General features: G+C 42.7%; 5 protein-coding genes across 11 annotated transcripts in view; 3 read left to right on the top strand and 2 right to left on the bottom strand.

The window, feature by feature from the left end:
• Positions 1-5060: 5060 nt before the first annotated feature.
• On the bottom strand, positions 5061-26110 carry CARD6 (caspase recruitment domain family member 6). 3 transcript variants are annotated; one of them, XM_084783542.1, is made up of 4 exons: positions 25976-26110; positions 16308-16596; positions 13852-14394; positions 5061-9801 (listed from the first exon to the last, which is right to left on the bottom strand). In XM_084783542.1, the coding sequence occupies exons 2-4, from the start codon at positions 16588-16590 to the stop codon at positions 7454-7456; spliced, it is 3174 nt and encodes a 1057-aa protein (XP_084639668.1). In that variant the 5' UTR covers positions 16591-16596; positions 25976-26110; the 3' UTR covers positions 5061-7453. The 3 variants fall into 3 exon arrangements, with proteins under 3 accessions (XP_084639668.1, XP_084639667.1, XP_084639666.1); XM_084783541.1 differs by lacking the exon at positions 25976-26110 and adding an exon at positions 25781-25958; XM_084783540.1 differs by lacking the exon at positions 25976-26110 and adding an exon at positions 16707-17873.
• RPL37 (ribosomal protein L37) lies at positions 26095-28673 on the top strand. The gene is made up of 4 exons (XM_084783543.1): positions 26095-26198; positions 26793-26928; positions 27102-27186; positions 28557-28673. The coding sequence occupies exons 1-4, from the start codon at positions 26196-26198 to the stop codon at positions 28624-28626; spliced, it is 294 nt and encodes a 97-aa protein (XP_084639669.1). The 5' UTR covers positions 26095-26195; the 3' UTR covers positions 28627-28673.
• A 21926-nt stretch (positions 28674-50599) lies between these two features.
• Positions 50600-87669, top strand: PRKAA1 (protein kinase AMP-activated catalytic subunit alpha 1). Of its 2 annotated transcripts, XM_084782196.1 has the most exons (9): positions 50600-50759; positions 69463-69604; positions 71535-71628; positions 75122-75266; positions 76346-76433; positions 79628-79852; positions 80527-81013; positions 81122-81248; positions 84442-87669. In XM_084782196.1, exons 1-9 carry the CDS (start codon positions 50633-50635, stop codon positions 84684-84686), a joined length of 1680 nt encoding a protein of 559 aa, XP_084638322.1. In that variant the 5' UTR covers positions 50600-50632; the 3' UTR covers positions 84687-87669. The 2 variants fall into 2 exon arrangements, with proteins under 2 accessions (XP_084638322.1, XP_084638323.1); XM_084782197.1 differs by lacking the exons at positions 50600-50759; positions 71535-71628 and having other exon boundaries at positions 69465-69604.
• Positions 87670-91220: 3551 nt separating this feature from the next.
• On the top strand, positions 91221-120532 carry TTC33 (tetratricopeptide repeat domain 33). Of its 4 annotated transcripts, none has more exons than XM_084782199.1 (5): positions 91221-91414; positions 96223-96444; positions 112037-112118; positions 114406-114537; positions 119392-120532. In XM_084782199.1, exons 2-5 carry the CDS (start codon positions 96224-96226, stop codon positions 119743-119745), a joined length of 789 nt encoding a protein of 262 aa, XP_084638325.1. In that variant the 5' UTR covers positions 91221-91414; position 96223; the 3' UTR covers positions 119746-120532. The 4 variants fall into 4 exon arrangements, with proteins under 4 accessions (XP_084638325.1, XP_084638327.1, XP_084638326.1 ...); XM_084782201.1 differs by lacking the exon at positions 91221-91414 and adding an exon at positions 91468-91489; XM_084782200.1 differs by lacking the exon at positions 91221-91414 and adding an exon at positions 91529-91662.
• Positions 120533-133331: 12799 nt separating this feature from the next.
• Positions 133332-142630, bottom strand: part of PTGER4 (prostaglandin E receptor 4) — a 12817-nt gene continuing 3518 nt past the window's right edge. The window contains exon 3 of the mRNA XM_084782198.1: positions 133332-135156. Within this exon, the coding sequence (XP_084638324.1) occupies positions 134566-135156 (591 nt within the window). The 3' untranslated portion in view covers positions 133332-134565. The remainder of the gene's footprint in view (positions 135157-142630) is intronic.

Here is a 142630-nt window from a genome sequence, read left to right as displayed (position 1 = left end):
AGGGTAATCATCTTTGTCATCCCGTCTTGGGTGGAGCAGCTAGCTGCGATAACTTCTCTTTTCTTCATCTCCCTCCCCAGCAGTTTCCCCAGAACAAACTAGGCAGCTGATGCCAAGATGGAAACTTGTGGACTAAACAAAACAGAACGTAAAAGCCTGAAAGACTTGTACATTTTGGAGATAAATTTCTGAAGCAAAGGAAAAATGGTGCAGGCTTTACTTTCAGCTGTCATGGAAGAGAGACAGACGGTAAAGTTAGTTAGCTTTGGATGTCAGCCTAACACAAACCTAGACCCAGATGGGGAAAGGAAACTTCTACTGAGGACTTGCCTACATCATGTTGGCCTGTGGGCGTGCCTTTGGGGCATTTTATTGATTGCTTGGTGACTGTACTCGTGAACTCCCCGAGGCTGCAGTTTCCTGAACAAGGTCAAGCCAGGCAACATTCCAGCATGGGTGGGGGAGGGGCACAAGAGCCCACCCCTGCCTAGACAGTAGGGCGGCTCTGGGAGGGACAACCAGTTTCCTGTAGGAGCGTGGTCTCGGCAGGTTGCTCATTCTCTGTAGATGGCCCCACACCTGTGCAGGCAGCACTAACTGGACTCAGTAAGTTACAAAAAATTAAAACAAATTTAACGGATATGAAGGTGAGAGGAACAAGCACTGGGAGATATCCAGGAGGAGTTGGAGGGGAAGGTGGTGAGCAGTATCCGGAAGGAGTTGCAAGGGGTATATTTCAGCCAAAGTGGTCTTCATGAAACCTCCCAGAACCAATCCCACCCAAGTCAGGCCTTCAAAGCACAAGCTAGCCCCTTTTCTGCTCTCTCGAGCCATTGCTGTGCCCGCTGGCCAGTTCTGTAGGGTGTATTCCATTCTACAGGGCTTCACTGTGTATTTTCATAAATGTGATATGTGTGCAGCCTTATCGATCATGACTAAACCAAATTGCAGATGACAGTCCATACAAGGAAATATAAGAATAGATGCTAAAGCTTCTCAGCCTTCAGCTTTCTGCTATCTACACACCTGAACAGCTGTTTAGTGGTGTCGAAACACTACAACTAGGGAAGCAAGAACTTTAAATGCAACCATCATACATGATAGCAAACAAATTTCAGAAGACAATGACTTAGTCAAAAAAGGAGAGAAAAGAAGGAAGATCTATTCCTTGGCAAGGGCTGTACTGGGCACATGCCTGAGGCAACCAAGGCTCTCATCCAGTGGTGAAGGGAAACAATTCCTGCCCTTGTAGAGCGTGGGCTGACTTTAATTAACATGGGAAAAACAAACATGCAGTTTAACTTTCAACAGAAAGCTTGATTGTCTCTCAGGAAAGGAGCAAAACCAAGCTGTAGTCTCATTCTACTACAGCAAGCCCTCTAGTCAGGTCTCACTGATCCTTCCCTTCATGCCAGTGTGATGGACACTTCCATGCACTGCCAGGTGTCCCAGCAACACTTTCTTGTGAATCAAGGTGTATGTTCTAGTTAAACTTTCTTTTGCTGTAGCAAATCACTCCAACCATAAGCAAGTTGAGGAGAAAAATGTCTAGTTCATCTTACTGTTCCAAGGTCACAGCCCATCAATACGGGAAGCCAAAGAAGGGCTGAAGCAGATACCACAGAGCAATGCAACTTCCTGGCTTGTCTCCATGGCTTACTCAGCCTGCTTCCTCACATAAACCCAGGACCATCTGCCAAAGGCTGGTGCCTCCCACAATGAGCTGAGCTCTCCCAGCTCAATAACTAAGAAAATGTCCCAGGCCTATCTGATGAAGGCAACTCCCATCTGAGGTCCCTCATCCTAAGTGGTTGTCCTCTGTGTCAAGTTGACAAAACATCACCAACACAGGGTATCACTCTGCTAGTAGCAAAAACTCAAATGTAGCTTTTGTGCCATAAATATCAGCCAGTGCGTGAGCTAGAGGACGCTACAAGCTTGAGGTCAGCCTAGTCTACATAAGGGGTTCCAGGCCAGCCAGAACCACATAGAAAGACCATCAGAAAACAGCAACAACAAAAAATAATAAAGAAGTGTCTGCCCATAAAAATAAAGAGGGGACATGTAATTCAACGAGGGCACCTGCTTAGCTTGTGGGAGGTTTGATCCCAAACATGGCACATGTACCGATGCATACATAAGCGCGCGCGCGCACACACACACACACACACACACACACATACACACACACACACACACACACACACGTGAGCAATACTTATTCCTAAGATTGTCTTCCAATCCAAGCTTAAAATATTTAAAATATACCACAGAACCCTTAACAATTACTACTTACATATTGATACCATCTTTAACAGTTGTACAGAATTAAACTGCATAAGCATGCTTTATTTTTCTCAAATTAAAACGTGTATATATACATATACATACACATATATAACTGTATACATTAGCAAGAAATATGTAGAATGGATTCACAAATGTCCTAGGCTAACCATCATATACATTTTACTTCTTACATATGTAGCCAATTTTCTTATCAAAGGGCAATCCCAATTTATATTCTCAGCAACACTAAGTGGATTTTACCCAGCATGTGTGGGCCTATTTATCTTAGCATAATCTGAAAAGGCTGAAATCAACGGCCAAAAGATGGCAGCTGGTGAGATGTAATATGAATAAATTAATAAAATATATTTTTAAAAAAGATGGCAGCTGGATTACTTGTGAAGGACAACTACCTGCTCTTCTCCTTCCTCTGTGAATTAATACGTGTCTATGAATGAACTTATTTTTAACCTGTGTATTTGGATGTTTAAAAAGAACAGCATTGATAAACTGAAGAAATGTTGTATTTCCTCCTTTAAAATGTCATGAATCAGCCCATAGAAGAGTTAAATTTGGCAAACTGAGGTGGATTTTTATGTGCAAGCATTGAAAGTGTCCAGAAGATGGCACTATAATGACGATTTTCAAAATTTTAGCTCCAGGGAGAGAAAAAGCCTCAGGAAAATCCAATCTATAAGCCGTGTCCCCACCCCCACCCCACCCGGACCCCCCCACCCCGCTGTCTCCCTTCCTCCGTCCCTCCCTATCTCATCTCTATTTATATCTGTCTGTCTGTCTGTGTCTGTGGTGTGTGTATGTGTGTCTGTGGTGTGTGTCTCTGTGTCTGTGGGGTGTGTGTGTGTGTGTGCGCGTCTGTCTGCACATCTGTCTGTGTGTGTGTCTGTCTGTCTGTCTGGTCTGTCTGCACATCTGTCTGTGTGTGTGTCTGTCTGTCTGTTTGTGGTGTGTCTGTGGTGTATGTGTGTGTGTGTGTCTGTCTGTCTGTGGTATATGTGTGTATGTGTGGTATGTGTGTCTCTGTGTATGTGTGTGTGTGTGTCTGTGGTGTGTGTGTGTGTGTGTGTGTGTGTGTGTGTGTGTGTGTCTGTGTCTGTGGTTTGGTTTGCTTTGCTTTGCTTGCTTCTTTATTTGAAGTATAGTCTCTCACTGTGTAGCTCAAGTGAGCTTCAAGCCCACTCTGTGCAGATTTCAAACTCTAGATCTTCCTGCCTCTGCCTCTCATTTTCTCAGATTTCAGTATCGTATCCTTCTGTGTCTGGTAAGACTTAAACTGCCTTGAGCCTGTATTCAAACCTCAGATGCCATTAGAGGAAATAAGAGCTAGAACTGAAGTTGGGAGTGGGAGGCATGCCAGTCTACAACCTGGTTGACTTAAGTAGGACTTCTGTGATTGTGTGTAGAGGGTGAAGATGTTAAGGTCAAGCTGGGTGCAGGGGTGCACACCTGTAGTCCCCACACTCACAGAGGCAGAGGCAAGTGGATCTCTGTGAGTTTGAGGCCAGCCTCACAACAGCCAAGGCTACACAGAGAAACCCTACATTGAAAAACAAAACAAAATTAATGTTAAAGTCTGAGCCCAAGTTATTTGGGGTGGCCTTTATTCCCTTTATGTTCTTTACTGCCTCCCTCTCTCTATCTCTTCCCTTTCCCAATTGCCCATCTCTGTGTTCCACCTAACATCCATCTTTGGGACTATTATTTTGAAATGTTCAAACAAGACACCGAATAACTGCCAATCCAAAAGCTAATAATGTTATTAGATGTGTCTGCAGCCTCTAACAGCAATTTCCCTACATTACACTAACCTACATACCTGATGTTCCAGATAACATACTTTTTAAAGATTTATTTGTATACATGAGTATTCATTTGCCTGTATTCCTGCACAACAGAAGAGGTCACCAGATCTCATTATAGGTGGTTATAAGCCACCATGTGGTTTCTGGGAATTGAACTCAGGACCTTTGGAAGAGCAGACCGTCACTCAACCGTCTTCTAGAAACTCAGGGTGGAAATGCCCCAGCTGACTGCGTGTTCTCGGCTCCTGTTTCACTGCTTGCTTGCTTCACCCTGCAGCTGTCAGTCAGGACATAGTTGTTCTGTGTTCTGTGTCTTTAAATACTTCCTATCATATGCACTTGGGGCTGTTCTGTGAGAGTGTTTTTTCTCCAGGCAGGCACCAGCAGGCTCAATACAGACTTTCAACTTGAACTCTGTATGCGCTGAGTGTTCTTTCGGTCTTTACCCCTTAACAAGAGGGAATTTCTATTGAGAAAGGCCTTCACCACCCTGCTCTGTAGGCAGCCTGCAGTGCATCTTCTTGACTGATGGTGGATGCCGGAGGGTGCAGTTCACTGTGTGCAGTGCTAGCCTGGGGCTTGTGGTCCAGGGGCTACAGAAAGCAGGCTGGGCAAGCCATGAGGAGCAAGCCAATCAGCAGTGTCCCTCTGTGGCCTCTGCATCAGTTCCTGCCCTGAATTCCTTCTATGATAAACTGTGATGTGGACGTGAAATAAACCCTTTCCTCCCCAAGTTCCCTGCGGTCTTGGTGTTTTATCTCAGCGATATAAACCCTGACTAAGATATAGCTCAAACTAGCCTAGAACTCCAATTTTCCTACTTTTGCTTCCCTGATGCTGAGATCATATGTGTATACCAATATGTTTGCTCAGCAGGCAATTTTCATGTTGTTTTTTTGTTTTGTTTTGTTTTTTGTTTATTGTGAGAAATGAGGATCCTGGAGACTCAGAGAAGTAAAAGTGACGCAATTTATTTCACAGTCTCGCATGATCTGGTACCAACCCAGACAAAAGGGGGACAGACAATGTGAGCACAAGGAACAGCTGTTATAGCCCTGGATGGGGGGGGGGGGTCCCTTCTTCCTTTCCCACTCTGGCTGATTGATTACTCAGAGGGTATAATCTCTCAGGTCACCTGCTCCTGACACTTGTCTGTCTCTCAACTCACATGATGTGGGGGTTAATTTACATGTTTTATACCCTGCTTACTTTAAGGCTTTTCAGGAGCATAAACTTTATGTGTGAAAGGCATGAGGCAAGCTTGACTCTTAATCATCTTCTTCTAAACGTTTGAGTTTGCATGGGGGTAGCTAGACTGTCATGTGGCAGCAGGGCCCAGACTTCATGCTTCATCTGTAGGTCGGTCTGAACTGGTTTAAGGCATTTTTGTTTTGAGAATTGACTGTTCTTTTTACTTCTAACATTTATCATTCTAAAAGACAGAATTCACAAGTAAAATTAAATATTCACATATATTGTCCTATTATTTTTATATCTTTACAGTAATGAGATTAAATACTCTGAAAAGAATATTATTTGACACATGTACAAACAAGCATGCTTTTGTGATTTTAGACTATTCTTAGACAGTAACAATTCCTTTTAAAAGTTGAGTTGCCATCCCATGGCCCCAATATATGTTGATTTCTTTCTTTGAGGCCTTGAAAGCAAGAACAATTTTTTTAACCTAGCTGACGCCTTGGAACTATTTTACTGTTTAAAATTGTGTTTATAGGGATGGGTGAGATAGTTCAGCAGGTAAAACTCACTACACCTAAAGATGAAAAGAGAGAAAAGACTTCAGAAAGTTGTCTGCTGGCCTCCGCATACATGTTGTGGCACGCATGTGGGTGCACACACACACACACACACACATACTTACACACACTATAAACATACAATAATAAATAAAATTTTAAAAAGTTAAGTCATAAATTCAAAACCTGGGACATTTAGTCCAACTTATAAAACTTTATTTCTAAATGAGGCAAATTGTAACATTTACCTTAAAGTGGCTTGTCTTGCTTTTTGAGACTATGTGCTGCTGGCCTGAACCCTGATCCCCCTTCCTCAGTCTCTTAAGGGTAAGGTCACAGGTGTGTACCAGTATGCTCAGCCAGCGTAGCCTTTTGTTGTCACTTAAAAACTTAGAGAAGCTCCAGTTAAATGTGTGAATTGGACAGATTCTTTCTACTTAACACTGCTGTCTATCAGAAGCTATCCAGATGGTCAGAACAATCTGAATTTACAAAAATTATAATCCCTTCTGAACCGTAAGCCCTCTCAAACATTACTTATACTCATCGTAAATTCATCCTGATCTTTACAATTAATTCTAAATTTAAAACCCTCTAGCACATACCTGATTTCAAACCACTAAACGAATAATATCAGAACCTCTAATGAGCTAAATTTCCTTAACTTTTATACCTAAAGTATGAAATATACTCAAATACATCCCGAAGTTAATGTGAAATTATGATTTGCTGAGCATTCATTATTTCTATGTGTAAGGGCCAAATGAGAAAGTTTCATCAGGCATGAAAATTGGGGCCGTGGGCAGAAGAGAGTTGACTTAACTGCTCCAGTGGCACAGGGTATCTGTTCAGTGGCTGACGATAAACCCCAAACCAAGGTGCTTCTAAAGCAGTGTAAAGCAGTGTTTCTTCAGCATTGAAATTATTGAGCTCTGTAGTTCCATCACTTTGCAATTACGCGCTGACTCCACTCTTCACACCTACGGCTACCTCACAGACTCCATGACCCAGGCGATGGCGTCAATGATTCATGTATCCTTAGAGCCTGTTCTTTTCCCGTCTGGCCCTTATTATTTGACGGCTTCATGCATGGATGCAGTGATCACATCCACCCTCAGCTCTTCCTGCCACCCCCTCCCTGCTGGTTTGGGGGGGCGGTTACTTTTTGTTTGGTTTTGGTAACCTACTGAGTCTAATGGGTGGTGCCTTCTGGAATACTGGCTGATCCTGTTAGCTTGATGTTAGATTTCTTTTTTCTTAAACAGGGTCTCATTGTGTGCTCTGCTGATCTAGAACTTGCTATGTTGCTGTTATGCAGACCAGGCAGGCCTCAGATGCAGAGCCCTGCCTGCTTCTGACTCCTGAGCGCTGGGATTACAGGAGTGTGCCACCTTATGCAGGCAGATCCTACTCTTAACTGCCTTTGTATTTTCCACATTTAGATGCTTAACTATACACTTAGACATTGCATAATTTTTGTGTTTTGCTAATTTTATCAGTCTTTCATTGAAAATTTTCTTCAGACTGTTATATGAGAGGAATAATCCCAGCAAAGAACAGACTGCATAGGTCTTTGGAGTGTGTTCGCTAACATTTCCCTGCTCTTGCATGGTAGGCCTTGGCCTGCGAAGGCCTGCTCTGGGATGATCTGAGTTGAGTAGATCTAGGTTGAGAAGGCTTAGATTGGGACTGCTGGGGCCTATGTGGGTTGAACTGAGTAGATTTAGATGGAGAGGGTTTAGCTTGGGGTGACTGGGGGTGACTGGGTCTAGCCTGGGAAGGTTGCGAATGAGCGGGTTTAGCTTGGGAGGCTTGGGGGTGAGTGGGTTTAGCTTGGGCCGGCTTTGGATGAGAAGGTTTAGCTTGAGAGGCCTGGGGGTGAGATGTTTTTTTCTGAGAAGGTACAGGTTGAGAGGGCTTAGGCTGGACGTGTTTGCTCTGGAATTTAGGTTGATGGGAGTTGAACTGGGAGGGAGATGGATGTTTACTCCCAGACGTGGCCTGAGACCCTGGTTGGAAAGCTGGATCCGAAGGCCTTCCCTGTGTTACTCGCTGGGATCCTTGATGAGAACCAGACATTATTCGTTCTTGAATGGCTCCTGCTGGCTGACAAGTCTGAGGGTGAGGATATTTAATATGAAATGGTGTCCTCATAGGTTTTCCAGTTGCTTCAGTCAGCTGCATCCCCTGGGCACAGGCTTTCCCAGGCTGTGACTTCCCTGCTGCTTTTGTTCCTGGTGAGTGACCTACATGAGAGACTACTGTCCCAGACCTTTGCAGAGTTCTCGCTGTCTGTGTGCTCTCAGGATGGCTCCGTACATGAAAAGTCTGTCTTTCTGATCTCCCAGATGCTCCACTCAGGTGATACCCCCAAGAAGTTCCTGGAAATTTCATGAATCCTTCCCCAGAATAAAACCTCAAGGGTTGGAAGTTCTGAATACCGAAGTACTTACCTCTGCTGTGTTCCATTGTATTTTGATGGAATAAAGGAAAGAACCACTTAGCCCTTTGCTGTGGTCCAAAGTGGGAGCTCATAACCCAGGGGACTTTCAAGGAAACATGGTAGAAGTTACTTCCAGCTTTGATAGGCAAGGGCCATGGGTGGACTGGATGAGGCATGAGTGCTGTAGTCTGGTGAAAATTCTGAGCACTCTGGCTAGCCACCCGTTGAGCCCCAGGCTCCCCGGTAGGCTTCTGAGACTGGCTTTCCGATGGGCTTTTTGTCTGCCTGTATGGTTGTTGGTTCTCACCTTCAACGGTGCTGGGAGAAACTTGGACGTCTTGAGTGATTTCAAAGTCTTGGTCTACCTGAATCCCCAACTCCCTGGCCAGAGAGGCCATATCCTCTAGGGACAGACATCTGAGCGAGGAGGACATTACTTCCTGGAGGGCAGCTTGCAGGTCCTCCATGGTCTTCCTTGTATCCCCAGCCTCCTCTGATGCCCAAAACAGTAGCTGTGATGGCTTCAGCTTCAGGACCCTTTGGAAAACCTGAGCCTCTTCACTCTCCTTGGCCTGGGGACTGAGGATGAAATAGCACCTTCCAATGGCATCTTCTCCTAAAAACATTAGCAAGTTCCACTCCTTCTCACTAAGGTAGTCGGTAAAGAAGAAAACAGCCGAGGAGACTTCCACCAGAAAGCCAAACTGTGTCCAAAAGCTTTCTAGATCTCCACGAAGGTTGGCCACAGCAACAGGCTTTTGGAAAACTGGAGGGCTTTCTTTGGCCTCCGTGCTGTCAGGAAAATACCATGTTACCTCCACCAGGCCATCAGAAATTTGCCGAGGAAGCACGGGGGCAGACAGATCCCGGTGGAGAAAAATTCTGCATGGTTTCTGTCGGGAGGAGTTGAGCAGGGTGTTAAGGATTCTGGACTTGGAGAAGCTACAGTGTCCTAGCCGCACAAAAGAGATGACAGGCATCTTCCTGAGGCTCAGGCTCATCTCTGCCTCCCTGGGGGGTCCTTCTGAGGCCTGCTTTGGGTGCTGCTGTAAGTCCTTCATGGCCCCCATCATTAGGATGCTTTTGTTGTTTTCTGCATCTGGCAGTAGCAGGGGAAGAGCAAACTGGCATCGCGCCATGTTTGACATGACTTCACGTTGCAAAGAGCTGTCCGAGCAAAGCATGCAGGCACAAAGGACGTCAAGGGGGTTGATGGTTTGTATGTCTCCCGTGGCTAAATTTTCCATTCCATCCAGCAATTCCTCCTTGCTCTCTTTGCCCGCCATCTTGCAGGGCCTAAGGATGAAATCTCTGGCTGTCAAGTCTAACGCCTGAACTTTCACCAGGAAATTCCAAGCTAAGTCTCCTGGAGTCTCAGGTGTCCACTCACATCTTTGATCTATGGAAAACTGCCTCACAAAGTCTGGAAGAAGCTTTCTGCTTCTGTCCATGTTCAGAGAGGACAGGACACGTTGAAACACTCTTTTTCTTTCTGTAAAGCAAAAGTACTCATTATTGCCTTGCTCAGAATCAGTTTCCCTCCTTTAAAATTATGTAACTGATCTGGGCGTGATGGCCCATGCCTCTAATCCCACCACTCAGAAGGCATATTGCTGTGGGTTCAAAGCCAGACTGGTCTACAGAGCGAGTCTAGGACAGCCAAAGCTACACAGAGAAATCCTGTCTCAAAAATTGACAATTTCACTGCCAAACAATTCAAGATAAAAGTCTCATCTCGCCACCCTTCATGCCCTGTTTTCCTTCTCAGAGACTTATTAATCTCGCATAGTATATGTCCTAGTTTGTTTTCCACTGCTGTGATAAAGAAAACAAGCAAAAGCACCTTGAAGAGGTAAGAGGTTATTTCAGCTTACATTTTCCAATCACGGTCTGTCATAAAAAGAAATTCAAGGGGCTGGAGAGATAGCTTAGAGGTTAAGCACACTGACTGCTCTTCTAAAGGTCCTGAGTTCAATTCCCAGCAACCACATGGTGGCTCCCAGCCATCTATAATGTGATCTGATGCCCTCTTCTGGCCTGCAGGTGTATATGAGACAGAGCACTGTATATAAGTAAGTAAATCTTTTTTTTTTAAATAAGTAAATCTTTAAAAAAAAGAAAGAAAAGAAAGAAATTCAAGACATAAACTCATGGAACCTGGAAGCAAAAGCCACAGAGGAATACTCCTTACACACTTACTCAGCCTGCTTTCTAATACAACTCAAGACCACCTTCCTAAGGGTGGTACCACCACCCACAGTAGGCTGGGCCCTCCCACATCAGTCATCAATCAGGCACATGAGCCATGTTTGGTAGAGCCCACTCTTGCTCCACAGTGTGTATTCTATGGTTTTACTCTCACATTAAAAAAAAAAAACTTTTTATATTTACTTAGTGTGTGGTGTGTGTGTGTGTGTGAATGCACATGCCATGTCATGCATGCGACAGTCAAAGGACAACATTCAAGAGTTGGTTCACTCCAAGTCATCTTGCCTACTCTACCCTCATTTTTAACAAATCTATATTTTAGGTACAAAAAAAAATGTTTGCACACATGGGTGTCAGATGGTGATCTGCAGACCAGACCAGACATCCTGAGACCTTAACTACATAGCATAAGCTGTTCCACTGACGATCTCCACTTCAGTGGTTAAAACTAAAAACTGCAAAACACAGTTTCTTTCTGGCTATGAAGCTGCTAAAATTACCAAGATGCTTTAAGCTGAAGACAGAAAGTAAAGTCTAAAATCACTGACTAGTGACTGCGGATGTAGATCAGGTGGCAGAATGCTTGTCCACACGATTTCCATCTCTAGCACCAAAAAACCATGTGTGGTGGATCATGCCTATAATCCTAGAACTTCAGAAGTAGAGGCAGGAGGATCAGAAGCTCCAAGTAACCCTAGGGTTCACTGTGACTTCCGTGCTATCCTGGAGGTCACAGGACCCTGGCTCATTGATCTGAAGCCTACTGCATAGGAAGGTGTTTATGCCTAGTACAGTGGACCTGGTCAAAGGCTCACAGCTGGGCCCTATAGAGAAGATGCTACCACATGCTAAATGGAAATGCTGTCAAACTGCCTCCTGGTGGATGTTTATACCCATGCACTAGTTTTGTCGTCAGCCTTGGTCAGAAAAGCCTCCTTTTGCAGCTAGTTAATACAATCTCACAGCTGGCCAGAGTGTTGAGAAAAAGTGACTTGTAAGTGCTTAGCACTTAAAAGAACAGACGTAAGATCCCTTCCAACTACAGGGAACATCATCAAAGAAGGGACAGATGGGGACACGGGACTTAAAAACACTGTCTTCTAAATGTGACACATCCACTGCATCATGAGCACACAGCTGCCTACTCAGGGCCTGCACAAATGTGCCTGTTCACACGGCCCTGAGGGGCTGAGGGGAGCTATTGGTAGTTGATGGCTGTTAAGAGAAGGTGAGCCTTCGGTATGACACCAGTGAGCCACCCATGTTCCACACTGGTGGCATGCTGGTGACACACTGGTGCCCTCAAGGGAGGCCTGGACAACTTCATGGGTCACAAAACAAGAGGCCCTGATATGGGCGGGAGACTTGCTGGGTACAGGAGAGACTGGGAGTATGGCCAAAATATATAATCTGTGGTAAACATAAATGAAATTGTCAATGAACAAATTAATTAAAAGCACATAAAAATAAATAAGATATCCCTTACTGTATGGTTAAAAGTGATCATAGAACTCTATGGGCTGATAATCAGTACTTACTTCTGCTCATATGAACAGCCCTCCATATTCAAGGTTCTGAACCTGCAACTCAATAAACTGCAGGTCAAAAATATTTGGGGAAATATTATGCTTATTCTCAACATGATGACTAACTTTTCTTCTTATCATTCCTCCCTGAAAAACAACTATTTACATAGAGTTTATCTTTTGTTAGTATGAGTTCTCTGGGAGCTCAGAAAGTCTAGGGCCAGGGAGACAGACAGCCCTGTAAATAAAGGCCCTTCTGCTTAGCTTGATGACCTGGGCTGCACCCCTGAGACTCACGTGGGAGAAGGAGAAAAACAACTCCTGAAAGCTGTGCTCTGACCTCCGTACCCTTCCAGCACACACACACACACACACACACACACACACACACACACACACACACACACCACAAATGTAGCTTAAAAACTTGGTATGCATATATAAGGAAAGCGTAACTTCTGATATTTTGTATCACAGTAAGACATCTTTGGTTGAGAACTATGAATAAATTTTTCTAGATCAGCTAGTATCCAGAGCTACTTCGTTTTGTGTTTGCTTTAAGATGGGACTTCATGAGGCCAGACTTACATGCAACTCTCAGCCTTCCTTTCCCAGTGTCTGGAGTGCTGGCATTACCTGCACGGACCCCGACAGGCAGTGGGAGGATTCTGAACGGTTCCCCCAAAAGTCATACATGTCTGGGCAACAGATGCGCCAATTACCCTCAACTGATTATTACACATTGTTCATATTATTGAATTGAACTTCATAAATATGTGTGATTATTATGCATCGGTTAAACTAAAATGTAATTTTAAAACTAATAAAAGCATAAGAGAATGTATAGAAGTTATATACAGGTATCAAGTCACTTTGTTTCTTTCTCTCTTTTTCTTATTTGCTTTTGCTTTTTTGAGACAGGGTTTCTCTTGTAGCCCTGGCTGTCCTGGACTCACTCTGTAGACCAGGCTGGCCTTGAACTCATAGAGATCCACATGCCTCTGCCTCCCGAGTGCAGGGATTAAAGGCGTGCGCCACCCTGCCCCTCTTGCTTGCTCACTCATTCCTTCTTCTCTCAAAATTTTTGATACAGATTTCAGTCCGTAGCCCTAGCTAGACTAGAACTCACTAAGTACATCTGGCTGAGCTCACATTTCCAGCGCTCCTCATGCTCCTTCCCCCTGAGGCACCAGGCCTGGTTCAGTGGACCATTTTAAATAAGGAGTTGGGAGTATCCACAGATTTTTGTAGCCAAAGGAGGTCCTGAAATCTATTTCCCAGCAGGGCATGGTGGCTCACTGTGATCTCTGTGAGTTCAAGGCCAGGGTGGTCTACAAAATGAGTTCAGAACAGCCAAGGTTATACAGAGAAACCCTGTCTCAAAAAAACAAAAATTAAAAACTAAAAAAATCTTAGCTGGGCGTGGTAGCCCACGCCTTTAATCCCAGCACTAGGCAGGCAGAGGCAGACGGATCTCTGTAAGTTCATGACCACCTTGGTCTACAAAGGGAGTCCAGGACACCCAGGGTTACATAGAGAAACTCTGTCTTGAAAAAGAAAAAACCAAACAAAACAAACAAAAAAGCCATTTCCCTTGGACACTGAGTCTTTCTACTGCCCTGTCTCCCACCTCCCCAGATCTGAGAAGTCCTCTGTTCAATATACTCTCCTGAAGCAACTCCATGACAGAGAAACACCAGATTTCTGATTAGTTGATTTGCCCTGTCATGCCCGCTCTGCAGTGTGTCATGGCCCTTTTTTAATCTATTGGTAAATTGCCTAACTAATTACACGCGCTGTCTCTGTACCTTCAGTGCTCCCCTCCTCCTCTTCCAATGAAATGGGGGTTTCTGAAGCCTCGCAACTACTTTCCTCGTTAGAGAACCCCATGGTTTCTTCATACTTGGAATCCTCTTCACCATCATATACAAAGCACTGCAGGTCATCACAAGCCCTTTCCTCCACAGCGGTCTCGGCGTCCTCAGGGTACCCAACAGACTCCTGATAGTCCCCTTCTTCTAAATACAGAGAATCGTCTGGCTCCTCGTATCTCTGTCCATCGATTAAGTACGTGATACTTGCTGGAACTTCATACTCAACAGAATGTGGGACGGTGACTTGTGGAGTACCGCGCCCCTCCTCTTTGTCCCTGGAGGAAACCGCGGTTTCCCTAGAGTTACTTTCCTCATAGGTGAAAAACTCAGGCTTTTCCCGACCAACACGCTCTTCCTCTTCGGAGTCTGGGGCTATCTCAGCGTCCTCAGGGGTTTTCTTCGCAAGAGAAATGGTATCTTCTGAATCCCTGCTTACCTCCGCGGACTGGGCTGCTTCCGCTCCCTGCTGTGCAGCTCCTGAAGAGAAAACATTTCATTATTGCCTTTTTTCCAAAGTAAGAATTTTAAGTTGACTGGAGTCTTATGTCCTCAAGGCATCACCCTTTCATTTTATATCTTTTTTTTTTTTTTTGAGACAGGGTCCCTGGCTGTCCTGGACTCGCTCTATACACCTGGCTAGCCTAGAACTCACAGAGATCCTCCTGCTTCTGCCTCCCGAGTTCTAGGAGTAAAGGCTTGTGCCACCACACCCAGCTTTTCTTCCTTTCTTTCAGACGAAAAGCCGTTGTCTGTGTTGCCTAGGCTGGCCCAAACTCCTGAGCTCAAATAAATTCATGCCTTGGCGTAGCCCACTAGCTGGGGCTACAGGAATGCAATCACTCTTCTTTATTTCACTATAAGATCAAATGCCTGTTGTATTTAATCTAATGTGCACTGTAGCAAATCCATTATCAGAACTTCCTTTCTCCCATGGTGGGGGGGGGGGGGAGGAATCAAAACAAGCTCTCCTAGCAGCTTCACGTGGTAAATAAATGGAAAGAAATGTACTTGTTATGAAGAGTGTTTAATTGTACACTTAATGTGACCCACACTCAGATTTCTTTCGGCCACTGCTAAGGAAATCTGATTCCCAAAATTCCTAATGGATGGGCCAATTACTGTTTGGAATAGTGTATTCTAGAAATAGTAAAAGCTATTTTTCTAGGCAGATGAGGCTAGCGAAGGTTAATTTTAATTGTCAACACAATTTAGAATCACCAGAGAAGAGAATCTCAAGTGAGGAGTTTCCTGCACTGAGTTGGCCTTTAGGCATGGCTACGAAGGATTGCTTCAAATTAACTATGTGGGAAGAGCCACCCTACCACCGTGGATGGTAGCAATCTCTAGGCAGAGTAGACAAATCAAGGTGAGCACAAGCAAGCACTATATGTGCATACTTTTGTCTCTGCTGGTGACTGCAGAAATGGTGTGACTGGCTGTCCTCCGGCCTCTACCTCTTTGACTTCTCCCACAGTGATGAGCTGAACCTGTAATGATAAACTGAAATAACCCCACAGGCATTGCTTGTTGCCCGAGTACAGTGACTGAGGAGGAAGTTAGAGCAAGACCTGCCCTACATTAAGGATCATGAGTCTGTCCCTTAAAATCATCTTGGGCCATCTTTTAGATTACTTTTAAAAGGAAGCTACACCTCCCTCTAGTGGTCATTTCCAAGGCAAGCTGACAGCTTTTTTGTTTGTTTTGCTTTGGTTTTTGGTTTTTCGAGACAGGGTTTCTCTGTGTAGCCTTAGCTGTCCTGGATTCGCTTTGTAGACCAGGCTGGCCAAGAACTCACAGCTATCTGCCTGCCTCTGCCTCGAGAGTGCTGGGATTAAAGGGATGCACCACTACGCCCAGCTAATAACCATATTTTATAAGTAGCAATTTCCAAGACCTTGAAAACTTTATTGCTCACCCACTGGAGAAACTACACTTAAGAAACTGTCCTGGGACATTCTAATCACAGGGGGCAGGAAGCTGCTGGCCATCCGGGTGGTTTAAAAGGGTGTCCCCTGGACTTTCAAAGTAGCTGTCAAAAGGCACTGTGAGAGGCCTTGGGGGGGGGGGGGTGTAAACATCTCCGAATTTAAACGGTGCCATTACTAACTGTGTGCTCTTTCCAAATCCCTGCCAGAACAAGAAGCTCCTGATGGTGCCTCAGAGGCAGCTGGAACAGCCCGGTCAGCAATTACCTGGCTCCTAAACCAATGAGAGCCATTGTTCCTGCTTTAAAAAAAAAAAAACAAGACATACTTTCTGTTTCACATTGCAGTGAAACTCACCTTAGGATGTCAATCCAGATACCAGACAACCTTCTTTTCCTTTTCTAGAAAATCTGCTTCCTCCCCTTCCCTCCCCCCCCCCCCCCCCAATTTAAAAAGTCAGCTTACCGAGCTTTAAGCCCAAGGAGGCAGCTGACTCTGGAAACGCTGTAGCCAAACACCTGAGGAAACAGCCGCAGCTGCCCTCTCCTTTCTTCTGCACCAGAATCAGTAGCTTCCGACTTTTCTTCAGGGGATCGCTTATTTCCTCCAGGGTCTCATACTCCTCCTCCGAAATCAGTCTCCGAGAGGTTAGCGTGTCCAAGATAGAATCGGGGTCTTGTTGGAGGAAATTAAGTAACTTTGCTCGTTGTCTTTCTATGATTTCTGAGGAAGCACCCTCTGTCGCCATTGCTTCCTAAAGCACAGAAAATAGATTAAGTTATTCTGGCATGTAAAGACATCTAAGTTAAAAAAGAAAGAAAGATAGGAATTCTACTTAGCAAAGATAAAACATGTCAAGATTACCTTTTGTTGGAGAGGGCAGAGAAGAAGGAACACGGGAAGGGAAGGCAGCCCGGAGCGCTCTGTGCTCGTTTCCTGTTGCTGGTCTTTTATCTGCTCTGTGCGTGTGTGTGTGTGTGTGTGTGTGTGTGTGTGTGTGTGTGTGTGTGTGTGTGTGTGTGTGTGTGTGTGTGTGTGTGTGTGTGTGTGTGTGTGTGTGTGTGTGTGTGTGTGTGTGTGTGTGTGTGTGTGTGTGTGTGTGTGTGTGTGTGTGTGTGTGTGTGTGTGTGTGTGTGTGTAAAAGCGCTTGCTCAGAAAAGAACCCAGGATCTCATGCTGTTCTCTTCTACTATTGATCTGTATTCCTAACCCTCTGCTCTTTTGATCAGCAGACTGTTTCACTAATTCTGGGCAGGAGGGAATGTGCCGCAAATGGAGGCGTGCTCCTAGGATCCCAGCATCGGAAGGCAGAGGCAGGAAGATCAGGATTTTTGCCATTTCAAGGTTAGTCAAGATGCACAGTGTGTTCTAGGCATCCAGGACCACATAGTAAGACCCTCTCTCAATAAAATAAAACAAGAGATGAAGTCAGGCTGGCGACTTCCTCCAGGAACTTTCTTTCCCTTGAACTTGGAATAGGGCTAGGTGCTCTGGGGTCTATACTGTGATGCTATAAATGTAAATTAACTTATTCATGGAGAGTAATCTCCAATGTGCAGGTAAATAACAGAGTTAGGTACAAATTTTAAATGTATGCCCTTCACTCCAGCGATCCCACCTTTGGAAATTTAGGGCTTGACACTAAGAACACTTGTTGGTCTGACAGGAGACCTGGTTCAGTTCACATCATTCACAAGGTGGTCACTCATAGTCATCCAACTCCCCTTCTGATCTCCAAGGGGACCAGGCATACACATGGTACCCATATAGATAGATAGATAGATACACATACACACACATATGTATATATTAAAATAAATCTAAAATATTTTAAAGGAAATACTAAATACATGCCAAAAATATACATATAAAAATATGTATTCCAAGGCTGGGCATGGTGGCGCATGCTTTTAATCCCAGCACATGGGAGACAGAGGCAGGCAGATCACTGTGAGTTTGAGGCCAGCCTGGTCTACAAAGTGAGTCTAGGGCAGCCAAGGCTACACAGAGAAACCCTGTCTTGGAAAACCAAAAAAATAAAATAAAATATTATTTTATTTTTACATAAAAAATTATATGTAAATATTATATACATACATACATATATACATACATACATATTTTCCAAAAGTATAATAGGAGAAAATAAAAAATAATTTAAATTTCCATAAATCAGGGAACTATTAAGTAAATGATAACAATAAAATACCGAAGAATTATTAAGCTGTTAAAAGATTTTATTTGTTTGGAGAATGTCATGTAGGTGCTGGGAATTGAACCCTGGATCCCTAAGGAGAGTAGCCAGGGTTCTAACTGCTGAGTCATGTCTCCAGCTTCCTGCTAGACTGTTTAAAAGTATAAAGTAGAACTTGATAAGTGATGATACACACCTTATATTATTTTGGAAAATAGCAAGTTACAGATGCTATTTTTAAAAAATAAAAGCTGGGCATGGTGGGGCAGCGGTTAAGAGCACTGTCTGCTCATGCAAAGGTCCTGAGTTCAATTCCCAGCAACCACATGGTAGCTCACAACCATCTTTATAAGATTTAGTGCCCTCTTCTAGTGTGCAGGTGTTCATGCAGGCAGTACACTGTATACATTATATATATATATATATAATTTTTTAAGATTTATTTTTTTATTATTGTGCATACAGTGCTCTGCTTGCATGTATACCTGCACAGCATTAGAGGGTATCAGATCATATTATAGATGGTTGTGAGCACTATGTGGTTGCTGGGAATTGAACTCAGGAACAGCAGTCAGTGCTATTAACCTCTGAGCCACCTTTCCAGCCACTTTAAACACTAATACATTTTAGGGCTGAAGAGATGGCTCACTTTCTGATCCTGCAGAAGATCTGGCTTTGATTCCCAGCATCCTTGTACCAGCCATAACTCCAGTCCCAGGAAATCCAGAGCCTTCTTCTGTACCCTTCCAGCACCAGGCATGCATGTGGTAGACATACATACATGAAGGCAAAACACTCATGTACACAAAATAACTTTTTATTTAAATTAATTTTTTGAGATAAGATCTCTCTAATGTAGGCCTGCTGTCCATTAATTCATTATGTAACCAGGCTGGCCTCAAACTCACAAAGATGAACCTTCCTCTGCCTCCCAAGTTTCTGAAATTAAAGGCATGTGCCACCACACACAAAAAAAATTTTAATTATTTGTATGAACAGACATTGTCTCATTTTTATTAAAACTATATAGTTATATAGATATATAGATATATATATCTTTATTAAAACTATGGTCTTTAATTATAAATACATAGTTCACAAGAACCTAAAAACCTAAATATCAACATGAAAATAAACTGTGGCATTTCATTAATATAATATTTCTTAAGATTTACTTTTATAGCCAGGCAGTGGTGGTGCACACCTTTAATCTCAGCACTTGGGAGGCAGAGGCAGGTGGATCTCTGTGAGTTTGAGGACAGCCTGATCTACAGAGCGAGTTACAGGACAGCTAGAGCTGTTACACAGAGAAACCCTGTCTCAAGAAAAAAACCCAAGATTTATTTCTATTAGGCCAGGCAGTGGTCATGTATGCCTTTAATGCCAGCACTTGGGAAGCAGAGGCAGACAGATCTCTGAGTTTGAGGCCAGCTTGGCCTATGAAGTGAGTTCCAGGACAGCTAAAGCCACCCTGTCTCGAAAAACAAAAACAAACAAAAATTAAGATCTATTTTTATTTGTGTGTGTGTGTATGTGTGTGCGTGATATGTGTGTGTGATATGTGTGTGTGATATGTGTGTGTGATGTGTGTGTGTGATATGTGTGTGTGATGTGTGTGTGATATGTGTGTATGATGTGTGTGGGTGATATGTGTGTGTGATGTGTGTGTGTGTGTGTGTGTGTGTGTGTGTGTGTGTGTACAGGTACACCTGAGGCCAGAAGGCACCAGATCCTTGAGTTGCAGATTGTTGTAAGTTGCCTAAAGTGAGTGTTGGGACTCAAACTTGGGTCCTCTGGAAGAGCAGCAAGTGCACTCAACTGCTGAGCTATCTCTTCAGCCCATTTATTTAAAATATTATATAGCATTCAATAGGAATGAAGTTCACTAGCCTACAATATAGAACAATCATTAAAGAATATCAAGGAAAAACTGAAAGTCCCCAAAGGATCACATTCAGGATGACATCCTTTAAAAAATTAAAATTGAATACACGCACACAACACACACACTTATGAATATTGATGAATCCATTAAAATACTATTAGATGGGCAATGTAGGCAAGGTACAGAGGACTATAAGATAGGAGGATTGATTCCTTGAGTCCAACAATTGTAGGTCAGGCTGGCCCACCTCAGAAAACCCACCACTAGCCAGGCACAGTGACCCATGCCTTTAGTCCAAGCACTAGGGAGGCAAAGGCAGCCAGATTGCTATCCATTGAAGGCCAGCCTAGTCAACATAGCAAATTCCTAGCCAATGAAGGCTACAAACATATGGAAAGAAACAATGATTATGAAATTCGGAATTGTATTTGTTCAAGTGGAGGGAAGATGGAAAAGGTACAAAATGAGAAAGTAGTGGAAGCTACGTAGTTTGCTGCAAGGTCTTCTTGGATAGGTTACTATTATATTACTAGAAACAAATACTATGTAAATAAAGGCAAACCACGCATGGAGCAATGCTAAGTATGCATTAGTAATTAAGGATATTTTTTATGTGGTTCTGGTACCTGAAGTTGAAGAGAAATTTGAAAATTCTTAAAATTTATTTTTGGGGACTGGAAAGGTGGCTCAGCAGTTACAAGCACTGACTGCTCTTCCAGAGATCCTGAGCGCAATTCCTGGCAACCACGTGGTGGCTCATGACCATCTATAAAGATATCTGATGCCCTCTTCTGGCCTGCAAGGTATACATACAGGCAGAGCACTCCTCCATTTAAAAAATAAATGAATTTTTTAAAGATTTATTTTTAGGGGTTAACTTTTTTCTCAAAGATCTTTTTTATTTTTTAAGTTTCATTTAGTTGGCAAATTTATAATTGCATGTTATATTTAATTATGGACTCATGGTGATGTTATGATATATACACAGTATAGACAGACTGAATCATTAACATACCCAACACCTTGCTTGTTTACTTATTCTTGTCTGGCTGAAAGGTTCTGTCCTCTAAGTGCTCCCTAGTTTCTCATGCTCATGAGCTTAGTAAAGAGGTTTTGTTGGGTTATGTCTTAATCAGTGGGGTTTTGTTTTGTTTTGTTTTTTGTTTTCTATGTAGAGACACTCCAACTCTTATAAAAGAAAGCATTTAATTAGGATTTGCTTACAGTTTCAGAGTTTTAGTCCATTGTTATCATAAAAGGAAGCAAGGTGGCACGCAGGCAGACATGGTGCAAAAGAGGTAGCAGAGAGGTCTACATCCAGGCTTGCAATTAGCAGGGAGGCAGGGGAGAGACAGGGAGAGGGGGGGAGGGGAGAGAGAGGGAGAGAGAGAGACAGAGACAGAGAAAGAGACAGAGACAGAGACAGAGGTGGGGAGAGAGAGAGGGAGAGAGGGGAGAGAGACAGAGACAGAGACAGAGAGGGGGGAGAGAGAGAGGGAGAGAGGGGGAGAGAGAGAGAGAGACAGAGAGAGAGACAGACAGAGAGAGAGAGAGAGAGAGAGAGAGAGAGAGAGAGAGAGAGAAAGAGAGAGACACACGAGGCCTGTCTTGGGCTTTTGAAACCCCAAAGCCTAGCCCAGTGATACACTTCCTCCAACAAGGCTACACCTCCCAATCCCTCTCAAGTAGCGTTACTCCCAGATGACCAAGCCTTCAAATATGAAGGTACGGTCCTATGGATGAAGGCAACACTAACTTACGTTATCATGCAGATGCTCAACCAGAAGCTTCACCTCTACTGAGAGGTATTCGTGGTGCCGGACGTACTCTGCACACACGTGAGGTGAAAAGTAATCATCAATATCACCCAGATACACAGCCTGTGACCTACAGGAACTTTCCAGAAAGATACTGGCGCAATAGTGGCACAAATGGTATGGGCATAACCAACTTTCTGATTGGATTTAAGAACCACCCCAGGAGATGCTACCAATATCTGACACTGCATGGGTGACCAAGAACCTGAAACTAGATGGGGGGAAATGCACTATTTGTATTCTGCTAAAGGAGCACAGCAATATAGTGAGTCCTATACGCATAGAGCAGAACCTGGCTCAACTCATATCAGAGGAACTTCCTCTTGCTGTAGCTGGGAGCTAACAGAGACCCACAGCTGGACAATGAATGTCCAGAGAATGAGGGACTTTGGAATACACCATCCTAAGTGAGGCATCTTTATCATACCCATCCTTTCAGGGCTCAGGGAACTATCTGGAAGAGGAGTTGGGGAGATTGCAAGTACTACAAGGGATGGATGATTCCGGATACAATAGGATCGATCCATGTATGAATTCACAGAGGCTGTGGTAGCACACACAAGGTTCAAGCCAGACAGGGGCCCTACCACTGAGAGAGGGAATTGGACATTTCTGGAAAAGGGAAAAATCAGTTTTCTCCAATGAAGTCTCACTGGGTGTATCAACCGTACTTGGGGCAGGCCCCACACCCAAGAGGTGATTTCTTTTTTAACTTACTGCTCTTTTGTTTGATTTGATTTTCATTTTTGTGTTTTTGGTGCAGGAACAGAAGATGGTGGTTTTGTTTCTGGTTTGTCTGTTTGCTTTTTTAAATAAAGAGAGAACAATAACAAAGCTGGCTGGGGATGGACTTGGGGAAGATATGGGAGAAACTGTGGTAGGGGAGAGGTAGGTGAACTCTGAGTTCGAGGCCAGCCTGGTCTACAGAGTGAGTTCTAGGACAGCCAGAGCTACACAAAAAAGAAAAAGAAAAAACTTGACTCTTATCAGTATCAGGACTATAATGCAGGATACAGGATTAACATGGTCTCTATAGGTGTCAAAAATGCAAAGTGGTAGAGGGTGAGTCCCTAAGCTAAAAGTCTTAGTCTGAAGGTAGGCATGGTGGCACACTCCTTTAGTCCCATGGCTCCAGAAGCAGAGATAGACAGATCTCTGTGAGCTCTCTGCCAGCCCACGCCAGCCAATGTTAGAAACACTGTCTCAAAAAAAAAAAAAATGGCTGTTTCAGAACCTGGCCTAACTGGACTGGTGGCATGTGTCTGCACTATCTGCCAGTACATGGAAGGTTGAGGCAGGAAGATCCCTTCACCTCAGGCATTAGAGAACAGCCTGGGCAACATAAGCCCCATCTTAAAAATGAAAAGGTGAACAAGAAAGAAAAAAATAATGTCCAGCTGCTGCTGACCTACCAAAACCTAGCAGTTGGATAGAAACCTGGATAAACTCTAAGGAACTTCCTACGCCTCTAGAGCATGGATCTCAGGACCCCAAAAAGAACTACCTCACATTAGGGAGAAGAAAAACCTAATTCATGTAGGCTTTGATCTTTTAAAACCTACTTTATTTGAGGCTCTTCAATGCCTCTATTTCCCTTCCAACCCACCGACCCTAGATAGGAGAGAAAACCAGTTAATAAGGACAGGAGAAGTAGACACTTTTAGACTTAGTTCTTTGGGCAGATTCCACTCTTCTTTGTTGTCAGGATTCTAGAAATTAAACAGCAAACTAGAAATCTAGCAAAAGTGAGCACAGCTGCAGCAGCTGGGGAGCCTTGAAGCGTTCTCTGGAGCATCGCAAAGCAGAGTGATGAACAGCTAAATGATACAAAGTGATGCCAAAGCCAAGCCTCTGTTTTTCCAGCCCTATTTATCTCCTTTCAGAGTCATTACCAGGATGTTTATTAACTAGCAAAGACCATGTCCCAGTATGAGGCAGTTCCCTTTCTAACAAACATCATTCACCCTCTCACAAGTCTGTTTCACACCCCACACTTGGGATCAAAACAAAAACATGTTTACATCCACTACAATTTCACTGCCTTATGTCTGTCTCTAGGTATGTCTTTGGGTAAAGACACTGACATAGTGCCTCTCGCAGGAGTAGGTTCACTGGTGGTTAATGCCCATCCTACCCTCTTCACTAATCTCATTTTCACAGTCCACGATGCAGACACAGTAACTCTGTGACCCCATCCCAAAATAGCTGTTTTAGAACTCATAACATGTGAATATGTTAGGTAACATGACAAATGATGAGGTTGAAGAAAGCATTAAGGTTTCAGATTAACTAACCTTGAGATGAAGAAATTACCTAGGTGGGGTAGGTGTAATAACAAGGGGTCGTAAAGGTAGAAGGAAGAAGAAACAGTTATACAATGTGAGGTTGGTTATTATTGGCCTGCAAGACGGAAGACAGCAATTAGAGAGGGACTGAGGTAGCCTCCAGGGCAGTGATTCCCCCAACCCTTCTACAGGAGTCACCTAAGACTATGGGAAAACAAATATTTACACTACAGCTCATAACAGCAGTAAAACTACAGCTATGAAGTAACAATAAAAATAGTTTTATGGTCGTGGGTCACCACAACATGAGGAACTGTATTAATGGGTTGCAGCACTAGGAAAGTTGAGAACCACTGCTCTAGAATACAGAAAAGATGAGTTTTCTGTTGAAAGGGTGGAAGGCAGTCTTGCCAATATTTACTTTTCTTTGTGTCCTACTGGAGACGGAGTGCAGAGTGCCCTGCATTTCTGTGATACTCAAATACTACTTGCTGTAGAGCTACACCTCAGCATCTCAATTTTAGTCAAATTAAGCAGTTCTTGTGTTTTTCACCAACAGAAGTGTTCATGGTTTAAAACTTTTGTTAAAAACGCTTATGGAAGCTGTGCGGTGGTGGTGCCTTTAATCCCAGCACTCAGGAGGCAGAGGCAAGGGGATCTTTGCGAGTTCGAGGCTAGCCTGATCTACAAATCAAGTCCAGGAGAGTCAAGGCTACACAGAGAAACTCTGTCTCGGGAAGGGGGAAAAAAAAAAAAGAACGCTTATGAAGCTGGGTGTGGTGGTGTATGCCTTTAATCCCAGCCAAGGCTACACAGAAAAACCATGTTTTGAAAAACCAAAGCAAACCAAACAAACAAAAAACCCAAAACCAAATAAGAATAAGAATAATTTATGAGATTCACCCTCTTAAAAGTTTTTTTTTTCCAAGACAGGGTCTATGTAGCCCTGGTTGTCCTGGACTCGCTTTGTAGACCAGGCTGGCCTTGAACTCACTGAAATCCTCCTGCCTCTGCCTCCGGAGTGCTGGGATTAAAGGCATCCGCAACCACGCCTGGCTCCCTAAAAGGATTTTTAAACGTGCAATACAATGTTGTTGTCTGAGTACAATACTTCAAGTGGACCTCGAGAATGTATTTTCCATAACTGAAACTTTGCACCCATTGACTAAATCTGTGTTACTTCATGCAACTAAATTTATAGAACTTGTCATTCAGTCTCCTGAGACTTACAGTTCAGCTCAATCTCGGGTTCGCCTCTAGCCACCCTCCTCCACTTACACTACTTCGGGGTGGAAAGGATTATGCATTTTCATGTCTACCCCCTGTCTCTAGAAGAAACTAGCACTATTTGCTAACATGAAGGGGGGAGGAGCTTCCGACTCCGATGTGCATGTGATAGCCTAGCAATTCTCACATTCGCTTTAGAAAGTAGGTAGATCAGATTCCTGTTTTGTACTGGAAGAGGTTGCAGACCACAAATGAACTGCCGTTTACCAAGGAGGTCTGGGGTCACTATCAAAACGATCTAGAAAACAGAATTACAGCACAGACATCCAAGCTGTACTCAAGCGTGAAGGATCAGATTTCCTGACGGCAGTGCGCTGGAAACCAGTTATTTAAGAAGCTCTGCGTGCGACTCCATGTATGGGATTAAACAATGTGCCTCTGAATTACTACAGCATGAAGACGAATCCGCCAGAGTCCGCACTCTGAAAGACTCTCGGTAAGGGCGAGCAAGCGTCCAAAGGAAGCCGAACCTGGGAAACGGGCTTTTCCCGGATCGGGATCCCAGTCCCAGCCGCTCAATGACACACCGCCAGGGGCACCGCCACGCAGTGTCCGCCTCCCCTCGAGCCCCACGACGGGAATCCTCACAGCGGCCCCACAGGCGACAGCAAACACCACAGCGACGGAGAAGGGCTGCGAGAAAACAAGAGAGGCCTCTGGCGCACCTGAGGGTGGGGCGGGAGGAGGCGCCATCCACGCCTCCTTACAAATCATGGAGCCTAATTGGCTCCCTGGCTCTCCCGCCCGACCCACACCGGGACTCCGGCGGCTTGATAGTGCTGCACCGCGCCCGCCGGAAGTAGTTCCCCGGGCGGAAGTTTACCCACGGGAAGTCACTGAAGTGCTTCCTCTTCCGGTCTCTTTGGCCTCGGCGGCAGAAGCAAGATGGTGAGTGTTGTACCCGAGCTCTGTAAATCTCCCTCCATCCCTCTTCCCGGGGCTGCCTTGCCGGCTGCCGGCGCGTGGGTGGTCAGGTTGCGTGTAAGGGAAGCGGATGGGCGAGGAGGAGGCGGCACGCGGGTGACCCCAGGAGCCAGAGGAATGGCTGCTCTGTGGCTGGCCGAGCGCACGGTCCCAGCGCCGCGCGGGGTCTCCCTGGGAAGGCATTGGTGTCCCCCGCATAGGGGCTGACGACAGCCGAGGGGACGTTTGGCTCCTACTGCCCAGACACTGCGAGTGTGGGTTGTTGTAGCGGGGACTGTGATACTGGCGCATAATTTGTCGCCCTTAACTCTTAAAAGATAAAGGCGGCCTCAGAGCGCGGGCGTCCGTGTTAGGGTAAGACGACATTAGATCGTGTGGGTCGCCGGCGGCGAGATTTTTCTTTTTCTTTAAATGTTCTCTTGTAGGTGCGAACTTAAACCCCGTTTTGTCCCTTACAGTTAAGTCGCAGCAGCAGTCATTGTTTTCCGTGAGAATGCCACAGTACATTGAGAAGATTTTTTTTATTATTAATTGCGCCTTTATTCCTTTAATGTGCAGACGAAAGGGACGTCATCCTTTGGGAAGCGTCGCAACAAGACGCACACGTTGTGCCGCCGCTGTGGCTCCAAGGCCTACCACCTTCAGAAGTCGACCTGTGGCAAATGTGGCTACCCTGCCAAGCGCAAGAGAAAGTGTAAGTAGTGTGCTGCATTGGCCGGGAGTTGGGGGGAGGGATGGAGCAGAACCCTTAATCTGGTACGGAACAGGACTTCCTGTGGTTGGGATGTTGGTTGAATGGTTAAAACACCAGGTCAAAGGAACCTGGCTGGATGCTTGGGAAAACCGTTGGGCTTCCTGTTTTATCAGATAACTGGAGTGCCAAGGCTAAGAGGCGGAACACAACCGGGACCGGGCGGATGAGACACCTAAAAATTGTCTACCGGAGATTCAGGTACTGTTATGTTTCGGTATCATTGGTCCTTTGGGGTGGGATAAAAAAGTTCTCCCGTTTACTTGTGACTTTCCATATCCACTCATAGTAGGGATGATACTGTGGATTTTCCCCCTTTTTTCTTGTCAAGACTTTTATGGATGGGATATGGAAGGCAGCTTGCTTGGTTCAGCTTATACTTTGTTGGATTTTGCTCATCAGCCATCTAAGCTGTTTGAGGTGCTAGCCAATCATAGCAACAAAGACAGCACACCTTTAATCCCAACAGAGGCCAGTGGATTTCTATGAGTTTAAGGCCAGGCTGGTCTACAAAGTAAGTCCAGGACAGCAAAGGCTACACAGAGAAGCCCTATCTCAAAAAGAAAAAAAGCTACAGATAAGGGAGTCTTTTAATGGAGGCTGGGCCTTGATGTTTTTTAAAAATACCTAATCCTCGCCGGCGTGGTGGCGCACGCCTTTAATCCCAGTACTTGGGAGGCAGAGGCAGGCGGATCGCTGTGAGTTCGAGGCCAGCCTAGTCTACAAAGTGAATCCAGGACAGCCAAGGCTACACAGAGAAACCCTGTCTTCAAAAAAAAAAAAAAATACCTAATTCTCAGCCCCAACTTAAGGCTTCGCTGTGGAATCCTGTTTGGGCAGTTATTTCTAGCGCATGCCCTATCAGGTTTCCACCAAGATTGAAAATGATGCAGACATGAACCTCTGCTGCTTCCAGTCTGTTGTGGGAAGCTTCTACCCGTAGTCTACAGTAGAGCCTAACTTAGGAGGTCACAGGCGGTTAGAGACTACTAACATTAAATTTTGATGCTTTGTGTTTTACGCTTAATGGAATTGCAGTTTTGTGGGCTTGCTGTGTAGTGATTTGCTAGGGTTTCATAAGCTAAGACTGTGGTCTTGGGATATGCCACTAACTTTATGCCTAAATTTTCTGTGCTTCCTATTCGCTTAACTTTATTTTTTTGAAAAAACTAGTTCTAAAGTAGAAATGAGAGTTATTTAGAATTTAGGCTTTTGTGCAGCTTCAAGGGTTCTGTTAAACACTTGGCCATTGTTTTCTGTTACTAAAGAAAAGATACTAGGACCTATCTATAGCATAATGATTAGCTTTCATGGTGCCTCAGTTCTTGTGAATATTGGTAGGAAAACAAGCCTAAAATTATTGCAGCTTTATATATTAGAATTATGGGTGTCTTAATTGGGATAAAACACTAGCTTATCAGTGATGTTCTAAAAATAAATGTCTGAACATATGAATACTATATTGATTTCAGCATTTAACTGAGATAAGCTCACTAATGTCAGCTTGATGAGATTGGAAGTAATGTTTTGATGTTGCTACATTAACTTTTCTTGTCTTTAACATGGAACAGACATGGATTCCGTGAAGGAACAACACCTAAACCCAAGAGGGCAGCTGTTGCAGCATCCAGTTCATCTTGAAGATTTCAAGCAGTCATAAAATAAATGCTCTGGTTTCAAAAACTGTAGTGTGCTGAGGTATTTTAATATGTCAGCTCAGTATTCAGTTAGTGACATACTGAAAACTGAGCCTTTATATATAATAAGGTCAGTTCCTATGTGCCTGAAGTGGGGGTGGGGGTGGACGAATTCTCTCTTCTGAGTCTAGGTTCCATTGTTGGCTTGGCCCTTAACATGAGGAGGCAAGTGAGGTTTGAACAGGAAGAGCACAGTTACTAGAATGGTGGTAAAATAGCTAAGCTGTGCTGCCTGAATGATTAGTTCCTACCATGCTTGAGGTGTCTAAAGGTGGCTGCAATCTGTAAGGGACTTGAAAAATCAAGACAATTGAGGTTCCGGAGCCAAACCTTTATGCATGGAGGACCACACATCGCCTGTACTTAGCCTACTGGTTTTGGTTTTGTTTTTTAGAGGTTTATTTAATGTTTATGGGTGCTCTATCTGCATATGTGCCTGCATGCCAAAGAGGGATCAGATTCCAGTGTAGTTGTAAGCCACCATTTGGTTGCTGGAAATTGAACTCAGGACCTCTCTGCTCTGTAAGAGCAGACAGTGTTGTGGCTCTTGTGTGTAGAAGGCTTGGGGGAAATAAAACAGACAGTGATGCAATGATGAGACTACTGAGTTTCACTTGAGGTGTTGTTTTGTTGTTGGTGATGTTTTGAGGTTTTTTGTTTGTTTGTTTTGTTTTTTCAATCACATCTTCAGCCTGTCTGGTTGACTTAGAAGTCTGGAATTGTGACACAAACCCCGGGTACTGTTAATAGCTTATGCAGTACATGCAGCCTGAGCCCTAAATTGGACGCATCTGGCACTAAACAGTTTTGAGCCGAGATCAATAGCTAGAGAAATGGCATTGAATACAGACTTCACTGGCTACCTAACTTGGAATTCAGATTTGTAGACTGGATTGGTGTTGAGCTTGTGTGGCCCTGCTATCTGTGTCAAGCACTGAGGTTGTAGGTGTGTGCTAACAAGCCAGGCTGGTTTTTGTTTTTTCTGGGATAGTCTCACTGTAGACAGTGCTGGCTTCAAACTCAACAGAAATTGGCCAACCTCTCTAGGCCTGGGATTATAGGCATGAACACATGGTCATGCTTAGCAATTAGAAACTTGAGCAGAGGGACTGGAGACATGGCTCAGGTTAAGGGCACTGTTGCAGAGTACCCGGTTTCAATTCCTAGTACCCACATAAGTGTTCTCTCTGTAGGGGATCCAATACCCTCTTCTGACCTTCCTGGGTAAGGCACATGAAATAAGCTTTAGCAGAAAACATACTTGGGGGGAGGGTCCCAAGATGGTTTCTCTGTAACAGACTCCATCGGTAGACCAGACTGGCCTCGAACTTGCAGAGATTGCCTACCTCTGCCTCCTGAGTGCTGGGGTTTGAACCCTGGGCTTTCAGACTTAAGGCGTGAAGCCTTACCAATTGAGGAATCCAGGCTTTTTCAATATTTTGCAAAAAACGTTAAGTTTTTTATTTTGTAAGTGAAGGCTGTGAGCTAGGCATTTGGGGTGATAGAGGCAGGAGGAATAGGGAGTGAGGCCATCCTGGATTACATGAAATATATCCCAAACAGCTATTCTAAGTCAGTGGGAGAACAAGTTCCTAGTGCATGCAGTGTGACCAAGACAGATGTTCCAGCTGTGCTGAAGTGGCGTCTCTAAAATGTCTCCCTACCCCAGGTGTCACCCACCCATTACCCATTATGTATGTGTGGGCATGTGAAGGTCAAGACAAATTGTAAGAATTAGTTCTAAGCCTGGTGGCACATGCCTTTAATCCCAGCAGGATCTCTTAGTTCAAGGCCAGCCTGGTATGCCAAGTGGGTCTAGGACAGCCAGGGCTATACAGAGAAGCCCTGTCTTGGGGATTGTGGTGGGGGGTGGGGGTTGGTTCTGTCTATCAGCTTGCCTCTAAATCTCCCTGTCTCTTGAAAAGTTGATCTGGGCCAGCTGTTGTGAGGAGAAAGCCCACTGAGTGCCAGCACTCACCAATTTAGTCTAGGAGAAAGGTCTATTTTTCTCAATCACAGCAATTAGCAGAGGAGGTTGAGAAACTGGTCAGGTAGCTAATGGTATTTTAGACACAGAATAGTTAAGAGTTGGAAGCAGTTTATAATCAGCCTTCTGGGAGTGGAGAAGGCACAATGAGAGCAGCAGCCCTCTGAGGAGAAGCAGATCCCCAAAGGAGGAAACAGAAAGCCTTCAGAGTACTGTCCTATAGAGATGCTGCCTGAGAGAGAGAGAGAACTCTGGCATAGTGGTTTAGAATCACTGGCTGCACTTCCAGAGGTCCAGAGTTCAATTCTCCGCAACCACAGGATGGCTCACAACCACCTACAATCTGATGACCTCTCTGTCATGCAGGTGTACATGCAGAGCACTTCTACGTTTAAAAAACAAAAGATTCATTTTTAGGTGTTAACTTTTTTTTCTCAAGGACCTTTTTCATACAAAACGAATGTTTTTTAAAAACCAAAATGTCAAGCTACAGTATGAATAGTATTTGCTTACAGTATTTTAACTATTTGAAATACTTTTGTACATGAAGTATTACTTTGGTACCAAATTTGCCTTTGATGAACTCCATATTCATCTAGGCAGTATGTAGAACCAAAGTGCTAACCACAAAACAGAAGACAGACACCATCCACATATATAAGATTGGGCTAACACTTGCAAACAACAGCAAAGCTGGCCATGGTGGTGCATGCTTAATTCTAGTATTTGTGAGTTGCAAGCAGGAGATTATGAGTTCAAAGCCAGTCTGGGCTACTCTGTCTCAAAAAAAGTATGTTGAGGGATGGTCTAATGTATTTTGATGTTAATTACTGTTTGCTGTCTCTGTGATCTTTTGATTAATAAAAAGCTATCCCAGCTGGGCAGGGCAGAGGAAATAGAGGTGTGGCTAAGGTTCCAGGGAGAGAGAAATCCTGGGAAGAAAGGGGGGAGGGGGGCGAAGGCTGCCATGGGTTAGGTGGAGAAGAAGCACATGGCTGGCATGGATGGAGAATCCGGCCTAGATGAAGAACATTAGCAAGTATTTGGGATTATGGATGGGAGGTAACTTGATGAAGGTTATTAGAAACAGATGACATGGGATTGAGGCAGGTATCCCATACCTGCCCCAGGTTAACTAAGGCTATTTTAAAATATAACAAGTGTCAGTGTCATAGTTGATTGCTAGCCAGACATACTGATAATACTGCTAATACAGTTGATTTAAAAACAATAAGTCTACAAGCCATTCCAAAATTATGGTCACAGCAAACCTGCTCTTTCTTGATCACCTCCTTAGGCAAAAGAAAACCACTTAAATTTATGAATACAATATTCATGAAGATGCAATACCAAGATATGGTTCCTTGGAAAAAGGCACTGGGCCCTCACTAGTATGGCCTATCAGGACTTTGATCTTAGACTACAACAGGGCTCTTTGTCAGATTTGGGGTTTGGAGTTTTTTGGTTTTTCTGTTGGGATTTTGTTGTTGCTTTGGTTTTTTGTTTGTTTGTTTTTGTTTTTGTTTTTGTTTTTTCAAGACAAGGTTTCTCTGTGTAGCCTTGGCTGTCCTAAAACTCACTTTATAGGCCAGGCTGTCCTCAAACTCTTAGAGATCTGCCTGCCTATGCCTCTCTGAGCACTCTAAGATGTGTGCCACTCCACCTGGCAAAAAGTGTCATTTAACTTAGTCTTGCCATCCTTGAGTGTCCAATATTTTTCTTTTTAAAAACATTTTTAAATACTTTTAATGTATATATTCACTTTACACCCCAATTGTAGCCCTTCCCTCCTCTCCTAGCCCCTCTCCCCTACCCTCTTTCCCCTATCTCCCAAGGGGAGATCCCAGCAACCAACCCTAGCACATAGTCGCATCTGGACTGAGGTCATTCTCATCCACTGAGTCCCTGCAAGGTAGCCGCATTAGGTTAGTGATCATAGAAAGCAGGCAACAGAGTCTGTATCGTAGACAGCACCTGCTCAACTTACTAGGGGACCCACATGCAAATCAAACTGCCCATTGGTTACGTATGTGTAGGGGGCCTAGGTCCAGTCCATGCATGCTCTTTGGTTGGTGCTTCTGTCTCTTTAAGCCCCATGGGTGACCCGACCTACGGGGTTCTGTGGGGTTCGACTAAAACTGGGGAGGGAGGTCACCTGTTGAGAATGCAAGACACAAGAAAGGAGAGCAAGTCTGACTGATCAAACTCTCAAACTTTATTAGTCAGGCAGCAGCTTTTATAGTTCAGAAGGCAGGGAAGCATATTGCTATTTCAACCCAACTGCAAGCTTTTCTCAAAATGGGGGATTCCAGGCAGGGTCATAATGTCCTGCCACACAGGGTATCTTGCTTTGTCTTCATCTAGCTTTAGTCTAACTGTTGACTCACAACAGGGTCGCTCCTTCCCTATCTTTAGTCCAACTGCTGACTCAAAACAGGGTCAGCTAGTTTCTGGTGAAAGACAAGCTCTGGGAAAGACAGACTTAAAGGTGCAGACTTAGACAAGATGGCGGAACATTGGCCATATGGCCTATCGTCCCCAACACATGGGTATATAGTAGTTGACTCTATCGGTCTTCTTGCACCATTCTTGTCTCCCTCCTGGTCCTTCTATCCTTTCCCCAATTCTTCCACAGGACTCCCAGAGCTCCACCTAATGCTTGACTGTGAGTCTCAGCATCTTACTCCATCAGCTGCTGAGTGGGGCCTCTCAGAAAACAGTTAAGTTAGGCTGCTGTGTATAAAAGTTGCAGAGCATCATTAATGATGTCGGGTTGGTTTCGCCCATGGGGTGGGTTTCAGGCTGGGCCAAGCACTGGTTGGACATTCCCTTGGTCTCTACTATTTTTTTCTTTTTTCCCTTCTTTTCTTTCTTTTTTCTTTTTTCTTTTTTTTTCTTTTTTTTGTTGTTGTTGTTGTTATTGTTGTTGCATTAAGACGGTTTCTCTGTGTAGCCTTGGCTGTTCTAGACTCACTTTGCAGATCAGGATGGCCTTGAACTCAGAGATCCCTGTGCCTCTGCCTCCTGAGTGCTAGGATTAAAGGCATACACCACCCAGCTCGGTCTCTTATCTTTATCTCTGCATATCTTATAGGTCAGGTAAATTTGGTTCAAAGGTTTTGTAGGTGGACTGGTGTTTCCCCTCTACCGTTACAGGTTCTGCCTGGCTAGAAGGTGGCCTCCTCAGTCTCCATGTCCCCGCAGTAGGAGGCTCAGCTGAAGACATCCCCATATCCCCCCTGCAGCCTACCTGTCTCAGGTCTCCAGCTTGTCTAGTGATACGCCTGCCTTTGGTTTCCCTTTTCTTTCCAAGCCCTCACACTTCCCAAGCCCCTGCTCCCCACATCTGCTCCCCCCACTCACACCTCATTTCCCTCCACAGACCCTCTCCTATCCGGTTCCCTCTCTACTTCCATTTCCATTGTGTATTCTATTTCCCCATGAGTGAGATTCAAGGAGCGCCTCCCTTGGGTCCTCCTTGTTACTTAGCTTCTTTAGAGTGCCCAGTCTTTTGACATTGTCACATGACATCATCAATAAATGGTTTGCACTGCTTTTGTAACTATCCTAGAACGCATGTGGCCCATGGACCAGAGGCTGAACATATCTGTACAACAGACCATAACACAAGTTTGTTTTGATCAGAACAATGAGAGTGGCTTAACTCTGCAGAGGAGTTCATGTTAACCAAGTCCCTCAAACAAATGTATATTCAATGAATCAGGTTCTGTAAGAATCAATATTGAATGGGATCTACATGCTGGACGCTGATGTGAGAATTGGGATATGTTAGTGAACCAAAGGATAAAGGAAGTGAGAGAAGTGGCTGTGGGTAAGCAAAACTATAGTCAACATAAAACTAAAAGTTATTCTTATTGGTTCTTTATGATTTTCACACCATGTACTGTTGGGTCCTCCCGCCGGCAGGAACGACGCAGACACCAGGATCCTTCTCAATCACGCTTTATTGGGAGCATCCTTTGAAGCTGAAGCGAAAGACCCCGAATGCCTGCGAGCACGCCGCTTAACTACTGTCTGGATGTGGCGTGTCAATGTCTCATTGGTTACGTTCGGATGCCTCATTAGCATGTCTCATTAGCATGTCCTATTAGCATGCCCGCATTAGCATGCCCGCAGATGAGAGGCTGTGTTGGAGTACTTCATTTGCATACCCCTGTCGGGAGGGGTGCATTGAGAGGGCTTATGTCTGCGCATGTGCGGGCACTGTAGCAACTGTAACAGTTGCCACCAAGTGGTAACGGTCGCTGCCATTATCGGGAGTGGCTGCGCCTTACAATGTACCCCAATCCCACTCATCTTCCCCTCCCTTTGTACCTGCCCTCCACCCTTATAACCTCCTGACAACAGAGGGGGAAAAAAATCTCACTGTGGAAGCTGTATACCCTTTGTTCACACTTTTTTGCTTGCAAATGTTCATTGCAATGAGTCATTGGTCTGGTACAAGTCCTATGGCTTCCACTACTACTACCAGTACTGGATCCTCCCTGGGTATTCTCACTCAGATATCCTGTTGCTGCCCTGTATCATGGAGATCCTGTAGTTTTGGGTCTGTAGGACTGGCCCCTTGATTAACTCCAGCAGTTCATTGATGGGGTAGATGTTGGGGTGAGCCAATTCAAATCCCTAGATCTGGGCCTGAGAAGTATCTAAGCTGGTCAGCCCATGGGCTCCCCAGCTCTCATGACCTCACCTGCAACCTCCACATAAAGGGTCAGCTCTACTATGCTGCCCAGGTGAGGTGAATCCTGAATGCTGCAGTAGGTGAGGGGAAGGGGGAGCTTTCCAGCTCTGATGACCTTGGGGCCAACTCTCCTGCCTGCTCTATGTGGCAAGGGGTAAGCGGCTGGGGCATCTTACCTACACCCATGTTACCACATGAGAGACAAGTGACAGGGCCAGCTCACCTCTGTCCTGACCACCAGGGTCAGCTCAGGGGCAGGTCTCCTACCTGCTGCAGGTGGTGATGAGGCAGAGGGGACAAGAGTATCTCTCCTTCCATGCCACTGTTCTGGAGCCTAGTGGCAGGGCCAGCTCTCCATAGCAGCTCACCTGCAACTCCCGAAATGTGTGGGCTGCTCACCCAAACACTGAAGCTGGCTAGGGGCAGGGCCAGCTCTCCTGCTATCTTGCCCCCAGGGCCAGCTCTCCCTCGATGCCCAGGCGAGGGGTGGGTCCAGTTCTGCACAACCCTTGGACATCACCATGTCCCTAAGCAGCAACCCAGAGAGACCAAGGATGTCTTCCTGGCTTTTGGTGGTAACAGACCCTGCTGTTGCAAGGCCATGGACACAGATGTGGCCCCCAGCAGCAACAGAGGCCAGGACCCCACCATGGTCGCAGGTGGCATCACTGGCTACTCACATCAGGCTGTTCCTCACTATGCTGAGTCTCCAGTTCTGCCTCTCTTCATTGTGCCCACATCCTTCTGTTTGTCTTTCTCTTCCATTTCTCCACCACTTACTTGCTGCTCTTTGTGGTGCCAGGGTCTCTGAGTGTCTGGGGTCATCTCAAGAATGATATGCTGGTGGGAATGCAAGAAGCTGCAGCTGCTGCTTCTTCCACAACTAATATACAGACCCCGGCAGTTCCTAACCTGTCTACTCAATATAAGCAGTACCACTAAGGTCTGTATGTGAAAGCTTATTTCAGGCTGTTTTTGCCTCTGCTCTGTTGTGTGGCAAAAACTTTTCCTGGGGAGGCATCACACACACGTCTACTCATTGCAGATGGAAACCCACAACAGACCAAAGTAGAGGTACCAGTGAAGTCCAACTTGGTGAAAACAGCAATTATTTTTATTGGGGTTACTTATAGGAGTATGTGTGATGGGTTACTCACAGGAAGAAAAAAGAGAATGACTCAAAGCCCACTCCAGAATGGGTGACAGCTAGGAATTTGGAGCATGCTACAGCCTATAGGAAGGTTAACAGGTTGGAGAGTGATCTTTCCAAGTGACTGGACTAAACCTCTTCCAGACAGCTCACTTGTCTCAGGCTGCAGTGTCACTTGGCTCTTCTAAGAGGGACTCTCATCTTTTATAGGTTACTTTGGCAGGGAGAGGGTCTAGTGACTCTTGACAGTTTTGAGGGTTTTCTGAAGCTATTTTGAGTTGTCTAACTCTGTGCTTAAAGAGCTTTCCTGCAGGATGGAATATTTCAATCTGGAAGGAAACTGTTACACCACACCCCACCCCTTCCTCTGACTCTTATATTCTTTTTGTGCACTCTTCCACAATGATCCCAGACCCTTTGAGGGGGTGACTATAGATGTCCACCTATGGCTAAGAATTAGGCCACTGTGACACAGACACAAGTTACTTGTTCTCAAGAGCACTAGTCATTTTAAGTTGAGGTTGCTAACAACAGTGATTTATGGGTGCAAGCACACATACTTCGAAGGCAGTTTGACAAACACATCTCATCCATCTAGGAAAACAAACCCAGACGTGAGCTCCCTGTTGTGGAGCAGGCCCTAAATCCAATTGGAAGGCTGTTGGTTTTACCAGTGACAGGTGAGCCACTAGTGTACAAGCAGGCACATGCTGCCCGGTGTGCCAGTATCTTAGTCCATAGAGTCTAAAGCTAACTAGGAATGGTGGTGATAATGCACCACCAGCAGCCTGCTTGGCTTCCTCTGACACTACAAAAGCCAGCCAGCCAGCAGGGTGGGAGTTTCTGCTCTACTCTCAGCTTAATATCTCCATGTTCTGCAATCACAGCATGTACGCGCAGTGTCTTCTGCAATAGATCTTACTGTCTCCGTAGTTCTGGCATACACCCAGCAGTAGCTTTTATGATTTGTGTGGGCGCAGGGGTTTCCTTGGCCAACACCTCACAGAGAGGTAGCCCATTCCTGGCACTGAAGTTTTTATTCAGTAACCTCATGGCTTCTGGGGTGTCCTTTTCATGCATGTAGGGTGCCTTTTGGAGTGCTGTCGGTTTTGTTTTTTGTTTTTTGTTTTTAACCCAGCCCCAGTACGGTTGTAAGGTAGGTGGAAGGACTATTGTGCCTGGTTGTCTCTCTGATGGCCTTCCAAATCTGCCGAGTACTCAGAATTTAGCATTTTGTTACCAATATAATAAACCTTTTCCAGAGGATGGGCACGAGAAGGCAACATCCCAAACCATTGTCCCATGACAAATAGTGGGGTCACAAAGATTACCCTGGTGAAGCTTTCTGAAAAACTGTTGTCATGTGTTGTGAGCAGGTGTCAGCTGGTCCTGGAAGTTCACAACTAAGAAGACACTACAGTTGAACATAAGCCATGTCTAATGCAGTTCAGAGAGGTTCTATCTACTCCTCTACAGATCAAGGTTTGGTACAAAGCATGATGAGGAGCTCCAACTTAACTCTCTGTCGTGCTCAGTCATTCTCTCTAAATCATATTTTCATAACCTAGAGCTTTTCTACGGAGCCTCCTTACAGGTCTCCAAACCTAATGATTGGATCTGCTCAGATAGAGTCAAGGGGAAGCATGGCCTGGCTCTCCCTCACTGTACCTGCTGGCTCCTTGGTTCTGAGTGGCCCTGGGTTGGTGTTGTAAGTGAAGCTGTAGCTGTTGCCTCTCTGTCCACCTTACCTGGCTGTTGAGGGAGTTCCTGGCTGGACGAACCATCTCTACCCCTAGCATAACTTTTGCTGGAGTGCAATGCATACTCCTTAGTCTGTGGGTATAATTACTCACCCCTGGGACAGGCTTGATCGTCTTTACTTGGTTGTTTTAACATGAATGTCTTCTTGCTGTACCCAGATTGCAAGAACCAATCCCGCCCAAAAAAAAGACCACTAGGACTTGATACTAATGCAATACACATGAGGGCTTTTAATTTTCTGACTCAAGTCAGGCTCTGATGGTCACCATCACAATGCTATCTAGAAAGAGCCCCTAACTCTGAGTTGAGGAAAAATTTATAGGTTCCTATCCCTCCAAATGCCCCAAAGCACGGGAGTTCCAGCCTGGCAAGCTCCTATTGGTTGAGTAACACACTGACGTCTAATGTCTAAAGGTGACAGACTACAGAAAAAGGTGCCAAGACCACCCATGGCTTAGCTTTCTTTGTTCTCTTTGTTCACTACCTACCTTGTCCAGGGAAGTGTTTGGTTTCACTGTCTCCAATGGACAGAAACAAATGTGGCCATAAAACTGGGTCTCTTAGCAACTCTATCTCTAGTGTGACACTTTGGGTCAGTCGCTTAGGCAACACTATCTGTGATAGAGCTCTTCTTTGCAGCTGTGTTCCTATCTTTTAAATCTGTTTCTTCAAGGGGCTTTATGACCCTGTGATAGGCGCCGAGGCCATACACGGTTCAGGCGGTCCACCCAGCTATGCGGCCTTTGGCATAGTTTCAGTGGTCATCCTGGTGGGTTGCTAGGGAAATGGTATCATGTTAGCTCTGGAGGAAATGCAGCCCCAGTTACTCCTTGCAGCTGGCCAGATTATCTCCTGTAGGCCTATTTCTTAACTTTGCCCCAGGTGACCCTGAAGTATAATTTGTTTGTTGGTTTTCCGAGACAGGGTCTCGCTGTGTAGCCTTGGCTGTCCTGGACTCACTTTGTAGACCAGGCTGGTCTCCAACTCACAGTGATCCGCCTGCCTCTGCCTCCTGAGTGCTGGGATGAATGGCATTCGCCACCACTGCCTGGCTCTGAAGTCTAATTTTGTTTCTTCTGGTATTTCATTCTGTGAACTGCTCCCTGGACTTTAAAGCCTTCTGGAAGAAACTTGGTTTTCTTTAAATTTTTTTCTTAGGAGCTCTGGCCGAATTTGTCTTCCTCTTCCAATAACCCAGACAGGCCTCTTCCTCTGCTTTGTGTTTTTTGTTGTTGTTGTTCTAGTCAGTACTGTTCAGGCTGTTGAGACAATGAGTTGAGAGGCAGTGCAGAGGAGTTGAGTTCCTGACAGTTCAGTTCATGGAATTCAGAGGCAGTTTTGCTGGGAGAGTTCTACAGGCTGAAGAGAGAGCTAGATAGACAAAGGTAAAGCCAGAAGCCAGAAGATCAGCACAGATTGCTACAGGTAGTTTGAGACCAAGCATAGCTATTCAGTCAGAAGCTGAGAGAAGCCAGTTTGAATCAGTCAGCTTGGAGAGGAGTTTGGGCTAGAACATCTGAGTTGAACCAGCCAGTGAAATCTCAGAAAGAGCTAGAAAGTGTGAGCTTATTCAGCGATGTCTCAGAGAGTGAAAACATTCTAGGCCTTGATAAGACTGTACTGAGGCTAGAAGCTTCCAGGACTAGGCCTACGTTAGCAGACAGAGGCAATAACCCTCCGAGAGACAATTAAATCAGGTGAATACAAGATTTTGTTTTTGTTCTTGTTTTTTTGAGATGGGTTTTCTTGTAGTCCTGGCTGTCCTGGACTCCCTTTGTAAACCAGGCTGGCCTTGAACTCACAGAGATCTGCCTCTGCCTCCCGAGTGCTGGGATTAAAGGTGTGCGCTACCACGCCTGGCTCAAGATATTTTTATGAGGTGGGACTTTGGGGTCATGTATGCTTAAGGTACACCAGGGTGTCACACAGTCTCTACCTGTGGATCAAGATGTAGAACTCTCAGCTCCTCCAGTACCATGTCTGCCTGCATGCTGTCATGCTTCCCACCATGATGATAATGGACTAAACCTCTGAAACTCTGAGCATGTGTGCATGTGTGCATGCTCGAAAGTTTTCTTGATCGATCTGGAGAGCACACATATTTGTATATGCGAGCTATGTATGCCGAGGTGCCCTCAGAAGGTGCCTTAGAAGAAGGCACCAGATTCTTGGAAACTGCAGTACAGATGTGCAGGTGCAGGTATAGCAATATGCTGCGGGTGCTAGGAATGGCATTCAAGTCCTCTGGAAAAGCAGTAGTGGTTTTTTTTGTTGTTGTTGTTGTTTTTTAAGATTTACTTATGTATTGTATATACAGTGCTCTGCCTGCTTGTACCTCTGCAGGCCAGAAGAGGGCGTCAGATGACATTATAGATGGTTGTGAACTACCATGTGGTTGCTGGGAATTGAACTCTGGATCTGTGGAAAAGCAGTCAGTGCTCTTAACCACTGAGCCATCTCTCCAGCACTGCAGCAAGTGCTTTTAATCACTGAGCACAGCACCCTGCTGTGGGTGTTGGGAACTGAACTTGGATCCTCTGGAAGACCAATATGTTCTCTTATGCAATTATTTATGGAACTGTTTCTCCAGCCCTAAGTTTCCAAATCTTTTTATTTTGATTTTGATATTTTTTACATAGACATTTATATTATTACACATATATACAACAGATTACCTATAATAAGAAGAACCATGACACAATCAGGAATTATATAAATGTTACACTCTTAGTGTTTTGGCTGTTTGTATTTGACAGCCTTGAAGAAAATGTCTTTCCTATCTTGCTGTGTCTAAAATTCTGAATGTAAATCAGTCTCCATCACATCTTGTCGTTATCAACTTAAAACATCTTCCTAGACCTAAAAACATCTTAACCCCTAAACAACTAAGCTTCATTGTAAAAACTAAGCTACCTGGTCTTCAACTCCGTCAGAGACTTGAGAAGGAATAAGCTTGATTACCTGAGTATGCAGGGAGTGCAGGTTAGTAGTTTTCCAAATGAGAAGATGAGAGAGACAGTTTGCTACCTGAATAGTCACCCAAAACTCTATAATTTTGGAGCATTTTCTTCAGCCTTCTGGAACAGCATATCTGACAGATATATTTGCGAGGCAGGAACGACTGAGGACTTGCTTACCCTGTCTTGACAGAATTTGGTCATTGACTCTGCCTGCATCCAAGCTTGCCCTTGTTTAGGCAGAATTCTGGCTGTGGTAGAAGAGGACATTTTGCCCAGTAGCTTGTTTGCCACATTTGAAGCCATCTCCATAAGGAGGTTCTTCGATGCTCATCATCCTCGAGTTTCCAATTCTTTTTTTTTTTTTTTCTGGTTTTTCAAGACAGGGTCTCGCTCTGTAGCCTTGACTGCCCTGGACTCACTTTGTCGACCAGGTTGTCCTCGAACTCACAGTGATCTGCTTGCCTCTGCCTGAGTTTCCAATTCTTAAGGATGGGCTTTAGTCAATGATTTCCTTCCTAACACTGGAAAGGGGAAATGGAGTTACTTTATAGGAGAAGAGTGTGATAAATCCTGGTAACCAAGGTCAAGATGTGACTTTGACACATGTGAAGAGACTATTGATCTGTTTTTTCTCCTCCGAGCCCACCAGCAGTCTAACTATGAGAAAAGCACCAGATGAATTTCAGCGGGATATTCTAAAATATACCAGTGTACCACAACACTGCTAACGAGACCCAAACTAGGATGTGTCTGAGAAAAACATCACAACTTAGAAAAGACCAAGGAGGCAGTAACCCTCTTGCTTTGGGCTGCTGTGATGATGATATCAGCACAAGTAGATATTTGATACTTGTACTTTGTTCCTGGCTCACAGCTTCTAACACCGTGGTGTGGAAAAGCACTAGGCCAATCTTTTGTCTAATATTTAGATTTTGAACCGTGTTCCTGGCAAAACTCCTGTTACCTTTGCAATCTCCCATGCGTATTATAGGAACACCTTTTGTTCTAATAGAAAGATTCTGGTATAGCCTGAAGATGGGGGATGCTTACCAAAGGAACCAACCCTGAAATTAGAAAATTGACACTGTCAGCTCTATTTTCCAGCCTCTGAGGAGTGCAAAGAAAGGAAAGTACTATTAATTTGTCTTGCCTATGTAATAAAGACTCTACAAATTTCAAAAGGTTGTGATTGGATTGGTGAACATTTATTTTTCTCCGGTATGCCATGAGTGGGCTTCCTAAATTCTTTGCCTGATCTGTCTCTTGCATCTGATGGATCTTTTGTGACATCATTCGTAATTAACTGGTAAGCACACTATTTTCTGTGGGAAGGATCATAAGCTTTGTGAAAGCTGTCTTGGCTGGATTTGCACTTGGACACACCACGGATACTCCCTGAGATTAACCTTGAGATAGACTGGGTGGAGCCATCCTGGGCCTGGAATTCAGGAAGCAGACAGGGGGACTCCACCTGGACTATTGTGTTTCTAATGGGCCCTCAATGGGAGAGAGAGACCACCCCTTGCACAGGACAGACAGGCAAGGAGAGAGAGGACAGAGGAGCAACAGGGTCAGACCGGGCTTGAGGGCACTTGGATCGGAAGAGGATCAGCGAACAGGTCAGGGACACCAAGGAACCCGTCCCATGGAACAGATACCGAAAGGTTCACTCTTTTCTCCCTTTAACCTTTTTTTCCCTTTTGTGTAAGCTAGTTGGGTTGTATAATAAAGTTTAATTGTTAAAAAAAACAGAGACAACAGTTTTCTTAGGTTCTGTAAGCTGCTGTAGAAAACTAAGAGAGCTAGAGGAAGGGCTTGTGGGCCATGGTCCTGATGTATAGCATACAAGTTATATCCTGAGGTGTATAGGGGAGGTGGTCCTACGGACTAAACTTTTTTTTTCCTGAGACAGGGTTTCTCTGTGTAGCCTTGGCTGTCCTAGACTCACTTTGTAGACCAGGCTGACCTCGAACTCACAGCGATCTACCTGCCTCTGCCTCCTACATGCTAGGATTAAAAGTGTGCACCACCACACCCGGCATCTTGGTTTTTCTTTATCCAGCTTTTATAATCAAATACCATTGGTCAGGTGGGTTATGAACAACAGAAATATATCTCCCACCATGTTTGAGGTCGGAGGTCTGAGATGGGGTACCAGCAGGTTCTGGTAAGGACCCACAGCTAGAACCCAGACTGTTAGACTTCTTGTGTGGCCACCCTCCATGGCAGAATGAGAGCCCTCTGCGGGTCTTGTGGGCACGGATCCTATTACTGTGGTCTTTACCCTCATGGCATAATTGCCCCTCAAACTATAATCATAGTAAAGGTAGAATTTCAACAGAAAAATTTTGGGGATACACACACTTAGTCATCGTGAAGTATCCTGGGTTTTATCTGACAACAACGAAAGTAAGTGGTGATAGTGACTTTTCTCATTGTTGAGGCAAAATACCTAGAAAAAGCAGGTTAAGGAATGAAGAATTTATTTTGGGTCCCAGGTTGGAGGTAACATCCATCATCCATCAAGCCTTGAGGCAGGTATCTTAGGGTGTTATTGTGGTGAAGAAACACCATGACCATGGCAACTTTTGTTGTTGTTTTTTGTCTCGTTTTGTTTTTGTTTTTAGAGACAGGGTTCCTCTATGTAATAGCCCTGGCTGTCCTAGAACTCTCTTTGTAGACCAGGCTGGCCTCAAACTCACAGAGATCTGCCAGCCTCTGCTTCCTGAGTGCTAGGATTAAAGCCGTGCACCACAATGCCTGGATATGGCAACTCTTTTAAAGGAAAACACTTCATTGGGGCTGGCTTACAGTTTCAGAGCTTTAGTCCGCTATTATCATGGTGGGAAGCATGGCAGCATGCAGGCCGACATGGTGCTGGAGGAGCCAAGGGTTCTACATCTTGATCCATAGACCAAGGGCACTGTGTCACTGGAGCATAGGAGACTCAAAGCCTGTACAATGATGCACTTCCTCCAACAAGGCCACACCTCCTAATGGTGCCATTCCCATAGCTGGTTACATTGTGTTCACAATTAGAAAGCAGAGAGGGACAGCTGACAGTGCTCTGCTTGTTTTCCACTCTGATAGACAGTAAGTGCTTTAAACAGGGTAGTACCATCTCTCCAGACATGTCCTGCTTTTTACCAAACTTGGGTTATTAGGCTCAGGTCAATAGTGGCCTTGTCCATTGAGCCATATCTGTGGTCCTTTTTTCTATGTTATTATCCTGCCTCTTAGCTATCATAATTACAGATGAACACTGAGGGAATGTAAAAAGCACCATATTGTAGAGTCTAGTACTTAGGAGAAAACAGGAAGAGACATGATTTCTTAGAGACACCAATGGGCTAGACAGTAAGAGAAGAGAGTGAGGAAGCCATCAGTCTTGGGTGCCTCCATTATGCTCCACCGGTGCTAGGTGTCCTGGTGTGCTTCCATCAGGACCCAACCCATTTAAATTAATAGTTGCATTGTACTCAGGCAGGCTTACAATTTATAGTACCTTCTAAACTAGAGCAGGGTCAAGCTACTTCTATGTAATTCTTTTCTGGGGGGGGGGTCCCAGACAGGGAGGGTCTCTCTATGTAGCTCTGGCTGTCCTGGACTCGCTCTGTAGGCCAGGCTGGCCTCAAACTCACAGAGATCTGCCTTCCTCTGCCTCCCAAGTGCTGGGATTAAAGGTGTGCACCACCACACCAAGTAATTTTTGCTTGCTTATACTTCACTATGCTTTGCTGAGATGGGTTAGGGTTAAAGCTGATAAAAGCTGGGTGTCAGCTATAGGGCATTTTATCTTTGCCTCCAAGCTGAAAGACTGGTAAGCTATGGAGCATCATGGTTGGGGGCAGGCAACTACAAATACTTCTCTTAGTAAAATGTCAAACTGTTCACTTTCTTCAATGGTAGGGACCTTGAGTTTTCTTTTTTAAGATTTATTTATTTGGTATATATACAGTATTCTGCCTGCATGTGTGCCTGCCCACCAGAAGAGGGTATCAGCTCTCATTATAGATAGTTGGGATCTGCCATGTGGGTGCTGGGAATTGAACTCAGGACCTCTTTTTTTTCTCTTAAAAGATTTTTAAAATTAATTTATTCTTGTTACATCTCAATGGTTATCCCATCCCTTGTATCCTCCCATTCCTCCCTCCCTCCCATTTTCCCCTTATTCCCCTCCCCTATGACCTCTTAAAGAGCTGCCAGTGCTCTTAACCTCTGAGCCATCTCTCCAGCTCCATGGGACCATGATTCTTTGTATCATTGAAAAATGTCAGCCAGGCGTGGTGGCGCACGCCTTTAATCCCAGCACTCGGGAGGCAGAGGCAGGCGGATCGCTGTGAGTTCGAGGCCAGCCTGGTCTACAACGTGAGTCCAGGATGGCCAAGGCTACACAGAGAAACCCTGTCTCGAAAAACCAAGAAAAAAAAAAAGAAAAATGTCAGTTTTCATAGAGGATGGAATTAAAAAGCATTTAAAGAAAGTGAAGGTTTGGAGATGGATCATTGAGAGAATGAGTGACAAGAAGGTAGAAGAAAGTGTTATTAACATTTTTTAAACCAGAAGCAAAGAGCTGTGGAAGGCATATTCTTTACAACTTCAGATACTCAATTGAATGAAAGTTTTAACTCAGAAACAAAAACAAAGGCTGGGCATGGTGGTGCATGCCTTTAATCCCAGCACTCAGGAGGCAGAGGCAGGTGAATCTTTGTGAGTTCAAGGCCAGCCTGGTCTACAAAGGGAGTCCAGAACAGCCAGGACCGTTATACAGAGAAACTATGTCTCAAAACAAAACAAGGGGCTGGAAAGATGGCTTATCAGTTAAGAGGACTGACTGCTCTTACAGAGGTCATGAGTTCAATTCCCAGCAACCACATGGTGGCTCACAACCATCTATAATGTGGTCTGATACCTTCCTCTGGCCTACAGGTGTACGTGCAGGCAGAGTACTGTATACATAATAAATAAATAAATAAATAAATAAATAAATAAATAAATAAATCTAAAACAAAACAAAACAAAACAAAACACCCCTAACAAAATCTCCACAAACAGAACCTTTAAAACGGTGAGCCAGCAAAGCAGCTTAAGCTGAGCTGTGGTCAATAGACAAGACAATCTCTAAGTTCCTGCTCAACAGGTTGACTTATTTTTTTCAGGTTTTCTATACAACTAGCAAAGGTAGGCTTTATTGAAGACATTTAAGACAAAACAAAACAAAACAAAAAAGCTTTTAGCTGGAGAGATGGCTCAGTGGTTAAGAGCACTGGCTGCTCTCTTCCGGAGGACCTGGGTTCAATTCCCAGGACCTATATGGTATCTCACAACTGTCTGTAGCTTGAGTTCCATGGGACCTGACACCCTCACACATGGACATGCAGGCAAAACACCAATGCACATAAAAGTAAATAAATCTTAAAAAAAAAAAAGCTAAAAGTGAACATAAAATTAGTCAAGGTAATAAAAGCAACAGTTCAAAAGTAAAAATAATATCAGAGTGCATTTATTCATTTTCTTTTTTAAATTATCTTTTACTTAAGCAGGATTAACAACAAAACTTTATAAATTTTAAAATGTTAGATTCTAACAAATGTTAGATTTATTTTCTAACAAATATTAGATTCATTTTCTAGTTGAAACTATGGAAAAGCAAATCAAAGTGTTAAATAGACTTAGAATATGTATCAAAGGAAATTAAAAGATGTGTGATAAACATTTGTGTTTTTTTAACATTTGCTTTTATACTTTCTCAGCATATTTTCTTTTCTTTTATTCTTTTTCTTTTTGTTGTTGTTGTTTTGTTTTGTTTTTTTCGAGACAGGGTTTCTCTGTGTAGCCTTGATTGTCCTGGACTCACTTCATGGACCAGGCTGGCCTCGAACTCACAGCGATCTGCCTGCCTCTGCCTCCTGAGTGCTGGGATTAAAGGCGTGCGCCACCACCGCCCAGCCTGCGTATTTTATTTTGATTCTAGGATTTTTGAGACTTTGAACTCTATGTACTAATTGTAATTGTTAGTTCAAAAGCTGATCTACTAGCCTACCTTTAGGTTGCTTAACACCCTCTGATGTCATTACTTGTCACATGTCACCAGATGCGTGCCAGATATGAAAGGACCAATGCCACTTCGTCTCTCTGTCTCTCTCTTGCTTTCAATTCCTTCACTTCCCTCTGTCTGTCTCCCTAAGGGGTGCCCCTTTCCCCCCTTCTTTCTCTCTTTCTCCCACTGTCTCTGTCTCTCTCTCCTCTCATGGCTCACTCAGGCCTTAACTCCTCTCCTCTTTCTTTCCCCCAAATAAAGCTCTCCATATCATATCTGTTGTGGCATCTCATTTTTTAATGATAACAATAATAATATTTTTCAAAACCAAAAAGAACATTCAAGGCCAGCCTGATCTACAGCAAGAGTTCCAGGGCAGCCAAGGCTATACAGAGAAACCTTGTTTTAAAAAGCCAAAAAACAAAACAACAAAAACAAAAGGACACTCTCCAGTTCCCTTTGTATTATCTTTAGCTTTTGAAGATTGCTTCTCATTTGAGACAGTCTCTGTCCTGCTGGCCAGGAGCTCTCTTCGTAGCCCTGGAACTCACAGAGATACATCTGCTTCTGTCAAGGAGTGCTGCAATTGAAGAAGTGTATCTCTATGCTTGATGCTGCATTAGATTTTTTTTTTTCAAGACAGGGTTTCTCTGTGTAGCTTTGGCTGTCCTGGACTCACTTTGTAGACCAGGCTGGCCTAGAACTCACAGCCTCTGCCTCCCGAGTGCTGGGATTAAAGGTGTGTGCCACCACATATGGCTTGCATTAGAATCTTCAGTCTTCACAGTTTCAGGAGAAACTGGTAAATCGTTTTACAAAACTGAGCTTCTGTTTGTTCTTTTCAACATCTCAGTGATGCAACTAGCACACTGTTAGATATTTTGTGATTCCTTTCTTTTTTTCTTTTTTCTTTTTTTGGCTTTTTGAAACAGGGTTTCTCTGTGTAGCTTTGGCTGTCCGGGACTCACTTTGTAGAGCAGGCTGGCCTCGAACTCACGGCAATCCAACTGCCTCTGCCTCCCGAGTGCTGGGATTAAAGGCATGTCTTTTTTATTTTAATAAAGCTTTATTTAAAGTGTGCATGTGTATTATAAGCGGGCACATGGAGGTCAGAGGATAACTTTGGGGAGTCCATTCTTTTCTTCAGCCATGTAGGTTCTGGGGTTCAAATTCAGGTCTTGAGGTTTGGCAGTGTGTGCCTTTAACCATTGAGAGCTATCTCTCCTGCCTTAGTTTATGGAAGTTTGAGTGTCATGTAGTTCAGGTTGGCCTCAACTTTCCCAGGTAACCGAGTAGGACCTTGAATTTCTGATCCTCGTGATGACAATCTCCAGAGTGCTGAGACTGCAGGCATGAGCTGTCATGTTCACTTTTATACGCTGCTGGGGCTCAAGCCCAGTGTCTCGCTCAGGCCAGGCAAGCACTCTACCAACTGAGCTGCAACCTTAGACCACTTAGTTCTTTTACATTAACATAAATGGCAGAAACTTCCTGGGCTAAATCTTAGTCATGATGCAAATGTGAAGTAGCTTAGCATTCTATTTCAGGGGTTGGGAGGGTTTCCCCCTCCTTAATAGAATCCAGAATCTGCCTTACAGCAATCCAAAATGCCACATAAGGCAAACAGGAAAAGTTGAAGCCAGTCTCTCAAATACACTGGTGATCAAAAATGTCTGATTTTTACCGTTCAACATAAGTGAAGCTCTTTGTAAAGTAAGAGGTTGGTTATCCACGGCTAGTCTCAGTCATTGTTCTGTTTATGAAATGATCTAAGGAAGTGGTTCTCAACCTGTGGGTTCTGACACACACACACACACAAACACACGGGGGACGGGGGATGTCAAATGACCCTTTTACAGGGTCACCTTAGACCATCAGAAAACACAGATTTACACTGCAATCCATAAAAGTAGCAACAGTACAGTTATAAAGTAGCATCAAAAATATTTTATATTTGGGAGTCAGCACAACATGAGGCGCTGTATTAAAGGTTGAGAACCACTGCTCTAAGCTCAAAGTGGATTTCTTTTCCCTGAAGCTCTTTCCTTGGAACAAAGCAGTGCTTAACGTTACGTTGCTTTTTAAGCCATTAAGCCAGAAGATGGGCAAACTAGGAGAGTTGGTAATTTTTATCCTGAAGAAAAATGACATTGCTAATCTCTTAAAATACATTCCTTAGCCAGGCATAGTGGCGCACGCCTTTAATCCCAGCACTCGAAAGGCAGAGGCAGGTAGATCTCTGTGAGTTTGAGGCCAGCCTGGTCAACAAAGCAAGTCCAAGACAGCCAAGGCTACACAGAGAAACCTTGTCTTGAAGGACACAAACAAACAAGCAAAACAAAAAAGAAAAACACTCCTTCATGAAGACTGATCTTTTTGTCCATTGACACTGACAGAATTTGAAACTGCAAAACTGAAGGAAAGCATATACTTTGTTTATGATAACGCAGTTGATTGTGCCTATTAGGGTAGTACGGAGTGGAGTAACAGGCTCACTTCAAAATCCTATTACAAATAAACATATACTTTCTTTGTGTTATGTCATGGCTCTGTTTATACAAACAATACATTTATTTCTTTTTTAGTGCAGTAAAGTGTACATTTCATTGGAAATGTAAAAATATTAATTTCTATACACCATAAATTCGGGATAACATCCCGCTTTCTGGACTACACATACACTCACACACATTCCCAGCCTGCCGTTCGTCACAGGGGAAATTTGAAGGTAGCAAATTTCGTAGGAAGGAAGACCCTCCAGGTTGCTTGAGCTGCGCGATGCCCAATAGTAATTTACTAGTTCAGAGTTTTTGGGTTTTGTTTTGTTTATTTGTTTTAAAGCAGTGGGAAGTATTTTAAGTGCCGGTGAAAACACCCCGGGCTTCCAGATGCCACTGAGATGAGATGAAAGGTTAGAAGTCAGTGGTAGGGCGGTGTCCCCTGCCATGTTTCAAAGCTCTATCCGCGGGCAACACATATGCATCGCCCTCCTGGGAATTACAGGGGGCTGTACCCTCACACGCAGACCTCGGGTGGCATCTAGGGGAGACTGCGGCCCGCTCTCCTGGAGGGGAAGCCAGGGAGCCCTCCCGCGCGCAGGTGGGCGGGCGGGCGCGCGCACAGGGATGCGGGGCACCGAGGCGAGTACCGGCGCCGCTCCCGCCGCCCCTCCGCCCAGCCCGCCAGGGGGAGCGAGTGCGCTCGGCGGCCGGCTGCGGGGACTGCGGAGCCTGCGCGGGCGGCGGCCGGCGACTGCGCCCCGCCGCGGCGCACCCGCGTCCCCACCCTCTCGGCGCCCGCCCGCCCCCGGCGCGGCCCTTCCCGCCCCCTCCGCCCCCTCCCGCGGCGCCATGCGCAGACTCAGTTCCTGGAGAAAGATGGCGACGGCCGAGAAGCAGAAGCACGACGGGCGGGTGAAGATCGGCCACTACATCCTGGGGGACACGCTGGGCGTCGGCACCTTCGGGAAAGTGAAGGGTGAGGACGCCCGAGCCAGGGCGGACCGGGCGACCGGCGGGCGACCGCGCCTTTTCGCACTCCGCATCCTCCCCCGCGCCCGCCTTCCGGGTCTCTGGGCTCCGTATCCCCGCTCCGGGCGGCGCTGGGAGCGGAGCCCGAGGCCGCCGCGGGCTGGGGAGCTGTGGGGTCCACTGCCGTGGGGTGGGGGCGGTCGCCATGGCGACGGCGCGGCGCCCGAGGGGCGGGGATGGCTCCCGGTGCAACTTTCCCAGGCGAGGAGTTGGGCACTGCACGCGTGGGGGCGCACGGCGGGGACGAGGGTCTCTTCTGGTCTTTGATCCCTTGGCGCACAGCCAGCCCATCGCGCCTTGGCGGTCCTCAGAGTTGTTGAGGGCTGCCTCGCTTTTAGGAGGTTGTCGACTGAAGTGCTTCTTCAGTTTTCCTTGAATCGAAACGTGTTCTTCCAAAACTAAGGTAGCCGTGGAGATGCCTTTCAGCAATAATGAGAATTCCCCCGGTAAGGACTGCTGATCTTCATCAGGACCTTTGATGTGAACTGGTGCCGCGTTTGCTATGCATCGTTTACCGAGTCTGCTTTTTAGTGTTTTCGTTTTCGGAAGGTTTGTGGTTTCTGATAGCCATACCCGGTAGGTATTGCATATGTTAGCTCCAGATGGTATTTATTAGCCTATTGATACAGTTTCCGCTTATTCTCACAATATATTTATATTTTAGTAATTCAGTGCCCATCTCTTGGACTTTTTGTTTGTTTTGGTAGGATATCTCCTGTTAATGTGTAAGCAAAAGCACAAGCATTTTGTCATCCACAAACTTGCTCTCTAGCCCACCAGCTCTGATAAGGAAAATTCTGATTGCAACCGTTTTGAGGTGGACTTTTTCCCATTTAAAATATTTAAACTTGCTATTAAGTATTTAGAGGAAGGAAGTTTGGAACGGATAAGAAATAATTCATGCATTGGTTTTGGAGAAATAATAGAATATGACCTGCATATAGTATATCCTCTTAGTAGGTATTTGATTGAAATAAAAAGTTTGTCAAAACTTACACAGAGAGCTAGCTGAGCTCTGTTCTCCCAGGAGGAACAGAAGAACCCTTCCTTCTCTTGCCCTTTCCCAGCCTGAGAACTGAAAGTTGCTGGGTAACCCTCAGGGGAGCAAATGCATAAACCTCCTTAGGGAAATTAGCAAGCCCAGCCAAGGGCAGGAGAGGCAAGTGAAGTCTAGGGCGGCTTCACTGATTGTGGTAGGCCAGGCTGGCTTTCACCTTGTCATCCTTCATGCCTCAGCCTCCTAAGTAGCTGGCATTAACAGCCCGCCCTTTCAGTGTTTTGTTTACCTTTAGCTAGGCATGTTCCTTGTTTGCCATTATAAAAGGCTTTTTAGTTTACAAGTATTGGTAAGAAACACTTACTAATGCTCTGATCATAGTGTTAGGGCAGGCTTGAACTCTGACCACTCCTTCTGAGGGTTCGGCTTGGAGTGTGGTGTCTGCCATTCCTCTGGCAGAGACCAGAGTGGATCAGACCGATAGGAAAGGAAGAAGAGATTGTTTTCAGTTGGGATTTGACCTGGGAAGTAACAGTGACGAATAGTGACTCTGCTTTTTCCTTAACCTTCACTTCCCCGCCCACACAGTCTTCTCATGAAATACTACACTGTCAGTCATAAGCCTCCCCAAATAGAGAGGGCTAGCGTGAGTCAGAGGATCATAGGCTTCATGGTTATAATTAAACTTGCCCTTAAATTTTTAGTTGATGTTGGTCTAAATTTTCAACCAATTCATTTTAAAACTGTTAAACACTTGGGATGCTTTTTTATTTTTTTGCGCCGATCCTCTCCATAGCAAGGAATGTCTGGACTGCTGTGTGTCTGTCATTTGGTTTATGTGTCACAAAGGGGGAATAGCATGTAGCATGACCATAGGAATGTCACCCAGGTTTGGATGTGTGTGTGTTTTGGAGGGGCATCTTTTTTCTTTTTTTGCAATACCTGGATGCAGTGTATAGTTATGCCTATGCTTGCTCTTGTTGGAGGGACACTATAAAGAATGAGTATTGTTATGTGGGAGAGAAAATGAGAGGCAGGAATGCGCAACCACTGTAGGGGTCATATTGATAATCAACCCTAGTATTAATTTGACAAGAATTCATTTTTAAAAATTATTTATTTTTATTTTATGTACACTGGTGTTTTGCCTGCATGTGTGTCTGTGTGAGGGTGTCGGAGTTACACCTGGAACTGGAGTTACAGTTGTGAACTGCCTTGTGGGTGCTGGGAATTGAACCTGGGTCCTCTGGAAGAGCAGCCGGTACTCTTCCCCACGGAGCCATCTCTTCAGATCCCATTTCTAAGAATTCTTAGAGCTAATAGCATTAGCCATAAATTTAATCAATTAATTAATTAGTTGGCTTTTTGAGACAGGGCTTTTGCCATGTAGCCCTGGCTGTTCTGGAACTTACTCTGTAGACCAGGCTGGACGTGGACTCAGAGATCCTTTCTTTGCCTCCTGAGTGCTGGGTTTAAAGGTGTATGCTACCACCCGCCCCCGCCTTGAATTTTAATTGAGACAATGTTGAGTACATTTTTCAAGTATCATATATGTTGATAAATTTAACATTAAAGATCTAACTGAAGATGTGATACAGATAGATGGATAAGTCACCAGGGTGATAGGCAGTGCTTCCAGGGAATTTCAGTGTGTTTTGCTGTTTTTTTTTCCTGTTTTCTGTTTGTTTGTTTGTTTGTTTGTTTTGAGTTAGGGTTTCATTTAGCCCAGGTTGGCCTCAAACTCACTATGTAGCTGAGGATGAAGCCCTTGGTTCTGATGCTTCTGGGCTTCCAGGCATGTGTGCTACCGTGCCTTGTTCTGTATAGTGTTAAGGACTGAACCGAAGGCTTCTTGCATGCTAGCCAAGTGCTCTACCAATCAAACCACACGCCCAGTCCTAGAATTTTAACTTTGAGGCTAAATTGATAGTGGTTATCTTGTTATGAAATAAACAGTAATGAAAATATTGGTGTTACTGAACGATAGCATTTGGAGGGGAAAGCTTCAGCAGAAAACTAGGGTTTAGGATTGTGCTTGAATTATTATTTTCAGTGTATTATTTTCTTTTCTGTGTTTGTCAAGGTATTTGTCTCTATTCCATTGCATGTCATTTCCAACCAAATGCATGGATGACCAGAGTCATGTTACTGTAATGGTACTGTAAATGGCAGTTCTTGAGAGTTTTTATAGACTTCAGCAAATAAGTTACTTCTACATATAACCTGTTAAGTCAGTGAGGATTCCTACATTAGCTGTTATTTCAGGTAAATAGGTACTCTTTTCTTTGAATCAGGAAAATTTCCTTGTTCAAAAACTCTACATATAACAGGTATGTATACATATGTTATATATGTGTGGCATGAGCGAATCTTTAGAAAATAAAGTTAGTCATCAGGGATAACTTGTAGAGCCAGTCATGGTAGTACATGCTTGTAATCGTAACATTGGGGAGATGCAGGCAGGAGGATTAGAATGAAAAACCATTCTTGGTGAGATAGTGAGTTTGAGACCTGCTGCGGTTACGTGAGACCCTGTGTCTAGAAACAAAAAATACAAGTTCATGTTGTAGAAGACTATGTACAGTCTGATATGTATATACATTACAAAACATTTGTCTAATGCTGGTGTAAATTAATACCATCCACAGTGGGTGTGTGTTCGAAAGTTAGCCTAGCAGTGGAGCTTGTAGGAGTATGTAGCAGATGCACGTGCTTGGCACACCACAGTATTTGTGACTGTATATATAACATGGGTGTGTAGAATTAGCTGGGTGTGGTAGCACACACCTGTAAACCCTTGTCTTGGGAGATAGAGGCAGGAAGATTTAAGAGTTGCAGGATAGCTTCTGCTAAATAAAAAGTTGAGATCTTGCCTCAGAAAACAGCAACAATTGCAACAAAAAGTGTAAAAGTAACTTCATACACAGACACACACACACATATTCGTGCGTGTCCGCGTGTTCTTGTCGTAAAGCATATGTGGCGGTCAGAGGAAAACTTGGGAGGGAATCCTTCCTGGAGTTCTTCTTTCCACCACGTGGGTCCCAGGGATCAGAGTCAGGCCTGTAAGAGCCTTTGCACATGAAGGAAGCCATCTCCTGGAACCAGCTTTTCTAATAGGTGAATGGTTAAATTCGTGTCTCATTCAGTGAAACATTTTTGTAAACATTTAGAGAGAGAAGTAAGGAACTCAATGTAATCAATGTACTTTAGAGAAGCGTTTTCCAGAATATTTTAAGAGCAAATAGTAATGGGTAGCTACCATTTATGTGTAAAAGGCAGAGGCATGGATAGCATGTCCCCATGTAGATGTGCATGGAATAGCTGTGATCTTTGCTCCAGAAACTACGTAGCCAAGGATGCTGTATGTTGTACATCCTTTGTTCTTCTCTGCATGTACCATAGTCATTTAAATACCTAAAATGTATGAAAAGAATGAGATGTTGCTGTGTTTTAATGGATTTATACTCACATAATAAAAATATGTTGGTGTGAGGGAGAGGGACACAGAATTCAGAGTTAATGGTCACTTCTGGGGAGAGATGAAGAAAGGCTCTGGGAGGTCATACCTAAGACTTCAAGTATGTCTAATGTATTGCTTAAGCTGGTGGCACTTGAGTATTTGGTATGATTTTTTTTAAAAAAGCCTTACTTTTTCATTTAATAAGTGTGTGTGTGTGTGTGTGTGTGTGTGTGTGTGTGTGTGTGTATGTATTTGGCACTTGTGTAGATATTAGAGGAGAACTTCTTGGAGTTGGTTCTTTCTTTCTACCCTGGGGCTTGAACTCAGGTTATGAAGCTGGAGTCTCACCTGCCATTGGTATGTTTTGATATGCCCTAAAGAAATCTTTTAAACTCCCCTCTCAGTAGGATTAAGCTATTTCCTAACACATTTATTATTGGAATTTTCTTATAATATTAGGAAAGAGACAGAAATGTTTAGGTAGCTAGAGTGCATTTGGGGGACATTTCTCTCTCTGGCATCTCTAGCCTGTTAAAATCCTTTCTTTGGAAATAGGATCTTGTTAACACTTCAGCATTTTGTATCTGAATTGATCATTTGTTGACAGTGTTTTGTGTTTAAATAGTGTTGCTGTAGAGAAAGCACTAACTTTGTAGTTAGTTGTCCTCAGCTGGTTGACCTACTGCTCTTGCTAGGTGACCTTGAGGTGTGGCTAATGCCTGTGTTGCACTGTGCTTAAAAGCAACCTTGTAGCACTGTTGAAAACATAGTAACAGTCTGAAAAACACGACTTAAGCTTTGATAAAGGGCAGGCGGGCCCCTCAGGGAATATAGACTCTTGACAAAGTCCTTTTATTCCATTCACTGATTGACTGGACCAGCAATTCTGGGGAAAAGCAATTACTTTACTCCGCCTGAGTTTACTCAATAGAGAATCTTTAGCCCAGTATTGAGAAAACAGATCTGATTCTGACGCTATGCCTTCTCCTCCCCTCCCCTTCTCATTGCATACGGTTGGTAGGAAAGAGTAGAGAGGTTGAACGACTTGTAGTCAGAAGAGCATAGGACTTAATCAGAATAACTATACTGTGGCAAATTACAGACCCCAAGAGGCCCAATTTTTAAAAAACAGCATTTTGTTAAGTCATACCACAGCTTTTTAAAGATTTATTTGTTATGTATACAGTGTTCTGCTCGCACTCTAGAAGAGGGCACCAGGTCTCATTATAGCTGATTGTGAGCCCCCCCCCCCCCCGTGTGTGGTGGGTGGGAATTGAACTCTCGACCTTTGGAAGAACAGTCAGTGTTCTTAACCTCTGAGCCATCTTTCTAGCACCCTACTCCCAATTTCTTTATCCTTAAAATACCATGCGGTGCAGACTTCCTGTGAGGTCTGAGATAGTGCTGAAACGTTAATGTTGCCACTCTGTTGAAGGCAAACATTGGTGTGCCGGTCTTAATATTAGCAACATTGTAATGCCATGGTTTGAAATGGCTGCCTTCACCTGCGCCCAAGGAAAAGGGAAAGATGAGGAAACTGAAGGAGATACCTCTATAGTTTTTGTTTGTTTTTAAAGACAGGATCATTCTGCTGTAGCCCTGGCTGTCCTGGAATTCACTGTAGACAAGGATGGCCGTGAACTCTGCAATCCATCTGCCCTGAGTGCTGAGATTAAATGCATGCACCACCATGCCAACCTATTCTGAGAAAGATATTTTATGATCATCTGGTTGAGACATTGTTTAAAAACTCTGGAGAGAGTAAAACAAACAAACAAACCCCCCTCCCCAAAACAACAACAACAAAAAACTTTGGAGAGAGAAGTTTGTATTACTATTATTTTTAAATTTGAGTGTATGTGCCCTATTGCACTTTTTTTGCAGGGTGTCTCAACTTAAGTCAGATCTCACATACTTGGCTAGTATAGCTATCTAGCCTGTTCTAGAGGGTCAAAGGGTGTCGAAGTGTAGAAGGACCTACCAGTGTGCAAGTTACCATCCAGCAAATGGCAGAATAATCTGTTGCCATCCTCTTAGCCTGGTTTTATTGTATAGCCTAGTCAGCTGTCAAGGATGGATCATGAAGAAGGAGGTGAAATGAAAACCAACAGGAGGGAAAACTCTATGATCCTTTTTCCTAGAGGCACAACACTCACATCCAAATCAAGTGCTCTATTGGCTGGGATGGAGAAGTAGTTACTGCCCTGTTGCTGTGCAGAGAGACCGTGACCAAGGCAACATATAAAGGAAAGAATTTTATTGGGTTTCACAGGGTGAGTGCATGACCATCATGGTGGGCAGCATGGAGGCAGGCAGCAGGCAGGCAGGCAGGCAGCAGGCAGACAGGAGGCAGGCAGCAGGCAGACAGGAGGCAGGCAGGTAGGCAGCAGGCAGGCAGATAGCAGGCAGCTGGCAGCAGGCAGGCAGCAAGCAGGCAGGCAGGCAGCAGACAGACAGCAAGCAGGCAGGCAGCAGACAGGCAGCAGGCAGGCAGGCAGGCAGGCAGCAGGCAGGCAGGCAGCAGGCAGGCAGGCAGGCAGCAGGCAGGCAGGCAGGCAGGCAGCAGGCAGGCAGCAGACAGGCAGCAGGCAGGCAGGCAGGCAGGCAGGCAGCAGGCAGGCAGCAGACAGGCAGCAGGCAGGCAGGCAAGCAGGCAGGCAGGCAGGCAGGCAGCAGGCAGGCAGCAAGCAGGCAGGCAGGCAGGCAGGCAGGCAGGCAGGCAAGCAGGCAGGCAGGCAGGCAGGCAGGCAAGCAGGCAGGCAGGCAGGCAGGCAGGCAGCAGGCAGGCAGGCAGCAGGCAGGCAGGCAGGCACTAGAGCAGGAGTGGAGAGCTTACATCTGACTCATAGGCAGGAGGAGTGGGGGCAGGGCAGACAGAGACAGAGAGACAGACACACACTAGGCCTGGCATGGGCTTTTGAAACCTCACAGTCCACCCCCAGCGACACACCTTCACCTACAAGGGCTCATCTCCTAATCATTCCCATATAGTCTCTCCAAGAACCAAGCCAACCATCACAAGAAATACCTTGTTTAAGGTTTTTTTCTTTTTGTTTTTTAACTGTAGGATTCTTCAGAACCTTGTTAATAAACACAATGAGTCTATAGAAGGGAAAATGTCCATCTTTCCTGGGTTTGGGAAACTGCTTTCTGTGGAAGCTACCATCTTCCACCTACTGCACATAAAGTTAAACAACATAACTGGAGAAAACCAATCCCAGTACTTTTATTTATTTATTTATTTATTTATTTCCTCCTTTATTAATTTATTCTTGTTACATCTCAATGGTTATCCCATCCCTTGTATCCTCCCATTCTTCCCTCCCTCCCAATTTCCCCCTATTCCCCTCCCCTATGACTGTTCCTGAGGGGGATTACCTCCCCCTCTATATGATCATAGGGTATCAAGTCTCTTCTTGGTAACCAATTCCAGTACTTTTAGCTGTATGACTTTTCTTTTCTTTCTTTTTTATTTTTCCTGAGACAGGGTTTCTCTGTGCAGCTCTGTCTGTCCTGAACTTGCTTTGTAGACTGGCCTAAAACTCAGAGATCCACCTGCCTTTGCCTCCCTGAGTGCGGGGACTACAGGCATCCTCCACTGTGCCTGGCTCTTGTTCTCTATTCTTTAAAGGATTTAATAAGTTAGTTTATTGTGGGTTTTGTTTTTGTTTTTTGACACAAGGTCTTTCTACACACACATCTGGCTGTCCTGAAACTTCCATAAAGATCAAGTTGGCCTTGAACTCACAGAGATCGCCTGCCTTTAGTCCTGAGTTCTGGGAGTAAAACCATGTGCCAGCATGCCTTTTTTTTTTTTTTGACACTGAAGTTTTGGGCTAATTTTTTTCTTTTTCTTTCTTTCTTTTCTTTTTCTTTCTGTTTTTTTTTTTGAGATAGGGTTTCTCTGTGTAGCTTTGGCTGTCTTGGACTCCCTTTGTTAGGCCAAGCTGGCCTTGAACTCATAGACATCAACCTGCCTCTGCCTCCCGGGGTGCTGGGATTAAAGGTGTACGCTACCACTCCCTGGTAGACTTTTAAATTTAAAAGCTAGAAATAAAAGATTTTGAAAATAATAATTTTGTTTTGTTTTGTTTTAGCAGACAAGGCTTATGTTCTAATATAGGAAAAAAATAAAATGAGTGAAATTTTAGAATAATAGTTTTTATTATTTATTTCTTTATTTTGGTTTTTTCGAGATAGGCCTGGACTCACTCTGTAGACCAGGCTAGCCTCAAACTCACAGTGATCTGCCTGCCTCTGCCTCTCCAATGCTGGGATTAAAGGTGTGGGCCACCACACCTGGCCTAGAATAATATTTTTAATTTATTATAATTTATTCAGATTATATCTTGATTGTTTTTCCCTGGCTTGTATCTTCTCCTTCCCACCCACCATTCCTCCCTCTTCTGCCATGTTCCCCTCCCCTAGAACTCTGATGGAACGGGACCTCTGCCCCCACCATATGACTATAGCCTGTCACATCTCATCTGGATAGCCTGCATCCCCTTCTTCTGTGTGCCCGCCAGGACTACCTACCAAGGGGAAATGATCAAATCAGGGTATGGGGGGGGGGACGGACGGACATCAGAGTTCATGTCAGAGGCAGACCAGGCTCCCCCTACAACCATGGAGAATGAACTGTCCGTTGGCTTATATCTGGCTGCGACTTCACCCAATTGATCGCCAGGGATGGTTCTGCTGATCTGGCTGGCTAGGCGAGTGACCTCTTCCTCATCCCTGTCTAAGAGGGCAACCTTCCCAAGGAAGACTGGTCTTCAGTCAAGGGTATACTTTAGTTGCACTCCCCTGCTAGAACCTCCAAACAAGCTCAAGGTCCATTAGAATACTTTTTTTTTTTAAGTATGGGAAGGTTCAGTCTATTTTCTTCTTCTCCTGCTTCTCCTTCTCCTCCTTTTCCTTCTTCTTCTTCTTCTTCTCCTTCTCCTTCTCCTTCTTCTTCTTCTTCTTCTTCTTTTTCTTCCTCCTCCTCCTCCTTCTTCTTCTTGTTCTTGTTCTTCTCCTCCTCCTCTTTTCCTTTTTTTGGTTTTTCGAGACAGGGTTTCCCTGGGTAGCCTTGGCTGTCCTAGACTCGCTTTGTAGACCAGGTTGGCCTGGAATTCACAGCCTGCCTGTGGAGTGCTAGGATTAAAGGCGTGGGCTACCCCGCCTAGCTCAATCTATTTTCAAAAGTTCAGTTTACTAAAGATGCTTTTGCTATGTTCAACTTTTATATATTTTATTAGAAGGATGCATATATATGCATTATCCTGTCCAACTTCTTTTTATGATTTATCTTTTTCTAAGGGTTACTTTTATTTTCATTATCATTATTTGAGATAGGTTTTTCACTCTGTTTACCAGGAGGCCTTGAACTCAGAGATCTGCCTGCCCCAGCCTCCTGAGTAGTGGGATTGATGATAAGCATTCCATGCCTGTCTGTTTTATTATTTTTAGTTAATGTGTATGTGTGTGGGTCTGTCCTTGGGAGTGCTGGTGCCTGCAGAGGAAGCCAGAAGTCCTAGGTCTCTCTGGAGCTGGAGTTACTTGGTAGTTGTGAGCAGCCCAATGTAGGTGCAGGGAAAAGCCTGATGCGGGAGCTGAGAACCGAACTCAGATCCTCTGCGAGAACATCATGAGCTCCTAACTGCTGAGCTGCCTCTCATCATCTCCCGGATTTATCTTTTGTCTATAAACACACTGGAATGGGCTGGCAGGCTGGCTCTGTGGGCACAAAGCCTTGCTGCGCAAGCCTGAGGGGCCTGAGTCTAGCTCTGGAGCCTGGGAGGAGGAGGGAGCGGACTTGTGAAGTTTAGCCTCCGACCTCCACATGTGCGCTGTGGCACCAGGGTCCCCGCACCCACACACAGTATCAATACATAAATAAAAACTTTATAACACATTTAAAAAGTGTTATCAATGTTTCTAATCTTGAAAGAAGCATGAAGTTTGTAGCCCAGTCTGAGTTGAGCTTTGCCTGTGTCACTTCACCGGCTGTGTTCCTGAGGATCAGTCATATTTTTGTGTGCTTCAGTTCTCTGTAGCGTGATGTTAGTAATACCAGCATTCTAAGGTTGGCAAGAGTTAGAGTATGTTTGTGTACAAAGTGATGTAAAGGACTGGTGCTGTGTGAAGGAGCGGCCTGTTGAATATTAACTGGTGAGGAAGTGGGCTGAACTTTGGAATCTAGAACTCTCAGACTTGGTGCTTGGAGTGGTGGGTCGGCATGGAGGGAGGTGTCAGAGGCTCTTACTTAGCCCTCACTGTGTGCCTTGAGAAGGGCAGGCTGCTGACAAGTAAACAGAAAGCGCACCTCTAGAGCTAAGATCCACAGTGGCCGTCCAGGTGTTCAAATGGGTGCTTGAGGGCTGACTAAACAGTGGTGGGGACTGGCTTGGAGATAAGGAAACTTACCCCTAAATACTAAGAGCTACAGTTGCCTGGCCACTTACACGTCCTGGGCTGTGTGCAAGGTCCTTTACAAACACTGTTCCATGAGTGACTCTGGCCACCCTTGCAGAGTAGGAGGTCCCTTTCACAGAGTTTGATTTACAATTCAGAAGTCTGTTAAGTACCTTGAAAGAGGAACACCACCTGGGGCTACAGAATCTAAGCTTTGTCCGCACACTGCCTTCTCCGCTGGAAGGGAAGCTGGGCGGTCAGTCTGTTCTTGTGAAAGGTTGGATCTGCAATGCCTAGTGCTTCCTGTTGCTTTCCCCTTGGACTTTTTTTTTTTAACTGAAAAGAATATGAAACAGTAAAACGTGAAAAACGATGGCTATAGAATACCTTTCGTTTTATTTTTTTCTGTAGCCTGCAGATGTGGAAGCTGGTGAAGTTGTTTATTCTCCATGTTTATTCCAGCCTTTCTCATACTCTTCCTGTGAGAGCCTGTTGTATTGAAACAACAATGGAATTAAATTGTTTCCTGAAATTAGTCATTAGGAGATTTGCAGTCTTTTGTTCCTACATAATAAGCAGTAATAAACTGAGAAACATTTATGCATGCTTTTAGTTTACTCTATAGTTCAATTTGGAGAACTGCCGGTTTCTTTTTAAATAAAGGGTCACCTTTAACTCTCAAGACACTTTTGTTTGTTTCCTTCAAGTGTACTACTGGTTCCTTCAGCCATGCCTCTCACAAACAACAACAAAAGGAATTACTATGGTGATTTTCTGCTAAGCAGACAGAAACCCAATCCTATCACTGTCAGTTGCTGCCTTTCTGTTGAGTTCCCTGGCCTCCTTGTGCTGGGAGGTTTGACTGCTACTGTAGCCCCTTCCATCTCCTTAACTGCTCTTACTTCTCATTTGAATACAGTTGGACTTAATGTGATTTTGTTGTTGTTGTTGTTGCCTTTTTAAAAAATTTAAAATCGAGCTGAGCATGGTGGTGCGCGCCTTTAATCCCAGCACTCGGGAGGCAGAGACAGGTGGATCGCTGTGAGTTTGAGGCCAGCCTGGTCTACAGAGTGAGTCCAGGACAGCCAAGGCAACACAGAAAAACCCTGTCTCGGAAAAACAAACAAAACAAAACAAAAATTTTAAAATCAGGAGCCCCGCCCTCCATTTTTGCTCGAGTACCTGTATGTGTGTGTGTGTGTGTGTGTGTGTGTGTGTGTGTGTGTTAGAGAACATCTTTTTTCACACCCTGCAGGAGTCTTTCTCACCTTTCTCACCTGTGAGATGGCGGTTGAACTCAGGTCCCCCTGCTTGGAGGCAAGTGGTTTACGCACCCACCAAAGGCCCTCTTGAGTTGTTTTGGAAGTGAGAACGTATATATCTGCACTCCTAATGATTTATAGTTTGATGGAATGTTCAACTATGAGAGGTTGTGGTGTGTGTGATTGGATATTGGCATCATTCGTTTTGTGTCTTTAAGAGGGCGGCTTTTCCAGTTCGCAGGTGAAATGTCATTCTCCGTACTGAAGTTATATACTTGATTCCTGTCCCTTGGCAACCTTTATTGTCTTGTTATGTTCTCTCAGTTTTTAGTATCTGACCATAAAGTGTGTCATATTGTTGCTCTGTCTTACTGCCTTTTAAATGACGTCAGTGGTTCTGTTGTAAAATTCTCATTGTGTCCTTTGTACCCCTGCATTCTTAAAAAGGTGTGTGTTTGTGTGTATAGAGGTATGTGCATGCATGCATGGATTTGTGTATGTGTGTGCGCACATGTATGTATGGATCTGTATGTGTGTATATGGATGTGTGCATGTGTATGGGTGTGCACCATATTGAGGGGCACACACCCACAGGAGGTCATAGGACAACTTTGAGGAGTTGATTCTTTCCTTCCATTGTGTTGGTCTTAGGAATTGAACTCAGGTCATCAAGTTTGGCAGCAAGCAACCTTACCTATGGGGCCATGCTTGAATTTTTTTTTTTTTTAGAAGGGTCCTACACATTAGCCTCAGTTAGCCTTGAACTCATGACAGTCTTCCTGTCTCAGACTGACAGGTGTTGAAATTATAGGCATGAACCACCATATCTGGCTTTTCTTTTAAATGTCAGTCTGATGTATCCCAGGCTGAACTTGGGCTGACCTGGAAGACCAGAACTTCTGATCCTCTTGCCTCCACCTCCTGTCTGCTGGAACTTCTAGGGTGCATCATCACACTCAATTACACAGTACTGGGGACCACACCCAGTGCTTGTGCCCCCCACCCCCCCAGACAGGGTTTCTCTGTGTAGCCTTGGCTGCCCTGGACTCGCTTTGTAGACCAGGCTGGCCTTGAACTCATAGTGATCCACTTGCCTCTGCCTCCCGAGTGCTGGGATTAAAGGGTGTACCACCACGCCCAGCTAATAACCATATTTTATAAGTATCAATTTCTAAGACCGTATTACTCATCCACTGGAGAAACTGTCCTGGGACATTCTAATCACAGGGGATAGGAAAGCTGCTGGCCTTCCATGTGGTTTAAAATGGTTTTCCCTGGACTTTCTTTTTTTTTTTTTTTTTTTGAGACAGGGTCTCCCTGTGTAGCCTTGGCTGGCCTGGACTCCCTCTGTAGACCAGGCTGGCCTCGAACTCACAGCGATCCACCTGCCTCTGCCTCCCAAGTGCTGGGATTAAAGGCGTGTGCCACCACGCCCGGCTTTCCCTGGACTTTCAAAGTAGCTGTCAAAAGGCACTGTGAGAGGCCTTTGGGGATGTAAACATCTTCGAATTTAGACGGTGCCATTACTAACAGTGTGCTTTCTGTCTGTGCTATGCAAGCACTTTACCAACTGAGTTGTATCTGTAACACTGCTTTGTTATTTTGAGACAGAGTCTTGCTGTGTAGCCTGGACTAGCTTCAAATTCTTGGCAGTCTTCTTGTCTCAGCTTGCTAGTGCTAGGATTACAGGTGTGTGCCACCACTCTGGTGGCTTTTTGTGTATGTGTATATACATATATCTGTTTTTAGTTGCAGGTATACATGAGTGTTTAGGGGTATGTGTGTGTGTGTGTGTGTGTCTGTGTATGTGTACAGACACACACACCTCAGCTTCTGTTCCCTGGCAGTGCCCACCTTGGTTTTTGTTTCTGTTTGGTTGTAGACAGGGTCTCACTGTGTATGTAGCCCTGGACAGCCTAGAACTCACTATGTAGCCCAGGATGCCCCACCTACCTCTGCCTCCTCGGTTGCTGGGATTAGATATGTCCACCTAGTTTTTTTGAGATAGGGTCTCTCACTGGCCTGGAACTCACAGGCTAGTCTGACTGTCTTACAGGAAATGCTAAGTACATAATCCCCAGTGAGCCAGAGGGAATGTTCAGAGGCTCCTGCTCTAGGTCCTTTCTTGATGGAATAAATCCTATCTACCACTGTTCTGGACAAACCTCAGTGGTTTCTGAAAAACATTTGTGTGTGTGTGTGTGTGTGTGTGTGTGTAGGGGCATGTGTGCCACAATATGCTTGTGAGAGGATGGACATTTGAGAGTTACATCTCTCCTCCACCACGTGGACTCAGCATGTCAGGTTGACAACAGCTGCCCTTGTCTACTGAGCCCTTCCCTGGCCCGCAACTATGTATTTACGTTACTTGGGTTGGGATGCAGTTGAGGAGGGCCTAGGAGAAGACTGGTTGGATTGTGATGAAGTCTAGGCCCAAATGGATGGCTTTCCAGAATTCTTTCCAGGCTTGAGTTTGCCATTATCCTGCTTTGTGCTGGCTCCCAGTAGTGGCTCAGTTGTACAGCTAATGGAGAAAGAGTTTCCATTGGGACAGAGCTTGCAAATTTGGGGGACAAATGAGATCAGCTGTCAATAGACTAGCTCTCAGACAATAGGTACTCCCCTTTAGGCTATAACAGTTGAGCTACTGTACTTAGCTATACCTAGTCAGTGTCTGAGACTGGTGATTTGACACTCACTTTAGCATTTTTCCTCCTGTATCTCCCCTCTGTATTTTCATTTTCTTAATATATTTATACTCATGTCCAAAAATTTGTTTAGTTTTTCAGCATTATGACTGCATAAATAGTAATTACTAGATTAATACCATAGGTTTTTTTGTTTTGTTTTGTTTTTCTTAAAGGTTTTTTTCTAGGCAGGGTTTTTCTGTGTAACAGTCCTGGCTGTCCTGGACTCGCTTTTGTAGACCGGGCTGGCCTCAAATTCACATCTATAGGCCTGCCTCTGCCTTCCAATTGCTAGGATCAAAGGGTATGTCACAAGTCCGGCCATAGTTTGTTTGTTTGTTTGTTTGTTTCTTTTTTTTTTTCCCTCTTCTTGGTGTTTTGAGACATGGTCTCACCATGTAGCCCTGGCCATCCTGGAACTCACTATGTGGACCAGGCTGGCCTTGAACTCAGAGAGATCCACTTGCCCCTGCCTCCTGAGTTCTGAGATTAGAGGCATGGCTAGCCTCATAGTTCATTTCTTATAGAATTTTTAATTTTTCCTGGCTTAAGTTAATGAATTACTTAATTTTCTTTGAAATTAAGGCAGTTTCCCACATCTTCTGGTACTTTATAATAATTTGTTCTCTCAAATGATATTTCATACTTTTTGGACAGGGTTTCTCTGGGTAGCCCTGGCTGTCCTGGCACTCTGTATGTACACCAGGCTGATCTCAAACTCAGAAATGCCCCTCCCTCTGCATTTCGAGTGCTGGGGTTAAAGACGTGTGCCACCACACCAGGCTCTAATATTCCATACTTTCAAAGGTGTGATGGTTCTTGCTCTTCCCTCAAAATAACCATCTTGGTGCCCCTCTGCTGTTTCACCTGAGTTTGCTACTGTCCTGACCAATACGTGTATCCCTGTAGCTTTCTTTTTCCTTTCCCCTAGACAGGGTTTCTCTGTGTAGCCTTGGTTGTCCTGGACTTGCTTTGTAGAACAGGCTGGCTTGAAACTCACGGAGGAAAACCAGCCTTCACCTCCCTGAGTGCTGGGAGTAAAGATGTGTGCCTCCACGCCCAGCTGGGTATTTTGTTTCTTTCTTTCTTTTTTTTTTTTTGGTTTTTCGAGACAGGGTTTCTCTGTGTAGCCTTGGCTGTCCTGGACTCACTTTGTAGACCAGGCTGGCCTCCAACTCACAGCGATCCGCCTGCCTCTGCCTCCCGAGTGCTGGGATTAAAGGTGTGCGCCACCACCGCCCGGCTACTGGGTGTTTTCTTAATTTTCCTCTTTCATTGGATTTCTGTTTTGGGGGGGGAGCAGGGCTTTTTGGGGGACAGAGTCTTACATCACCAAGGCTGGTCTTGAGTTATCTTTTTAGCCTAAAATGACCTTAAGCTAGTGTCTCTTGTCATATGTTGGGTAATTCAGGCATGGACTACTATGCCTGGCTTTGCTTGCTTCTTCAGGCAGTGTCCCTGTCCTGTGCTGTACCCCTCTTGGCCCGGAACTAGTCTCAATGCTCCCAAGACTAGGAGAGCTAGCCTAAGCCAGCACACTCAGCTTTTTTTTAAGATTTATTTATTATTTACACAGTATTCTGTTCACATGTGTGCCTGCCCACCACAAGAAGACACCAGATCTCATTACAGGTGGTTGTGAGCCACCATGTGGTTGCTGGGAATTGAACTCGGGACCTTCGGAAGAGCAGACGGTGCTCTTAACCTCTGAGCCATCTCTCCAGCCCCAAGTACGCTCAGCTTTTAGAGCTCTTCTGAGCTAGATATATCTGTTGTTCTTTCCATTCTTATTTTGATGGGATCTATACTCTCCCCTAGGTTCCCGAGAAAGGCCATACACATACTAAACTCTAGGTGACTTTGCCTCAGGAGCAGTGTCTGAATTCTTCTGTACCCATTAATTGTCTGGGTGGGCATAGCACTGAGCAAGATGGAGTCTCTTTAAACATGATATATTTGGTTTTATGTACATGTGTGTTTTGTCTACATCTCTATCTGTGAGTGTCAAGTGCCCAAGGAGGCTAGAAGAGGTTATCTGTCCCCAGGAACTGGAGTTGTAGATGGTCGTAGGCTGCCACTTAGGTGCCAGGAATCGAACCTGGGTCCCTAGAAGCTCACCTGGTACCACTGCGCCATCTCTTTAGCATAAAATCATTTATTTTAAAATTTCTTTGAAAATGGAAACTACATACCATTGAGCCAAAACTGAAAAAACCAAAATCAACAAAAAAGTCCCAGGGACTGTTAATGATAAGGAGAGCATGCCAGTGCCACAGGGGAGTGTACATACTTAGATTTGTGTGTGCACATGTGTTGTATGTGCACATGCCGGGCCACAGGATGTAGCCTGTTTTATCATTCTCCACCTTAGTTCCTTGGGATGAGATCTCTCTCTCTCTCTCTCTCTCTCTCTCTCTCTCTCTCTCTCTCTCTCTCTCTCTCTGTTTTTTGAGACAGGGTTTCTCTGTCTAGCCTTGCCTGTCCTGGACTCACTTTGTAGACTAGGCTGCCCTTGAACTCACATCAAGTCGCCTGCCTCTGCCTTCTGATTGTTGCGATGAAAGTCGTGTGCCACCATGCTCTGCTGAGAGGATATCTCTTATTGAAACAGGAGCTAGTTGGCGAGCGAGGAAGCCCCAGGAATGCCCTGCCTGCCCAATTGCCCTCTTTCTCCCAGAGTTGGGTTACATGCATGTATCATGCTGGTTATGTTTTTCTTTTCTTGGTTTTTTTGAGACAGAGTTTCTCTGTGTTAGCCTTGGTTGTCCTGGACTCACTTTGTAGACCAGGCTGGCCTCGAACTCACAGCAATCTGCCTGCCTCTGCCTTCTGAGTGCTGGGATTAAAGGTGTGAGCCACCACGCCCAGCACGTTTTTCTGTTTTTGAAGTGTGAGCTGTGAGAATTTAAATTTAGGGCCTCCTAGTGTGTGGCCTTCACTGGCTGAGCCTTCTCCCTAGCACTGCAGGGCAGTTCTCTGAGGGGAGCACCACGGGGCAGTTCTCTGAGGAGGGGCACAGCGGGGCAGTTCTCTGAGGGGGACCCCATGGGGCAGTTCTCTGAGGGGGACACTGCAGGGCAGTTTTCTGAGGGGAAGATGGATCTGTTCTATGTCATATGATGTTTGTTTTTGTTGTTTTGAGACACAGTGTTTAGCACACAGCCCAGGCCTGCCCTAAGTTCTCAAGTCTTCCTGTTTCTGCCGCTGCCTGTTGGGATGCCAGACATAAGCTACTACCATGTGTGGAGCCTTATCATATGATTTTTAATGGTGGTGTACCAGTTTCTCTATCTGTGAACATCTGTACAAAGTGTCAAGCAAAATAAAGATTTATTTATTATTTACACAGTATTCTGCCCACACGTGTGCCTGCCCACCACAAGAAGGCACCAGATCTCATTACAGGTGGTTGTGAGCCACCATGTGGTTCCTGGTAATTGAACTCGGTTCGGAAGAGCAGACGGTGCTCTTCACCTCTAAGCCATCTCTCCAGCTCCCAAGACAGTTTGATTTTTATATGTACAGTAGTTTAAACTGAGCAGTATGTTAAAAACATTTTGAGTACCTAAAGGCACACAGGAAGAGGAAAGAATTTTTCCTATCTCCCATAACTGTTCTAAACACCCCCCCCCTCCCGAAAAACCTCTCTTAGCGAGTAGTTCCTTGTGTTTTTCTCCTCCTGCCTTAAGTCTTAACTTTCAGGGGTATATTTGGGGGGTGGGGGTGGGGGTGAGCCAACGTGCTAAAGTCTTTTCTCGGAGTGCTTAGCTTACTGTTATAATATACTGAAGTAGATTATCAATCCAACCTGGTACTAATGTATTAAAATTATCCCCCTGCAGTGGGCAAGCACGAACTGACCGGCCATAAAGTCGCTGTGAAGATACTCAACCGGCAGAAGATCCGAAGCCTTGACGTGGTTGGGAAGATTCGCAGAGAGATCCAGAACCTGAAGCTCTTCCGGCACCCCCACATCATCAAACTGTACGCCTGTTTCTTAACCGGGTCCTCCATCCGCTCATCCCCTCTGTCCACCGGCCCAACCTGGCCGCCTTCCGGTTCCCGAGGCTGGAGGGTTCTTCCTGCTCCTGTACCCAACCCCGCTCACTGCCAATTACAGAGCCCTCCCTAGTGTTTTAACGTGGTTTATGTCACTCTTATTCTTGTTCTTCCTGATGGCTGGATAGAGGCCCTTCTCATAACACTTTGTGCTTCTGAAAAGCCGGGCGTGGTGGCCCATGCCTTTAATCCCAGCACTCGGGAGGCAGAGGTGGGAGGATTGCTGTGAGTTCGAGGCCAGCCTGGTCTACAAAGTAAGTCCAGGACGGCCAAGGCTAACACAGAGAGACCCTGTCTCGGAAAAAAAAAAAAAAAGAAAAAAGAAAAAAAAAAAAAAAGAAAGAAAGAAAAAAGAAAAACACTTTGTGCTTCTGGTTTTAAGTCTAGACCCAACTGCTGGTTTTCTAGTAAAAGTCTCTGTAGCAGGTGCTTGGCCCTGCTTGGTCTCCAGTACTCCTGAAAGGAAAAAGAGAGGCAAAATATTCTTGATATACAAATTTCAAATTTCCACATGATGGGAATTAGGCTCACGAGAGACTATGCACTAGAAATGATTTTCCCAACCCTGCTTATGCTTGACCATAGCAGACTTTGAGAAAGGCCGTAGTATTTCGGAGGATAGCAACCAGAATGGTTGCTTTGGGTCCCCACTGTGAGGCTTAGAGGCAACTCATTTCTTATCCCTGTGCTGCCAGGTAGGCTATAATTTAAACCTGCTTGGACTTTTCTGTTGAACTGGCTGGCTCAAAAATTGTTTTGCTTTTTATCTCTCATGTACTAAGGTGTTTTGAACTGTAGTATATGCTGATGGCCCTGAGAGTACACTTCTTGCTTTGAGACCCAGGCCCTATGCCTGCTGCTCTATAGCCTCACTGGTATGTCCGTGAGGTGTTGCAAAGGGCCTTGTCAAGTCTCATCTCTGTCACCTTCTTAGATCTGCTTGCCACAGTGTTCTCACCGCTACAGTTAATTGCCACTTAGCCCCGGGTGGAAACCTAGGAGCATCACTAACAGTCCTGTTTGTCCCTTTTCCCAACAACATCCCATCTCTTCCTTTAGAATGCATCTCTGATCTGGTCCTCAGTCACTGCTTTATCAACCATCATATTTGTCTGAACCACTTCTCTTTCAGGCTGCTATTGCAGCCTCGGCTTCTTTTCAGCATTCAGTCAGTTCTTTGTACCACTGCCGCTTACTGTTGAATATGCAGTTTGTGTGACTGCTAGCATAAAACCATCCCATAGCTTTTCATATTGCTTTAACTAAAAGCCAGAAGTCTTTTCTTGGCTTACCGAGTTCTACACCTTTGGCCTCCAACGACTGACTTCACATCCTGTCTCTCTTGCAGCTTCTTTTGCTCTTGCCTTACCACGAGTACCAAGCAGGCTCCCACTTTGGCCCGTGCCCTTGCTGTTCCCTCTGCCTGGGTCACCCGGCCCCCCGCCCCCCCATAATGTAGTCTGCTCCTTCCTTTCTAACTTCCTTCCTGATTTCTTCCTTCCTTCCTAATTTCCTTCCTTCCTTCCTTCCTTCCTTCCTAATTTCCTTCCTTCCTTCCTTCCTTCCTTCCTTCCGGCTCTGCTCAGGAGTACTCGGTGGCCTTCCTGGAGAACTCTGTATAGAAGAAGGGTTTGCTTTCTTTTCTCCATCGCATGTTCTACCAGTAAATAATGCTTATTTATTGTTTCCTGGCACCTGGAGCAAGAGCATCACAAAAACAGGACATTGGCTTGTTCCCCCACAGTCTTCTAGCGTGTAGCACAGTACCTGGTATACTAGAGGCGCTTAGTGAATCTTTACAGAATGAATGAATACACATGTTTTAATATTAGTAGATAATGTTTTCTCTCACCAGGTACCAGGTCATCAGTACACCATCTGATATTTTCATGGTGATGGAATATGTCTCAGGAGGAGAGCTATTTGATTATATCTGTAAAAATGGAAGGGTAAGCAGTTCTCATTTAATCCTGTACATATTTTGTAACTCCCTGTACCCCTTACGGCATTAAAATGTTAGAAAGCAAGTTTCAGAGGTCTGTTTAGTAACAGTTCCCCTAGCTGTATACTTGTTTAGAATCTCAGGGACAGGACCTCAGCGATGATCCCCTGAGCCCACGTGCATAGACATAGATGTTAAGCCTGTTTGTTAAATATTTGTTCAAGGTCACATGGTTTATTAGTGATAGAGTTCACTTAAGTCCCTAAGATTCATAATCCTCAGATTATGTTTTGGGGTATACAAAAAAAACTTTTTTTTTTGAGAGGGTCTCACTATACCACCAGGCTGGCCTCCAATGCATAGAGGTCTCCCTGCCTCTGCCTCTCAAGTGCTGGGGTTATAGGCGTGCCCAGCCTATACAAACCCTTTTTAACATGCTTTCTAAAATGTATAAGTGTTCCTTACAAAATACATTATTAAGTACTTAAAGATGTAGGCCTTGCTCTTCAACCCTGGCCACATTTAAGTTGTATTCATTTTTTTGGTTTCTGAACTCTGATGTTCCTGGAGTAGTAAGAAATAGGCTTTTTGAAGGAGTTAGGAATTAGACGTGAAAAACCATGGAGGCATCTGAGTTATGAGCAGGAGTCCTGAGCGCTGTGCCCTGCCTGTGCTTACCCCCAGGTTATCTGATTAGCACAAGGCCCTTCTAAAAGACCCACGCCTGGCTCTAAGAACAGAACTTTCAGACTAACATTTGCATTATTCATTCATTCGTTTTACACAGTGTATCTCTTTACATTAATCAGTCAAACTCATTAACCAAGTTATCTTTACTTATTTCTCAACATGGCCAGATTCTCTTTAAAGTATTCCTTTTCTCATCCTTCAAGGCCCCACTCCTATGCTATCCTAAATTAATTAGTGTCATCTTTTTTTAACTTTTTTTCTCCTGTTTCTCATTTCTAGTCATTTTGCGCTGCTCCGGCATGGGGCTGTCTTTAGTTTTGGATGCTGAGCTTTGAGCTGTCAGATGCTTATATTTCAGATCTCTGCCTTGTTTCTGAGATTTCTTCTAGATGGCTGCACAGACTAACCTTATCTGCTCTAGAAAGACATTTTGGTTTTAATTGTCTTTTGCTTCCTGTACTGTTCTGTTTTCTGTGCTTTCTGCATACCTCCCCTTTTTTCCTGCTCACTTTATTTTATTTTTTTTGCTTCATGACTTCCTCAGCTATCTGGTGATTCTTGGCCATCTACGTAGGTTTAAGAATGAAGTACCAAATGCTAGGCTCGTGTATGTGTGAGCTTTATTGACAGCCACCAGGTTGAGCTGTTGGAGACCTATTAATTTTGGTAGGGTAAATTGCTAGCAATCAGAAATATTTTTCTTCTCCATTTGATTTGGTGTTTGTTTTTTTCCTATTTTCTTGAAGTTATTGGCTTGGCTGTTGTAACTGAGTTGGGAGGTGGTGTCAAGTCTCTCTTGTTAGTGCCGATTGTCACTTCATCCACATCCTTGTGTACAGTGCCTTATTCCTGCCGCTGTGCCCTTGGGAACCATCTGGCTTTGCCTCACTTGAGTAGCCGCAGGTCTTACTCCCCATTGGTGGGGAGTTTAAAGCTTTCTACAGAGGCCAGCTGTCTTGTTTCCAGCCCACCCCTCACTCTGCCTCAGAAAGTGGGTACCTCTTTCTTCAGCTTTCCCAGGGTGCCACATACAGATGTGTTTGTTTTTTCCTCTAGGCTTCTGCTTTTCTCTTTGTGCTGTCTACGCACTTTTCTTGATGGCTGCTGTCTCTCCCTCCTTTTGTTTATGGAACTCTTGTATTGCTCATGGCATTCTACTGCTGATTCACGGAGGGCACAGGGACTTGGCAGTGATGGTTACAGGCGGGGCATACGCCTCCACTTTGTCACCTTCCTTTTCGTCTCTGCCAGTCTTTGTGCTATATTTTTTGTCAATAAACTGCTTTTCACCTTTGTAGCCTTTCTACTTACTTTACATCTTGTCATTTGTTAGTTAAATTTTCTCTTTCATATTCTTTTAAAAATAGATAACCGCTGGAACAAATAAAGGTGTTAGACTGCAAAAGTATTAATGCATTTTTCTTGAGGAAGGGTAACTTACAACACTTCAATAGCAGTTTCAGTTTTGCATTCAGTGAAATGGTTGGTATATCTTTTTCCCCTTGTTATCCATGCGTTGTGTAGAATTCTGGATTTAGAATGCTAACTCATGACCTACTGGAGAATTGCATGTGAGAGTCCTTGCCAAGGGGATCAGCAGCTTATTTATTAAATGCGCTGTCCTGGAGCAGATGTAAAACCGAAGTAGTTATCACTTGTTGAGCAAACATCAGAAAATATGGAGGTTTCTGATGGTTATTTTTAAAATATTATATTTAAAAATTTTAGTTGTAGTGTAAAATTTAATTTTTTTCCCCAGTACACATGCAAAAAGGTAAATGTGTTAAGGATTTGAAGAGAAGGCTCAGCAGTCATGAGGGCTTGCTGTTCTTCTAGGCATCTGGAGTTTGGTTCTTAGCACTCTTGTGGGGTGTCTTACCACTGTCTCCGTTCTCAGAATTCTTGTCTCTGTCGGCACCTGCATGCAGATGTATACACATGTCCACATGTGCACATGTCCACACACACGCTTGCACACACGCACACATGTCCGTGCACATGAACAAATAAAACTTAAAAATATATCTTAATTTCAGAGCATAGGTTATTGTTGAGTTGTAGCTCATCACAATGTTTACCCGTCACCCCTTCGTAGCCTAAAATAGTCCCCCATCCCAGCACCACTTTCTGTATTTTTTTTTCTTTCCTCTTTTATCGATTAGATTTGTACTTTGACTCTTTCATCATGTGTCATGTGCCTTCTGTTTATTCTTACCTCCTCTCTTGTCTCTCTCCCACTCCTCATCCTCACCCTTTCCTGCAGGTCCCTGTCTTACTTGCATGACTTTTGTTTTGGTTTGTGACCCACCGAGTCTGACTAGGAGCATTTACTTGATCTACCCTTTTCTCCCCACTGTTCACTAATGTAATTTTTTCCCCTTATTTTTGTCAACTAGAGTAGGGCCCTTCCTTTCGTTCATTTCTGTATTATGAATGTCTAACCTGCATAGTGTATCGAAGGGGTTCAATAAATATTTATTAAAAGCGAAGGATTAAACGTCACTAACTCACACTGGAAAACCTGCTGAGTTTGAGGTAGAAGTTGAAACTACTAGAAATGCCCACGAGCCGTAGAAGCAAGACAGGTGTTTAGGTGTAGTCTATGCAAACGACTGGATCAGAAAGTTGAGTTGCTGCTCTGGCCTCTCGGCTCGTCCGTTGTTGCATGCATTCCTTCCCCATTTCAGAAGTAGCTCCTGGGTGAGGTGCACTCAGAAGGTTCTGGGCTTTGGCAGTTTACAGGCTGGGGAGCTGTGACTAGGAAAGTTCGCTGGAAGACTCGGCTTAAAATACTTTTCTGCTTTTCCTAGTTGGATGAAAAGGAAAGTCGGCGTCTGTTCCAGCAGATCCTTTCTGGTGTAGATTACTGTCACAGGCATATGGTGGTCCACAGAGATTTGAAACCTGAAAACGTCCTGCTTGATGCACACATGAATGCAAAGATAGCTGACTTTGGTAAGGACAGTTTTAACTATTTAATAAGTAAGTCCTCAGATGGTGTTTATGGCAGATGCCGAGAATCCTATTCTACAAAGTCCTCAGATGGTGTTTATGGGGCATGCTGAGAATCCCATTCTACAAAAGAGCCTACAGAAGGGAAGCGGTAAATTATTCTTCTAATCTTATGTCTTCAAAACTAGGTTTAAAGAGATTTAATTACTTTGTGCTCTCTTCTCCTCTTCTCTCCTGCCCCACCTCATGTACACATGGCAGACGACTGCTTTTGGGGTGTTTCTGTTCTCTCACCATGTGGAACTTAGGGATTAAGTGAGGTTGTCAGGTCTGCTGAGCCATCGTCCTGGCCCTAAAATTCAGTTTTGTGATAGTAAATACTTCAAGCTGTCAACACTAGACAGATCATTTGAAAAGAGGTAACTGTTATTTGTAAAGGAGGTAGCAACTTTATTTCTAAAATATTCTTTTGATCAAGTATGGATAATATAATGGAAAGTAAGTGGGATGGGATTTATTGAAAAAATTGAAATGAAACTAATTTATAAAAAAATTTAAATATTTAAATGCTGTAAGATTGAATTTCAGATGTAGTGGCACATGCCTTTAATCCAAGAATTCCAAAGATGGAGGCAGGTGAATTCCAGGCCACAGTGGGCTACACAGTGGGCCCTATTTCAGAAAATAAGAAAATAAAATACCGAGGTTACAGGTATGGGTAACTGTTCTGGGCTTTACTTTTGTTTTTATAGACTTCCTACTAGAGCTGGTAGAAATTTTTCTGTTCATCTGAGACTCTTCTGTCTAGCAATATCTCTGTTAAAAAAACATTTCAGATTTATTCTAGTAAGCAAGACCATCAGCAATTTAGTATATTCTCTAGATATTGAAATACATTATACATTTTTTAAAATAAGGACAAACTATTTGGCAAATAAAGGTCATGGCCATGTTAAAGCAAATAAAAAATAAATAGTGGCTGATTGTGTTAATACCAACTTAGTTGTGTTGTTTAGTGGATTTTTATTTTCTTTTTGATGTTGGGAAATCTTGAATGGCCATTTTCTTTTGTTTTTTTCCAGGCCTTTCAAACATGATGTCAGATGGTGAATTTTTAAGAACAAGCTGTGGCTCACCCAATTATGCTGCACCAGAAGTGATTTCAGGAAGGTAGTGTTGGACATTGTGCTGCCTCTGATGGATTTGTAGTTGCTTGTTTCTCTTAGATTTTGCTAGTCTATAGTGCCATCTTGAATACTAATGAAGGAAAGGAGAAGTGTTTCCTTGCCGGCAGATATTCTATTTTAAGAGTAATACACAAAGGGCTGGAGAGCTAGCTCAGTGGTTAAGAGCACTTTCTGCTCTTCTACGAAACTAGAGTCCTAGCAACATATGGCTCACAAACACTTGAAGTTTACTTCCAGGAGACTCAATATTCTCTTGATTTCTGCAAGCTGTTTCATACACATGTGCATAAACACACCGAATACATATACATGAATAAAACCAAAAATATTTTTGAAAAACCGTAAGTGGATAAATTAATGAATCCATTTATAGAGGAGAATATTAGTCTGCAAGTCATGCTGAAGTAGTTAGAATGAAGTACTTTAATGTTTTTCCTCTGGTGGGAGAGTTTAAAGCTAGTCAGTAGTAAAGGCAGACAGGTAAGTCACCAAACACCCGAATTTCGAAATGCTTACTCACGGTTTACCTAGACAAAAAATAAAACAATGTAATATGCAAGTATTACAAGAGGTGCGTGCGTGCGTGTAAACCTAGAACTTGAGGTCATTCTGTGCTTCCTCTTGAGATACCATCTCAAAAAACAAAACAAAACATACAGAAAGCAGAAGGGTTACAAGTATGATGTAATGTGTCTTTCATAATTGTTCAGATGGATGGCATTTGTGTAGTGGCTTCCTGGTTTATGAGGAAAGAGTCTTAGGAAACTGAATTAAAGAAGCCACCCTCCAAAAACCAGACTGGCTAGATGTAGTGCGTGCCTGTAAACCGAGCATCACGTGGATGCTGAGGCAGGACTACATAGGTGTCAAGAAGCGAGGTAGGGGTGAGAGGGATAGAAAAAGGGAGAAGGGAGGGGAAAGCCTCACTTGTGTACAATCTTGGTCTAGATCTGCCAGAGACTGCACTATAAGAATGCTGAACTCTGAGTTACCAAATAGCACTGAAAATATGAATACCTTTTCTCATAAGGTAGCTTTTTAAATGGTCAAAACAAAATTTAAATTTTGTTTTATCTCATTATTTTATTGGTTCAAGAATGTTCTTTTTTCCATTTTTTTAAGCAACAGAAATAGACACTTTATTAAGGGGGAGAGAGGCACTCCCAAATTTCGAAGTGGTAGTGATCTGGGAAAAAGACAGTTGCTCAGAAGTTTTAAACTTTAATTAAAAAAACAGACTTTATTTTAAGTCGTGTGTGTGTGTGTGTGTGTGTGTGTGTGTGTGTGTACACGTACACACATTAGTGTAGGAGCCAACAGAGGTCAGAGCCTACCACTCTACCCTTCGGAGCTAGTGCCACAGCTGTTCTGTGTGGGAACTGAACCAAGGATGTTTGTGAGCACAGTGCAGTTCTCATTGGCTGAGTCATCTCTTCTGCCCAAAGACTTTAATATTTAAAATCAACACTTAGGCCACAGTGCTGCAAAACCAAAAAGACAGCACTTCGTCATTACCATCAAAACACTGATGAGATGAAAGCTGAGAAGCTTATGTTTGTTAACAGGGTTTATAATTACATTTTAATAACAGTCCACCCAAACCATATTTCTCTGTTTAAATATTTCAAATGTTGATGGGCCTAATACAAAAATATTGCAGTATTTTCTATTTCCATAAGCTTATTTTTTTTTAACCTCTCAAAGAAAATGTAATTAGGTGAATTAAAAAATTGTGTTTTCCGTACCCTGGATGGGGAGGCCTGGTGGCACTCAGAGGAAGGACAGCAGGCTACCAAGAAGAAAGAGACTTGATACCCTATGAGCATATACAGGGGGAGGAGGACCCCTCAGTCACAGTCAAAGGGGAGGGGAGTAGGGGGAAAGTGGGAAGGAGGAATGGGAGGATACAAGGGATGGGATAACCATTGAGATGTAATATGAATGAATGAATTAAATATAAAAAATTGTGTTTTCATTTTTTCTTTTTCTTTGTTTTGGTTTTTCGAGATAGGGTTTCTCTGTGTAGCCCTGGCTGTCCTGGACTCACTTTGTAAACCAGGCTGGCCTCGAACTCAGATCAATCTGCCTGTCTCTCTCCCAAGTACTGGGATTACAGGTGTGTGCCACCACACCCGGCAAAAATTATGTTTTCTATTTTAATTCCTTTGGTATGAAAAAAGTTCAGGACCTAGATACTAAGGGGAATATAAATAAGTAAAAGGGAGCTGCATACTGATCAAGCATACATAAAATGAGCTGCCAGGGAAATGCCTCTTTCTTTGAGGTCTGAGTGATAGGAATACTTACTTTCAAAAGAGTGTTAATTGGTATAGAAATTTACTTTGTCATTTTTAAGGTTTATTCTCCTCCTGTAGCCGTACTCGGAATGGGCGATTGGACTTGTTTGCAGCTAGTTCTGATACCTGTCCACAGAGCGAGACAAGTAGAAGCTTAAAGGAGTCTGGGAACTCCGGTTAGCTTGGCTTGCTTCTGCAGCCTCAGGCTCCCTGGATTTCATGTGAGAGTTCTGGGAGAAATGGGTTCAGAGTCTGTCACTACGGTTTAATCTGGACCAAGTGAAACGGCTCTGTGGGCAAAACGCTTGCTGCCAGGTGTGATGACCTGAGTGCGGTCCCTGAACCCTCTGTAAAGGTGGAAGGCGAGAACTGCTGCCACAAAGTTGTCCTCTCATCTCTGCACGCACTCTGGCACAAGCACAGATATACACACGGCACACACAGGAATGCGCGTGCGCGCACATACACACACACTAAATAAAATTTATCTTAAAGAATTTTATCTCTAGGCAAATTCAACATTTATTTTTTTATTTTTTAATTAAATTAATTAATTAATTAATTAATTAATTAATTAATTTATTTATTTAAAAGTCAACATTTTTCAATGATGGCTCAAGGTTTGGCCTTTTCGGTAGGAAAGCCTGAGGATCACAGTAAGGTAGTGAAACTGTTTGACCCATGGTTCATAATTTACAAAACATCTTCAATTTTTAAAAGGTAGTACAAGAAAGGTCTTGTATGTGATGTGCAGTAGTTGCTATAATTATATTCTCACAACTGATTTAAGAATTGTTTTCTTGTATTCATAAAATACTTTTATTTGAAGAACAGAACATTTCTGATAGTGTGATTAATGCAGTTGGCATTCCCTATTCAGGCTGTACGCAGGCCCCGAGGTGGACATCTGGAGCAGTGGGGTCATTCTCTATGCTCTGTTATGTGGGACCCTCCCCTTTGATGATGACCACGTGCCAACTCTTTTTAAGAAGATATGTGATGGGATTTTTTATACCCCTCAGTATTTAAATCCCTCTGTAACCAGTCTTCTGAAGCATATGCTGCAGGTCGATCCCATGAAGAGGGCCACAATAAAAGATATCAGGTGAGTCCGTCCGTCCTTCCTTCCTTCCTTCCTTCCTTCCTTCCTTCCTTCCTTCTGTCTTTCCCTCCTTCCTTCCTTCCTTCGTTCCATTCATTCATTTGAGACACAGTTTCTCTTTGTAGCCCTGGCTAACTCGCATAATATTCCATACTTTTTGTTTGTTTGTTTTTCGAGACAGGGCTTCTCTGTGTAGCTGTAACTATCCTTGACTTGCTTTGTAGACCAGGCTGGCCTCGAACTCACAGCGATCCGCCTGCCTCCGCCTCCGGGGTGCTGGAGTTACAGGTGTGCGCCACCACACCTGGCTCCACACTAAGTTCTTTTCATGTAACATGAAATATAGCAAGCTGTTGAAGCCACACAAAATTTCTTTCTGAGCTGAAAAAAAGCTGTATTTCGTCATCGTTATTTGGCTACACATACATACCTTTTCATGAGGCTGCATCAATCATTAAAAACTAGCAGCAGGTTAGAACATTTTTCTCTCAACGTACTCCATGAACTATGAGCTAGAAGAGGAAAGCAGTTTAAAGAAACAAACTATAGTCATAGAGAATGATTATGAATACAGTGTGATTATAAATGTAAATTAGTTCATATCCTAGACTCTTGAAAAGCATTACCTTTATTGTTGGTTTTACTGAAGAATCTTTCAACACTGCTGTTTATCTTAGGGAACACGAATGGTTTAAACAGGACCTTCCAAAATATCTCTTTCCTGAGGACCCATCATATAGTTCAACCATGATTGATGATGAAGCCTTAAAAGAAGTGTGTGAAAAGTTTGAGTGCTCGGAAGAGGAGGTTCTCAGCTGTCTGTACAACAGGAACCACCAGGACCCCCTGGCCGTGGCCTACCACCTCATTATAGACAACAGGAGAATCATGAATGAAGCCAAAGATTTCTACCTGGCCACAAGCCCCCCCGACTCGTTCCTTGATGACCACCATTTAACTCGGCCTCATCCTGAAAGAGTACCATTCTTGGTCGCTGAAACGCCCAGGGCGCGCCATACCCTTGATGAGCTAAACCCACAGAAATCCAAACACCAAGGTGTACGCAAAGCAAAATGGCATCTGGGAATTAGAAGTCAGAGTCGACCAAATGATATCATGGCAGAAGTATGTAGAGCAATCAAGCAGTTGGATTATGAATGGAAGGTAAGAAGGCAAATGTTCTAGCTAATACGTTTGGTGAACCTGTAGGCAAAGTCCTTTGCAGAAGGACTGATTTGATGTGCCTTTGTTTCTGTTCATATCAAATGCCAGGTTGTAAACCCCTATTATTTGCGTGTACGAAGGAAGAATCCCGTGACAAGCACATTTTCCAAGATGAGTCTACAGCTATACCAAGTGGACAGTAGGACTTATTTATTGGATTTCCGTAGTATTGATGGTATGTACACACGAAACCGTGGAGGCCATATGTTAGGCCTGCTTACCTAATTTGGTTTATAACTTTTTTCCTTTCCGTTTTCATTGATTTATTTGTTCATTTTACATCCCAATCACAGCCCCACTCTCTCCTCTCCTCCCATACCACCTCGCCTCCCAACATCAAGTCGAATTAGGACTAAGTGCTTCCTCTTTTCACTGCGGCAAGACCAGGCAGCCTTGCTGGGAGACAGGATCCAGAGGGAGGCATCAGAGACAGCCCCTGTTCCAATTGTTAGGGGACCCGCTTGAGGACCAAGCAGCCCATCGGCTTCATATGTGTGGATGGCCTAGGAGCAGTCCATGCATGTTCTTTGGTTGGTGGTTCAGTCTCTGTGAGCCCCCGTGGGCCCAGGTTAGTTGGCTATGAAGGTCTGATTGTTGTTCCCTTGACCCCTTTAGCTCTCTCAATTGTTTCCCCAACTCTTCCACAAGACTCCTGAGCTCCACCTAATGTTTGGCCCTGGGGGTCTCTGCTTGTTTCCATCAGCTGCTGGAGGAAGCCTCTCAGAGGACAGTTGCCCTAGGCTCCTGTCTGCAAGCAGAGCAGAGAATTACTAACTGTGTCAGGGTTTGGGTCTCAAGTTGGGCCAGTCATTGGCTGGCCATTCCTTCAGTCTCTGTTCCATCTCTATCCCTGCACATCTTGTAGGTAGAACAGATTTGGTGTTGAGGGTTTTGTGGGTGGGTTAGTGTTCCTCTCTGTCCACTGGAAGTCCTGCCTGGCTACAGGCTGTGGCCATTTCATTCTCAGTATCCCTCACTCCTAGGAGTCTCAGCTAGGTTCAGTCCCATGTCTTCCCATGAGCCTCCCCATCCCACGTGTCCAGCTTGTCCCAGAGACGCCCCAACCCCAATTTCCCTTCTCTCTCCCAGGTCTGTCATTCACTCCTGATCCCCCATCCTTCAAAAACCCCTTTCTCCACTCCCTCTCTTACTCAGTTCCCTCTTTCCCTCCACTGTGGAAGTTTATGATGGGTACATACACTTTGTTCTTCTCGTTCTCCTCACCACCCTCTCCATCTCAACCTCTGTGTTTTATGAAGCTTCTGGGCTGTTCCCTGGTAATTCAGTAGTAAGTGTGACTTCCTATGCTCTGCAAAACTGACATTTGTGACTCGTCATTCTTGTTTTATAGATTGTCATTTTGGGGCCAGGGATTCAGTGTCCAGTAATGAAGTTCCTGCCTGTCATACAGAAAACACTGGCTTCAACCACTATCACCATTTTTCCTAAAGTAGAAAATGACTATTGTCATGTAAAAATCTTTAAAAATATACAGTTTAATTCTGAAGTGACAGTTCTCTTTCATATTTTTGTTGCTTTATATAGTTAATTTTAGTAACAAAGATTCATTTAAAAGTAAATATTGAGTTACTTTTAAAATTAAATACATGTGTATTCCTGTTCTCCCAAATCAGTTACACTAGAGGATATTTAGAATTATTATTTGTAGACTCAGAGATAGCAAGTACAGAGAATAAGACAGGCACAGGCTGGGGCTAGAAAGATGGCTCAGAGATTAAGAGCACTGGCTGCTCTTCCAGGGGTCCTGAGTTCAATTCCCAGCAGCCACATGGTGGCTCACAACCATCTGTAATAGGATCTGATGCCCTCTTCTGGTGTGCATGAAGACAGTGTACTCATATACATAAGATAAAAACATTAAAAAAAAAAAGACACAGGCTTGAGCTGTGATATACACTGGCTAAACCTGATGGTCTGCTTGACTGGCTATTTATCATCTCTATCTACCTACCTACCCACCCATCTACCTACTGTCTATAGCATCTGTCTGTCTGTCTGTCCCTGTCTGCCTGCCTGCCTGCCTGCCTGCCTGCCTGCCTATCTATCTATCTATCTATCTATCTATCTATCTATCTATGTCTATCTATTTAGCTTCATTTATTTTTGAAGCAGGGTCTTCCATGTCAGCTGGCCTGGCTTGGAGGGAGCGGTTCTCTTTGTTGCCCTCTGAGAGCTGGGTTAGAGGTGTGCACCATGCTCAGATGTCTCAATAGCATGTATCTGTCAGCTGACACATACTAATACAGTTTGAGATCAGGACTGGGTTTTACTTTTCTCTTGGTATTTGATCACTTTGCAGTCTCAGCTATATTAGCTCTTGGACTGGTCAACTGAATGAACATTTACCATTTCTGTATCTCTACTCAAGGTCCATTTCTACTTATATTTTGTTCCCAATGAGTTTTTCCTTGGTTTTATGTTTAGTGTTATTTTGGGGGCACTAGGGACTGAAACCAAACCTTCTCCATGAGCTTTTGCCCAAGGCCTCCTTTGGCTTTTTATTTTGAGAAGGGCTCACAGACTGACCAGGTTGTGTTTGAACTCTAGCTCAGGCAGGCAGGCTTTGAACTCATGATCATCCTGTTTCAGCCCCCTGACTAGCTGGCATTGAAAGCCTGTACCCCTGGGCCCAGCTTTTCTGATTTTTGCTTCTTGGAACTGTTGCTTATTTATGCTCATCAGTGAAATATGAAAAACTGTAGAGTAAAAAGCACTGAACTGAAGTTGGGAGGGCAGGGTGCCTGAATGACCAAGCATTCCTGTTCATTTGTTTCTTTGAACAAATTACCTGACTTCTCTGGCTCTGTTTTATATCAGTAAAATAATTCCTGGGTGAGATAATTTCCAAGATGCCTTCCATATTTCAAGTGATTGATTTTGTGGGTTTTTTTTTTTTTTTGGTTGTTTGTTTTGTTTTGTTTTTTGAGACAGGGTTTCTCTGTGTAGCCCTTGGCTGTCCTGGAACTTGCTTTCTAGACCAGGCTGGCCTTGAAGTCATAGATCCGCCTGCCTTTGCTTCCTGAGTGTTAAGATTAAAGGCCTGTGCCACCACTGTCCAGTGATTCCGTGGTTTTAGTGGAAAATATTACTTCTAGCGGATACTTATTAAACCCCAACTTATTAGTTCACTAGCTCTTAGTCAATTTAAAAGTCAAGGGAAGTATATATTACGTGCCCTGTGTTGACTGGCACATGACGAATGCATTCCTCATGCTGTGTGAAAATATGGTGAGTAGCTTAACTCAGGCACACTGCTGCCAAAATATAAAGTAGACACACTTTGAAGAAGCTGCTTAAACATCTGAGGGAGAGGCAGATAATAAAACGCTGCTGTTCTTTACCCCCAGATGAAATTACAGAAGCCAAATCAGGGACTGCTACTCCACAGAGGTCGGGATCCATCAGCAACTATCGATCTTGCCAAAGGAGTGACTCCGATGCTGAGGCGCCAGGCAAACCCGCGGAAGTTTCTCTTACCTCATCTGTGACCTCCCTTGACTCATCTCCTGTTGATTTAGCTCCAAGACCAGGAAGTCACACAATAGAATTTTTTGAAATGTGTGCAAATCTAATTAAAATTCTTGCACAGTAAACCTAAAACTTTGCTTATTTCTTTGATGCAATAAGCATGCATAATAAATAATAGCCAAACACTTCCACTTACCAAGTTATATATATAAACAATTATAACTAAGGATTGGCCTTTTGGAATGCAGTTTGCACAGGGATTGGAAAGTGACTGAAAGCCTAATGTGCAGAAATGAATTGGGACCGTTCTGTTCTCTCTCATTCATCAGGTACACACAGCATAATAGACACAGTGGATTGCCAGTCTCGGGCTCACTTAATTTTTGCTCATTTTAATTTGGTATAACAGGGCTTTGTTGGCTATAAATTTACCATAAAGCCTTCACATATTACATAATTGATGTGTTTTATATTTGCCTCATGAATTTATTGAGTGAGTTTGCTGTAATCCTCACAGGCCTTATTAGGCGATGCTGTTTTCTGGGCTCCTTAGCTTTTGAAATAGCTACTATTTCCCGTTTCTGGTAACATTGTGAACTATTTCCATACCCCTCTTAAAATGCCATTTTGTGTGGTAAGTGCTATCAGATAATAGTCTCAATTTAAAATGTTTGTGTGACTTGTAAGCCCACACACCTACAGAATTTCTGTGTCGGGACACTGAGCCCTAAGTGTACTTCTGCCATCTCTCCCGATGCTTTGTATATGGAGTGCTGCTTTGGATCCAAGAGCCAGGTTGCTCACACTGTACTGAATCATGTTATTTTTGTCAGAGCATAGACTCTTCTGGCTCTCATGCCAGCCAGTATTGAATGTCATTTGATTGTGTATTTTAAAAATCAATTCAGTGCATAGAAAGGACATCTTTTATAAGCTTTGAATGCTTGGATTGGATTTTTAACCCCTGATTTTATTCTAAGCATTAAAAAAAAGAAAAGAAAAGAAAAGAAAATAAACATTGAAAGAATGTAGTGATTGCATGTGTATCTACTACTTAGCTCCAACAACTACTCTTTGGCCATATTTGCTCTCTAGATCCACACATGTATAAAAACATAGATATGCACATATATTTGAGTATATGTTTGCTTTTATTCCAAACCACTGAGATGTTAAGATACACATACCAGCCTTAAAATAATAACGTCCTTTAAAAAAATTCCTGAATCCATTATAAGATGAGTAATTTCCAGATAGTGCCTGGTCTTCCATACTTAGCTCTAGCTGTCCAGAATCCCACCTACGTTTACAGTCTGACATCAGTTACGGCTCTTTAATCAGGTTAAATTAATAATATTTTAAAAAGATGTAGACAAAATCAGTTCTTCAAAATGGTCAAATTTATTTCAGGTTTTAATTAAAAAAAAATCACTGGCTAAAGAAGTTTGCTCTTTATTAGATTTCTAACTTATATGCCTCTCTTTAATGATAGCATAGCATACTAGGTGTATAAAGTCATGCAAGACAAAACTGGTATTGTATGAGCTACCAATTAATTTCATATTGTCCTTATTTGGCTTCTTTTAAGTTTTTATGAAATTGGGTCAGGGACTCAAGCTCAGTGGTAATGCTTTTCTAGGATGCACACAGGTTGTGTGTTTGATCCCCAGCAATGCGAAAATACATTTTCTTTAAATATTAATCATCTTCCCTTTGTAAAATAGAATTTTTTTCTCCTCACCTCATTCATTTAAAAACATTCTACCCTGACTCCCAAATCTGTTGAGCACTTATGTAACCAGATGGGAACGAGTTTGGAGGTCACGATAGCTTGCATAAAAGATTACGCTATAGTTTATGCACTGAATTCTGAACAAAAATGGTGACTCTTTTTGTTCAGGGCTTGTTTTATTCAACTCCGATTTGAATGCTGTATAAAGTAATGGAGACTCCACTTAAATGAGTTCCAAACTGTATTTATACCTTGTGTGTGTCCTTTGCTTGGGGTTTACTGACGTCACTTATGCTGTCTAGATGCAGCACCGTGTTCCCGATGTGAAGAACGGAAGGCTGCAATTTTAGAGTTACACATTTGTAAATAGAACTAAGTAATATCTCTATAAATTGTTGGGGGAAAGGGGCACAAAAGGAGGAGCCAGTTAAATAGGACCTTCTACAAATTGTTAATTTTGTAAACTTCGCTTCTTTTATAAGTTATTCTGTGATTCCTTTTAGTTACTGAGTTTTATTTTGAAGATATTTAAATATTGCACTTGTATAAATAGTATGATAAATGCAGACTATTACAGTCAATTTTTTTTAATAGCTAGCATATCTTAAATGACAACTTTCAATTAAGTATGCCGAGCTTGCAACAGAATTTTCAGAAATGTAGTTTGCAAATTCTTATACTGGAACTGTAAGGAGAGTCAATGCAAATGATTTTTAACCTTTTTTTAATTATCTTTTCAGCAATTTATATTTTTTTGTGATTTTATGCAACCATATTTTTACTTTGTCTTGACAACTGAAAGCTGTATAAGGTTTTTGCCAGAAAAGTACTGTATACATAGTTTTAAATATAACAGATTTTGCTGATATGTAAAAATTTTGCCATTAAAATTGATTTCTCAAGAAAGGAACTTTTCTACCAAGTTGGGCCACATGAGAGCTTAATATATCTAATTTAAAATAATTTCACTGAAATAAACACCATTGCTTTTACTTTGATTATATTTTTTCTTAAAATGCATTTGTAGTGTTTTGGAGTTTTAGATAATTTTATATAAATTCTCTCCATGCCTTGCACTGTCCTTTGGATATTTGATACCATTCACAAGTAAACTAATAATGTGGCTGGGTGTGTAAGATATTTGTTCCAAGTGGCATCTTGGGAATGAAAGAAAAACATGTTATCTAAAATCTTTCTTTTCCTTAATTCTCCTTCTACCTGTTCATTATGGGCTTTGACAAGATGAATGAAATTCCACACACAACCTAACTGTGAGTGGGTGTAGGAGGAGGCAATCCTTGTGGTTTATGTATGTTTGCCCAGAGTACCTTGATTTGGAAAGATGGCATAATAAAAAAAATTCATTTTTCACCTATTACAATGTCTTTCTTTTTTAAAATATTTATTTACTTATATGAGTTCTATTTGCATGTATGACAAAAGAGGGCACCAAACCCCATTATAGATGGTTGCGAGCCACCATGTGGTTGCTGGGAATTGAACTCAGGACCTCTGGAAGTGCAGCCAGGGCTCTTAACTGCTGAGCCATCTCTCCAGCCCATCTTTCTTGTTTAATCTATGTTGGGGGCGGGCACTTGTCCACAGCTGAGTATCTGGCCTCTTTCATGTGCTGTAGTGCTTGATTATATTTTGGTACTTAAAATGCTTGATTTTTGTCTCATAAATTTGTTTATATTTCATCTAGAAATCAGCCATCTAAAGAAAATACTAAGATTCAGAGAATAAAAGCTGAAGCAGCTGTAATATCACAGACACTGGCCTGGAACTCCATTGTTGCTAGAATTTACTTACTATTAAATGGAGAAGCCATAGCATTCTTGGGGCTTTTGCTAGATTGATGGCTTTCTAAATATTTAAAACAGTAAAGCTGCATGAAAGAGTGGTACAAACAGCATATAAAGTTCTTTCAGAGAATCCATTTTTCTAGGCATTCTCGTCAAGTTTGCACAAGAAACTGAAAGCACCATCTAGTAAACTGTCCTATTTATCAGGGACGAGCAAATACTTGTTATGAATGCCAAACAGTTAGAGGCTGTGTAGGGACTTGGAAGACACTGCCATGCCTTGACTGGTGTAGAGGGCATCACAGTTGAGCTACCCTGAGAGACTTAGGAAAGGAACAGAGCCTCAAGCACTATTTATTCACTCACCTGGCCACTTTGAACCACTCATGACAAATGTGACCAAGATGCCAAGACATAAAAGTCCTACTGCCACCATCTTGTTGGGGATGGATGGAGATACACACATACACACTACAGTACAAAAACCAAAAACAACAACAGAAACAACAACAAAAAACCAAACCAAAACAACAACAATAACAACAACAAAAACAGTAAGTATGGACTGAGTGGATACTCAGTGTTTCAGGGATACAGTGAGTGTGACCACAAGGGACTCCATCCAGATTGAGGAACACTGCCTCCACCACAGTATCTGATTAATAGTGAGGTGCCATAGACCCCAACTCTGACATGTTGTGGGAGGAACGGTACGGAGTCATGAACACTGGAAACATGAAAGCCCATCTTAGAGGCTGGCTACCAGCATTGGTAGTCCTGCATTTCTATCACTATGGCATTTTAACAATCAGTGCCAATGTTCACTTTTGTGAAAAATGGCAAGTGTAAGAGTTTTGGTTATGGAAGGATCTCTCCCCCATATAGGGCAGGGTTTCTCTTGTAGCCTTGCTATGCTGGACTCCCTTTGTAGACCAGACTGGTCTTGAGCTCACAGAGATCCACCTGCCTCTGCCTCCTGAGTGCTGGACTACAAGCCTGAGCCACCCCCATGCCTGGCATGCTTTATTTTTATTTTTAAAAGAAGTATTTTACATGTATGAATGTTTTCCCTACATATTAACATGCTTGGTACCCTAAGATCATAAGAGGGCGAGAGTTACCAATAGTTAGGAGCCTCTGTGTTGAGTGCTGGGAACTGAACCCAGGCCCTCTGCAAGAACAGCAAGCCATTTCTCCAGGCTAGCATCAGTGACTTTGATGCCACTGTTGGGGGTTTTCTTCCAGGGTATAATTGACATTTTGGAGAAAAATAGTTTGGTGGTTCCTATTGGTTACTGGTGTGTGGGTGGGCTGTTTCTAATGGCATCTAAGCATCCTACAATGTTTTCCCCAACAAATAACCTGTAAGAAATGCTAAGTGCTGAGATGGGGGGTGGTGGTCTTCAAAAATGGGTCTTCCTTTGCCTAGCATAGCTATGTGGATAATATATGTTGTGATAATCTTGTTGGGAACAAGCAAAGAAACTTATTCTAAGCACTACCATTTCATTTTCAGACTCAGTTTTATCATAGAGAGAAGTTAAGTTCAAGGTCCCAGGCCCTAGGGGAGCTGGGGGACTTGTCCATAGCTGAACAGCTTCTGTTGTAAGGAAACAGTTGTCCGAGTCTAGACATCGCAGGGACAACTTGTAAGAGGCAGTTATCTGAGTCCAGTCACCCCAGGGACAACTTTTGTGGAAAGTTGTCTGGGACCAGACATCTCAAGGACAACTTCTCTGTTTTGCTGGCAGGGTCAAACTAAGTTCATGTTCCCAGGCCCAGCGACCTACTCCTCTCTTGATGGATGCAAGCTCCCTCACTCAACCCATTAAGTCAAAATATGATTGGACAGAGCTACAGCCCACCCTGCTCCACCTCTGTGATTTTCATCTTTTAAATATGCTGCTATACAGTGTCCCTTCAGGGTTGCAGTTCAGCTCCTGACTCTGTTCAGTAGCAGCTTGATTACAACAAAGTTTTGTCATCTGCATTGACCTGGTGTTTGAGCCATGCTGTATTTAAGCGGGCCCAACAACAGATAAAACTTAATGAGTTTTCAATTTCTTCAATGTATTCAAGTATTAACACTTGCTTGCTAATTTACCCAGTGCTATTTCCAAGCTCTGTTGTAGATTCTCACAGGAAGCCTGCAGTTCAGCCTTGGCTCTCCTCGATCAGGCCATCTTAATTAAGGTTTCTATTGCAGACCAAAGTCAAGTTGGGAGGAATGGGCATATTTCAGCTTATAGTTCTACAGCATAGGAGGAAGTCAGGGCAGGAACTCAAGCAGGGCAGTAACCTGTAGGTCCGATGCAATTGATGAAGAGGCGGAGGAGGGAAGCTGCTTACTGGCTTGCTCAATTTGCTTTTATATATCAACCAGGACCAGCTGTGGGAGAGGGTGGGGGTGGGGGGGCACCATCTATAATGGGTTGGGCCCTCCCACATCAATCGTTAATCAAGATAGTACCCCATAGACTTTTTCTATATGCCAACCTTATGAAGGCATTTTATCAATTAAGAATCCCACTTCTGGGGCTGGAGAGATGGCTCAGAGGTTAAGTGCAGTGACTGCTCTTCCAATGGTTCTGAGTTCAATTCCCAGCAACCACATGGTGGCTCACAACCATCTATAATGTGATCTGATGCACTCCTCTGGTTTGCAGATGTACATGCAGGCAGCGCACTATATACATAATAACTAACTAATTAAATAAATCAATCAATCTAAAAAAAGAAAAGAAAAAAGGAATTCCACTTCTCGGCTAGGTCTAGGGTTACCCCTGGGCACCGGAAGCGGAAATTATCACCTTAAACAAAAACAAACCAGCACAGCTCCCCTTACGCTTATCAACCCCCCTTTCTTCTACATCTTACTGGCCCTCAGCGGCTAGGCCTGGCGAGGCTAGGCTGTAAGCCCTTTACCTGAGGATTTTGTGTATTGCAAAGCACAGCTGAATGGAGCTGGCCCGCCACCCATAGTCCGCCACTCCTGCCTGCTGTCGGAGGCCTCGTCTAGCAGCTGGTCTTACTACAAATCCCTTGGTACTTAGGGCGCCGCAGTGACTTCTGGGATCAGTGGTCTTGTAGAAGTCATTGGCGAGTAAGAAAACTTCTTTTCTATTGTCCGCTTTGCTGGACTGTTCGAACGTCCCCGGAAGATTTCATGCGTTTATTTGTTCGTCTGTTTGTTTTAAATAAAGAATTAAGAAGCACAGGAAAGAAGGGCGGATTAGACTCCCGATGGGATAATTTCCGCTTCCGGCGCCAAAGGGCAAGTGGAATGTAAACACAGGAGCACGGAGTGGCTTGCAGGTAACTGGCTGCGGGTTGGCGCTGTGAGGCAGAGGAGTGGGAAGCCAGGCGCGAGGGAGGGGCGAGGGCGGCCGGGTGAGGTCCACGGAGCCCTCGGGTGTGCCTGTATCCTGGGGTCGGGGCGCCGTGGCGGGGTTCCATGTGCTGGCCCCGCGGCCTGCGGAGCTGCGGCTGAGGGCTCATTTTTAATGTAGGCGGAGGAAGGGGGCCGGTTTGGATACCGGATTCTCCTCTGGTAGCGTTTTGAGGTAAACCGTGTCTCTAACTCTTCACTTGGGAATTCGTCTCTTCTGCTCCGAGGGATGTTGTGGTGATTCTCCACGCCGAGCCGGTGTTTTTCCATCTTGGGGTGCCGCATGCTTTTCACGCAGTCGGTAACGTTTGCTCCGTCGCAAGCACCTGACTGTCTCTAGCTGGGTAAATTGCCAGGTCGAGCGATCGCTGTGCAGAATCTTTGTAGGCGACTTTAGAATGCAGGTGTCATTGTTTAGAATTTTAATGCCACTCGTCAATTCTGTAGAAAACGTTGACTTTAACACCAGGCATGAATTAACACGAAACCTGTACAGTTTGTGATTTACTCGCTCGGTTTATTTTCCTGGTGAAAAGTGTTGACGAGCTTGGTGCCTTACCTATCCAACTACCGATCAACCAAATCCACTTATATAAGCGGCTTTTAGTGATAAGTTAATTAAAAACACAACCTTAGGGGGCACAAGGAGCTCATAATGCAAGATGAAAACAGTTTAGTTGCGATGTTACACAATTCCCCCATATAGATAGATTGTATGACTCGGTAGCGCTTACTGCTGTTTGCAAAATTGTGCCGTTATCCCCACAATTAATTACAGAACATTATAATCACTGAGAAGAGAAATCCAGAACCATTAATTGACAATTCTCCATATTTTCTCCCCAGCAGCATTTAAGATTTAAACTCATGTCAGAGGGCTAGTTTTCCTTGGGGAGGGTGTTCACACGTGCCAGAATTCAGCTCTCCTTTAAGCCTGGCCAACTTCTAGTTTTTAAAGCTCACTTCTTTCCTTTCTTTCTTTTTCTCTTTTTGGTTTTTCAAGACAGGGTTTCCCTGTTTAGCCTTGGCTGTCCTGGACTCACTTTTGTAGACCAGGCTGGCCTCGTACTTACAGAGATCCGCTTGTCTCCCAAGTGCTGGGATTAAAGCTAACGCTTACTTTCATAAAGGCTCAAGTGTGCATTGTCTAACAGTGTCATTTGATCACGGTTGGTAGCGCTTAAGCTGCATTGTAATTGAGTACTCTCCTTGTCCACAGGCAGGTTGGAAGAAAAGATAAACTTGGTATTGGCCCGGTAACACATTCATGCATTTTCACTTTAGTAGGCTCCCTGTTTCCTCATTGTTAATCCTGTTATTAATGTATCTATTACACTGCCTGGTGTCCCACATTGGAAATGTAGAAAGTAAGTTTCATTTGGGAACTTGAAAGCAGAAACCAGAATCATCACTCTTTACCTGTAGGGACAGCCGTAAACACAAGAGAACCACCGCCACCTCAGCCATCACCCCTTCCTCTTATGTTCTAGTATCGGTTGAAGGCATTTAGGCATCCATCTTCCCAGGCCATCTTCTCTCTCTGCCTCTGGATTTGTGATCCATAGTAACCGCACTTTCGTTTTTAGCCATTTCCTGGTATTTCCTTGGGATTTATATAAAGTGATTTTTTTCAGGCAGTGGGAATACATTTTCCCATGTTATGATGAGGCCAAGGAGGAAGCTTCCATGATCCTAATTCCCTAGTGCAGCTTATACTTTCATTATTTACTCAGAGTTTCCCAGAATTCACTGCTCTCTGGAAAGCACAGGCTTGCCTGCATCGCCTTATGTACTTTGTGTTGATGTGGTCTGTTACATTTTCTCTTGTTCAGTAACAGGCCTGTGACCCATAATTTTCTCAATTCTGATAGTAGCTTGGGGTTCTATGTGAGAATGATTTATATCCACCCTCGCTTTATTTATTTATTTATTTTACTTATTTATTTATCTCTTCCTGTTTTTACTTACATTTCACTTCAGCTGTGTACATCAGGGACAAATACCTTGGCATTGCTAGAAACGTTCTGTTATGTTCCATCCTCTCCTCCCACTGCCCCCGCCCTGCCCTTGAGCGTGTGTGTCTGTCTCTCTCTCTCTCTCTCCCCCTCCCTTTCTTTTTTTTCTTTTTTTCTTTTTTTTAGACTGAGTTTCTCTATGTAGCCTTGGCTGTCCTGGACTCGGTTTGTAGACCAGGCTGGCCTTAAACTCACAGTGATGCACCTGCCTCTGCCTCCCGAGTGCTGGGATTAAAGTCATGTGCCACCACCGCCCAGCTTTCTCCTTCTGTTAATAGATATGGTTTGATAATTTCAGAAAGACCTCTGAGTTCATTGCTTTCTTCCTGTCTCCTTAGGGTCACAGATTCCTCCAAGAACAAGTAAAATCTTAGACACCCTGATGCACACAGCATATAAGATGTTTATACACATTTATATGGATTACCCTGTATCTTAAAGTCTAGCTTTGTAGTGAATTACTGGATTTCTTTTTTTCTTTTTTAGATTTTTAAAAAATATTTTTTATTTTTTACATATACATTTATATTATTACACATACACACAATAAACTACTATAGCAAGAAGAACCATGACACAATCAGGAATTACATAAATGTTACATTTTTAGTGTTTTGGCTATTTGTATTTTGTATCCTCGAAGAAAACATCCTATCTTGGTGCATCTAAGATTCTGAGTGTTAATCAGTATCTATCATATCTTGTCATTATCAAGTTAAAACATTTTGAAGACCTTATCTAGACCTAAAAACATCTTAATCCATAAACAGCTAAACTTATTTGTAGAACTAAACTATCTGGTTTTCAACTCCATCAGAGACTTGAGAAGGAATAAAATTAATTACCTGAGTATGCGAGGAGTACAGGTTAACAACTTCCCAAATGAGAATATGACAGTTTGCTGACGGAACAGTCACCCAAAACTCTCTATAATGTTGGAGCATCATCTTTGGCCTTCTGGCCCAGTATATCTGACAGACATATTTGTGAGGCAGGAACTATTGAGGACTTGCTTACCCTGTCTTGGCAGAGTTTAGCCGTCGACTCTGCCTGCATCCAAGCTTACCCTTTTTAAGGCAGAATTCTGTCTGTGGTAGGAATTAGGTCCTTTTGCCCAGTGGCTAGTTTGCCACATATGAAGCCATCTCCATAAAGAGGCTCTTTGATGCTCATCATCCTCTTTGAGGTAGGCTGGGTGTTGCCAGGCTTTAACCTGTCTCATTGTCAGTAAATCTTTAAAATAATAAAATGTTTTAAAACCCCATATTCTGCATGTCTCTTAGGTTTTTGAAGACCTTATCTATTTTACCTAATCTTTATATAGAATCATATCTATCTGTTGCACCTAAAATGTATATTCTTGTGATAAAAACAGACTAGCAATTGATATGACCATAATTTTATCAATTAACAATTAACTTGTATACCTTATTTATCCTAAACATGGATTTCTTAGTTAATCTTATCACTAAGTACTGTTGAAGACGTTAGTATGCAGCTTGTTCTGTCAGCTACCCTCTTTTCCTTAACATTTGAAAATTATGGTAGATTTACAAAGCCATTTAATATTGGTGGGTGTTTGTTTTTTGTTTTACCCATGAAATGGCACATACTTTTAATTTTAGCACATGGGAGGCTGAGGTAGGAGGATCATGAGTTTGAGTCCAGTCTAAATTAGAATTTTGAGTTCTAGGACAGCTGTAATGTATTTGTTTCAGAAATAAATAAATAAAAAACACTCATAGCATAAGAAATTTATTGAAGGGAAAATTTCAATATATATGAAAGTGGGGAATGGAACAGTGATTCTTCTGTTTATCTCCCAACTTCATCAGTTACCAATTCAGAGTCATCTTATTTTACCCACTGCATGGCATTTCTCACTTTTATGATTTTGAAATAATTTCTGGTGTCATGTGATTTCATAAATACTTTGCTGTGTAGTAAAAAAAAAAAAGATTTATTTTTTATTTGTGCTGTATTCTGCCTTGGTGTGTGCCTGCACACCAGAAGAGGGTATCAGATCACATTATAGATGGTTGTGAACCACCATGTGGTTGCTGGGAACTGAACTTAGGACCTTTGGAAAAACAGGCAGTGCTCTTAACCTTTGAGCCATCTCTCCAGCCCTGCTGTGTAGTTCTTGAAAGACTTTTTTGTTTCATGTGTGTGTGGTGTTTTTGAAATTCAATCATACTATTATTAAGACAACTAAAATACAGGAGTGACTTATACTGTCACGTGTCTAGTCAGGGTTGTGATTTGTTCTTTCACAAATGTCCCTTCAAAGTTGTCAGGAGTGAAAGAAGATACGCACACACTCGCCTCAGTTTTGTCTCTTCAGTCTCCTTATCTAAGAGTTGCTGCCCTTCTTTCTCTCCGTCCCTCTTCCCATTCTTTATTTCTTGAAGAAACAGTCTTATTTTTCTTCTGCTTCCCACATCTGATGTGTTACGGAACGGGCTTCATTGTGTCATGTGTTTGTATAAATCAGTAGAGGCCTGCTGGGATTCAGGGTTATTCTGCAAGACCAGACCACTCCCATTAGGAAATGAGGTTAACAGTAGTGGCCATGTGTCACGTTTGAAATTTGAGTATCCTTGGTCACTGTCTTCAGTCCACAAACAGATGCTGAGGTGGCTGTAGTATCCTTCTGCTAGTCTGGATCCGCCTGTGTGTCAGAACATGTTCATTACAGGTATGTTTCTGGAATTCTACAGCATGGCTTCCTTCGGGTGGAAGAGGAAGATTGGTGAGAAGGTATCCAAGGCCACGTCCCAGCAGTTTGAAGCTGAAGCTGCTGATGAGAAGGATGCAGCTGAGAACGAGGATGGGAGCTGGCTCCACGCCAGCAAACGCAGGAAGGAAACCCTGCGGGAAGGCTGTAAACAGAAGAGTAAACAGCTGAAGGATGAAGGAGCTAGTCTGGCCGAAAACAAGAGGTATGGTTTTGGATTTCTTTTTTTTAATGGAGGACAATTTACTTTTTCTGGCTCATGGTCTCTAATGGAATGAATTCTGGTAGGGTCTTAGGTAGGGTTTCTGTTGCTGTGATGAAACACCATGACCAAAAGCAGCCTGGGAACGAAAGGGTTTATTTCCTCTTCTTCTTCCAGGCAGCAGTCCATCACTGAGGAGAGACAGGGCAGGAACTCCAGGCCGGAGTCTAGAGGCAGGATCGGAAGCAGACACCATGGAGGCGTGCTGCTTACTGGCTTCCTCCTCATGGCTTGCCCCGAGTGCTTTCTTACATCACCCAGGACCACCATGTAGGGATGGCTCCACCCACAGTGATCTGGGTCCTCCCACATCAAATGCACTCAAGAAAAAAATGTACCACAGGCTTGCCCACAGGCCAGTGTGGTGGATGCATTTTCTCAGTGGAGGGCCCTTCTTCCAAAACTACTCTTTCTTGTGTAAAGTTGACACAAAACTAGCCAGCACAGCTATCCACTTTCTAGATTCATGTTTTAAATGTCTAATTTCGTTTTTAAAAGAGATATTTTAGAGTTACCAGCAAAATTGCCATTTTCAAGGAGAAGGAGTTTGTAATTGTCTACACTGCTTTACCCCTCTGTTGGTCTGTCTAGAGGAGGGTTAGTGAAACATAGTAAAAATGTGTTGCTCAGTAGGAGAAATTGTTCCTTAATTATCCTTTCACTTTTTCTTTTCTTTTCTTTTCTTTTTTTTTTTTTTTTGAGACAGAGTCTTGCTTTGAGTTTAGCCTAGACTGGGCTTAAACTCTCCCCTTTCCCCCTCCCCCATCTTTGTAGAACTTAGAGAGCTCTGCTGCCTTACTGCTTGCCATTGACTTCTTTGTACTTCTGTTAGTGTAGTGGGTACGGAGGAACTTGATAATAGCATCTTCTAGTCATAGCCCTTACCCAGCTAAACTTCTACATATGGACCTGTTTCTTCCTCCCCCCCCCTTGATTTGTTGCTATGAAAATTACTGTACAAGTTAATGGAAAAAAGACAAATTGTTTTATAAAATATGTTGGAAAACAAGATCAGAAGAAAATAAAAGTGAACCTTTAACACTTCATAATAGTGCCAGTCCGTATGGGCCAAACATTCAACCACAGGAGTCTGTGGGCGCCATTACTATTCAAGCCACCAGGGAGAGCAATCAGGATTTTTAACTGCTGAGCTGTCTCTAACTCCAAGGATCCTTTTCCAGCCATCTGAGATTTTTAAAGAGTACATACCAATTTTCTATTTGATTGTTTCCTGTGCCTATCTTGAATCTATTCCTCTGTCTCATGTAACTTTTGTAAATGATTAATTAGGTATAAAGATTTGCTGGAGAGACCAGTCATTTTTGGTAAAATATACATAAGGTTTGTGCTGGATGGGTAATCATATAGAAAGATAAATAACATTAGATGGCCTTCTGTTAGAGCAGCAGTCAGAATAGTATCGTGCACGCATCTGTTTGCTTTGATACCTGTTTAGAGCTACGTCTTAGTTAAGTTCTTTGATTTTGAGGCTGAGGGGATAGCTCAGTTGGTAAAATGCTTGCCACACAAAGTTGAAGATGTAGTTTGCTTCCCCAACACCCACATAAACAGCCACTGTTGTGTGATTTTTCCTGGGGAGATGCAAGACAAACGTGTGCCCACACGTGCATGGTCCTTCTCAATCCAGATAGTGAAGCCAAGATAGACCAAAGCACAGATACCATCAAAATCCAATTTGGTGAACCATGACTTTTATTGGAGTTGCTTACAGGAACAGAGATGGAGTGATTCAGAGATAGCCTCATTACCAAAGCCTACCCGAGCACGGTTGGCAGTTCACAAAAGCTGGGAAACTGGGACACACTGAATACAGTGCAGCCTATAGGCAGCTCAACAGGTGGGAGAATACCTTTCTCAGGTGCTTTAGTTGGTCTAAACATCTTGTAGACCCCTCGGCTAGTTTCTGTTTCTTCTAGGCAGCTTGTCTTGTTTGAGAGTGCCTCTCAGCTTATATTGCTACTATGGCAGGAAGGGGCTGAGTGGACTTAGTTTCAGGAACTTCCTGTTGTGAGTGGTTTAACTTACCGCACATCCCTGTAGTGTAGAGTGTTTGAATCATGGAGAAAACTGTTACTCAACAGCCTTGGGTCCTGGCTTGTAGTTCCAGTGTTGAGGTAGAGCTAGGAGCATCCTTCCAGCTTGCTGGTCAGCTGGCCAAATTGGTGAAGTCCCAGTGTCAAACCTGTTTTAGAAGATACGGTGAATGGTGATGGAGGAACAATATCTAGGGTTGAACCTGTGGCCTCCATATACATATGGGTATACACCCTCCAGATGAACATACACACACGAACACCCTACTGCATACACATAATTCTTTTTCCTTTTTTATCCTATGAATAAATCCTTGCTATTGATGAAGAAAATACCTGGGGAAGATTAGTGCTATTTTTCTGACAACTTTTGATTTTTATAAAATGTGTATGTGACCAGAAGAGTAATACTTAGTTTTTGCTTTATGTTTTTTGTTTGTTTGTTTTGTTTTTGTGTTTTTCTTTTTTTGTTGCTAGGGATCCGAGCTGGGGTCTTTTGCACTCTAAGCTTGTGCTGTACCCTGACTCTAGGAGTGATACCTGTGACACAGAATGCCGTTCATATCTAAAGATGCTATAAAGTTAGGCCTGTGTGCTGTTGACTGTGTCATCTGTGTGGTGTCAATGTACACCCTTAACAAACTTGACTCTCCTCGCAGCAGATGCTACTTGCCAACAGCTGTGCGGCTGTGGCTGTACCGCTTGTCCACCTCTCCTCTTGGCGCTGGCATTTGTCTGGCTTGAGCCTGCACAGATCCTAGGCATGCTGTTACAACTGCCGTGAGCTTGTCCACGCAGCCACTCTGCTGTGTTCAGGAGACATTGTTCACTTGTAGTCACCCACAGGGCTCATACTCGTCCCACTCACTCCCTTTTCTGAAGTGATCCCAGAGCCTTGTGGGGAGGAAGTGTGCTAGCAGAATGCTTTGAGTTTCTTCCTTCTTCCTTTTTCCTTGAACTGGTAAAGTGGTTATAAGATTTTCTTTGCCAGTTATTTTTGTAATAAATGAGTCAGTTGATAAAATAATTAATGTACTAAAATAAAGATCTGCCTCTATTTTTGATTATTGGGGAATCTTTCTCTATATTTTGATAGAAGACATAACTTGTGCTTAAACTATGTTAGCATCTCAACTTACTAGGAGCAGAGAGGTAGAAAATAAATAGCAGTCAGCATCACCTAACTTTTTATTTTTAATATTTTTGAGACAGGGCTTATATATATACACACACATATATTTATATATACACACATGTGTGTATACATACATACATACTTATCTTTAGCTGACCTAGAACACGCTATGTAGACTGGCCTGGCCTTAAACTCAGAGGTCTGCCGGCCACTGGTTCCCAAGTGCTGAGATTAAAAGTGTGTGCCACCCTGCCTTGTTTTTTGTTTTTGAGCTAGGATTGTACATTGGCCAGTAAAATATCAAACTTAGGTCAATTCTCCTGTTTCAGTTTGTTGAGCGCTGGGAGTGTAGGCATGAGCCATCGTGCCTGGCCAGCATCAGTTAAGATCGTAACAGTGTAATAATAGGTTGTGAATTGTTGTTTGTGGTATTTTAGGCATTAAGAATTTTGTCTTGAAGAATTTTGCAGATTGGTCATTGTGTCTTAGAAGAAAACCAATTTTGTTTTTAAATTTATGAAAGTGCTTTTAGAACATATACTGAAACATCTTTAGAAATTACAGTAAAGTTGTTGAAGTTCATTAACATTGTTGTGTTGACTTTTCCCAAGACTACACTAGTGTGCAGAGGGGAATCCATTGGTTACTGTCTGGACATTTCCTTAGCAGTTTCTGTGGTGGAAGAGAGATGCCACCTTTTAAACAGAATACCCCCTGTGTTCTGCCTACACTTCAAAATACTGCGTCATGTCCCTGAAGTCAGCCAGGCTGAGAGTGTGGCTTTGCATGTAAGAACGCTTTAGGATCCTGAGAGTTTTGTTTAAAATTTTCTGGTTAGCATTTGTTTCAGAATAAAGTATACATAGGTTGGAAAGTAAGCAGAGTTGTGGGAATATAGTGGAATTAAGTAATTTGGCTATTAAAGCCAAAAATAGATAGAAGTAATAGTTTAAAAATGCCTAGAAAATATGGAAGTTGTTTTGACAGTAATAGAAGGAGTAGCAGCAAAATTAAAATTAAAAGCATCCACACCACCTAGTCACTCCCTGTCAAATCAACTTGGGCTTCTTTGCCGTTAGCCACACTGGCCATTTTTTTTTTTTCTTTTTTAAATGTCAGCACAGTTCCTAGGTGTGTGCATACATGCACATGTATGTGGCTGTGCGTGCGCACTTGTCTGTGTGAGTATGAAGAGACTGAATTGAGGTCCTCTTGCTTAATCAACAAGCATTTCACCGACTGAGCTGTCTCCGAGGCTCTGGTCACCGTAGTTCTTTTGAAATTGTGTGAGAAGCTCTTCTGAAGTGTTGTCCTGCAAATATCTGCCCATGTCTTGCTCTCGGCTCCGTTCTGGTAGCCAGCCTGCTGTGCGGTAGCACCCTGAGCACCCCTCCTCCTCAGCAGTTTGTTTTCTCTTTGTATTTTCTACTGTTTTCAACTTACTTTACATACAAGTTACTTGTTTATATGTTCTTGTGAGTTTCTCCTGTTTCTTAAATTCTTCATATTTTCACACTGAGTTTATTGAACATGTAGAGTTATCTATCTATCTGTAAAGTATTCTGATCTTGTCCAAATAGAGAAGGCTTCGTTCTGCAGCGTCCATCTTCTACTGCCTCTTTGATGGTAGCAAGACTACTCTTAGGTTTAATTTGAATTTTCTCCTCATACTATTAATGATTCTCTGTCATGGAAGACTAGCTTACTTCACTGTCCAGCCCCAAGAAAGCTGGTGCTTTTAAGGTGGCTGTGGCGTATAATGATTAAGAGTGTTGGGGTTGAAGTCATTGTACGTCACTTCAGCTCTTACCCTAATTGTCATTTTTTTTTTTCTGTATAAATTTTGGTCAGGTCATTAACTTCTCTGCCAGTTTCTGGTTTTCTCATATATAAATGATGATACATGTCTTAAAGTTTATTGAAAGATTATAGAACAAGTCCATGTAAAGAGAATGTAGCCTGTTGTGTCACCCCTAAATAATTGTGTGCTAGGTATTCTGTATTAGGTTTTCATGTTACTGGTTTATAATAGTGCTAAACTTTCTAGAAGTTAATTTTTCCAAAAACTTTTTTTGTTGACTTATTTCTAACTAGGATTTGTTTTCCTAAGGTAAAGGGTGTAGCTTCCAGCATTGGTAAATTGGTATATAGTTTCAACCACTAGATGGTGACACTTGCATAGCTAAGTGGCTAACTATTCTTTGTTATTTGTCATGGGTGTGGATGTGTCTGAAGACCAAGTGTAATTAGAATTTATCATGAATCTTACCTAGAAAAGAATAACAACTGAAGTGAATTTGAGTATGTTTTTACCATGTGGTGCATATCTTCTGATTCCGAACATCATTGAATTTAAAGTAAGTGGCTATGCCTCACATCTGTAGAAAGAAGTAGATGCAGCCAGTGTAGTGTTAATTTCCTTACTTTCATGTCCTTCAAATGCATCATATCTGTAGAGTATTTGTCTTCACTCTGTTGTAATGACTACCAAATTCTCCTCCACTTAGACACTGGGACTCATTCCTTTCTCACCTGCTCAGGAACATTAGCCCTAACTATCTCCTGGTGTCTTTGTGTTGTCTGTTGTCACCATTATCCCTTCTCTAACATACTGGCACCCTTGAGGACAAGGTACACTTGACTGCATATGCTTATGGAATTCTTGGCTCCCTTTTGCTACAAACTCATTTTCCTAATGTATTATCCTTCCTGACCACTTCAGATTCTGTTCCCATTAATCCTCCGAAACAGTTGTACGTACATATATACAACTGCCATGCAGACTGAGCATGTTATATTTAGAAATATAGATGGATATACACGTATATATGTGTGTAACAACAATTAATGAAAAAAGGGGCCATGAATTTGAAAGATAGAAAGGAGGTTATATGTGAGGGTTTGAAGGGCAGAAAAGGAAGGGAGAAATGTGATTATAATCTCAAGAATAAATGGAAAATAATGGCCTCGGATCCTCTGTAGTGAGGGTAGCCTTGAAGTCTTGATTCCTCTGCTTGGCACGTCTTGAGTCCTAGGATTATAGGCATGTGCCATGATTCCCAGTTACTTTTCCTTTCATGGTTTCTTTCCTTAAACTTATATAGTTTCCCTTATTTAGTTTTTGAATGCTAGCAGTTATCAAATATATGTGTCAGTGTTGTCTCCCGTCTGAACCTCAGCTTTTTAAATCTCTTTTGGACCTACTTGGATGTGTAAAAACTATCAAATTTAACAAAGCAGAACATAAGAGGTTTTACCCAGACATCTGCTGCTTTCCCATATAGGTGAAAGGTTCTGCCATTTTCCCCAGTTACTTCCGCCCCAAACCATGACTCAGCCAGAAGGCTTACTCACCCTTTCAGAGCTGTTCCGCCCCCCTTGCTTGTGAGACATTGCTTGCCTGATAGCTTTTGTTTCTCTAGCCATGCAGTTCTGGCTGCTGTTATTGTAATAGACCAGTGAGCTCCCATTTGTAATGCTGATCAAAAGGCCATTACCCCTTGACATTGGACGGAGGAGGCTGAATGGTGAGGTTCTGGAGGGAGTGGTGGGTATTAAGGCTGTGTGCAACAGGCTTTGAGCAGCATATGGGAAAGAGCCTGTAGCTTACCGGCCCCCCACGCCCCACTCCTGGACTGCTTCCAAGGCATGCTGATTTCATAGGTATCACAGAAGTTTCTTAAGATAGTGGTCATCTAAGTTAATATGTAGAGCTGCTGGCAGCTTCCTGCAGGCCGGGTATTTATTCTCCTTCTTTCCCCTTGCCCCCATCTTGCTTATCTGAGATCCCAGGAACGTTAGCCAGCAAGTATCTAGAATGCTACCTCGCCCAGAGAAAGTGACCTATAAATATTTATTAAATATGCCATTAACTAAATAAATAGCTCATTAGATTTGAGCTGTAGTAAATTAGAAATGCAATAGGAGCAGAGTAACTAAGCACTGTGATGTTCGCATCTGGCGAGGGAGCATACTGTCATCTAACTTGCTTGGCTTGGTCACCAGCTGTTCTTTGTCTCATTGTGGGGCATTATCTCACCCTGCCCTGTGTAATCCCTGAGCTATTCACTTTGCTTCCTTCCTTGTGTTTGTTCCATGTTGTTAAGGCTGCCTTGAAACTGGCTGAATCAGACTTTGGTTATTTATTAACCACAGTGACTTTAAACCAAGTTTTTATCTTTTAATGTTTCCTATCCAACAGCTGCAGTAGGGCTGTGTCTTTTCAGTCTGTTCCAGACTGAAGTTGAATTAGGAGATAGGCTGCAGGAGTTGGGAGAGGCCATTGATTGAGTTATTAGGTGCCAAGTTTCCTATGATCCCCACACGGAGGACCTGAGTGGTACCACTGTGTTGAAGGAATACCTATGAAATGAACCAAGGGAGTGAGTGAGAGCGAGGGGTGGGGGTGTTGGGGATGGAGCTCAGGATCTGTCAGGACTGAATTGCTCTTCATTGGTGCTTCATTTTAACTATGGGAAGCTAGCTCATTTGCTCATGAAATATTTGTATATTTAGGCAAAGAAGTCCTCACCTGGGAGCATTGAGTGTATTTTCAAAGTAAGAACGGTGGGTAAGGAGAAGACATGCTTTTCTTTTTGCTTTATTTTTGTGTTCAATACAAATCTGTGGGAGGTGTGTTTGCACATGTGTACATGTCTCTTTGTATGTATGCATGAATATATATATCTGCCTAATGCAAAGAATAAATAGAAAGAATTATGGTTACTGTTCTCATGAATTTCTTAGTATATCTTGTTCTTTGTATCTGGACAGCTTTGTTGGATGGTGATTGGGTAAGCCGTCTCCGCAGCAGTAGAGTCAGTGACATTTTGGGCTGGTCATCTTTTGTACTCCAGGATTGCTGTTTTCCTCATAGGCTTTTAACATCCCTGGCTGTGTGTGGCCCCTGCCACTAATTCCTTAAACTCATATAGAGACAGTTGAAAATACTTCCTGAGTTCTCATAAATGTTATCGCTGTGTTGGAACAACTGCTTCTAGTTTATTCAGGCGGAGCATAGAGTGTGAAGTTAAAAAGGACATTTGGCTAACACAACAAACTTTCATCAGTAGCCAGGCCAGCCAGGCAGAGATCACTTAACAAACCATTGCTTGTTTTTGAGAGTAAAATGCTTTATTCTGACAGATCGTGGTTATTTTCTTATATCATGTCCATGGCCGATTTTATGGCATGATAGTAGAGCTAAGTAGTTGTGACAAAAACGATACTGCTCACAAAGTTTAAAATATTTACTAGGCAGGCTATCATTGTGTTATTCCTTGTTACAGAACCGAAAGCCCTCCAAGGGTCTTAAAATGTTTGAGATGTTTGAAATGTTAAACACCTAAGAATTAGAGCCTCTCTGCAGTACCCAGAATTCCCTGTTCTCCTGTCCCCTCCTCTCTTCTTTTAACCCCTTCCCTGCTCTCTTCTCTGTTCTTTCTATCCCTACTCACAAGCCTCTAATCTTAGGATTTCTTATAATAATAAAGTAAGAGTGAAGCTTTCTTCTTTTGTTTTAGGAAGAACTTGTTTGTAACCCCTCCCCCCATGGATCTTACTTTCTGTCATCTATTAATATGCCTTCTGTGCTTCTTTCTCTTTTCAGAAGTCTCTTGGAACAGGTAGGGAGTTGGAAGAGATAGAACCGTGATATTCATGTCTTCTAAGTGCTCATAAATTTTCTGAGGCTTAAAGGAATTAAAACACACACACACACACACACACACACACACACACACACACACACACACGACAGGTTCTCAGGTTAGCTATGGTGGCACAGTCAGGAGGAAGAGGCGGGCAGATTTCTGAGTTTAAGGCTTGGTCTACATATTGAGTTCCAAGCCAGCCAGGGTTACAGAGTGAGACCTTGTCTCAAAGCAAGCCAAAAACCAAACCTACTCTGATTTCCAAGTTTAGAAAAAAGTACAGAGAAAGATTAGAGGAAAAATGAGGTGGGAGACATTGCTGAGGTAATTGTAGAAGGTACTGTGAGCATGTAAAGGTGAAGCTGCACACTACTGTGGGAGGGTAATCCATGTAGTTTGGGACTAGTCCTGTAGCTGCTCTCAGCTTTTGCCTTGTAAAGGGAGAGGAAATCATGTCAATACTATAGACTTTTGAGTACTAAAAACAATTGTATGTTAAATAATTGTATTATCTCTCTCTCCTTTCAAAAAGCCATAAAACCTAATATACATTAAAAAGTTAAAAAATAACCCTGTAATATACTTTAAAAAAGAGTTACTATGAGGCAACTCAGGCAAATGGTACTCAGGGCTAGTGGGTGGGACCACCAGCAAGGGTCCTAAGGAGGAACAGAGTGTTTTAATTTACTAGATAACTTTTTTATGTATTGAAAGATGAAGAGGTGGAAAAGACAGTCTTGATGCTAGGTATACATTCCTTAGGAGCTCTATATGCTCCCATATGGCTATGCTTTATGGCTGGGCTCGGTCAAAAGCCAGCTGAGTAGAGCAGGGGGGTGGTGGGCAGTGTAAGACAAAAACTCGGGCAGACATGCAAGTGCTAAGGGCAGTCTCTTTGCTACCAGTGTGTCTTAGAAAGTTTATTGCTCTAGTATTTGTAAAAAAAACTGTGAATGGAAGGATTATTGTGAATTCCAAAGAAGGACCAGAACTTTGCAGATTCCCAGCTCTTCGCATTGTCAGTAATTGTACTGGGAACATTGTATAGAAAGGTTTGGAGTTATTCTCGGTTTACCTAAAGAAGCTCAAGCATGCAGGTTTCGTGTGGTACATGGGTACTGCCTTGTGGATAAGTAATGAAAACGTAGTATATAATAGTACCAACAGACTGTGATACTCAGTGTACCATTCGGGAGAGCAATACATAAAACAGGTCCACATAACCAGAAATTGGTGCTGTTTTTGGCTTTTGATTGGATCTTACTTCTTTTCCTCTGTTAACTGTTTCATATAATTCCAATTCTAATGTTCTGCTGGAATGCACTTTATACCATTATATGTAGATTTTCTATTGTAAATTTCTAGATATAATTTACTAATCTTTTACTTAGAATTTGTATATTTATCTGATAGACATGAAAGTCTTCAGTAATCACTAGGATGGATTATCCCTTACATGAAAGAACATGCCTTACATTTATTGCTGAACTTTCCAGATAGGCTGAAGTGATGGGAGGACAGCGAGCTCCATTTCTAGCCCAGGTTAAACTTTTAATTGTGAATTTTAACACTTTAACCTAGGCATAGGCAGCAGTGTTCTAGATGGCCTATTCTTTTATCATCCCATGTTATCATATAGTATCTGTACTCTAGACTACTCGTACAGGGGAGCTGACAACCCATCCCACAGCACGTGTAGAAATTTTAACAGACACAGAAGAGTAATTAACAGAGTGCCACACCTGTGTTCACCAGAGTAATTTTGTGCACATTCATTTTTATTTGTGCACTTATTGTACATGTGCATGTTGGGCACATATCATTGTTCACATGTGGAAGTCAGAGGACAACTTGTGGAACGTGGTAGGGCGGGGATCAAACTCAGCTCCTCAGGCTTGGGAAAAGCACCTTTACTGCACCCATCTTGCTGGCCTGTTCATAGAATGACTTTGATAAGGCGGTTTTTCTGAGGAAAAAGGAATTGGGCTGATGCATGGGAGGGAGTGGATTTCATTCATGTTTTGCCCTTTGCATACTTTGTGGTTTTATCATTAAAATAAGATAAGACACATGGTGAAGGAGAACTTCCTTTCCCACCTTGCCCCAGCGCTCTGAGGCAGATGGGAGAGCTGGTCCCACCAGTCACTGGCTGCAGCACTTGGGAGAGTGGGCCCTGTGCCTCACAGTAGAGCTGGGCCTGGTAATGAAGGCACAAGTCAACCAACCCTGGCCCTGAGGGCATGAGAGTGGGGAAGCTGACCTTGCCCCTTGCTGGCTGTAGCTTTGGGTAAGCTAGCCAGGGCAGTGCTGGAGACCTGGAGGGCTGTCCAACTCAGCTATCTCTGAGGCCCAGATCTGGGGCTTTGAGTTAGCGCACCCCAACATCTACCCAATCTATGATCTGCTGGAGCATATGAAAGGACCCATCCTGCAGATCCAGAGCTGTAGGATGCACATGCCACAGGCAACAACAGGATACCTGAGAGCAGTTCTCATGAGGATCCAGTGTTGATGGTGTAGCAGAAGCCAGAGACTTTGAACTAGATCAATGACTTACTGCAATGAACATTTTTAAGTAAAGATGTGTGGGCAAAGGGTATATTATATTGCCTGACACACCGTGATACACTAAGCTTCTCTAACAAGATTAAAAAAAAAATTCTACCATATTTTCTTTTGGGGGGAAGTTGCAAGGCTGGAGGGCGGATATGAAGGGGTGGAGAGATGTTAGGACTGGGGTTCATGATGTGAAATGGATAAAGAATTAATAAAAAGTTAAAAAAAATAAGACAATGTGCTAGGATCATGTGGTTTATTTTTTATCTTTTATTTGGTCAAAATTATTCTGTGATATTGATGTTAATTTTTGTTGACTTAGATTTTCTGACATTTACACATGTGAGATGAATGAAAATGTAGGTAGTAAATATATTTAATTATCCTTTTATCAGAAATCAAACTTGAAAGATTAAAACTGTGGTTTTTATATATGTTTCAGAAAATTCATTCTCTAGTACAGAGGTTCTCAGCCTCTTTGGGGGTTCAAATGGCCCTTTCACAGGGGTCACATATCAGATACTTACATTATTCCTTGTAACAGTAGCAAAGTTACAGCTATGAAGTAGCAACAAAATAATTTTATGGTTGGGGTGACCACAACATGAGGGAGTATATTAAAGGGTTGCAGCATTGGAAAGGTTGAGAAACACTGCTCTCCTAGGTACACAAAGCATAGTAGAAATGAATATTTGTGGTTAGTACAGTAAAACCCTATAAATTTCTTGTGCTGGGTAGAAGTTGCACCATTGTTTAAATTTGTTTGGAAAATGACTTTCATACAGTGTTGTGTGAAGACAATGTCAGCTCCTTCCTACTGTTTTCACATTTAGTTAATCCATGGATGGTTTGGTCCTTTCCATACTTAGAAACTTCTGAAGGCATATTTACCTATTTGGCAGCTTAAATACTGGAAGTGGACTTGTGATTTAATCCTTGATGACAGTATGATTCTGTGAGCTAAAAGCTACAAAGGAACTGGGCTTGGTGTTACATGTCTTTAATTTCAGGATTCAGGGGTGAGAGGAGCTGAGTATCTGTGAGTTTGAGGCCAGCCTGGTCTATGTCTTAAGTTCCAGACCAGCCAGGGCTACATAGTGAGAACCCATCTTAAAAGCTGTCCAAAGCCCAGAAAGGCCCCAACAATTGTTTAGGCAGACATATTTAGTATAATTTGGCTGGAATTGGAGCTTGCTACCTTCTCTGAGTTGAACATTTGACTTGTAGTTAAGCTTCAAGCACCACAGCGAAGTTGTTCATTATAACTATGTTGACTGCCACACCTTAATGACTAAAAGGCAAACACACTCCCATTATATATTCTTTGTGCTTTGTCAAGATGGTAGCCTGTAGTTTGTCGACCATCGAGGCTGGCCAGTAAGTCTGGGGAATCCTGTCTGTCTCCACAGTCCTGCTGTTGCAGCTTGCTGCCGTACCTGGCTTCCTGTGTGAGTGCTGTGGAACTGAGCACAGGTCCTCGTGCTTGGGCAGTAAGCGCTTACTGATGGAGCTGTCTCTCCAGCCTCTGGGGAGCTTGGATCTTTATATGCAGTATGCTTTGCTTAATATAGCGGACTTGTTTTGAGATGCGGATCCTTAGGCAGTTTCATGGCCTCTTGAAAAGGATGCCTGGTGAGGAAATAGGATCAAGTGTGGCCTAGCAAGAGGCTCCTATGTTAACCTTGCTGTCTTCAAATCCTACGTCACCTTTGTAACTGCAGCATTATCTGCCTTTGGCAAGTTGGCTTCTCTTTTAATTGTCAGCTCTTGCATTTATAAAACGGAGAATAACTAATGCCACCTGGGTTTCTGGTGAAGGTTAATAAAGTGTTAATAAAGTGAAGGTGAATATAAAGTACCAGGCTTGGTAGTCAGTGTGCGGTGCCTGGCAGCCTTTGGTTAGATATAACTAACAAATCTCTTGCCTTTTTCAAACGGTATAGTGTGAAAGTGAAAAATGTATTTAAGGCCCATATAATTATGCATGTAGTATAAATAAAAATACCTGGACCTAAAAACAACCTAGCTGGCTTAGGTCAGTCTCTTGATGTGGCTTTTGATGCAGTTTTAAAAGAGTCAGTAAGAACAAGGTATATGGAGTTTCACTTCTGGTGCAATGCACAATACATTTTTTTCTCCTAAGTACAAGAAATGAACTCTAAAATAGCAATACAAAGTTTGTGAGCCAGATGGGGAGATGACTCCGTTGATAAGAGGGTTTGCTGAATAAGCATAAGGATCTTCATCTGAATCTCCAGAGCTCACTTAAAAGCTGGATGTGGCTATGCGGGCTGTAACCCCAGCATTGTTGGGTGACAGGTAATGGGTCCTAGGAGCTCACTGGCCATATAACCTTACAAAAACTGCATGTTTTAGCCTGAGAATAGACTTTTCTCAAGTGAATAAGGAAGGGAGCAATAAAGGAGGACACCATCCTGTGGCCTCCACACACACATCAACACGTGCACACACGCTATACTATATACATACAGTATGATTCTACTATGCTTTAGTGAACAAGAATCAGTAACAGTTGTTTATCATCAAGTATTATGTCTTGTCATACAGAACCAACACATACTGAGGAAAGGAAGGATCTGGAAAACAACAAGAAATATTTCAGGGATGATAGTACATGACAATACTAATGGCGACAGAGACTGTCAGTGACTCACAGCCTGCGACTGTAGACATGTTCGAGTACTTGGACCCAGGAACAGTGCTTACTCTCGCGTTGCCTAGGGAGCAGGAAAAGTGCTCTGCCTCTGAAGGTTTTGTGTGAAGCGTGCTGAGGGCAGGTTTAGAGTTACTGAGTTCAGCTGTCTGTGGGTACAGTTGAAGATAGGGACTGAATGCCTGGCTCTCAGTCTTAAAGTAAAAGATGCTGGTGTGCATTACTTACCGGTTTTGTTGCTGTGACCAAATACTTGCTGAGAAGCAGGCTAAGGGGGAAGAGTTTATTTTAGCTCCCAGTTTGGAAGGATGCAGTCAGCAATGGAAGAACGGCTGATGGCAGGAGTGTAGCTGAGACTCCTCTTGTCTCACACCTGGCCGAACAGGACGGAGGCAGGAGGCAGGAGGCAGGGCTGATTTTTAAAGCTTTGGGTCAGCTCCACTGATCCATTTCCCACCGAGGCTCTCCCTCTTAAAGGTCTGCAACCTTTCCAAACAGTGCCACCATCAGGACCAAGTGTTCGCATACACACCTTTAAGGGACGGGACACATTCCAACATACCAGAAGTTGTGTGCATATGATTTTGGCTGCAGTTTACTATCTCTTAAGGTTTACATGGATTTATAGTTATGAAAAAAATAGATAGTTGTCCTTTCCATGATCAAAAGCAAAATTTGGGGAGGAAAAGGTTTGTTTTGCTTACATTTCCACATCACTGTCATTGAATAAAGTCATGACCGGAACTCAAACAAGAAAGGAGCCCAGAGGCAGCTGTGCAGAGGCCATGGAGGCTTCTGCTTTCTTATTGAGTGCTTTCTTACCAGCCCTGACTGGCTCCCACCCACAACAGCCTAAATTCTCAATCAAGAATTGCCCTACAGGCTTGCTCTTACCTACTATCTGATCTTATGGAGACATTTTCTCAATTGAGATTTCCTTCTCTCAGATAAGTGGGTATGTCAAGGTGTCATAAAACTAGCCAGGTCAGACTGTTGTCTCTGCCAGGTACATTGCTATAGTAGAACATAGACATGCAACTAGATTACAGCCTTTTAAGACAGATCCTTTAGAGTATATATCCCATTTTAAAATTAGTTAAAAAAGAAAGGCATTTTGGTACATGCTATGGTGTGTATGTGGGGAGATGAGAGGACATTTTTGTTGACTTAGTTCTCTGCTGCTACCTTATGTGGGTTCCAGGGGTTGACTTGAGGGCCACCTTGGTAGCCTGGGCTCCAACACCTTGAAGGAGATTTGTAAGATCTCTTACTTATATTCTTTTCTCTTTTGTTGTTTTTTCTCTTTCATTTCTTTAATTCACCTAAGTTTTATAACAGTATTATTCTCAATCTCTAGTAGAAAAATTTCTTAGTAATTATTTTTAAGTTCCCGATTTTCAAATGTAACATTTCCTCTCAAAGATTTAGTTAAAATATGATACTAATGTAACTTCACCAACTACAGATACCAGGAGGCAATTCAAAAGTGGGATGAAGCACTACAGCTGACCCCAGATGATGCCACACTTTATGAGATGAAATCACAGGTAATAATTATAAGAAATTTGATTTTTACTATGTAATTATGTTGTGTTTGTTCAGGGAGCAGTGATGAACAAATTGGTCTGCTCTTTTCCAATATAATTTATTTAAAACATTTAGCATATATTTATAGCTTTGTTTTGTGTGTAAGATTAGAAATGCATTTGTTTTTGTAGTGAGCTCAACTATTATTTCAACCTCGCTCAGAGAAGATACAATGTATGGATAAAATTACTACTAGTACATTTTTTAAATAGACAAAATGTTTCTACTTTGCTTATAAATTGTCTACTAATAACTCATTTTTTCTTCAATATGGAGATGTGTTGTATGTATGTGTATTTTTAATGTTATGGGTCTGTTGCTGCAGCATCCCAGAGCTGCTACTAGTGGAGCATGTAGTAGTCGCTCATTAGTCGTCCGCGGATGCTTGAGGAAACCCAGGCCTTAGCCTGACTTACGTAGGAGGAAGAGTTGAGACTGCCTATCATGCATGCATTGTTCTCTTAGTGTCCCTTGATTATCAGTGATTTCTATTCAAAGAGACCGTTCTTAGGGGGCTCAAATTTTCATATGCTTTGGATAAAGTAGCTGTGAGAGCTTATCAGATTCCAGAAAAGAAAACTGTAGGAAGGAGCTGTGTATCCATTCTCAATCCTAGCAAATAGGATCAAACTCTCACTGTTGAAGAAACTGGAATTACAATGACCACAGCTGGCTTGATCAACAACTGTGGTACTGTTGTCCAGGTTAGGACTAAAGCCTTTGCAGGTGGCTGCGCATATCTTTCTGGTTGGCCAGTTTGGTGTAGGTGGTTTTTTTTTTTTTCCTGTGTATTTGGTTTCTGAGAAGGTGACTGTGAGCACCCAGCACAATAGTGATGAACAGCATGCCTGGGAATCCTCAGCAGAGCGCTCATTCACAGAGACTGCCACAGTGGACTCTATGCGCTGTGGAACAAAGGCCAGCTCACCTCTGAAAGAAGACCAAACCAAGTTTACTTGGAGGAAAGAATGAAAAAAGAGATTATGAAGAAACACTCTCAGTTTATTGGCTAACCATTACCCCTCTTCGGAGGAGTGTGACAGAGAAGCCAGTGATGCTGGAGACAAGAAGAGAAGTCTGCTGACAAGCCTTAAATAGAAGTTGTTAATTCAGGAGGAGGAGCAGGAGAAAGGGGGATAGGAATGAGGAGGCGGGAGGGAGAGAATTGTGTGGTCATTGGAAAGAAATGGCCCCAATAGGCTCATAGGGAGTGGTACAGCTAGGAGGTGTGGCCTTGGTGGATAGCAGAAGATAAGAAAAGGTTTATGAACAGTTTAAAAATACAACTTAGAAATCATTGAAGACTCAAAGTTGCCAGAACTTTTTATACCTCTTACAGTACTCCATTCGTTCTGGGCACAAGAGGATTTCTCCAGAACTGCTGTACCAGAATAAAGGAAAGTCAGAGCACATTTGTTTTGTCACAATACTTTTCTGGTTTCATCTTGGCTGACAGATAATTAATTATTGCAATCCACTAAGTATTGTTCACATAATACTCTCAAGTGAGAGTTAAGTGCTTTAACAGGTTTGATTTATTTTATTGAGTAAGAATCCAAACAAATTAGGTCCACTGAAGCAGATTTTGTAAAGCTCTTCTTCATTAGAGGCCTTCAGGTTCAGGTTTATGGCAAAATATATCAAGAGTTTATTGTAGAATCTAAGAATAGTGCTTATGTCAAGAATGTTCCGAAATGCTCATGGACCCAAAGATTATAAATGAAATAAACTGTTTTCCATGGGTTGAAGTGAAACATGAGTTCTCTAGTTTCTGTGAATTTTCTGGTTTGTGTGGCTTGAAAAGCCTAGTTGTGAGGCCTGCAATCTGCTTAACTTTCACAACAGGTAGATGTGCACTTGAGACAGGATGGCTGGTTAAACAAATATATTTAACTAGTTTAGCAACAAGATTTGACTGTTTCCTAAAAAGTACATTGTAAAATAGAGTAAGTAGAAGTGACATGTAGACTTCAGACAGCCGCGGGCTCCTGCCGCTGCGATACAGCCACTTGGTTCTCACTAGCTGGACATAGAGATGCTTTATTCTTTTATTTATTTTGGGAATGAAAAAAGGTCTAAAATTTCTGATAAGGAACGTAAAGCAGGGAGTAAAAGTCATGGAAACGCTGTGTGCCAGGTTAAAGTGATGCACAGTCATTGTCCATGTGTGGCTCTTGACCGGTCGTTGGTCAGTTTGTCTTCCACGTGCTTCTGACGGGTTTTGTTTGTTCTTCTTTTGGCACTTAGGTCCTGATGTCTCTTCATGAGATGTTTCCAGCAGTACACGCAGCAGAAATGGCTGTCAAGCGGAACCCGCACTCGTGGGAGTCCTGGCAGACTTTAGGCCGTGCTCAGCTTGGATTAGGAGAGATAGTCCTGGTAAAGAAATCAGTCTGTTATAATGCTCAAAATTAAGTCTATTTTGATTATAAAAGGACAGGTGCACATTGTATTCTGCCTCACCCTGTTACCCTATATTTTCTCTACCCTTTTTTTTCCTCCCAAACCCCACCCTGTTAGTTTACTTTGTTCCTTAGACAAATTTATTTCATTTAATGTATACACAGATGACTTTATGTGACTGTATAAAAATCTAGGAACAATGGATGAGAAAATATTTGATGTTTGTCTTTCTGAGACTGGCTTGATGCACTTAATATGATTTGCTTCCAATAGCATTTCTTTCCCTGAAAACATTTTAACTTCATTCTTCTTTATAGCTTAAAAGATGCACTGCGTATGTATACACACCACATTTCCCTTATCTCTTGCTCTGATGGGGGCACCTGGGTTGTTTCCTAGTTAGTTGTTGTGAATAGTATTATATAAATATTGATGTGTAGGTATGTCTGTGATAACTCTGCTTGGTGTCCTTTGAGTAAATACTCAGGAGTGGTGTAGCTGGATCAAAGCTGGGTCAAGTGGTAGATCAACTCTAGTTTGTTTGTTGTGTTCTCTGATACTAGTAAGATTTAACTTTTTTTAAATGTTTATTGGCCATTTATATTTCATCTTTTTCTGTTTTTGGATTTTAAAAACTAAAACGTAATTACATCATTTCCCCCTTTTCTTTCTTGCCTCCAACACCTCCTATGTTTTTTCCTGTGGGACATGTGGACCGTTTGTGCCACTGGAAGAATTGGCACAATCAGAGGCAGCTACTGTGGTGGCTGTGATGGTTGAGACAAGGGCCTGATTGACAGGCAAGTCCGGGGGTCCAGCGATGTATTCTTCAGGGAGAAGGGGAGCCCCCCTTTTTCCTCAAGTATTACAGCTCAGTAAATAAAACAGCCAGTCTCCCAGGTACCTGTTTACGTAACTATGTTCATCTGGTTGCGGGCCTTCTGTGCTACGTGTTCAGAGGCAGTCACAGAAACAGGACGGGTGCTTATCCCATTCCTGCCAGTCTTAGGATGAAAATTTAATTCTCTTATGTTTTGGGTTGTGGGCCTAGCCTTTCATGGCTGAGCCATCTCTCCAGGCCCCAAATTTAAATTTCAAGTTTGAAGTTTCTGAGGTTTGAACATGCTCCACCTTGTCAGTCCTGTACCAATTCCTCTGGTGGCACGGTCCATGTACCCCACACTTTCCCTTGCTTTTTCTCAACTTCATGGCCTCTTTTTCTTTGTTATTGTATCTTTATATAAGCGTATATAATATGTTTATATATCATTGTCACATTACTTATGATATAAAATATATTATAATTATTATATAAGCATATATAATATGCTTATATAATATATATTATATGTAAGTATACAAGTATATAAATATGACCTTCTCTGTCCATTTAGTTTTAATTGCATGGTTTGATTTCAGGGCTGACCTGTTGGTATTGGATAACTAGGTTGTTCATCCCTGGGGATGACTATTTCTCCCACTCTCAGGATTCCTTATTTGGCTGTAGTTCTTTTTCTAGTGGTGGGGCTCTGTGAGATGTTTACCCTTCCATATTACCATGCCTGTTGGTATTATACTTGGTCTTGTTTAGGCATCTGTATTGTTGAAGTATAGTGGGTGAATCGTTCTGTCCCTTTTAGGAAATACAGCCTCCCAGCAGATTTCCTAGTTCTCTATGTTTCAGTCTTTTGTCCCCCTTGTCCTTGATGGCCCCTGGGCCTTAGCGTCAGAAGTTGTGTTGTGAATATGTATTGAGGCTGGACACCTCATAGTCAGTTGTTCCATGCATTGTGACCAGTTGTGGTGTTCTGTGATGTAACAGGTTTCTTTGCTGAGTGGTGAGAGCTACACTTATCTCTTGGTATAAGAGTAAGTATTTAAAGTGTAGTTATAAATTGTGCTGGTTTCTTAAAGTGGCAGTAGAAGGTTCTCCTCTAAGATCTATGGCCTCCGCTGCTCTGGGAAGTTGGCTAGATTTTCAGCACCAAGCATTGGTTTCTTCCCATTGAGTAGCCTTTAAATCCTATCAGATAGCTATTGGTTTCCACCAGGATTCGAGTACCATTATTGTACCATTAGGCATATATTTTTCCATACTGATCATTGTAGTGGTTCAGAGGCATCACAGCTGGATAGATCTTTTGGTTTCTTCTTCTCCTGTGGCAATTTATATAGTACCTTCCAGTGCTATAAAAGCTTGTCCTCAGAGAGGAGAATTTTGGGTCAGATCTAGCTCAGATCTTCTGAGTCTTTTATTGTGAATTGCATGATATCTTCAGCAACAGGGACCTAACGTTTTACTCCTTAGAGGCAACCAAAAGCAACAACAATAATGTTGTGGGAGTCTCTTGGACTACCGTGTGTGTGTACATACACATACACACATATACACACTGGTATGTATTATCCATAACTTTAGGTACATAAAAATAATATTATTCCTCAAAGACATTTCTTCAAATATCCTTAGTGTTATTTTCCCCACTTCCCTCTCTTCTCCACTCTCTACCCTATTTGTCTTTTCATATGACTGTATCTTACTGTTATTCTTTCTGGAAAATACTTACAGGAAATACATATGTCTAGTGGAATGAGAGAGTGAGAAAGCAGGAGGAGAAGAGCAAAGCCGAGAAGGAAAGGCTTGTTAGGAGAATTCTGGTGTAGGGTGACAGGACGAAAGAGTAAGAACATGGAAGAAAACAGTTCAACAGGGAAAAGGCATACAGAAGAATGGGATTACTGAAAAAGAGAAGTTAGAAAGGAAAGGAGAGTAGGAAACAAGGAGGTGGCCATGTATGAGCATCGGTTCTGTTCCCTCACGTCAGCCACCAGTGCTGAACCCAGCTTGGGGCTGCCTCTTGAGGTGTGGCTGTTTGTGATACACACTGCCAGAAAGTCTTAATTCCCCAATGCTTTCCCTATCTTCCCAGTCTCATTTTAGTTAGTGGTTTTAATGCTGTGATAATTGTTGTACTAGATATTTCATTTGCATAATCTGGTATTTCTTTGCATCAGTGTACTATAGTTTTTTGTACAATAACTTTGTAATACATTTAGGAAATCAGGAAGTGTGATGTTTTTGGCTTTGTCCTTTCTCAAAATTGATTTGGTGACTTGAGGTCTTTTGTAGTTCCATATGGATTTCAGAATTTTACTTTCTGTTTCTATTAAAATGGCATTGGGAAGTTGATAGGTATTGTACTGAATCTGTCCTTTTGCTTGGGTACTATAAGCGTTAAGTTTTATAACTCATGAGCATGAGATGTTGATCCATATGTTAGTAGTGGCTCCTGTATGTGAGCTCATCCTCCCAGGTTTTCTTTCCACATAGTTCCCAGTGTGTAGAGGTGTAATCAGTGCTTGCATGTTGGTTTCATATATTACAGCTTTGTGGAGTTTATTAGTCTTAATAGATTGTTTTTGTTTTTGTTTTTCTTTTTTGACTGAGATTCACTGTTTTGTCCAGGCTAGCTTGACCTCCTTGGTCCAAGTCATCCTCCTGCTTCAGCTCTCTGAGTAGCTAGGGTTCAGACACTTGCCCTGTGACTGACAGTACTGGCAGTCATCTTGTAGAATCTTTAGGGTTTTCTATGAGTAAGTTGTCTCATCTACAAATTGGGGTAATTTTACTTCTTCTCCCCATTTGCATGATTTGTATGTTTCTTTCCTGGTTCTCTGGCTCTGACTTACAGTTCAGCCATAAGCACGCGGGAAGAGCGTACCAACTGGTTGTCTAATACCAAATGGTCAGCCCTGAAAACCTGCATACAAAAAACATTGTATAAACTGAGCAGGTGATATCTAGGAATATATACATGCATGTATGCATGTAATTACAATTAATAAAAAAGAGGTCATGATTAGAAGGTGAGCAAGGAAGGGCATTAGAGAACATTTGGGGGGGGACAGTGAAGGAAAAATGATATAATTATAATCTCTAAAATAAAATTTAAAAAAAGAAAGGGAAGAACTGGCCTCATTCCTGATCTTGCAGGAAAGGTCCCAGTTTTTCACTGTTGAGTGTAATATTGGTTTTGGGTGTTTTATGCATGACTTTTATTTCTATCTGTTCCTAGATTGTTGACTTTTTAATCACAAAAAAGATACTGAAAAATTTCAAATGATATTTCATCTATTAGGATAGACTTTATGATTTTTATTCTTTACTATATTATGTGGTATATTATACCAATTGTCCCATGTTGAACATGAGATACTGTTCAAGGAGTATCTGTTTTTTTTTTAAGATTTATTTATTTACTATGTATAGAGTGTTCTGCTTGCATGTATGCCTGCACACCAGAAGAAAACACTAGATCTCATCATAGATGGCTGTGAGACATCTCTCCAGCCTCTGAAGGATAAATCTTACTTAGTCATAGTATATGATTCTTTTTTTTCCCTTGGTTTTTCGCGACAAGGTTTCTCTGTGCAGCCTTGGCTGTCCTGGACTCACTTTGTAGACCAAGCTGGCCTTGAACTCACAGTGATCTACCTGCTTTTGCCTCCCAAGTGCTGGGATTAAAAGAGTGTATGATTCTTTTAAGATGCTCAAGCCCTTAAAAGATAAAGTGCCGCTAATCTAATGGCTTTTCACATCCACCAGCATTTTGTCAGTCTTTTCCCCCTCACACTTCTATATTTTTTCTCTACTATAATTATCTAGTTATCATGGCAGACGACTATCTTCTGTTTTAAAAATAATTGTAATAATATACTAGAATATATATACATATATGCATGTATATCCCATTTACTTGTATATATGTAGTTGTACTTAAATGTGATGATATTTAGAAATAACCCAAATAAAAAAATCTTTTCCTGCAGGCAATCCGAAGTTTTCAAGTAGCGCTCCACATATATCCAATGAACCCTGAACTATGGAAGGAAGACCTTTCTTGGGCAAGAAAGCTCCAGGAACAGCAGAAAGTAGCACAGAGGATTGAAAAAAAAGAAATTCCACCAGAAGGAACAGACATGTCACCAGAGTCAATCCCTGACTATGACTTTGAGAGTGATGAGATTGTTGCTGTTTGTGCAGCTGTTGCAGAAAAACAGAAGTCAGTGTCTGCAAATAAAACAATGGTTGTCGTGTCAGCTTCTGGGACTGTAGAGATAGTGAATGAGAAGGCAGAGGGTTCTTCCACCCCAGATGGCTCGGTCTTTATCAAAGCCCGGTGAAGCAGTGCACAGGGAAAGGTGTTTGAATCTACCTTTTCTTTTTTGATTGCTACTTAATGCTTAGATGACATAAGGATACCCACTCTGGAGGAAGAGGGGAGAACTCCTGTTTGTAAAACGGGTTTTTGAGATGAAGCATATAAAAATCAAGTAATGGCATTATTATCCGTTAGGGAGTGTACCTTCAGTTCAGACTTAAGGTCAGCATCCTAAGTGAGATGGATTCTGATTGAAAGCATTTAATTTGACTGTATGAGAAAGCACACTTAAAGACACAGTTTGGAAACCGTGTTCTAGAATAGTGAGTAGTAGGACAGGCAAGTGTTCCTGCAGTGCCGACCTGCAGAGCTGGCTTTGTGATAAAGGAAGTATGTGATTTCTTTCCCTCCTGTAAATCTGCTGTTGTCTTTCTTCCATTTTTCTTGCTTCACTAGCATAAGTTTTCACAAACCTTGAATGTTCCTGACATTCATTTAGATTCAAAGTTATAACTCAGTTATATATGAATATTTGAAGTATTTGAAAGTTTGCCTAAAATGCATGCAAATGTGTGCTTCCTGAGCATTTCTTTGAACTTTTTTGTTGTTGTTCTACTTCGTGCTTCTGTTTTGACGTTGAAGTTAAAAAGTGCTAACTGTCTTCTTCAGTATTTGCTGATGTATGAATACTGGTGTGTCCGAGTGATGTTTCATTTTACTGTTAAGATTGAGTCATCTTTACCACAAGTCAGTCATTTGTAAAGATGAATGGCATTTACGGATTGTCAGTAAATTCTACTCCGACATTACCTGGCCAAAAAGAGTTTCTTTTCCTTTTTCTTCTTGTGGGGGGAGGCTAAACTAGACCGCATGCTAGGCCAGTTAGCACTCTGCGTGTGGCCTAGATGCTCATACTTCTTTTTCTTATTTTTGAAAGCATGAAGAACCCTGAAAACATGTCTTCCCTTTTTGTTTATTCATTTTTTAGAGACAAGGTCTTCCTTTTTATCCCAGGCTGGCCTCAGTGCTCACTTCCTGCCTCACGTCTGGACTTTTGGGAATACAGGTATGATCTACACAGCTGACTAATACTACTTGCTTGTAACTTTTCAGGAAACAATCTCTAAACATCTTTCTAAATAGCTTTTTTGAAACTATTCAGTGTAATGAAAAATAGTTACGATTCCAAATATATATAAAATCTCTCTCTTTAAAAGTAAAAAGGCAGAGGTATTATTAGAGTAGCAATATGTGACTGACAGGTAAGGAACTGGAGTGTCATTAATAGTACCGTCGCATGAGTATGAGCAGGACATGGTGAAGAAGCAGTTCAGTGTCAGGTGTCAAATGCCTGCAATCCCAGCACTGGGGAGGCTGAGCCAGGGAGTTGTAAGTTCAAGGCCAGCCTGGGTGATACAGCAAGCCCTTGCTTTAGTATGAAACAAAAACAGTGGAAAAATAAAACAAAACAAGAAAAAGTTGATTAACAATTCTTAGTCACACTCACAAACCAATACTTTTAGTGTTTTGAATTGTTGTTTTATTGTATATATTGTAGTACAAACATATGCAACTGTTGAGTGCTGTTAATTCTAATGCTCAGGAAGATATTATTGGTGTAAATATTTTTCTTTTAGAGATGAAAGTTGTCTTTGTTGTATTATGTAATTTCTGCAAAAACTATTGGAATGTGTAAATATGATCTGCATTTTTGTGAGGATGTTATTTTTAACAAGTATTTTATGGGAATGCTCATTATTTTTTCTTTCAGAGTTGGAGAAAGCATTAGTTGCCTTAAAAGGTTACCCCCCGAAATAATATCTTTAACAATTAGCCCCTGAAGAAGAGGCCAGTTTTAGAATGGTTAAAAGAAAATATTTTATTAAATAACAAGTGATATTCTCAGAGGGTAGCTACATGCCTAGAGAATGGAAATGTCATGTTTGCTATGTTATATATGGATATCTTTATTGTCTAATTTGTGAATAAATAGGTTTCCCCCTGCATTTTGGGGATTTTCCTCTTAGATTTTGGAAATAGATGGGTATATTCCCCCTGCCCCCCATAAAAATGTACACGAAACACTTTGCTTGGCTCCTCACACGTGCAGTGCTTAGTAAATGCTAGGTGGCTACTTCTAGGAAGAACTTGTCTTAGGTCAGAAATACTTCCTGTTTGGAGAGATTTTTTTTACAGCCTTTTATGTGAATGAAGTGCTGTGATGCTGAAAGATGATTGTCAGCTAGAGATTGTTCTCGGTGTAGCCTGTGCCTCCAGCTCAGGAGAGGCCAGACCCTGTGTGGCCTGCTCCATCTGCTGCTGAGCAGTTGATGTTACTGTTTTGGCATTGGTGGCTTATGCTAGCCTCCTTATTATCCAGGTTAAAGATGCAAAATAGACATAAGATAGGGAGAAAAAGGGAGAATGAGTTATGAAGAAGAAAGCCTCATTTCTCCAGACCCCAAAAGGTACTTTAGCTGACACTTTCATGCAGGAAGAGAAAACACATCCATTATTTTGCTAGAATGTGAGTGATAATACATAAAGATTTACTAAGCTTGTTTATAGTAATAATAATAATAATAATGATAATTTATGAATCTGGAGAAAAGTCACTGATGATAATGATATAGCTATATTTCATAAGTGATCTTAAACAAACAACAGTATTAGTGTTAAAGTATTATGTCTTAGATATCCAACAGTATCAAAAAGTTATGAGGGAGGCACGACAGAGCTCTTACATATTCCAGCTGGGGCCTTTGGACAAAATAGGATGGGAATAATGTCAGCATTCAAATATTGTAAATTGCTATTGTTTGGCTAAAACTAAGGAGGAGTCAAAGGGGCTGCCTTAGAGAACAGGTGCTCTCAGGGCTGTCGCAGGACAGCACAGCCTGCTGGTTTGCAGATTATACTTTGCATGGTGACTCACAGACTTGCTTCCCTTTCCCAGAACTAAGAGAATTATTAATCAACTCTTTAATTTCCTTCAGTCAGAAACCCTTCAAATCCACTCTGTAACTGACACTCCAGGCTATGTCTTCATGATACAGCATGTGTCTAAATGAGTTAACACAAGACCCATAATCATCATCTTCAGTGTGTGTGTGTGTGTGTGTGTGTTAAAATGTGATTTTCTGAGATGATTTAAAACATCAAGGGAGTTTATGATTGGTGGCATTTCAGGATAAAGAAACTCAGTTTTTAAATCAGTAATAAAACATGACAGTTTGTAAATTACCTCTTTACACAAGTAAATTAAAATGAAATGAAGGAGATTTTTATCTGAAGTCCTGTACCTTAGCCATATGCAATTGAATAGAGCTATTTCAAATGCAGCTTAACTAGTATACAATGCCTCATTGACTGTTATGTGTGAGTGACCTGTATTGTACTTGGAGAGAGGTAGGAAAGCTGATGAAATGTGCACTGATTTTTTGGGAAAGCAGGTTAGGCAGGAATGAATTTCCTTCATCTTTCTTTTTAGAGCATCCATTAACCAAGGAATTCTGGTTTCCCTCCTACCTCCTGAGGAGAGGAAGGACCAGGCATACTGGCTCCTTTCTCCCGTTTCTCAGAGTTGGTCATGTCTTCTTCCAGCTACATTGTGAAGGGGAGTGGTGACTGGGAGGGCTGGGACCTGGGCTTCAGACTGCACTAGGCATGGTGAGGCCACTCTAGTTCTGGGCTCAGTGTTACTTGGCCATTATATGCAGTCATCTGGTATAATCTCTGTGTCCCTGACTTTTCTCTTAGGTAGTTCAGAGACCATGAGGGAACCAAGATCATTTAGGAACCCCCACCCCCAAGAACTAATAAAGACTAAGTATATTTCAAAGTAATTATGACATTTAGTAAAAACAAAATGTAAAAACTCTAATTTTTTTTAAGTTGTGGAGATTTTATTGAAAATGAATAATGTTTGCTACGACGTAACAGGAAAATTTACTTATACTATATAAAGGTCTACTGCCTTGTAATAGTAGTAAACCATAAAGTTGAAGGAGTGTGGAATGAGTTATATCCTCTGTACACTTCTGTCAATTTTCTTAAGTGACTATAATTGAGATATAGGAAGAGACAACCACATTAGGTTTGCAGTTTGAAAAGCTTGTGACAAATAATGTGAATGTCCACTTAACTATCTCTGCCACTATGAGTAGTCCCATGTCCACCTAAAAAGTCTCTAAAAATCTAAAGCATTCTAGTTCACCCCTACTCTTGTATGCTGTCTGCTTACTGTGGCTATAATTAGACTTTACTTTTATGGAATTATAAATAGACGATACAGTATATGCTCTTATGTCTGGCGTGTTTTGCTTAGCACAGTGTATTTGAAGTTCTTCATGCTCAGATCGATCCGTGTGCATATGTCATCATATGTTCTGTCCTGTTCCTTAGTGCGCTGTTGAAGGAATATACGACAGTTTGTTTAGCTTTGGGTAATGATGGACATTTAGGTTGTTTCATGGTTTGCTTTCTTATGAATAAAGCTGCTGTGTACAAGTGACACATTCTGTGTATAGACATAAGCAGTAATTTCTTTTGGGCAAAAGCATAGGATAAAGGCAGACTCCTGCTGTATGTGGAAGTTATTTGAAGCTTTTAAAGATCTCCCAAAATATTTCCCGAAGTTTCCCTGGTTTTGGATTTACCAGCAATTGCTGGAGAAATGTTTGTTTTCCCACACCTTTGTCAGTCGTGGTATTGTCCGCCTTTACCATCAGAGGTTAGTGGATGCTTTGTTCTAAGTATGCATCTCCCTGGTGATGTGTGGCTGCGTTTTCTTCCCTTTTTCTTGACTTTTGTCGACACAGTGTCTCATGTAGCCCGCCTAAGCTGGCTTTGAACTTGCTGTGTAGTAAAGGATGCATGACTACTGAGCTCCCTTTCTCCACCTCCCAAGTTTTGGGATTGTAGATGCTGTGGACCACCATCTGGCTTATATGGTCCTGGGGATTGGACCCAGGCTAGGTAAAAACCCCAGCTGGCCTGCATCCTAGTCCCTGGAACTTTTTTTCATGGACTTGACATTATCTTTTGGAGAGAAGTGTATGTTCGAATTTCCCCACTTAAAATTTCATTTTCTTTACTCAGTTGTATAACTAACACTGGATAAAAATTCTTTATGAGTTACTATTGTGAATATTTTCTCGCCTGTGGTTTTCTACAAACACTATTCGGAAGGCAGTATTTAGTGGCCTTTGGTGAAGGCCAGTATATAAGGTTTTTCTCTTTTTCAGTTGTACTGATGTGCTGAGAGATCAGTTCTTCTAAGTCACAAAGAATTTATTTTTTTCTGCTGTGTACTTTTAGCATTAGCTTTTGTGATTTGTTTTGTTGTTAAGTTAATTTTATATGTAACATATGTTAAAAGCTGAGGTTCAGTTTTTGGTGTATAACCTTTAACACTGTTCACTAAGATACACTTCTTTACTGCCAGCATATTTACCTGTGGTCTCAGTTCCTAGGAGCAGCAGAGGCATTGCGATAGCCAGGCCAGCTGGAGCAAGACCTGCCTCAAAAAATAAACAAGTAGTTAAAATAAAAGAAGATTGTCTCTTTTTGGTAACCTGCTGTCCTTCCTCTGAGTGCCACCAGGTCTCCCCCTCCAGGGGACATGGTCAAAGGTGAGGCACCAGAGTATGTGAGAAAGTAATATCCCACTCTCCACTCTACTATGGAGAATGTTCTGTCCATTGGCTAGATCTTGATACCCTATGAGCATATACAGGGGGAGGTAATCCCCCTCAGGAACAGTCATAGGGGAGGGGAATAAGGGGAAAAGAGGAAGGAGGGAAGAATGGGAGGATACAAGGGATAGGATAACCATTGAGATGTAACAAGAATAAATTAATAAAGGAAAAAAAAAAGAAGATTGTCTCTTTTTATGATAAGTTCGTTATTTTAAAAATGTTAAATCAATTACATTTCTGGGATAAACTTCTCTAGTCAAGATGGATTGTCCATTTTAAGTACTGCTCAATGCAATTTGGTAATGCTACATTAAGGATGTTTGTGTCTGCTCATACAGGATATTGACTTGTAGTCTTTTATTTTAATGTCTTTGTTCAGTTTTCAAGTAGAAATGATGCTGAACACCCTAAATATGAGAAGTATTTCTGCCTGCTCTTCTTAGGTTTTATAGATGCTGGTATTTCTGTAGTACTTAGTAGAAATCACACTTGAAGTCACTTAGTGATTTTCTTTGGGAGAAGATTTTAGTTACAAATTTAGTTTTAAAAATAGCCAAAGTATAGGTATTACGTGACATTGAATGATAGTATGAAAGACCCGAAAGACTCCATTCACAGCCTTGTTGATGTCTCTCATGGCCATTTACTATTTGAAAGTCTCCTTCCGGTTCCCAACCACTATTTTTCTTTTTAAAAAAAGAATTTTTTTTTTTTTGAGATTGTAACAGCATTTCTCCCTTTCCTTTCCTCTCTCCAAACTCTCTCATATAACCTTTCCCCATTCTCCTTCAAATTCATGTCTTCTTTTTACTAATTGCACACACACACACACACACACACACACACACACACACACACACACACACACACTCTTTAATGTAACCTGTCTAGTTTGTGTAGTGTTACTTGTATGTTTTCAGTCCATTTGGCCCTGGTGGACTGTGTTGCCGTTTGACTGAACAACCAGTTGGTGTGCTCTTCTGCCCCTTGCTTTCCTCAGTTGCCTATAGTTCCTTGTGTAGGACTGAGGTATTTGGGCTTTTCCCTGTCTGTTGGTGTCATCCTTGGTTAGCTAAGTTGGTGGGACTTTATGGATGTAGCTTCTGATGTTCCTAGGAGACACAATCTTGCAACAAACTTGTTGGTCTTCATCATCTTCTCATCCTCTTGTCCTCCTCCTCCTTCTAAAATTGTATGTGCATGGTGTTTTGCCAGCATGTATGTCTGTGAAGGTGTCAATCCCCTGGAACTGGAGTTACAGACAGTTGTCAGGTACCATGTGGGTGCTGGGAATTGAACCTGGGTCCTCTGGACAAGCAGCCAGTGCTCTTAACCACTGAGCCATTTCCTCAGCCTGGTCTTCTGGTTCTTAACTATCTTTCTGTCCCCTCTTCTGCAATGTGTCCCCTGAGCTTTAGGTGCAGGAGTATTTTGTAGATGTGTCCACTGGGACTGAGCTCTGCAGCTCTGCATTTTGATTGGTTGTGGTTTTCTATAATGGTCTACATCTGTTGCAAAGAGAAGTTGCCTTGATGAGGGGTGAGGACTACACTTACTGTGGTTATAAGTACCCATGTTTTGACTGTAGTTAGGGATTTTGTTGGTTTAGTACAGTGGTGATTGTATGTGGTTCTCTACTAAGAGCTATGCCTTCCCTACTCCTGAGTAGTTGGCTAGTGTTATCATGCCCTGCTGGTCACTGATGTGGTCCATAGGCATCACAGCTGGGGGACTGTTGGTTGCCCCCCTCATGCCGGGGGACTGTTGGTTGCCCCCCTCATGCTGGGGACTGTTGGTTGCCCCCCACCTTTGGAAGTTTGTGTGGTGCCTTCTGGTGCCATGAAAGCTAGTCTGAGGGAGGGGGCATTCAGGTCAGGTCCAGTTCAGGGGCCTCTGGCCTTTGTTTCTGGAGTGCATGGTGTCTTTGGCAATAGGGACTATCTACCTTCCACATACCGTTAGTATTTTCCACGTTTTATATTTTGCTTATTGTATTCTACCTGATATTATGTTGTTGTTGTTGTTCATATTGTTTATAAAGGAGTTCTGAGAGCTAGAGCCTTGGTCAGATTTGTTTTCTTGGTGGGTCCAGGGGCAGGAGGACAGTGGTAGCCTTGAGTACTGCTACTAGGAGTTAAATATTTCTCCCTATCACCTCTTAGTCATACCAGCATCTATTGATTGCCGTTTTCTGGCATACTTTCCTTGTTGCAGAGATCAAATACCCCACAAGGAACCTGAAGAAGGAGTGGCTCGTTTTGGCTCAGGGTTTGAAGATACAGTTAGCTCATTGTGGGGTGGCAGGCAAGGTGGCAGGAGCGCAAGGCCACACTGCATGGACAGTCATGAGGCAGAGAGAGCTGACTGCTGTGCTCAGCTACCTTTCTTCTGTCTAATCAGTCCAGGACCACAGCCCAGGGGATAGTACTACCCACATTCAGGGTGGCTGCTTCTTCTAGAAACATCTCATAGATACACCCAGAAGTCTGTGTCCTGGGTGACTCCAAATAGCACGTTGATGAGAGTAAATCCAGTCTCCATCATGATCACTAAAGGTCATAAGAACAGTGATAATTCTGTTTGTCTTTTGTTCCCAGAAAATTTTGAGGAGAAACTCCCTAAATCAACTATATTTTTTTTTCCTCTGGGAAATAATTTATATAGTTAAGCCATTTAGGAGTAAAGACCTGGCTTTCTTTCTTTCTTTCTTTCTTTTTAAAATAGAACATTATTTAGCATACAAAATGATGGGTGTAATTATGACATTTTCATGTATTTGGAATTATATACTTTGTCCCTGTTGTTCATTCCTCCTCATTGTCCTCCTTTGTTCCCCTTCCTGCCACCTACATAGTTGCCTTTTCTGCTTTTTTTTTTTTTTTTTTTGTCAAATATAGACCATTATCTATTTTGGCCCACTTAACCTTCCTTAAGATCTCCCTTGGGCTGGAGAGATGGCACAGTGGTCTGCTCATCCAACAGACCTGAGTTCAATTCCCAACACCCGCATGGCAGCTCACAACTGTCTGTAATTCCTCTTCTGGGATCTGACACGCTCACATCAATGCACATGAAATAAAATTAAAGAAATTAAAGAAAAGAAAATAAATATATACCTCTTTCTTCTCACAGTCCTCTAGTTTCATATTTCACACCTTCTGCACATAAATACCTCCTAACATCTGTCTGTCTGTCTGTCTGTCTGTCTGTCTCTCTCTCTCTCTCTCTCCTGCATATGAAAGAAACCAATATTTGTCTTTCTGAATCTAGTTTCTTCACTTAACCCAGTGACCTTTGGTTCTGTCCTTATTCCTCCACACAAGTCTTCCTTTTAACATTTTAAAAATACTATGTTGGTTCCCTAGCACTCTCCTAAGGTGACCAACAAACTGTTTAGTTTTGTTGTATCTTTTTTTCATTAGCCTATTTATTTAATCACTTTACAGCTTGATTGCAGCCCCCTCCCTCCTCTCCTTTCAGGCCCACCCTCACTCTTTCCTCTTACCCTACCACTGCCTTCCCTTCTCAGAGAAGGGAGGCCCCCATGGGTACCAACCCACCCTCAAGTCACAGCAGGACTAAGCTCATCCTTTTCCATTGAAGCCTGACAAGGTAGCCCAGCTAAAGGAAAGGGATCTAAAGGCAGGCAACAGAGTCTGAGATAGCCCTGTAAAGATATGCATTAAGATATATTTGGGGGGTGTGTGTGGAGAGATGGCTTAGAGGTTAAGAGCACTGCCTGCTCCTCCAGAGGTCCTGAGTTCAGTTTCCAGCAACTGCATGGTGCCTCACAACCATCTATAATGACATCTAATGCCCTGTTCGTGCATTCAGGCAGATCACTGTAGACATAATAAATAAATAAATGAATCTTTAAAAAGATGTATTTTGGTTAGCAAAATTACTGTGCAAATTAATCTTCAAGGTAGTTGAATTAAGTTTGCACAGCCTCCAGCAGTGTGGAAGATTTTCTAAAGTGTGCTTGCTATTCTCAAACTTTTTACTTTTACTGTCTTTATTTGTATCAATTAAGACATTCTTGGTTTGTTTGTTTGTTTTTTAACGTTCTTGGTTTTTAAGTCTAGCTTGTGGTATATGTATTTATTATTGTATCTCATGTAGTTCATTATGATTTGCTTTAGTATATATTCATTATTTAGTGACTGTGTACATGATTGCTGCTTATAGTTGAGTTAGGTATGTCATATTTACCTTTTCATTCCTGGACCCTTCTTTATTTTTTCTGGAGTCACTAACATTTTGATTTTTTTTTGTATTTTTATTTCTATATCTATATTACAAAATCCCTAATTCTTTAATGAATTTATAATTCTCTTCTTAATAATGCTAGATATCAAGCAATCTGTATTAAAAATTTTTTTTAGGCATGACCTAGAGTTCTCTCTCCCTGTCTGACTTTGCTGTATTCTTTTTATTTATTTATTTATTTTTGGTTTTTCGAGACAGGGTTTTTCTGTGTATTCTTGGCTGTCCTGGCCTCGTACTGTAGACCAGGCTGGCTTTGAACTCACAGGGATCCGCCTGCCTCTGCCTCCCGAGTGCTGGGATTAAAGGCGTGCGCCACCACGCCTGGCTCCAACTTTGCTCTATTCTTAATCGGCTACAGAGTGGTTACTGGGTGCCTTCCTTATTCATGGAATTCTGTTTATTTCTCATTTGTATTAAATTCTGTTTATGCTTCTTGGGAAAGAAGAGTGATCATGTAATTGTTGTGATTGTGAATGAGTGTTGTTTAAGGCATAGCCAAGTTCAGTGAGCTTTTCTGTTTCCTCCTTCCATGGTGGGAACTGGAGAGAATGGCAAGGCAAGGTATTGAGTGAATGAGTGAATGAATGAATGAGTGAATGAATGAATGAATGAATGAGTGAATGGCAGAGATGCTGATTTGGGAACTAGAATTCCAGCTCTGTTCCTCTCTTCCTTTACTCCATGTGATTCTAGTTTGGCTCTAAAGTGCTAACTGGCTCATGGCCGTGTGCAATGGTTTCTTCTGTAAAACTCTGTTACCCAGTTCCTGCTCAGGTTTAAATGTGGTAGTCAGAAGCCGTGAGGCAGGGGGATGGTGGAGAACGTATCACTTGATTTTGTTCTGAAACTAGTTCAGGTAGCTTACGGAAAATGGGGTGGTTTGTATAGCACAGATTTCTCTAATTTCATATTCAAGGCTGAAGAGTATAGCTAACAGTAGATGTTGCTGTGCCTGGATTTTGCTTTGGTCCTTTGTGTTGCGTCTCCAAGAGGAAACCTGTGGAGAGGAGTGCCTGTCAGTTCTGGAAAGTACCGGTGATTCCGTGACTACTGGCTTGTTGCATTTCAACAATCCTAGCAAGCACGTTTCTTTCTTGACCTAGTTGGTTACATTCACCTGCTTGCTTACCATGTCACACTGAGATAAGATAGGATTCTATACCGGCCGTTTAGACAGTCAGAAAATTGAAGGCCAAGTGGTCTGAACGAATGTTCTACAGCAAGGAACGAGAACAGCACAGGAGTCTTTACCATCTAGCTGCCAGAGCTTACAAACCACCGTGCACTAGATGACTGAGCAGGGATGGCTTTCTTTCCCCTTGGCTGTTCTTAAAATATGTACTAGATTCAACAATAAATTAAATTGTATAGCCATCAAATTCATTGTTGACTCTCAGATTCCTTAATATGACTGTGTTTGGAGATAAAGCTTTTACAGGAAGGATATCCAGGCGAGTCCTCCAGTGTGCCTGGTGTTCTTATGGGGGTGGTGGTGGAGGTAAGCGGAGATGTGCCTACAACATGGAAATACTGACAAGGCCATGTTGGAATATATTGAGAAACTTGTCATTGTACGGCAACCAGAGAAGCCTCAAGAGAAACCAACCCTGCCGGCACCTTGATCTTGACCTTCCATCCAATAGAACACAGAAAATAAATTCCTGCTGGTTATGCTGTACCCTGTGGTATTTTATTTTGAGAGCCTTGGCAGATTATTGTAGCCATACAAACCACTAAAAATTGAAAAAATCTTCAGTGGACATTCCTCTAAAATATAAAAGTAGCCAATATCTGTATGTATATACTTTAGGAATGCCATTAGTCATTAGGGACCTGCAGTTAAATTACTTCACACCCAATAGATGGCTATAATAGAATACAGTAATAAATATGACAAGGTTGTTGAAAAATTGAAATCTTATATATTGCTGGTGGGAATGTAAAATGGCATTCCTGTTTGAAAACAGTTCAATGTTGCCTCCAAGTACGGAACTTAGAATTACTATATATCCCAGCAATTTCATCTCAGTTACAAGCCCAAAAGGATTAAAGACATTTATACACACACAAATGCTTAGCAGCATTATTTACAGTGGCCAAAAGTGAGATCAGTGCACCATTGATCACTTAGTGTGTGGGTCTTAAAAAGTGGCATATCTATTTCATGGGATATTATTTAGACATAAAGCAGGATAAAATACTGACTAATGTTGCCATATTAACGAACCATGAAAATGTTATTCTACCATAAAGATGGCCATCAAAAATTCCAGTTATTGGATTATTTTCCTCACATGAAATGTTGACAATAGAGAAATCAATAGGCAGATACTGGTTGTCAGGGTCTGGGGCTGAAAACAATGGGTATTGATTGCAAATGTCATGTGATTTCCTTTTGGGATGATAAAAATGTTTGGGAATTGGACATCAGTGATAGATGCATTTCTTAGTTGAACATACTAAAATATTTTAAAGGATGTATACTTTAAAGAATAAATGTCAAAGAATGTATTTCAGTAATATTTCAAGATTAAGCCAAGTCAGCGTTCTAGATAGTGAACCTAAAGTAAGCACGAGTGAGGTGCCTTGCTTATTATTGTTACAGTGTCTTGTTTCTTAGTAATACTAATCTAGGAGTGAGGTTGTTGCTTGTCCCAAGGATATGGGTGAAGTTACACACACACACACACACACACACACACACACACACACACACACACACACACATCGATCTCTATGGATCTTGCTCATGGAGGTAAAACAAAATCCTTCTTTACAACACATTTTCTGAAACCATCGTTTCCTAGGCATTAGTTCAGATGGTAACAGAACATTTTAGAAGTTTAAGCTTCATCCTTTTTGAGCCATTCTTACTTTAAGAATCCCTGAACCACTAGGCCTGCAAAGATGATGACTTGCTTATCTGCTACTATTTAAAAGTATCTTTAAACATTTGCAAACAGCAAGCCATGACTTGAGGCATAGAGATTATTGCTAAAGTATATCCTAAAACTGGCAGCATCCACATCAGCTAGGAAAGGTTTAGAAAGGTAGGTACCCACACCTCCTGAACCATAGACTTGCTGGGAGTGCTGGTCCAGTTCTGTGGTTTCAGCACGCCACAGGAGTCACAGGCTTCCTGGCTACCAGAACGTCTTTCGGGCCTGCTCACCTGTTGGAGTCCTCACTCCAAAGAGCATGACTTTCCTTTTTCGTTCTTTGTCTCTTTCATTTGCTAGCCAGAGCCTGGGCGTGCTTTTCGGCACTGTGGGCTTGCTTCTACTCTAAAGCTCCTCTTCCTACCCTGTGGCTGTTCATCTGCCACATGGCTGACCTTCATGCCTACTTAACTGAATGGCATGGTCCTTTCTCCCTTTTGTCACTTTCCCCTGGGCAAGTGGTGAAATTTACTACTTGCTTCCATGGAGTTTTTCTTTAAAATATGATGAAAATGACTTCAAGCTTCAAACAAAACAGAAATAATCAGCTAGCCAGCCAACTAACAAACCAAAAACAACAAAACAGAACAAAACTAAAAAATGAACCTTTCAGTTTAAAATGATACAGGTGTCCCAAAACAAAACAGCAAGGAAAAAAAAAATCATTCATGTTTTCTAAAACTAAGGCTATAGGACTCAGATGGAATGCAACCATTTATTGTAATCTCCAGAATAATTTCAGTCAGTTCAGCTACTCTTTAAAATATCAGTCTCGGGCTCAGAATTTCATCACAACCAAGCAATGGACAAGGACACATTACATGACAAAACATCCTTCAGTTTCTCTGAGAAAGCTCCTTCAAACACGGGCTCAGTATTTCTGGGAGTTACACGACAAAACTGCCAGTGTCCCCTGACACACAACAGAGTGGAGACCACACCCGAGAGAAATCTGCATCCCTCTCTGTAAAATCTTGCTCTTGAAGTTTTAAAGGATGCTGTTGGACATTCTGTTGGCAAGGAAAGCTACACATGCTTTCAGGACAGAACAAGCTACTTAGACTTTTATACTGTACACTTCACTTATGGGTAGCTGGAGACTAAAAAAGTATATTACATCTTTAAAAATACTAATTATTGGGGACAAAGGTTGAAAATATTTACCAGCAATGTTAAGTACTCTTGAAATCACAGTTTTCTGGATAAATAAATGAAATATTATCTTTCTAAATTTTTTCATTATACATAGCTTGGAAAATATACTTTAGGCTGTTTAATTTTCACATCTTAAATAATATTTATTTTCTTCTTCATTTGATAATACTAAACTTTAAAAAATTTATATCTATTTTTTATAGATACTACTTTCACTCTGTTTTCAATACCTTGGCCTGAACTTGTCTATGGGGAAAAATAACATCGACAATATTAGCTGGTTATACTAACAGGAGAGGACGTATCATAATTTTTTTTATACCTTGTATTAACAGTAAACCTTCTCACAGAGAAGAACATAAATACCTTAAATTATATTTCCAACAATAAAAATTCACATTTCATGCTTTAGTGAGACAGTTAAATCAGCTGTAAGGTAGTCCTCAGTTTGGGGTAGAGCCCTTCCAGGGTCTGGACCTCCTGGATGTGCCAAATAGAACGCTCTTGATGCTGTGAAAACAGCACAGCTTCTGCCATCTTCCTATCCAGTAGCGAAAGCTGTCAAGTTGCAGCTGCAATCTTGAGTCACATTAGAGTGACAGCCAGTGTGCTTCAGGCCTGGACACTCAAGGGACTCATCTGCAGCACTCAAAAGCTGCACTGTTCTCTAACAGGAGTCAAGGTGAAGACTGCCCTTCTGAGTACAGCTCAACACGTGTAGGTCTATTGCACAGGGTTTTTATAAGGGTCCAAAACAGTACTTGCACCCGCCTTTAGCTACTATATACATTTTTCAGATAAGTTCAGCGTTTCACTGGGGAACGTGACTTGTAGAGAGTTTTCTTTACATGCAGGCTCTTCCCTGCCGCTCCCACCAACCTCATCCACCAACAGGACACTCTCCGAGTCCTGGCCCTGGGAGGAGTCCGAGGTCTCTGATATCCGCAAAGTTCTCAGAGAGGTGGTGTCTGGTTGGGTCAGGCCCATGCCATGGGCACCTGGAAGCAAATTCTTGCCTCCGAGGCTGCTTTCAGTTAGGTCTGGCAGGTACAGGAGGGTCTGAGACGTGCTGCTGATCTCTTTCAGTTCCCGGGAGAGGAAGGAACGCGAGTGGCTGGACATGGCAGAAGATGTCCTCCGACTCTCTGAGCAATGCTGTGCCGACCGGTCTCTGCCCGACCCACCGATGCGGCAGAAGAGGCACTTGATCTTCTCTATGGCTTTACTGAGCACAGCCTTCCGCAGAAGGATGTAGATCCAGGGGTCCAGGATGGGGTTCACAGAAGCAATTCTGATGGCCTGCAGATCTGGGTTTCTGCTGATGTCTTTAACCACACTTGGCTGATATAACTGGTTGATGAACACTCGCACCTGCATAAACGAGAGGCCCACGTTGAGATGTTGTAATTAAGCAATTTGGCAAAACACTTAAGTGCTGCATTTACATTTGCAACGTGACGTGAGGTAGCCGCTCTTATGTGGCAATGCCCACTTTCCAATAGCAGTTTACACAACAAGCCAGTTTCTATGTTTCAAAAGAGACTAATTTTGTAAGCCAATTAACCATGAACTCATTAGAAAAAGCTGAGGCGTCTATGCCATCAGTAAGTATCTCCTGTGAACCAGAATAGTTCTCCTCTGCGGCTCTCCCCACTCTCCATAGTAATTGTCTGGTGTTACTGTCTCTTGAACCCAAACTTTTCTCCAGTCCTTTTCCTCAACAGCATTTTTCATTGGAGGTAACATTACAGCAGCTACCAAATAGCATTTCCATCTGCAATCTCTCTCCAATCCCTCCTCCAGTCCGCCCCAGAAGATTACTAGTGAAGTGTACGTCCTATTATGCAGGTCAGCTGCTAAAACTTCCCACCCCTCCTCTCAAGCTATGGTTTTGTGCATCTTCAAAATAAAGTTCGACTGAATCCAGTGACTATTTCAGAACGCCAACGAGAAGCACCTCCTTCTCTGTGCTTCTAAAGCCTGTTAGCCAGTAGCCAAGTACTCAGTACACAAATAGGGTAGTAAAGATGTTAACTTACTGTGCGGATTGAGTTATGAAGGCTGACAGGCCCACCATGTACCAGACATGGCATACAAGGGACACATACACGAAAACCCTAGCAACTTCGCTATTTTGGAGCCTTAATTTGAGCAGTTAGAAAAACTGCCTTTCTCATAGTCATTTATTGACCCAACAATCCTCTTTTGCATATCTTATCATTTAACAGTGGACACAGGATTCTGAGGTATTCTGACAGTTTCTGGGAACAAGCAGTTCTGTGAGATGCCCTACGCCCCTTGGGGGCAGAGAGCAACACACGTGGTGCAGAGGACAAGGAAGGAAGACCAGCCATCACCACACAGGGTGCAGCGGCAGGTGGCCAGGCACCAGCCCCTCTGGAGCAGCAGAAGCACTGGGTTTTGAGGGACGAGGGGGCAGATTGCCAACTTCCCAAGGGAGGAAGTAAGGCTCAGCTGAGAGGAAGCTCTCTATGCGAAGTCACGGAAGAGTGAATTGGAGTGTCAGCTTCTAGGAAACTCAAATGATTCACCGAATGAGCAAGAACTGATGTAAGCATAGGGAGCACTGTGGTCCCCTGGGGGAGATGGCACTTGTCAGTGCTCTCAAGTTTGTCCCTAACATATTGTGATCCTTATGTACCTAGGCCTAGCTTTTAGTTATGCTTGGATCATTTGTGTAAAATTCATTTGTGACTCACGTAAAGTGAAGCTCTAGGATCATAATCATTGCTTGCCTGTGGGAATTATTTTAGATAAAGGAGAAATAAAAAGTGAATCCTGTAGTCAGGTAAGAGGGATGAAATTTTTAAAGGGAGAAAGCACAACTCACAAAGCACATCCAGAGCCTGAGTCAGTCAGACAAACATGTGTAACAAGATGTGATGACTTCACTGTCTTGGAATATGGTGTAATAATTAATGGTTCAGGCTATGGTCGTTTACCAGGAGTGGGCATGGATAGGTTAGAAAAATAGCAATTTAGGTAAAAGTTAAAAAAAATGTAAAGATATAGTTTTCATTAATTTGTAAAATTCAATTTACATGCGACTGATTCCTTGATGATCTGACCCGATGACACAACTCTATTTCTGTTTCTTCATTAACCCTAATTAGAGAAATGTGCATTGTTTTTATTTGTCATGTTCTTTATTTGTTTTGAAAGTACATTTGGTTGTAAAACTTAACCTAACCCAATCTTCTGTCTGTTATGACATGTTAATAACTACTCTTCCTAAAAGCCAAGAAGCTATGAATTCTAAAGATTTTGGTTATAGGATCATGGACTGTAAGTCTTGTAGGATAAAAGAGTCAAGTGGACCTCAGATGAAATGAAGTAAACATAACGTCAGGATATGATGTCTTGTCTTAAAATGGTTTTAGAGTTTCTGCTGCAACAAACGAAAAGCATATACTTGGACAAAATCTTTACAGACTTGTGATGATTGCTCATTAGTACAACCCTGTCAAGCACACACAAGGCCCTCGGTTTGATCTCCAATGCCTCAAAAAGAAGCGCACAAACAAATCTCTTGGTTTTTTCTTTCCAGATACTTTATAAAGTCCTTAGTGCCACTGCATAGCTGAGGGAGTTCCTCCTGTTCTCAGACAATGTGTTAATTACCTGGACTGGAAGGCAGGTGTGTGTGTGTGTGTGTGTGTGTGTGTGTGTGTGTGTGTGTGTGTGATAGAATCTATTCTTCACCTGGCTGTCTTCAATTCCTTGGCCATCTTCTTGCCTCAGTTTCTCAAGTGCTGGGATAAACTGGCATAAACTAGAGATCTGGAAGTGTGGTTTTTTGAGACAGGGTTTCTCTGTGTAGCCTTGGCTGTCCTGGGCTCACTTTGTAGACCAGGCTGGCCTCGAACTCACAGCGATCCGCCTGCCTCTGCCTTCCGAGTGCTGGGATTAAAGGCGTGTGCCACCATGCCCGACTGTGTTGATACTTTTTAAAGCTCTTTTTTATCTTATTGACAGTCTGGCCTCCAGTTTCCAGATGAATTTCGTGTTGCCTATTTTGTTCCAGCAGACTGGATTTATGTTTAAAATGTATTCTTAGTAATGGGGTTATCTCTAGAAAACACTGCGATCTGTAGTATTTTACTCACACTCCCAGGTTATGTTTCTAAAGATGAAAGAAGTGAAGGGTTGGAACCACTAGTGGCAAACCTGGTAGGGTTTGTGTGAACCTGACACTCCAAACCTCTAGAGGTCAGTGTTGCTCTACTCCAGAGCGGCGAGTGCCTCGCATGTCTTTGGACGCCTTTTGCACAGGTACTTTCCAAGAAGCCTTCAGAATACAGTTTGAATTATATATATTTACATGTTTTTATGCTGGCTGCTTCTCCACCAAAACCTCAAAGGAAACATGGTTACCTCTGAAAAAAGGAAATTACTAAACAGTTGAAACAAAAAGCTGTAGCTACTTAAAGAAACGTGAGTTCACATTTTGTTTTCAAGTTTTTATAATCAAAACTGGCAAGGGGCAAGGAAGAAATCACCTTTGTATTTCTTTTTATCTGCAGCCATAATAAAGGTTGACTAATAAAGAAGGGAATGAAAACAAGGTATATATTTTTTAAAGTTCTAATTTAGAGTTGTATGGGGGCTTGGAGGGGCTTACAACTGGCAAGAGATCCTCCTCCCCCCACAGCCTCGTCTGGTCATTTAGTTAGTATCTTCCAATAAGCGAGAGTTCATAGGGTAGCATGCGGATGAGTATAAAACACAGCATTATGGGCTAGGATATGGCTCAGTGATAGATATAGCACTTGCCTGGCATGCATAAAGCCTCAGGTTTAACCCTCAAAACTTCACAATAAGTTAAATAAATACTTCCAAATTTAAAATTCATATAAAAATTCTCAAAAGTCAGTCAAATTATTTTCAAGGAATTGAAGGAACCAAATTTACTTTGCCTCTGGTTTTCAGTGGAGTCTCAAGAAGAGGAGGGACAGAGGAGGTGAAACCAAAAGACTCAGGCATTTTATAGCATTTGAATAAATGCAATATCTCCGGCTTCACTTTAAGGGCCATTTGCTCTATAGAGCGAGTCCCAGGATAGCCAGAGCTACACAGAGAAACACCAACCAACCAAAAACCAACCAACAAACAAAGACCAACCCAAAATGACAACAAAATCAACCCCCCACAGGCCACTTAATTCTTGATTTCCTGTCCCTGAACAGCAGTGACAGGTTTGACAGGACCACGCACAACTGTGGTGCATGGGGAGGTGAGGCCACTTTCCCACACCTTCTCTAGCAAGCCCAGATGCCACACAAATAAATAAGTTCACACAGGCTGCGGTTCAGGAAGCATGTGTTGCTGATAAAGCAGAACCCCTGAGTCAGCGAGGGGAAAAGCTCTAAAATCCTCACAAACAGGCTCCTTACTTTCTTCCACTTTTGACGATGAGCAAGTGCAGACTTTGTGAGGATGACTTGAGCCTGATATTGGAAGCAATTCCTAGATTCTAAGCTTCTTTAGATGGATAAGCTTAGGAGTGCTGGAAAAGAACTTGGAGAGGGGCCAATAAAAACTAGAAGGTCGTAGCTGAGCGTGGTGGCACACACCTTTAATCCCAGCACTCAAGAGGCAGAGGCAGGCGGATCGCTGTGAGTTCGAGGCCAGCCTGGTCTACAAAGTGAGTCCAGGATGGCCAAAGCTACACAGAGAAACCCTGTCTCGAAAAACAAACAAACAACAACAACAACAACAACAACAAACAAAACAAAACAAAACAAAAACCAAAACCCAAAAAAACCAAAGCTAGCAGATCTCCATATTCTGTCTGTGGTGTTTACTATGAAGGCATAAGCTTGTTGTTGTTGTTTTGTTTTGTTTTGTTTGTTTTGAGACAGGGCTTCTCTATGTAGCCCTGACTGGCCTGAAACTTGCTATGTAGACCAGGCTGCCCTGGAACCCTCAGAGATCTGCCTGCCTCGGTCACCCTATTGCTGGGATTAAAGGCAGGCACCATCACTCCAAGCTGTGCATAAGTTCTTAAAGTGCTGAATACCATGTATAGGACTTAACATCGGTTTCGTCACTTACTCCTTTCTTTTTAATATGTAAAAACATGGCCACTGCACACCACACTGATAAGTGCTGGTGAAACATAGCTTTGGGGTATGGCTGATGTCTGGTTTTAAACACATGCACTTCCTCCTTAAGAAAAATCTGTTTGAAAGGAATGCTGAGTTGAAATGTTGAACTCCTGACTAGACTAATGTAATACTTGATTGTCTGAAGTGAAATGCTGTCCAGTAAATGGCAGGGTCTGTAACTGGATTTGAGCACGGGGCTGCTTGTTCTTTTCCAAGCACAGGACAGGAATTATCTCTATGTGCTCTGTTATCTCATTGCCTTGTGAAGAGCCCAGAATTGACACAGCTGTTACTAGACGGTCTCACCACCCCCTTTAAAAATGGTCATGGAAAGTGTCCTTAACTGAGTGGTGCTATTAGAGTCTACATTTCTTGTTTCTCCTAGGTCACTAACTGGCCATTCATTGCATGCGATTTATGTAATCTCTATTGGTTAATATCTACATTGCAAATCTATTTTGAACGTTTCCCCCTTCTAATTCACAGCTCTCACGCTTCAGCTCTAAGAGAGAAGACATCTTGTTACAGATGTTCAGTAAAAGCAAAGCTTGAGATGTCAGTAAAGATGATGAGCACTGAAGAGAGATGCATTCCCTGCCACTGAGTTAGACGTGGTTCTTCATCTGTAGCTGGGGAAACCGAGGTGCAGAAGGGGTGCAAACACGGGACTACTCTACTGAGAGGACTCCAACCAGCTGCTGGGCTTTGTACAACCTTGTTCTCATGTACTGCTCTGCAATGACCCAAGTGCTTTTAAAAGACACTTCACATTATGACTCAAACATTGCTTCTAGCAATTGTCCTTCTTTTAAAAACATAGTCGCCTGTTTTAGAAAAGTGGTCAGTCTTGTTGATTTTGCTATAGTGGCATCTAAATTAATTGCATTGCTTTTACACGTTCACGTGCTTTTGGTTTCTATGATCATTTGAGGGGCCCCCACTTCCAGCCTTCCTTCTGCAAAAAGTGTCTCTGCAGTTTTCATCTGCTTTTATAAGCTGTTGGTGATGCCTTTATAGTGGCAGCCAAAGAAACACAGGAAACTGTTTCCCTAAGGACGTAAAATTTACCTAACCAGGGCAGAAAATTAAATTAATTTGCTACGCTACTGGCATCTCAGTGGAAGAAGAAAGAAAAGAGACAAATAAGCAATCAATGTGTAGGAAAATGCCTTTTCAAATCTCACTCTTTTGCCCTGAGGCAAAAAAGATCTGATTATAACTGTTATCCTAACATTAGCATTATAACTACAAAGTACCAGAAATTGATCTAGCTATAGTATTTAATATAATGACCTTAGGCATTTGTGTCGATTGCATGTTTATAAAGATTGTAAGATATTTATCTTATGCATGTACTTTCATTTCTTCATCTTCTCCTGTACTTGGAAAAACAAAATAAAACAAAACAAAAAAAAACCCCAAAACAAAACAAAACAAAAAACCTAAACTAACCCTGAGATCAGTTATAAATAGCAGAAAGGACAAAATGACAAGAACCACACTCCGACCAAATGCCGCTTGTGCTGTGGCGTATGCTTCCACTTTCTCTGTTCATTGATTATGACCCACTTGGAGAATTTTGTAGATTTGGCATATTCATGATAACCACAATGAAATTCTCAGTCTTTCTCAACTTCAGTTCTCAAGCTCAGCACCATTTTGCCTAATAAATTAAAATTTACTTTCCACACTAAACTTATTATCAATGAATCTACCGTAGTTCTTCCCACGGGTCCAAAAGACAGACACTTGCCTACTTTGCAGCTCTGCTTCTCCTTCCTATGCATTGTATGTAGCTCTCTGGAAGTCCAAGGGAGCTGTATTTGCTCAGCCAGGTAGCCTTCCAGAAGCACGAAAGATGGCCCAGAGGCTTTCATTTCCCTCCAATGGAATTAGCACTCAATTTTATTTTTTAATGTAAAAGCAGATGCTTCACCAGTTCCCTTTGAACTGAAAGTACACCCAAGTGCTTTACCTGTCAGAAAGCTTGAGGACCTTTGACCTCATTTGTACCCTGAACATGTGAGAAACACGTGGGTGGGGACTAGAAAACAAGCCAAGAAAGAAACTGTGAAGGTTTCTTTTGATTCCTTCAATAACTACTGAGTAGTGGGTGAGTACATTGGCTCTATTGCTCCCCATTACCTGTCACAAGTATTTACTTGTCTGACTCTGAAAAAGCAGATTTTTTTTGTAGCCCAAACTCAAGGCTAAAATCCGAAGTTACTCTTGTTTACTTGGTTACTTATTTTTCATGAAAGCACACAGGCTCTTGGCCAACATGATCACCCCTTAGCTGGGCCAGTCTCAACTCTCAGATAGACATTATTATTTCACACCGACTACCCAGTACTTTCTATAGACTGGACACCATTTTTTTTTAATTAACTGAAATGGAATAAACATGCCAGCTGTAAACTTAGCTCTGGGCCATCTCATACTTTCAGGCTTTGTCATAAATGTCCCTGAACCCGCGGGCAGGCCAGCCCATAGAATTATAGGCTGATTATATGCTTCTCCCGATGACACAAGAGAACACTTTATTGGCAGCTTCATTTGAATCAGTAACACCACATGCTTACGTCTAACCAAAACATTTCAAAAGTGCGTGCATGGTTACTAATGGCTCCGCTCCATTTCTCAGGTCCATCAAGTGGACATCCTGTAAATAGCAGCTCCTCACTTTGTCATTTTCTGTCCCGTACAATGTAAGGCAG

Source organism: Acomys minous, assembly GCF_964271855.1.
Source record: "Acomys minous genome assembly, chromosome: 5".
NCBI classification, from domain to species: Eukaryota; Metazoa; Chordata; class Mammalia; order Rodentia; family Muridae; genus Acomys; species Acomys minous.
This window is presented reverse-complemented; position numbering and strand designations above follow the sequence as displayed.

What these genes read in the sequence shown, in the direction of transcription:
- CARD6 (XM_084783540.1), bottom strand. Translation starts at nt 17,180, where the DNA reads ATGGCAAAAATCCTGATCTTCCTGCCTCTGCCTTCCGATGCTGGGATC. An exon ending in CTCCTTGGGCTTAAAGCTCG is followed by an intron (nt 14,395 to 16,307) that starts GTAAGCTGACTT and finishes TTTTCTCTTCAG; the next exon opens with GAGCTGCACAGCAGGGAGCG. An exon ending in GGAGGAGGGGAGCACTGAAG is followed by an intron (nt 9,802 to 13,851) that starts GTACAGAGACAG and finishes TTTGCTTTACAG; the next exon opens with AAAGAAAAAGAGTGTTTCAA.
- RPL37 (XM_084783543.1), top strand. An exon ending in TGCCAAGCGCAAGAGAAAGT is followed by an intron (nt 26,929 to 27,101) that starts GTAAGTAGTGTG and finishes CTGTTTTATCAG; the next exon opens with ATAACTGGAGTGCCAAGGCT. An exon ending in ATTGTCTACCGGAGATTCAG is followed by an intron (nt 27,187 to 28,556) that starts GTACTGTTATGT and finishes AACATGGAACAG; the next exon opens with ACATGGATTCCGTGAAGGAA.
- PRKAA1 (XM_084782196.1), top strand. Translation starts at nt 50,633, where the DNA reads ATGCGCAGACTCAGTTCCTGGAGAAAGATGGCGACGGCCGAGAAGCAG. An exon ending in CACCTTCGGGAAAGTGAAGG is followed by an intron (nt 50,760 to 69,462) that starts GTGAGGACGCCC and finishes ATCCCCCTGCAG; the next exon opens with TGGGCAAGCACGAACTGACC. An exon ending in GGATTTCCGTAGTATTGATG is followed by an intron (nt 81,249 to 84,441) that starts GTATGTACACAC and finishes CTTTACCCCCAG; the next exon opens with ATGAAATTACAGAAGCCAAA.
- TTC33 (XM_084782202.1), top strand. Translation starts at nt 96,203, where the DNA reads ATGTTTCTGGAATTCTACAGCATGGCTTCCTTCGGGTGGAAGAGGAAG. An exon ending in AGTCTGGCCGAAAACAAGAG is followed by an intron (nt 96,445 to 112,036) that starts GTATGGTTTTGG and finishes CACCAACTACAG; the next exon opens with ATACCAGGAGGCAATTCAAA. An exon ending in GATTAGGAGAGATAGTCCTG is followed by an intron (nt 114,538 to 119,391) that starts GTAAAGAAATCA and finishes CTTTTCCTGCAG; the next exon opens with GCAATCCGAAGTTTTCAAGT.